The following is a 131843-nucleotide window of genomic DNA, read 5'->3' on the forward strand; positions in this document are numbered from 1 at the left end:
GATTTCATTATTTTTTTCTCCATACCAACTCTTAATATGGTGTCTTCTGATTAGTCGGATGACTGATTAGACATGTGAAAAGTATTATGGTGTAAGTTTGACTGAAAACATAAATTCTACGTTGACTAGCTATGACAGGTCTGGAATAACAGCGTGTGCTTTATCTTCAACATTTATCGAGCAACACTTTGCCTTACCGCCACCAGATGTCAGTATAACACTTCATCTTAAGCACCCTGTTTCGCTTGCGCCTCTTTCTGCCTTCTAAACCTCTCCTTTTAAACTCAGGGTAAGTTCAGGTGGATTTACTTAAAAAAAAAAAAACTTTTTTCAATTAAAGGTTTATTTATATGTTGCCCAGGATCTATGTGAGGTTTATGCAGTCCGAATTAAATTAAGTCGCGTAGTTTAAAGTTTACTCATTACACATTCATGTAACTTTTACTAGTTTCTAGTTTGTTTTGCTGATCTGATACTGGTCTTCGTTGTCCCCTCCACCTGTCCGTGGGAGGGGCCCCGGTCCCGGTGTGTCTCAGGATCATTCCCTCGGGTTCCTGCCGCTGATCCCTCTCAGCTGACGTCAGGAGAAATGGCGGACCAGGATGGCAGCGACACATCTCCTCCGGAGTCCCAAGGTGAGTTGTCACCAACAGGAAACTTTACTTTGACAAAACTTTTTTCTTCTTCTTCTTAAGGGGGAATAACAGTTGTGTGAAGTACTGAAGGGTGCTTGAGTGGGTCTGTTTTTGAACACTGACTCTGAGCTAAAGAGAGACTCGGAGCCGGTCGGTCACGGGAGTGGGATTAACTATCAACCAACTCACCCAACCGGTTACTTTACGTTTACCAAACACGACTTGTTACGTAAGCTGCTGTAATATTTATTTATTTATTTATTTATTTATGTTTTACCCCTTTTTTGTGAGTCTGTGTTGTAGCTGGTAGACATTTTGAGCTTCGGCAGACACCTGTTGCTTACAATTTGTCACTTCGTCGAAATCCACCTTCAGCTGACGTGACAGGTGAATTAATGAAAATGAGCCGCAGGTTGTTTTCGGGATGGCATAGATAGAATGTGTCTTTAGGCTACAGCTTTGTTCTCTGGCTCTCACAGGTGGATTTATATATTCTTTTGAACTTTGAGTTGGCTTATTAATACCCCAAACATGATCATTTATACTCTCGTTATTCATTTTTACAACTTAAAATGGCCACGTCGCCTTGTAAGTGCATTTTTAGCTTGTAGGTCAATGTGTGTATAATGTCTTTGGAGAAATAATACAACACATACAAACTGTACGCCTGTCAGTTCCGGAAATGTCACCTATCAGTGATCTTGTAAAAGTATGTAAAGTATGTTGGGTTTTTTGGTTGCCAAAGGGCAGAGATCTCCCGTATCTTACACCCCTTTGCTTCACTTTTAGCCACTCCTCAAATAGTAACGATATAGCAGGTGATTCCCATTCACTCCTAATGGCAGAGCTGTAATAACTAGAGGTGGGCGGATCGACCCAAACATCGATAGTATCTGGACCAACCCTAAGTGTTGGTATCAGATCGATACTAGCATGAAAAGATCGATACGTTTTTCTGTCCAGTGAATTAAGAATTTTTTGGAAATGAAAATTTTTTTTATTATGCACTATGAAAAATGTTTTAACTTTATTCTGTTGACTATTGCATCTATTTTATTTAAAGGCAATAGTGCGCTGAAAAAACAAATGCTGACCAAAGTGCTTTAGACATGGGTACATTTACTTTCCAGGTCTCAAAAAAAGAAAATTTCAAAATACATGAAAAGCTTAAAGATGTGTGGTGTATTATTAATTAATTATTGTGGAAAGCAAAAATCCCAGTGATTTAGTGTTCATTTAAATGTGTGTCCCTTATATAAAGCTTCCTTCAGAAGTTAAAAGTATCTGTTCATGTTAATCCACAGTGCATCCAGGCAAAGGTCGGCACCTTCACTCAGTTTTCCTTGAAAATGTATAAAAAGCAGATTAGTTTAGATGAAGGGTTTGGATAGGTGTGAGAGTCCCTTATAGCACACAGAAAGTTGCATAAACAGTATTCCAGTGCTTTTATAAAGACCTGGAACCCAGTTAAGTATGCAAAGAATTATTGCTGCATGAATTACAGTAAGAGTGATTATGTTCACGTACTGCGACACAAGCAGCCCTGACAACTATATCGTAGGCAGAATGGGTGCACGGTGGGCGTGACCTTTTATTGATTTGAATGAGTTGAGATTACTTACTTTAGGATTACATAGCATTAAGCTCAGCTGTTCCACAAATGTCACCTGCTTTGACCTAGCTTGACCTGCAGTTAGACAGCAACTAAAGCCACCAAGAGTCATACATACAGATACAGAGGATGAGACACTAAAAAAAAGAATTCATATTTTAAATTTATTTTGCAGCTCACAAAAAAATTACTGCCAATTACCTCTAATCCATGCATTGTAACACTGCACAGATTAATTAATACTTGTTAACTCTGTATTTATAAAGAGGTACTGCAGCTTTGATCCAATCAGAAAATAAGTTCCTAAGATGTGGTTTATCTCCTGTCATTACTACCTGCTTCCCAAATCATCCTTTTTGCTGCTTTGTTCATGAGTTGCCCTGCATTCTGCCTGCACAAAAAGTTACTTCTGTGGGTGATTGCGGTGTTTTCCCAGATTCGCTGTCAGTTTGGCCATCCATCACACATTATGGGATTTTCTAGAAATTTAACTCAATACTTCTGGGTTAAATTTGCATGCAACTCAGCTGTTATACTTTAATTGTACACTATGTCAAACATTATGTCATTCAGGACCCCCAACATGTCAGACCCAGGGTTAGCAATTAAACTTAACAATAAACGAAATCTTTTTTTTTCTTGGTTTCATTTTACTGTATTCAAATGTCCATTCTCTTCAAATGTCTGTGTCTAACACACACATTCAGTAGGTGTGAGAAGGGTGTGTTACCCATCCTATCAGGTTAAAGTCTGAGTGTAGAATTACAGCATTGCTCTCTCCTGCAGGGACAAAGATCAGATTGCTCTTTCATGAATGTGTGCGTTTGTGAAGTGTGAGCTCTCTGAGGAGATGAGACAGCAGGACTTGTCCTGAATTCCTTTATATAGTAAAGGAATAGTGGAAAAGGTAGTGGTTTGGAATTATTTTAGGAAATACTTAATGCTTTTTCTTATGTACATATAAAGTAAAAGAAACAGTGGAGTTGTAACTTTAGTGGCTATGTTGCTTTTCACAGCATGCAAGCTATCGCACTTGTTTCTCTAATCTCCATATTAGTTTAGCTCAAGGATGCATTAACAGTAATACAAGTTGAGCCTGGTGTTTGTACTGTTACTATCCAGGCCTTCAAAGTTTGAAATACTCCCCCTTTTATTTCACCCTCCCTTTCATTGCATCTGCCATATTGTGTCACCTTTTAAAGGTTCTGAATTTGGCTACAGAGCCAAGCAACAATAAAGTTGCACTGCAACATTATTGTAGATGCAGTGCAACTACAATAATGCTCCTTGGTTAAATATTGATGTGCTGCGTGTTGTTCCTTCTGCATTCTTGTGAAGCTGCAGCAACATATGAATGTTCTCGCTCATCGTACATCGCCGTGGCATCCTAAATGGCTGATGGCTCTTTAAGTGGATGGTGGGGTGGGGCTATATACCATGTGCTCTCTGTACACACCCCTTCCACAGAAGCAGCTCCTGTACTGCAATATTTGATTTGGTGTGTGCATCCCTAGTTGTGTGTGTGACTGTGTACAGCACATTAAAGCGTGTCCGTCCTCTGCTCTCTCACTTCCCATGCGTCACTGGTCCATGTGCTGCTGTTGTCAGGGAAACCCTTTGCCAGCACCGGCTCAACTTCCACCACTGGATTCGCACTGAATATTTTAACAAACCCCGCTCTCCTCAGTTACTCTGTGTTTGTGTGTGTGTGTGTGCTCTGTGCAGTCACTGCCTGGGTGATATGATTCTTCTGACAAGTTTGCATTCACACAATAGACCTAGCAAGGGAGAGCTGAAGCAGGAGAAAAAGGAATGCAGTAAAAGTAGTGACAGCAGAGGCGGCATCTCGGGAGTCAAAAGAAGCACAATCCTTACAGCTCTCAACCAAGCCAGTCTTGTGGATTAAGTCTTCTTTTCTAAGCCAGACTGCAAGAGCTCATCCTACAAGAGACTCACTCACTCTGTTTTACTCTCTCTATGCCATTGCAGGGAGTATGGACTTGGCTCAATGAGCTGCTCTGTTTGTCTCTTCCACGCTCTCCTTCATCCACCACATTTACTTTCCTCCATCTCCACCGCCTTTTTTCCCCTATCTCCTTACTCATGTTTCTTCTTCTCTCTGTCGCTTCTTCCTGCTGTCTTAAAGTCAGAGCAGCAACCTGAAGAAAATTGCTGTTAGCACTAGCTATTAGCTACCTACGTCTTAGAGAAGGTGGCTTTTAGGGGTGACCTCGTCCATCATCATCCTCTGGCATTCAGGACAGACCTCTTCCCCCACCTCCCATCCTCACCCAGCATCACAGGGTGGGATGGGACGGGGTTGGGTGAGTTAGGCTGGGGCTCAAGGGTTAGCAACAGGGTAGGCAATGCCAGATAGTAAAGGACGTGGGGAAAGAGGAGGTGGAGGTGGGTGTTTGCAAGGGAAGTGGAGGCTGAGGAAGCGAGGTAACCGTTCAGCTATCCCAGCACTTTTCACCATCACTGAGGAGGAGGAGGTACAGAGACGAAGAGATGCTTGCAAGAGAAAGACAAAAGGTATGGATGAAAATGAGAAAAGAAAATGAGAGCAGTGTAAACTACATTTTCTCCCTTAAATACTGTGATGTTTGCGCTGACAAAAATGTTAGAGAGAGAGAGAGTGTGTGTGTGTGTGTGTGTGTGTGTGAGAGAGAGAGAGAGCGAGAGCGAGCATTATCTGGGGCAGAGAAGCTCTTGGGGCACAGAGATGTTTAACCAGACTCCAGAGAGTCGCAGCAGTTTAAAGAAAGATCTGAAAATGTGGTCCATTAAAGACAAATGTGTCTACATGCAAGGCTAATGATGTTGAATAAAGAGGTAGGAGTTGATACCCCTAGCAATATGTAGTAATTGTTTGATTTGTGCACAGTTTGCTTTTACAAAGGAAAACTCCTCTAAAACTGTGAAGCGCAGCCATCCAGAGACAGGCGCCTGACAGGTGTGATGAGGAAGCACAGTTTTACTGTTTGTGTGAGTGAAAATCAGCTGACAGGGCAAGATTGACTCAAGGACTGCAGATGAGAATGGAGGTGCGGCTCACTGTACATGTGATCTAAATGCATTAGTAAGCAGAGCAGTCGGGATGCTATTACAGTTGGAGCAGGCATAAATGTGCCACACGTTAGCTTTCCCTTTTCACACAATTCAGAAAGATATAGTGTTAGATTTAATTTCATGCCTTATCTAATGTTGAGATGATGCTGTGACCAGTGTTTTTTAGTAGAAAGAACAAAGCTAGATGGTTTTCTTCAAGTAGTGTAGTATTACAGACTGACTCTACAAATCATGCATATGCCACATTATATATAAGGAACAAGACAAAGTGGCTAGTTTCATTTCTAGATAATTGCATTTCCTGTTTGAATCCAACCATCTCATGCTGAGGGATGTGTAGTTGCATCATGGAGCAAACATACATGTAAGATATGATTGAAACAGGTGGAAGGAGAGAAAACTGCTGGGTTTACTGTGAAGTCTGAAATTGTGAAGGAGCTGCTTTTTTTCACAGTTATCTTTATTATGAAGACATGGTGGGTGCTGTTGATTGGACTGATTCAACACACGACTGTTAGACTAAACTGATTTGTTTTGTCTCAAATAGTTCTTTCTACTTTGACCTTAGCCTGTAATTTCTCAGTAATGGTATGGACTTCATTACTCATGTACAAGTCAAATGGTTGATGGAGCTATAAGAAGTGTGTGGATTTTCATTTGCCATTGATTGTTAATAGTAAACAAGATGACTTTATTTGAGGGCATTGGTTTGTATGCATACTCTAGGCCCGCGGACTAATTACATTTGGCCCGCGAAGCCATACCAAATTACTATTAGAGCTGGCCTACTGGTATTATACAGCTAATATATATTTTGTTTAGTATTAAGTTTTGCTTGTTCCATATTCAGTTTTTCAGCAAAACGTGTTTGAGTCCATAAGAAAAGATTCATTCTTATATCTGGAGGAATAAATATATTTCAATAAATATTAACGTTAGCCTGCGACTTTGTTCCAGTTTTGAATTTTGGCCCATTGTGTATTTGAGTTTGACACCCCTGCTCTCTTGTCAGTGAAAATTTGTCGAGCAAAAATTTGTACTAACAAAAATTTTTTAAAAACTTTTGAAGATGGGAACATTCAAAATTTTCCAGTTTTAAATGCCAGAGTTTTCCTCTCATGATCTGATTTGCAGCTTGGCCCTGCAGCAGAAGCCAGCGTTCTTGCACCTGTTACCCAGGCCTGAGTGCCTCTCCTAGAGCTATAAAGGAACACTCCCATCCCTGCCCCCCCCCCCCCCACCCCCCCTTTTTTTTTTTTCCTCTGGTGGTTGGGGCTTACAGTTTAGCTTAGCATTAGCAGCAGCTAATCCTCTCAGGCTGAAGGGAAGGAAAGGAGCCGTACAGCGTGCTATCCGCTGGCCTGGACAGCGGAGCATTAATCGCTAACTCTGACCATTTAATCTGACTGGCAATGAATGCAGATAGATTGGGGGTGGGGAGCGTGCATGCACATACACACATACATGCAAGCAACAGAACGGAGGGAGGGGCGGGCAGATTAAACGGTGACACTCTCACGTATCACTCTCTGTTACACACATACTCTTGTTACACAAATATACATGCATACACATGGACAAAAGGATGGGGTTTGGAGAGCTGCCACAACCTGTCTCACACACTGGCTCTTAGCAGCAGTGACACCGACCACAGCTGACCTCTCACTCTTTCTCTCACCCTCTCGTTTTCACTTCCCATTTTTTCTTACTCTGGAAACAGTTGAGTTTTGGATGGATTTCTTTTGACTGCCCTCTTTGCCCCCCCTCCACCTCACTGCAACATGGATTTCATTGGGTCACTCTTTTCAGTGAAAGATGCTTTCAAGAAGTAGGAATGTGGTTTCTGGTCCTCCGATTCGACTAGTCAGAGTGGGATGCTTGCCAAGAGCTCAGCAGGTGCAATCTTGGAATTATGAACCACAATCCAGGTAAAGCCTTAAACCCAGAATTGTGTTTTGCCTTTATTTAAACTATTGAAACAGCGTACAAAAGAAAGGAAGTGACAAGACTGACTTGCAGCAATGGTCCTGTTTGCTAGGAGTTGAAATATGGGACTTAGCTGCAAGTTTGGGGTTTTTTTTAGCCCTTTTGGTTAGCACCATAGCCTCTGAGCTATTGGGTCACCTGTGTCCTAAACTTTTGCTGCCAAATCCACACTCATCTAGTACAAGGTACTTAATTGGGAATGAACAGGACTACAAAAGCACCAGCATCAGTATGCTTTGGATTTGGCTTTGTCCTCAAATATTTCATTTGAGATCAAACCATTGCCATAGTGTCAGTTTTAATACGAGGTGTTTGCTGTCAGTTCAGATGATCCATGTTCTTTTTTTTTCTAAATGGGCTTCAAATGGGCTGGGGTCCTTAGGGACTAATTAAAGCGCTATACAAATACAGGTCATTTACCAAAGATTCAAAAGGATATGTGTTAGCCTAATATGAATTTAAACACTAAGAACTCATACTCATAAAGACATTGCTTAAAATCACGTCAGCTGGAGTGAAACCAAAATATTTTGTACATCTGTCCTAATCTTTTGAATCTAGACTTTTGTAGGACTTCAGGTTTAGTATGTGTAGATTCTTATGTTCCTGGTTAACAGTTGGTTGAAAATATGAAAGAATCTTATATAAAAGTGTAGCAAAAGGTGGTGGACATGAGTGTAGCCAGACATTTATTACTGGGAAGTGGAATTATGTCACACATGAAACTGACTTTGGTGTGTTTGCGAAGGCTGTTAAGCTGCTGTCTATTGCTCACAAGCAAATATGCTCGCTGTTATTTGAGGTTTGTCGGTTTATGACCTCTACAACAGATGGGTGAGTCTGTGAGACGCAGTAAGAGGATATAAGCTGCACAAGTCCAACATATTAGTATTTTTTCTGTAATATTTTCAGCTGAAAAAACACAGACAGTGCAGATTTGCGATGTTATCATGACACTGCGTCATCTGGAAAAATGTTTTGAACAAAGGAAACAATGAGAAGATGTATGAACCAGAGATGTGGAGATAAATTTTGTCTGGTTATCAAATTCCACTGATTGTTATAAGTAAAAGGCTTTAACTGCTTTTCGTAACTATATTGTACAACATGCATGCACCTTTTTCAAAGTATAGGAATTGAAGGAATGCATTCGTTCTCCATTTACTTTTATCTGCAAATGCTCTGAAGGACATCTAGCTCGGAGTTACAGTAAATATTTATGAGGTAAATCAAGTTGTGTAAATATGGGCCACATTGTTAATGTCAAAATTTCAGTTCCTTTATTCCAGTAATTTTTTAATAGTTTAAGAGGCAATCCTCTTTTCTCTTCTTCTTTGTATTCTGAATATTTCTGTGAGAGTGTGGTTAATTGATTAAACCGACCAATTGTTAATCTTTTCATACTTATTCCTACAGATGACTGTTCTACTTACAGTTTGGGTGCGAGAGGCGCGGTACACCCTGGAGGAGTTGCTAATGTTATTTAATTTCACATGGGATGAAAGTGTCTCTCTCTTGTCTTGACTTTTTTAAGAAGTGTTATTTCTTATTATGTAGTTTTAAGTATTCCCAGCTGATTAAAGTGAAGTGCATAAATTTAAGCTGTCAAATTAAAGAAACTGGTTGTGGTCTTTGACAGTCGCCTACTGGCTCATTGTGCGGTAGTCCACTCGGATCATTAAAACGCCCACTCCATCACAACATGAAACTTGAAGTCAACTTGTATAAATGAAAAGGCTCATTACTTTTCCTTTTAATGCATTTGCAGGAGCTCCTGGCCTTTCATTCAGACTTGACTTCATCTCATTTAAGCCATCTTTTTTGTTTATCCAAAAGCCCATTCACGTATGTCTCGTTAAGTATCTGACTTCAGTGTATTATCCTCATCATTCAATAAACTGAATCTTTTGTTTGAGGAAAGGGATTTCAGGGGAAGAGAATAAACAGACCAGACTTGTTTTTACGTGGCCCAGTCCAGCCTTTCCTCTCATAACAATAGCCTATATTAAACCACTTCCAATGCCAGTCTACCCGAGGCAGGGCAGACCTATGAATGCTTGTGTACACACCTCTGTAGATGTTCCATAGACTGTGACATACAATCCGTCTGCAGCTATGCCCTCACATCCTTGGTCTTTGTGATTCACCCTAAAAACCTCTCGAGGTGTTTGGATGGAGACGTTAGTGACAGTTTAGATTCATAAGACTTTCTGCAAAACAAAATATCATAAATTACCAAGTACAGTGAGAATAAAGTGAAAGGAGGAAACTGTTTCTAATATACTAAAACTGATCAGCTTGCAAATGAAAAACGGCATTTGAAAGTAGTAGTTAGTGGAACTTGTTGTGTTCAGACTGATGTTCTCTTTTACCTTTTAGGAGGAAGAAGGTTCAATTTTTTTCTCAGTCCTTGATCAAATCTTTATCAACTCTTAAGCCACACCTCATGCCCTTACATTTTGCTAGGAAAATGGGGAATTGTTGCAGTGAGTCAAGAGAACACATGCAGACATAAATGGAAATACAGTATTAGGTTTGTGCAAGCTTTTTTGTAATTTTCAGCTGTTGTTAATCTAGTGTAGGTTTTTTCATTGTTGTTATTGTTGTTGTTTTAAGGCCTGCCACTTCTTTTGTCCTCACTGCACAAAAAGCTGCGAAGCTTTTTGACTAATAGCAGTTTTTGAATCACCTTATTAGTGCAAAAATATTCAATTATGCCTGTCAGACTGTTATGAGCTTTTATTTTTTATAGATTAAAATAAAGAGGAACAGAGTGTTTTTGTTACCAGCTGGTAGTAACAAAGTCCCCAAAGATACAACTTTAAATTGATTTTAAAACTGAACGATTCATAGGTCAGTGTTAAGTGCCTTAACAGGCAGACACACAAACCTCTAAAATGACCAGGTAATAGAACTGGAGGGAACGAGTGGAAAAACCCAAAACAAAAAAGCAAAAAACAACTTAAAAAGACCTTCAGAAAGTCTGGAGAAGACCACTTCAAGACCACAGACAAGTTTGGCTGCTTGGAAACTAAATATAAAGAAATGAGACACTTTCGCAGTACTGTAAACAAGCCTGGAAGGAAATAGTAGCATGAAATCAATCAAAAAAGCCAGGATGTTGAGAAATGATTCAGTGTTTACTCTTAATGTTATGTACCGGTAACTATAAAATTCATTGAGACACAGATTTCCATCTGTAACTCTAGATATGAAACTTGTACTCCATCCTGTCCTCTTTCTGTAAAGAAAAGAAATAGGTGATAGAGAGACTTGTGTAGAATAGGGCATGATGGCTGTGATAATTAAAGTGGAGTCCATCTTTTTCAGTTTATCAGATTAGTCAGGGGGGATGATTTATTTTGGTCTTTGGGTTTGTGGGACAGGTTGGTCTCTGTGGAGACTGAGGAGTCTCTCTCTTATCACCACACACAGGAAAAGACTGTGTTGAATGCTTGCTTAGTACACCTACAGTATTTATTAATAGTATACAATTTTTCTAATCCTACCCGTGTAAATTTATGCGTCTGGTTCATCTGCATCAGAGCCAGTATAACGCTCTGTGTCCAGGAAGCTAACCTGAAAGCGCTGAGTCACCCTATGGTGCAATTAATCAATAGCCTAGCTGTGAGCTTGGTGGAAACACTGCAACTTCATGGCCACATCTATGAATAGCAGGAAGACAGTGAAGTGCATATTGTTTTATTGCATTTTGTTTTTCTGTTAAGCAACTCAGCAAAGCCTGAAAATGCCGGGGAGACCACCTGCAGAGATTTTTGATGCATTTGAAATTTTTTGATGGTAAACTGCTATTTCTTAAGCATTTGGTTGAATATGTTCATTTTTATTTTAAGCAGCAGTTTGTTCTACACACAATGTTCAGTTGAAGTGTTGTTGAATGGGTTTTATTTAGTGGGAAAACATTTATTACAGCTCTGGGTGAGGAGCTGTGGAAAGTCTTTCTGATGGTGCTTCCTAATGTGCAATTATTATCTTGTATTTTTCTGTATCTCTTTTCTCCCACTTTGTCTCTTCTTTTGTTGTTTTATTATGTGACACTTGTTTGTCCTTCTTTGCAGCATCGTACTCTCACTTTAAGTCAGAGGATGGCACCGTGTCTTCAACCACCCGTCCCAGCTCTGCAGGCTCTGGGCAGACCTACACTCCCAGCCTGACCCCTACACCCACTCCTACACCTAGTCGCACCACCAACAGCAACAGCCCCAGTAACAATGCTGGCACCAAAACAGGTGAGTCCCACATACATTACAGTGTGTGAATGTGTGTGTGAATGGGTGAATGACTGAATGTAGTGTGAAGCGCTTTGGGGTCCTTAAGGACATTTACCATTTACCATATATTTCAATGAGATTAGTTTGTACCGTGTCTCAGCATTGACTGTTTTATGTCAGGCCTTTAACATTCTTCACTGTTGTTTGTGCTGCAGACTCGCTGCTCTTCAACAAGATTGACGAGAGACTTAGGTTGGCCCGTGAGCGCCGGGAGGAGCGTGAAAAACAGAATGGTGAGCGTTCTTGTGAGTTTGACAGAGAAAAGAATAAAAGTTATCTTTTTTTGGGTGTTTTTTTTTTTTGTCTTTCCCACAACATATTGTGACTGAACTTGGTTGGTAGCTGTGGTGAAGTGCCAGTTTCTCTGGCTGTTACATAAAGGCTAGGTTCAAGCCAGGCGGCCTGTTGCCATGGATTCCGTGTTACATAATGGGACAGTCCATGGGACAGCTTTCAGAAAGGCTGGTGTTTTGGATATTAGAGGGTGTGTGTGTGTGTGTGTGTGTCAGTATAACCAATATAATACAACAGATGGCTTTTTGGAAGTCATTGCCTATTTATTCATGTTTTAAGTGTGGGTTTTTTTTTTCACACTGTTGTACACTGGTCGCACCTCTGGTCCCAAGTAAGGGGCTGAGGCGTTTGCGTTGTGTTGAGAGCTAAAGCTTTCTCATATGATCCACAGCTGACACATCACATTACTGCTATAAGCCTTTTCGTGCTGTGTGCAAGTTGCCTGTTTTTGTTTTCTTTTTTCAAACAAATTGTTTATCATGTTTACATGCGCCAGCTGCCAAGGAGGCCCAGTGGCAGGCCCGTGAGGAACGAGCCAGGCAGCACTATGAGAAACACGTTGAGGAGAGAAAGAAAAAGCTGGAGGAGCAGCGGGTAAAGGAGGAAAAGAGACGGGCTGCCGTGGAGGAGAAACGTCGGCAAAAAATAGAGGAAGACAGGGTACTGACGCTCCCCTCGTTCACAACTGTGCATCCTGAGTGTTACACTCGTGAACACACAAAGGCTAACCTCTTACCTGCCACCTGCTTCCAAGTTTTTTCTGAAACACCCATCCAGGGAGGATGGGGGGACATGGATACTGTATTTGTGTGTTTAACCACTCCTTTTCTCGTATAAAAAAATGTAAAGAAAAATTGCAGATCTGTGAAGTAGTCATAGATTTCCTGTCCAGCAGTAATTAACTTTACAGCGATTTGACGTTCTAATTAAGTTGTTGATTTAGTGAACTAGAACATTGATGTGTCAAAGATCTGTAACATGACACTGTAGCAGCACATGTTGATGACTTTGCATAAATAGTAATAATAAATCTGGATAGTTTTTTTTTTCTATTGATACAGTAGGTTTTTAACTTTTTACTCCATAAAGATGATATTTGACAACCTCACCTGTATGAGGTTTGACATCTCAGTATATAGCTGAGATGTCAAAGGGTAGCTAACTTTTGATGCACTCAGTCATTTTATTTTATAAGCAGGCCTGAAATATGACAGAAAGCACTCAGTTCAAACCGCTTCAATGGTTACTCTCAGTAGGCTTTCAACGAGTAAAGAGTTACATCTTAGTAGGAAATTAGGTTTGGATCTAAGTCTTCATTTTATAGGAACGTTATAAATTTAGAAACAAGGACTGTAGGAGAACAGGGAAACTACTACTACTGCTACTGGGCCACCAGATGCCCACCGTACCTCAACTTTCAGTGGACTCCAATTTCTACAGCCTAGAAAGTGTCTATGGTTCCTCAGCTTTAGCTTTAGCACCAGCACATAGGTTGGCATTTCTTTCATTCTATCTGCCATGTATTGCTACTTTGGATGCAGTCAAAGCACTCCATTCATTCAGAAGAAATGAAGAGAGAGAATTTGCTTAGCACTTGGTATGTCGGATGGCTGTTTGTTTTTTTGCCATTGATGTTCTCGTTGTTTTGACTGTAGGCTCGTCATGAGGCAGTGATTCGCAGGACTATGGAGAAGAGCCAGAAAACCAGACAGAAGGCCAACCGTTGGTCTTGGGGAGGAACTCTGCAGACAAACACTCCCTGCACAACAGCTGGTACTCTTACATATATCACATATATAACACAATACCTGTTAACACACAGCACAACACACCATAGACATAGTCAGTTGTACAGCCATTTTTTCCCCCTCTGCATTGGTGCTCATACACCTGATGCGTGTCTCTGTCAGTGCCTCTCTTGTATAAATATGTCTGCCTGCCTCTGCGTGTCAGTATTGTTCTGCCATGTTTATATTTGAACTTTTCAGATCCGCTGCCCTCTGTTGTTACTGCATATTCACACCCTTCTCTGCCTCTCTCTCTTTCTCTCCCCCCCCCCTTGCTCTCAAATTCAAACTCTCTCTCTCTCCCTCCCACTCTCGGCTCGCTCTCTACCTGCTCTACACTCTTTGTTTTCTCTGCCATTGTCCTTTCCCCTCCTGGCCCAGGTTTTGTCGAGTCAGCTTTCCTCTATCCACTCGACCTTGCTGGACTGGAGCACATGCAGAGTGCTTTCAGTCTCTACTACAGATACGGAATGACATCCCAATGTGAATATAAAAGCACTGTGTGGGTTAGCTGGCTGGCGTTAGAACGCTGGCTTTAGCACTGTAACTGTTCAGCACTGTGTTAGCTCATTCTCTTTAGTTTTCATGTAGGCCAGTGTGAATGGCACGACATGTAGTTTTGCTATTTCACTCGCATGTAGCAGTTCACGTGTGACGTAAAGTTATATCCCCAGGCACAGGATCATTTACTCAAGCCATTTTAGTTTTATTTTAGAGGACATAAGACCCATTTAGCACTAATCTGTTTTTAAATATCTTTCCTGTCTTAGCAACAAGTTGGTAGTTTTTCATACCTAACCTGAATTAACCAAAATAGAGAAACCCAGAGAGATGACTGACTTCAGCTCTCTTTCTTCCCCTTTTTCTCTCCTTAAATTTCACCAATTCAATATAAAACTGATATGCATTTGTCATGTTTTTTTTGTTGTTGTTTTTTTTGTATTCTAGATGCTGATAGGCGCTCAGTGTCCACAATGAATTTATCCAAGCATACAGACCCTGTCATTACCAAGCGCCTCTCTTGCTCCTCTGCCACACTCCTGCACTCACCAGATCGAGGTAATAAATATACACACACAAATACAGTTCATTACATCCACTGGCAATGGTCAGCTTTTGACTCCATCTTGTATAATTTGCCATTGTTATGAAGTAGTCTCTTGTGACAGGCTGTAAAGCACTCATTGTTTTATTGTGATTAGTTAATTAGATTTGGGATGTTTATGTGACTGAAACACACTTTTTATGTTATAACTATGTATTGTGTAGCGTGTCATTCCCATTTAGTTAATATGACGCTAAATCCAGCAGAGAGTTAACATAGCTTAGTTAAAGAATGGAAGAGAAACACCAGAATCCAAACTTAAATCAGATAACACTCTTAACAGGAGAAGATGAAATATTATTACAATGCAGAAAAATTTTCACTGCTAGATGTCAGAAGAATTCTGTTTTCATATTCCTCCAATGTCCTTCCATGGCATGAAAGTCTGCAACTTCTCTTCTGCCTTTGCCATACTACATATGTGGTCGGTCTCCAGCCAGATAGGTAAAGCGTGATTAGTCAGAAGGAAGGTGTCCTTCTCGGTCACTGTATTCAAATATGGTGGGGTATATTTTAAATGGATTAATTCTAAGTTTATGAGAATGCATCAATTTTTTGGAAGATAATGAATAATAATGAATGTATATTTGTATATTTATTATATAATGTATATTTATGAGTACTTTATCATTTCTTTCTTATGAAATAGCCTAAAAACGTCAATAACTGTACCTTTAATTGGACACACATACTTTTTAGGTGAATTTTTCCCAAATTTACAATAAAGCTACACTTCAAAACAGAAACCATTAAACAGGCCCAAGACGGTGTGAAATATGAACAAAGTAAAATAGGAAGTTATTTGATTAAAATGAAGACAAAAAGAACAATAAAACTGAAAAACACTACCGGTAAATAAAAAATTTGCCTTATGCTAAGCTAAGCTAACAAACTGCTGACTTGGTCTGTTTTTCAGATGTTAGACCTAAATGAATCCTTGCATGAAGTAATCAGCAAGAAAGCAAATAAGCAAATTTCCGAGTTTGAGCTTTTACTGAAGTCATTGTTGAAGTCTAACCATCGGGTCATGCATCATTTGATGTTTGTATGCTGCTGACAGGCTTACAGATGAGAACAGTCTCCTCCCCTGTCATAAACAAAGCTCAGTCCAAACCCCACCTGCATCAGGGAAAGACCAGCCAACAGAAAAACACAGGTTTCTTGTGGAAATTTTTTTGGTCTCTTATACTGTTCCGACTATGTTGCAAGCAACAAAAAAGATCTTGGGCTGGAAACTGTAAAATAATCTGTTACTTTTGTAGAAATTTGTCAGTGTAAAATTTTAAATGTAATATTCTGAAAAGAGAAACTTTGATTTGGAGAGCCTACCATGACATGACAAGCTGATCTAATATCCTTTTATGTATAAATATACATTATGATTATTGAAACAAATGCCCACAGTCCAGCACACACGTGTTGGCATTTGTGCATTTCATCTGAGGGATCAAGATTTTTTTCTACCCCCCCTCTAACGTGACCCCTTTCTCTAATCCTCAGTAGGATAATCTTTTTGTTTTTGTGGGAACACTGTATGCTGTTTTTATCCTGGCTGTAAAATTGGCACCCACATTAGTCATAAAATTATAATTATGCTCTTGTTCCCATTATTATATTATCAGAAGACACCGCACACTGAGGCACTGTGAAGCATCACTCAGTGAATTCTAAAAAACTCTCAAACATGAATGTTTTTATATATAAAGTAATAGAAATATAAAAACCCATTTATTGCTACAGTTTTCAGCCCAGATGTATCTTTGACCTGCATGCTGACACCTGCAAAGCACTGCACGTTTTGTCTCATACTGTGCCGGATCTCCTTTAATTGGCTTACTTATCAGGTTGCCGTGGAGATTAATTAATTAAAATAGCCTTTTTCTCCGAACTACCTGAGGTAAACTGAAAGCTTTTTGCTTGAATGATTTCCCAGATAAATTGAAATTTCTTGAAGATCATTTTCTTAAAAATGACATGTGTCCTTTTATCTTGCACTGTTTGTCTTTGCCCTTTTGTTTGCTCTTCATACCACGGTGTTTGCTGCCTCTCATAATTAAACAGATGCATGAAGGTGTAGGTGTGGCACGGCAGTCTGTGCATGCTTACAAATTCACTTTATTTCTAACCTGCAATGCTTGACAGTGTTGGGAAAGGGGGAAAATGCAGTAAATATGTATAATTTATAATCTGCTTTGATTGTTTGCTTAGGCAAATAAGTGGGTAGTTTGTATTTGTAGCTCTTATCAAAGCTCACATGTCACATGCGTGTGTTCAGGACTGCGCCGCCTTCCACTGACGCCATGGGAGAGCAACATGGTGAACCGCCTGCAGCAGCCAACACACTCCTATCTGGCCCGCAGCCGCAGTGCAGTGAGTCTGTCAGGAGACCAATCAGGTAACACGCAACACTGATTTTATAAAACAAAACATTTAAAGCCCTTTGGCTCTTTAGATCAAGATTCTCTTGATCTAAGGCAGAGGTTTTATTAAAAAGAGTATATATACTCTTTTATGCTTGGTCTCTTGACCCAAGCAGTTTCGGATGCTAATCTGATTTGCCTGGACTTAAAGCATTACACTGTCTGAAACTTCCTTTAACAGCGTGTGTCAGGCACCCAAAGCTCACGCACACAGACACACATGCACATACGTCCCCCAAAACAAATAAAGTGATCTGTTCAGGAAATCTTCCTCTACTGATGCCATGCCTTGTCACAGCAGCAGGGAGTTTTAGATCATTTGTGTGTGTTCCATCATTGTTTACATTAAGGGAAAGAAATAACTTCTAGGTGAACTACTTGAATTCACTCACTCTTTTCTATTCTGCCCTCTTTGATACATTCAGCATCATCTTCAGCTGGTGAAGAGCATTTCTTACATGTATTTAGATGTTTTTGTTTCTGTGTGCTTGCTTGCTTTGTATGGTTTTGGGTCTATTGTGTGGATAGCTATAGTTTGTTCTAACTGGGTGACAAAGTAGAAATGCTTCCAACACTGGGACTCTTTATAGCAAGTAATGGTTTGGCAAACCATTCCTGATCTAAATATCTTTAAGCGTATTGTGTTACGTTTTTTTTTACTAACCCTAATCAACCAACCAAATCCTTATTTTGTATCACATAGACAGTCTTTGTCAGACAGTGCCAGGTGATGGTTGCAGTACATTCACAGCTGTTTGCACTTTTTAGTAGCACTAATTCTTTCTTTCTTTCTTCTCTGTTCCTACCATAAATATTCTCCTCATTCCTCTCAATCCTGCGCTGGCTTCTTCAACCCATGGCTTTCCTTTTTTATTTATTTATTTATTATTCATCTTGATTCCTTCTCATTCCTGTCTTTGTTTCCTGATCCTTTTTCCTCTGTGATCCATTTTATCCAACACTTATTGGTGTCCTACCAATTCTCACACTACCCCAATCAATACCTTCAAAAACACTGTATACTCCCACCTTATACATCACCCTAGCCATGCCTGTGTGTCCTCGCTCAGTTTCCTGCCACCCCATGGGCTCAATGTCCTTCAAGGCCCTGCAGGCACAGCCACTGCCTCACTGTCGCAGCCAGGAGAGGAACCTCAGCAGGGACGCAGCTTCCTCGTCTTTAAACACCCCGCGCAGGAGGACAACCGGAACAACACAGGTAGATTTCATCAGCTCATGACAAAATATCTGGGAAATAATATTTGTGAACAAAAAGCAACTCATCATTATTTCCTGCTACTGATATTACAGAACGTGTTGACGTAAATCTTTTTTTTTAAATCATTTTTTTTCAAGCACCGAGTAACATTTAATTCTTCTACTTCTTCAACTTTGTCATTTTCAAATTGATTATGTTTCTGATCAAACAATATAAACAATAGATTAGAGTATCTGTCATCACACACACTTGCATCCACTGTTCATCTGCTTCGTGACAGCTTATTATGCCGTTAAGATCTTAGAAAGAAGGCCCCTTGTATGCCGTGCATCCCACACACTAACATATCACTGTGCATGTGAACTGATAACTCTCACCCACTCCAGAATACCGCTGGTGTGTCATTCATACAAGGTCAGTGAGAATGTACAGATAATGGATGCAGTGTGATTTTTTTTTTTTTTTTTTTCTCCGAATTAAAAAGACTGTTTTTCATTTTGTGACCTGTTAAGTGTGTTTTGTTTTTTCTTATTTTGTTTCTGAGTTTGGTGCCAGAGGTAATCTAAGCCTAACCCTGTTACTCGTCATCATATTGTGTGGCTACTATCTATAGGGCACCTTCTAAACCATCCAGTTACCTTTGTGTTGCATTAAAGGACATTTTTCTGGAAGAGCAGTTTTGATGATAATGTGTTGTTTGCTTCCCTGGGTCCTTACTTGGTGGTGTTTTTTAAAAAAAAAAACTGCCTGTTTTGACTCGTGCATGTTGTCTTTTGTTTTTACCGTATCTCCTGAACCAACAGCGGCAAAAAGACCGTGACAGTGTCAGGAAGTCATGGAGCAACCTGACACTTCCACTTGCTCCTGTTCTCTCATTGCCCCCAAGCAAGCGCTCCTCTTCCCCAATCAAAAAGAGCGGTAAAGTGACAGCACCCTCTCCTGGCAGGTCAGTTACATTTGATAAATGGGGAATATTTTGAGCTGAAATTGAGTTTTACAGTTTTATTTGAAATGTAACGTGGAAGTTATTTTGCTGATATGCTCGAATGATGACTATTTTTAAAAAAATATATACTTCCTTTGCTCACAGACCTCCACAGAAACCAGTGGGGCGACCTCCAACCCCCAAGTTACTAAAGTCTCCAGGGGCAGAAGATCCTGGAAATCTTCGTCCTGTCAGGATCACACCTGAGAGTTCCCACCCTTCAACACCCAGAGGAGAGGAGGATGATGAGCAGGTCCTCAGCCCTCCTCAGCCTCGACCTCAGCCACTGGGTCAGAACAAGAGCTCAAATGAGCAAACGGCAACCAGCGGTGAGTTATGAATCTCTCACCTGTTTCACAGCTACAGTTTATTACACTGGTCAGCATAACTTTTATGATGCCTTCTAGAGAGTGTAAGCAGTCCACCAGCTCACAAGCCTTCAGCGGGCACCACAGACCCGGAGGAGGCGAGTCGTATCCTGGCCGAGAAACGACGGCTGGCCCGCGAGCAGAGAGAGAGGGAGGAAGAAGAGCGCAGGCGACAAGAGGAGCAGGCAAGGTGTGCAGGCTGGGCTGTGTGTGAGCATGTGCATGAGAGGGAGTGTGTAGTGCTGAAAGGCTGCATCATTTTTGACTTGGTTGTGTCTCACCAGATTAGCAAAGGAGGAGTTGGCTCGCCGAAAGGCAGAGGAGAGAGCAAGGAGAGAAGAGGAGGCTCAACGCCAGGCCGAGGAGAGGAGGAAGAAGGAGGAGGAAGAGGAGAGAAAGGCAGAGGAAGAAAGACTTCGGAAAGAGCGAGAAGAGGCAGAGAGACTACAGAAACAGGTCTGAGATTACAGATGTTTATGTTGACTTGTTTTGTTTTTATGTGGTTGCCACAAATGGCAGCAGGTCTGCTGCTGGAACTTTTAGCCTGTTCTCATTCCCGGGGTGTCAAATACAGACCTGATGGTGATGCAGAGACACACACAGATGTTCTCTTTAGCATAACTACAGTGATGCGCCAGGTTATGGCAAATTACGAGACACGTCTCACTCCCAAACTTCATATGGATGCTTGTAAAAGGCTTCTTGGCAATGTAAGGGCACTGATTGGCAGGAATCACAATTTTTCAATGTGCAGGGTTAATGTTGTCAAAAGGGAAAAGTCTGTTTTTAAACCTAACCAAATATATTCTGCTGCCCTAAACTCTCAAAGGGAACATAAACTGTACTTTCCAGGCAAAAGAAAAATGTACTGCTTATGTATTCGCCCCAATTCCAGCCTCCTAAATCACACTTTGAAGCTCTTTAAAACAGACCTCTTAAATCTGAGAGCCCATCATTGCAGCTCCAGGTGCATCCAGGCTTTAATGGGAGAGTACATCCTGTGTATATCTGTGATATGCCTGCTACACACTCGAGGGCGAGAACACGTTGGAGCACTATGGACCTATTAATAAGATGAAATGCTTTTGTGTACATTAGAAAGAGGAGGAAGAGGCTCGACAGAGAGAGGAGGCAGAGCGACTGAGGCAGGAGAGAGAGAGGCACTTCCAGAAAGAGGAGGCTGAACGACTGGAGAGAAAGAAGGTAACGTGACCTCACATTATAAACACGCATAAATTGCAAGGTACAGTGTACATTAAAGCATTTTTCTTTTTTTCTAACCCTCCAGCGTCTTGAGGAGATCATGAAGAGAACACGGCGTTCAGAGACAACTGAAAAGGTAAAGACCAGAGGGAAAATGGAGTAAACAAAAGTGTAACAACTATCCAACTGAACAATCTTTGAGTATTAATTCCTTTTTTTCATTTCATCACCAGAAGGTCAGAAATGGAGACAATGCAGGTAATTTAATATACCGTTTTTATAATTACTTTTGCAGTAATATATCTTTCAGATTGTCGTCAAAACATATCCTCTGCAGTTGTTGTTCCTGACACCAGATTGATTTTCTTTCACCATCAGTGAACCCGACCTCTCCTGCTGCGTCAGCAGCAACTGAGACACCAAGACACAATAGTAACGGCAACTTAAGCCAACCAGATCCCACCCCAAACCCCAACACCACAGCACTGAGCCATCCTGACCAGAGGTACAGTCAACAGCCATGATATACAACAGCCATACTGCTTGTGATGTCATCAGGTCTGACACTGTTATTTTTTTTTTGGTTTTTAGGGAGAATGGGGAGTTTGAAGAGGTGCTTGTACTGCCTTCACATTCCAGGTTGTCTCCTCCTGAAGGAGAGGAGGAGCAACAGCAACAGCAGGAGGACAACAGAGTTCCTGTCCTAGCCTTCTCAGAGAATGGTCTACTGAAACCTCTAAGCAGAGTAGACGATATATCAGCCCAGCAGGGAGCAGGTGAGAAGGCATCCACTCTCTGATTAGCCACTAGTTCCTACATTTATATCCCATTACTCCCCACCCCCTTCTTCTTCCTCCCTTAGTTTCCTTTTGATAAAATTACAGAGACTGTCATTCATTCTGGTCACTTCTTGGTGTGTGTGCGCATCTTGTCTTTACAAACCTGACTTGATGAATAATGTCCTCTATAAATTTTGTGACAGTCTTCTGAGGCTCTGGTGGGCTCTTTGCAAGCTCTATGAAAGAAACCTCAGCAGTGTCAAAATGATGTCATCGGGGGTATCTCAGATTGAGGCATCACATTTTACCAAAAAATCGAGTTATTTAATTTTTGCTGGACTTTGAAAGATGAGGGTGTCTTACAGACTGGGACGGGACATCCTGGGTGGGATGCATCTTCTCAAATATTTCTTCTTTATGTGTAACTCTAGTCTTACAGAATAACTCTTCAATCAATTCTTGTAAATGAAAGCATGTACAGAGACATCACTGTGGACTTTCAAAGTATCTAAGCAGTTATGTTGAAGTAGAGGTGTAATTTTCCCATGGGGTCAAATGAGAAACTGGGACATTTGTGGAGAGCACCAATAAGCTTCTGAAGATGTCTTTTTTTTTTTTTTAATTTAAAAAAAAGTTAACAAGAAGAAGAACTGTTTCGAGCATCACTGACCAATTAATTTTCCCATTAGGCTTAAGAGAAACCAGGACACCAATAAGCTATTGGCACAGAATTGATTGAGCAGACCTGAGTACAGCTTATTGGTGCAGTCCTCCACAAGTTTCTCACATGGCTTCATCGCTGCTACAGGCTGCTCTGTTTTTGTTTGTTTTTGTTTTATTCATTTTTGTTGTTTTTTGTATGTTTCATACCAAGAAGCTCATTCAGATTATGAAGACTTAGTATTGCACTTTCAATATAGTAGCTCAAGCATTGCAAGTTGAAAGATCATATTTTATTTACAAGGAAGTGAATAAAGAAAATATATTATATGTCCTGTGCTTTAAATTCTTTGTACCTTTGATTTGCAGATGTTGCCTGATGCCCTGATGCAACATGACGATTCCACACCCACAGACATGAAGGAGAGGTCAAACAGAGAGGTGAAGTACAGAGCTGTTGGACTGAATCAGTAGGACAACTCTCAGCACTAGATTCTTCCTTTCTTCCTCTCCTGTGACAGAAGAGCACTGTTCCCAAAGATGATGTCTCCAAACATCTTGCAAGGGCATCACTGAGAGAGATTACTCTTCCCTCATCCTGCACTCTGTGGGGCAAAGCTTGTTTTTCTGTATCTGAACATGATTACACTTGGTCATCATGTATGTTCTGTGTATAGCCACAGGTTTCCCTGATTCTTAAATGAATGTCCTGAAATCACAGCAGGGCATTGAGTGTGTATAGTCTTGTGATGTGCGTGATTGAGAGCGCGAATGAGAAACTGACAAAGATGTAAAAACTAAGATCAGCTGTCAGTCAGCAGCTGTGATACTTGAACATTTTTGAACTATTTTTCTGTAGACAGATTGTGATCAGCGATGGGACTTTAGCTCAGGCCCCAATCTAGCTTCGTTTATGAATTTTTGTCTCTAACTGGAACCTTATGGTTCTCACAAGGTAATATTTCTGCAGAAATGTGAGAAATAAAGTGTGCTACAGGAATAATATCAGTGCATGAAGTTGTATTAAGACTAATGCAAAAAAAGGTATGTCATGTAATATACTTTACTGTTTCTACAGTGTTTAAACTAGGTTATTACTGGGGTGGAACACGTGCTGGAGTATTATGACTTTAGGTTTAATAATGACAAAAATGAACATACTGTCATCTGAAAACTGAAAATGTAGGGTATAAACGTCAGATTTTTCTTCAAATTGCTGTACAGATAAAATGATTTGTCGTCATTGTCTTTATGTTCAAATTTACAAAAACGTGCTTCATTATTAAGTTATGCCCTTTCATTCATTCACATTTTAACCCTGTCACAGTTGCACCTATTCTACATCCTGTCACTGCCTGTAAGCCACTTTTTTGGCCAAGTAAATCCAAACTGGATTGAATGAATTTACTGATGTTATTGTTAAAATAATCAGATTTGTTTCCAAGGATTTGACAGATGCTGCTAATTATGACATTCCTTGGCCTTAACATAGTGTAGAAGGAATGATGTGACTTTGCTTCATGAGCTCAATCGTTTTGGCCCTTTGCCCAAACTCCCCAGTGGCTTTTTTTGAATTCAGTATGAATCATCAAATATTTGTGTCACGCAGTTATAAATAATGCAACTCATAATTCATACCACTTCTCACTATAGCAAGACAAAAGGTGGAAATTACTAAATTTCTAGAAGCAGGCCATTACACTTCATTTTCACTCAGCTCCTACAAATGATCTGCATTAGGGTCCTCAGACTTGAGCACTGTCTAACAGTACCACTAAAGAATAAACTTGTCTTGATTATGTACTGCAGGACATTACCAGCAGTACACATGGCATGCTGTTATATATTTGATGCTATAAATGTAAAAATGTATATTTTATTACTACCACAAAGATTTGAATATAGCCCTTTACTTCAGAGGAAGCATGAGGTGAGCTCTCTGAATCATTGTAAAAGTAAAATCTCTACAACTGCTGCAGCTGTACTGCTTCAAATGAATAAAACTTTTTGAACTGGTTACCTATTCAGTAATTTTACCTTATTTTGTTTTTCAAACTCTTTAGCCAAGAAAGAAAACAGAACAGAGTACAGTGACAACACAACATTTGTATTCTGTAGCATAAACCAGCAACAATTAAAAACAGGACAGAAAGAAGCAGTCAGGATTGTAAACAGTTTCTGTACATTTTAGGAGGAAATGAAATTTTAAAAACAGATTTGAAAGAAATATTTACACCGAATGAGGACCGATGATTCAAGCATTTTAGTTTCCAGTCAACTCAAACAATAAAAGAGATCTAGCCCAAAATCTGATCATCTCACAAGAACTGAAATGCTGACTTTACAGTAGAAGCCAGGACTCAGCTGTGGTTTCTCACAACAAGTAATGTCCATCCAAGTTAAATACACCGGAATGAGTCTTAAAAGCACCTCCCTGTGACTGATTCACCAGTAAAATGTTTTTGTGAGGAAACTGGCAGCAGCGTTGAGCCAGCTACCGCTGGAATCTTCCTTGGCTGTGGTGCGGGAAATTGCTCGATCGACCTCCCTCACAGGGCTCTCCTCTTCTTCTGGGAGGTAATCCGGCAGGGCTGAGTTTTGAGGCACATCCACTCCAGATGATTTCAAAGGAATATAAACCTGAAGACAATGTTATTTAAAAAACAAACAAATTCATAGTTAAACTTTAACTTACACTTCCATATCCTAATATTCTTTACTGAAAGTATATTCAAGTATCCAAGCACCTCTTCTCCTGCCTCATTCTTTATCACTTGTTGGGCCGACAACACCTTAGTGCCAGCGATGGCTGTTGCCAGACTCTGCAAATGGGACATCAGGGAAGAGTGTGAGGTTAATGAAAAATTACCTTTTCTTAAAAATGGTACAATTTCTAATTTTAAACATTTGATATGTTCTATTGTGAATAAAATGTGGTTTTACTTGACTTTATTTTCATTTTACACAGCATCCCAACTTTGTTGGTAAAATGTTGGGTTGTAAATGTTTGTCTTTGCTTGTTACCTCAGTGGGCAGGTCTGAACGGATGCGAACAGTACATCTCTTGGATGCCATTTGGAAAGTGAAGCTTATCACTCCTTTGACCTTCAGAAGAGCTTCCTCGCACAAACCTCGATGCTTAATGACAGAGAGATTACATAATTAAACTTACTGGTGATTATAATAGCTACATAAATGAACTGTATGTAAAAAGCAGTCGACTTACAGAGCTGTCCAAGCCCTGTATGTGCAGAGTGATGGACTTGGCCTTCTTGTTGGAAGAATTGAGAAAGAACTGGGGTTTCTTTCTTCTCTCAGGCGGAGGATTAGCAGGTGCATTGAGAATATCGTAAACTTCCTTGGCCAAAGAGGTGATATCAACAGAAAGACCATCTCTGTATGGAGAAAGGTTATATTTAATCATGTGCTTTGGAGGTGTGAACACTCACCTTCATTACAAACTTATAACTATGTTATTATGCAAAAAAAAACGGCACAGAATTTATGCATTGAAAAAGCAGCCAAGTATCACTGTAAATTTTACATAGCCACATTAAAATGCAAATGAAATAATGTGTTCATTCACAGGTAAAAGTAACCATGGGTGTGTCACCTTGCCAAAAGATTCTCCAAGCTCACCATCATACCCAGTTCATTCTTCATGGTGGGGATGTTGGTAGATAACTCAGCCAAGTAACGTAGGGTCTGAGGACAAAATAGCACAGAAGGGATTTATATACAGCCATGCTTACAGTTCAGCGACACAACAGTGGTATTATCAGTGCACATCAACTTTAGATTAAGTATCATATCACCCATTTCACATGCTTCATATAACCTGCACATAATATAGATTACAGGAGACTTTTCTCCCCCAAGGAATTAAGCAAGTATACTTAATAGGCATGGATGGGTCACCTCTAAGTAATCACATTTATGTTTTGCTTTCAGAAAGGCTCACAGTGTGGGGGTTTAAACCTTCACATAACACATCAAAGATTCCTTCTTTAGGATCATGAGGAGACAAATCCCTGAGAGGGCTGAATTAGGAAGATCAACCACTGTAAAAATCACATTATGAGCTTTAAAAACCTTCTTTAATTGGTAATAAGACTGGAAAACATGGAAAATATGTCTTTTAAATGATGCACAGTGGTGTAGTGATTAGCGCCACAGCTCACAGCTAGAAGGTCCTAGGTTCAAATCCATCTGTCACGTTCTGTGTAGAGTTTGCATTAGCTATTTGCTGATGCACTGCCATTTAAAAATGAAAATGTAAAACAGCAGTTTGTCCATTAGATGGCACTCTGCTAAAAGGAAAGTTGCCTTTTAGCAATATGTTAACAGGGAATATAATCTTTGGAATATCACAAACAGGAGCCAGTCGGATCTGAGCAGAGCTGAAGTAGAGCGTAAAGAAGTTAACAAACAGCTGCCCATAACATTGTGTGTGTTTGAAAGAAAGAAAAGTGCTTGCTATATTGAAATATCAGACTTCTAAATCTCCAAATATTCTGTCTTACAAATCCTACATCTAATTAATAGGCAATTCTAAATTGGCTGTGAATGTGAGCATGAACATTTGTCACTATGTTTAGTCCTGCCACACAATAGATATGTCCACGGTGTACCCTGCCTTTAGTCTTATGACAGCTGGATAGGCTCCAGCCCAGCCTTGACCCAATGATGAAAGCTTTCACCTTCACTGGTCTCTCTCTTAAAAACAGAAAGCAACCTAATGTTATTAAAACTATGTAACTAATTGAAATTCAGAAATAATCTGAATCCCGTCCAATAACATACCTGTAGAGTTGCAAAAAGGACATCTGGGTTCTGGTGGTCCAGGAAGAGAACCAACCCAGGGAGACAGCCCTGATCCTGGACTATCACGTCGCGGTTCTGGGGCTCAGAAGCCAAGTCCCGGAGCTGACTCACCACCGACAGTGCATCCATCATCTTTAACAACTTTATCGGACTGTGAAAAACATTTACAAAGGAGTTAGTCATTCTCAACGTTTGGCATGTGGTGGACAAAATATCTACTTAAGAGTGTTAGGTAAACGACGTGCGGCTGTTGAATAGCTTTTCCTATCCCAAAACTGTCCGGTGTGAGGTCATACTACAATTCCTAATGAATGTTTCAAAACTACCAACATTGTCAAACATACAGGCCGGATTAATGTTAACAAGTCAAGCAGCTACGCTGCCGTTGAGAATGTGGCTAGCCAAAGAAGCTAGCTAACTACTTTAGGAGAAAAGGCTAAATAAACTTAACAAAAAATACATTTCCTCTTTTTTCGCTCCATCTTCATAACCAGATATTGGGGAATCACTTTAACTGCTATTCTATTAAAATATATCACAGTTATAATTAAACTGTAGTTTTGTAGCTAAATGTTTCTTACCCAGGGCAGAAGCAGCTCGTGCACAAATACAAATTTGGTGCAATCACCCGATTGGTCGACTAGCCTCCGCTTACGCCGCAAAGTCGCCCACCCCTATTGGCTGCTCTTACTACTTCTGTATCCACAGCCAACCAGAAGACGTCTCGCTGCTGCAGCGTTATTTGACTTTACAGACTCCTTTTAATCTGAACGCGTGAGCGAAAAAAGGGAAGCTGCAGATTCTCGGTGAATATCATTTAGTTTACAGTATCGTCTGGGAACATGGCTTGGGAGAAATGTAGCTGCTAATTCACGTTTTGACGGTAAGTGCGACTATATGTTTTTTTTTCTTTTTATCGTGTGAAATCCCGGAGGTGTCATGCACGTTAATTTTGATGATCCACGCAGCTTTTCCACTGCGGTGCCTCTCTGCCCCCACTGCTCAGAACGGCAGGACACTGTGTAACTTACACCTAAAGTCAGCCATGCTCTCTCCAGTGTGCTGGTACACTGAGAGATTGCTGCCGAATCAACATCCAGTAGTAGAGACCGACATTTGTCTCTGAGCATCAGTGATGGCAGCAACCGACCGTTGGCTGCACTTACTTTCATTTTGCTGTTGTAGGTTGTGTCCTGGTCATTCTCGTATGGGTTTAACGTTTTTCTGACCTTGACAATTCCAATGTTTAACTCTAACTGTCTGAAGCTACTTTGTTATCAATACAAACCTATGCATTCGTTATATTTTAAACTCTGTAAGTCTATAGGTTTGAGAGTCGTGGTGTTTCCTCTGCAGAGAAGTGGCAGATGAAGGAATCGGTGGTCACAGATTATCAGATTACTATAGTCATTATCATCATTATTGTTATTATTTTCCTAGTATCAATATTTGAACCATTATTTGTTTGTTGGTTTCATATGTGATTTTTTACTGTGAGGCATTATCTTACTTTACGTATGTGTTATTTTTGGGGTTTTTGTTCTTGTTGTTTTGTTTCAGGTTTCAAGCATGTGACTTAGACCCATCCTTTCTGTGTTGGCCTCCCACCAAGACACTCAGCAGAAAGCAGAGCTTTGCAGTCATCAGCTGGTGCAAGAAAACATCCTTCCAATGTCCCTAGCAGAGGATGTTCTTTATGTGCTGCGCATCGTCCTGGAGTACTTTGGTGTTCCTCCAGACGTGGTATGTGCACAGACGCACTTGTGTCATTCTTTTGTTTTGCAATACTCAAACTCCTGAGGCATCCGTGGGTTGCTTGAATCAGTGAACTGTTAAATCTGACGTTGCGACATTATGTTTCTGTCTTGTTTGTGTCATCGTGCATTTTAGCTGGTTCCAGTGTGGAATAGTCCGCTGTGCGGTCAGTATCGCAGCATTGTGCGGATGATTGGATCAAATCTCCCACTGACACCGACACCACGTGTCCAGTTTCAGGTATTGTACAATCTGTGTTTTACAAAACATGTTTGACTTTACCCAGTCAGCACTGCTGGCTAAATGAGTCCATACACTTGCATGCACGGTTGCATATAATATACAACACAAATGGCTATTTGCAATGAAAACAATACATTTCTCTTGTACATGCATAAAACAATCAAGAGCTGCAGTTGATAAGGGTGACCACATTTTGATTTCCAAAAAAGAGGACACTTGGCTCAGTCATGAAGAACTTGCTTAAAGAAACATATTTAAACGATGCCTTCTCTGTGCGGTTAATGAATTGTAAACTATGTCATATAGGCTTTTACAAGTCAACAAGTGCAAAAAAAACTTGAATTAAATAATGGTACAGAAATAATGCCTCATCTGCATAAGAAAAATTACCAGTACTTGGTCGATACGAGGGAAATTTCTTTTGCAATTCATTTGAAAAGATCCATTTGTGCTTTGGGATCTTTTAAACATTATCACGCGCGTTGCTGTGCGCTGTCTGTCCCGTGTGTAAGCGTAGAACAACTCACAAAGCAGCAGCACACATGGGTCCTCTGTCGGAATATAGGAAAGCCTGGACATTTTTATCAATCTCGAAAATCCCCCCGGACAGAACGTGAAAAGTGGACATGTCCGGGGAAAAGAGGACAGTTGGTCACCCTACAGTTGATCAATGTAACATTTGGCATGTTGACAGCTTTTTAATTAAAAACTATTTAATTCATTCATTCTACAGTTGTCCATGTTGTTGTTGATAATAACAATAATAGCAGTCTGTGTCCCCACACTACAGACTTCTTTTCTATCTTAAAGAGGAGCTGCAGCTTTTGGCACTTGTGCATTGACTTCATTTTCCAGCCCTGGAGCTTTCCTCTTGCTTTGCTGGTGGACTTGGTGGGCTTTAAGGAAATATAAGAGGAATGACCACCCATACTGTCTCTAATTGTCCTTGTCTGCAATAGAATATAATCAAGGCTTCACTATGAAAAGAAGTTAATGTTATCATAACTGTTTTTAGAATCCCTTGACTCTTATTTCTCTTGTGTACTCGTTTACAGCGTGTAATCCCTCCTTATCCTTGTCTCCTCAGGTCGCTTTGCTCGGCCATAGGCACCATGAATATATCGAGCCCATTGTGGACACACCAGCCATCCCTTCCTTTGCTGATGTCATGTGGGTGTTTGAGGATGAGGGTGACAGCTGTGCTAAAACGAGGTAAAAACAAAAATGACACAGCACAGATAAAATCACCCTCCCTGCAACCCTGAATTCCATAAAAGTAAACATACAAATTCACTCATTAGGCAGTCTTGTTGGATGTGATTAATGTCACTGCAGTTACACAGAATCTTACCTTTTTATGTTTGTGAGATGAAAGGACAGCATTGATCATTCTGTCCAGACAACTGTAAGACATTAAATTAATATACGAATGATGTGGGGTCTCCGTAGGAACCACCTACCTCCAGTAAGGCGAAGTACTGTAAATCAAGATGTGATGAGATGTCCAGAACCAGCATTCATACGAGCTCAGAGAGGAGGGCCACCTGTAAGACAGACGCCTGATTCAGAAGCTCTGAAGAAGATCACAGCGCTGGAGAGCGAGCTGCTGAAACTGCGAGCTCAGATTGCTTTGATAGTTACTGCTGCTCCAGCCTCAGGTACACAATGTGTTTGTCTTTGTCCCATTTTTCAAGATGCTTTCATCTTCTCAGAACACCAACCGAGTGTTTCTTTCTTTTTTCTTGTTTTATTTTTCATCGTGTTTTAGGTCTGGTTGAATCCCCAAATGAGCCTGCCTCACCTGGGATTTCCCTTTCCCATCCACTTCCAGCGCTCACCTCCACACCTCGCCATGTGGCTCCTCCTCCTCCTCCTCCACCACCACCCCCTCCTCCTCCCTGCCCTAGCATTTTCACTGGGTCAAAGGAAAGGAAGGATGAGAAAGATCTCGATAAGGGTCACCAGAGGACCAAGGGGTCTGAAAATAAAGGGATGCCCTCCATGCTGGATGTTCTAAAGGACTTAAATCATGTTAAACTGCGCTCAGTGAAGAGGTAAATATGCAGATTTAAAGAAAACTAATCATTAAAAATGTAACTCTTTATATCTGAAGCTGCAGAATGCTTTCTTCATTGCACCAGTAGTTCAGCATCCTGGCGTTTCCTGCTTGTTTTCCTGTAATTTGAAGTAGATCTTTCCCCCCCCCACCTAACAAAGCATATTCATTCTGTTTTGCAGATCTCCAGGGGGCAAACCAGTTAGGAGGCGCAGTAAAGGAGGTACGGCATTGCTTAATGACCCGGCAGCTCTGATTGCTGAAGCACTGAAGAAAAAGTTCACCCATCTCCGCCACAACACTTCCTCTGACAAAGAGAACTCCCTTGAGCTCTCACCTTTCGGCAGTCCTGAGTCACCTAAGGTTTGTTTTCCATAGATGCGCTGAGATCTTTGAGAAGTTAAAAAATGTTATCCATCCCCTATGATGATGTGCTTGAAGGAGAGTTCCTAACCTGACACCTCTTCTGTTGCAGGTTCCTCACCCCCCTCGGCGAAGTCGGGGACACCGCCACCTGTTACATCATTAAAGAGTGACATCAGCATCAACAGCTCCTACAGATGTGCCTCACAGCGGATTACTACTGCAGCTACTGACTTGTGTTTTTGCTTGTCCTTACTTTGTCTTATTATGGACTACAATGTGCTTGTCTCTGTGTCTGTTGGGATTTTAAATGTGCTAACTATGTTAAAATGTGTATGTTTCTAAGCTGCTGTAAACAAAGGGGTTTGTACACAAAGGGTTTTTTTGTCATTGGATTCTTAACTGTTTTAACTGTTCTTAGCAATATGTTTGTGCAAACCACCTTTTAAAGCAAATAATATAATGAATTTCAGGTAAGCGGTGCAGCTTGCCTGCATTAATGTTTCACTTTGTGAGCCCTACCTTCTTACCTCAACCAAGTGAAATCTGTAAGAGTGGATTCTGAGATTCATAGAGCTCTATTCTATGCAACTGTTAGCAGGATATTTCTATTTTATTAAAGAGTTAACAACACTTTCATCAGTGCACTTTATCTTAATTTTTCAATTTATAACAGACTTTATACAGTTTTCTCAGACAGGCATGAACATTTTCGCACTTTTCTCTCTTGTTTAAGCCATCTCAAAGTTCAAACCTTGTTGAAAAATCAGTGCAGTATTATAGAATGAAATCGAAGGCACCCGCAGGTGACAACATTTAGTCGACATTGTCTTTGTTGCGGAGAAAACTTACAAACATACAGTACAGCACTTCAGAGTCACACTGCTAGCGATCGAAGATTTATGTAACTTGACATTGATTGAAATGGTCAACAGCCAATTAGGACGCAGAACACAATGCACAGTTAAAAAAAAAAAAATAAATGCAATATTGCACAAAATTAAAATCCGCAAAACAGCGAGGCCGCGAAAGGTGAACCACGTTATAGCGAGGGACAACTGTACACTACAATTTCGGCCTCTTTAGGTTTCTACTGGCATGCATTTGACAGGGGCAGTAGCAATATTTTGGAAAGGGAAACCTCTCACACACTCATAAGAGGAAGCTGCTTACTTTTTCCTGGCACTGCATCTTCCACAGGTTACATACAGTGACACTGATTGACCAATAATGACAGTGTAACACAAAAAAATGTTCATTACAATAGAAATCCTGCTAGTAATTGTCAGCTTATAGTCAGTTTTACTGTCATTTATTTAGGATGCCTTGTTATCTTCTCTTTTCTCACTTTCTTAATCAACATTTCATACTTGTCAGTATTATGAAGTATTTGCTCTGACTGATTACGTAGGATCCCAAAAGACTTCATTCTTCTCACTGAATTTATGTCAATCTAATTCTTGACATTTTGACGCCTTAGATATTATGGACACCTGAAATAAATTACACCTGTTCAAAAAAAACAAAAAACTGGATTACACAAACATATTTCATATTTCACCAGCAGGTTGGATGTCTGTTTATTTTTGGAGATAAGAAAGAAATGTGCTGAATGATATTTCTCTCTGTGGTAAAAATGCATAATTTTGATACTTTTCATATAATCTGATATTTGTAGTGGTATTGTGACTTCCCTAGAATCTGAGACATTCAGCTCAGCCAGCTAAATGACATTTTGGCCCACAATCTTATATGTTCCTCAGTTTTCAGTTGATGCAAAGGAGAACATTGTGAAACACAGGTTCATTACACTAACCCAAGTCCACTAGGGAGACCATATTGAGAATGGTGAACACACAAAACACAGATGCCAATGAGTAGAGGGCATCAGGACTATTCTTTGGTCTTACACAAGTCAGTAAACACTGGAACAACTGCTAACTGTGCTCCTCTGGATACTCTCCTGAGTTGAAGAATACTTTTGAAGGACTGCTGTCTGGTCATTGAGCTTTACTACTTTGCTATGGAACATTTTAGTAATTTTTCTGTTACAACTTAACATGCTTGTGGTGTTACACTAGAATTACAGAATTATGTTTTTGAGTTTTGCCTTAAATTACAGTTCAAACAAGTGTGTCACAAACTTTCTGTGTTAAGTGGAAGTGCACGTTTGTAATTGTGCAATGCTTAAAAAAATTGATTTAAAGAAGTATGGTTTTGTTATTGTACCGCTTTTAAAATGTTTCAATATTTTAGATATTTTTGTTTAAAGTACAAGGATTTACAAAATCCCTTTATCATTGACAGAAGTCATCTTGCCTATAGACCAATACATATTTTTTAAGGTGGTCATTCAATCTCAAATCAGCCAATGTTAAGAAAATTTCCTGCTTGACCTTTTCTAATTTGCATAAAGATTTTGTCGTGTTTGAACATAATCAGTACTGTGAAATTTTAGGTTCGCATCAATAATATCATATCAGTTTTATTTTTTTGGAAAAACTTTCCACTGACCCACTTTCAGGTCTTCTTTAAGAACACATCAATGTTCAGTATTTGAACATAAATATTTCAAACTCCATTAAAGATAAAAGTCTGTATTTTCTCTTGTTGTTTTTTACCATCAAGTTTTGGCTAGTTAAAATATGAAAAAAAAGTCCAATGTTTGTTCACAGCAATTTAATTTCTGAATGATATGTAGTTGAATTTTACAATACCAAAAAATAAACCATATAGAATACTTGTCACAAAAAAAGGGGGAAAAATGCATATCAGATGCTATATATGGCAATGCTTGAAAATGAACATCTCAAAAACTGTACTCAAATTAGAATAAAAATAATAATCTATTTAAATTTCTAGAACATTCTCCAATTTGCAATAGACATATTATGGTTCAGTTTGGACATATATATTGGAGCATCTAATTTTTTATTACCATTGGCCTACCCTTGGTAAGCTTAAGTTCCCAAAAGAAAAGTATTTTATTTGAGTTTTACTACTGTGATTCAGATTTATAAAGGGGTTTATAAAATAGCATAAAAAACATAATTAATTTGAGCTGGGTTAGAGATTATTTTTCCTGATTGGTCCCAAATCTGTGTAATGTCTTTACACTGTGTAATGTCTTTAAAATTTGTACAAAATATGTAATATGTACTATGTAATTTTATATGTATGTAATATGTATATGTAATATGTACTATGTAATTTTAGTTTCATATATCAAGTACTTTTCAAGATATATTCTTGTGAAAAAAGGTCCGTCAACCCGCTTTAAAGCCAACAGGAAGAAATTAGCTGCTGCATTAAAAAAAATTGACTTCTACTTGCTTTTATAGTAACACTTGATTACAGCAGCTTAGGGTTTGAGAAATGAAATTTACAAAATTATCTAAAAAAAAAAACAAAAACCAAATTGTTGCAGGATCAACTGTAATTGCCCAAGCAGAAATGTTATGATTGTCATCCTCTTCTTTCACTGTGAGAAATACAAAACAGAAAAAAGAAACATCATACATTGTTTATATATAGTCAGATACATAAATAATTGAAAAGCCACCAAATACAATCAGGAGTATCCCTTATTCCATACATCCATTCATCCATAGCTTTAATTCACAGCAAAAATATTGCATTAACTTTTGTAGAAATTAAAGCCATTTATACACAACCCAAAGGAGTTTCCAAATCAGTCTGGTTCATTCTTAAAAAAAGATGTGCACTGACCCAGTCAGTAACACCCAAAGGCCTGGAAGACCACAGAATACAAGTGGGTGATCACAGAATTTTCTGTGGTTAAGAAAAACAATGTCACAACATTGAACTAAGTGAAGAACACTCTTTAGGAGTTACATGTATAACTGTCAAAATCTACAATCATGCGACACCTTCACGAAGTAAAATAGAGACAGTTTATAACAAGGAAGGAATCTCTTGTTACAATAAAGAACAGGTAGACCAGATTAGACTTTGCCAGAAAACATTTATATGGGCCTCCACAGTTCTGAAAAAAAGAAAAGGAAAAAAAAACATGTGTTCGGGCAGATGAAACCAATAATGATCTGTACCGGAATTACTAAGAAGCATCCAAAGGATGTTTGCCTATGAAACATGGTTGAGGCAGTGTTATGGTATGCATGGTTCTCAGTGGAACCCAGCCACTAATTTATATTGATTTATTAAGCCAAATGCAGCAAAACTGATGGAGCAGTGCTTAATGGTGCCATTGGATAGTGATCCAAAGCAAATGCAACAGCTGCCAAAGATTTTCTAAAGGCAAAGAAATGAGAAATTCTTTAATGGTCAAGCGAACCTGATCTCAACCTAACAGAGTAGCTTTTCAGTTACTGAATACAAAACTGAAGGTAGAGAGACCCACAAACAAGCAGCAACTAAAGATGGCTAGATAATATGAGACACAAATTGTCATGATCCTGGGTCCTTTTGACCCAGCGTTTTGTGTTTTCTGTTATTGTGATTTTGGTTCTGTTCTTCCTCTGTTTAGTGTTTATTCGGTTCTGCCCATGTATTCCTGTGTTAAGTCCATGTTTCTTAGTCCGTGTCCTTGCATGTGTAAGTTCCTGTTTTATTGAGAAGGTCTCTGTCTTATGTCAGTGTGTTCTATTTACGTTTCCCCTGCCTCGTCAGCTGTTATATCTTTCAGGTGTGTTCCCCTCCTGTTTCCCATCCCCTGATTCCTGGCGCGTGTATTTATAGTGTGTGTTACCTCGTCCTTGTTGCTGGTTCGTCTGTGTTATTTGGCGTTTTCGTGTCTGTGAATCTCCTGCCGTCATCCTGTGAATTCTCCCTACAAGTTGCTTTCTCTCGTGTTCAGGTTTGGTGTTTAGGTTTTAGTTTTCTCAGTGTAGTTTGTCTAAGTTCGGTTTCTCGCCACACTCTCCTTTTGTTTGTTATCACTCGAGTTTTGTGTCAATAAAGCCCTCTCATTTCACTGCATATCCGTATCTTGGGTCCTTTGATAAATTCACACGACTTGCCCCGGCAACCCGTGACAGAAATTCCTTTGGGGTTGCATCAGGAAGGCTATCCAGCATAAAAATCTGTGAAATAAAAAATGGAGTACCCTCTGTTGAATCAGGGAGTGGCCAAAAGTAGCTATAGGATTTCTTGAAATAATTCTAAAATAATTTATTTAGACTGATATGTATTACCAATTACTTTTTGGTGGAGATTGTGTCATTGTACAAATACGTACTTTACCTAGCTGGATTTATAATTTTGCAATCTAATCTTTCTTTTACAAGCTTTTACAAATGTTGGTTTCATCTGTCTAAACAGTGTTATTTCAAAACTGGGCAGTCTTTCTTGAAATGTTTTTCAGCAAAGTCTAATCTGGTCCTTTTGTTCATGAGGTTAGGAAAAATATCTTGGGGTAAACCCTCATACAGCATCACATTCACTAAGTTGTCTAGTGATTATAGACTCAACAAAAATATTCCACATGTTGTGAATGTTGATAAAGGATTTTTCTTTGTTATTACATTTTTGATTTAGACACTCCTGAAAGTTTCTACTCTGGTCAAGAATTCTCATTAACAGCTTCCAAATCCAAATCCAAGTCACATCTTTATGACTTAACTTCATATCCATTAGTTTACAAAGTTGAAACTAAGCAAAAGGTGTTACTGTCCGTTATATTTATGCAAAAACATGGATCCGACATTCCACAACTGTCATAATGAAGTTCTTTAAGTATGTTTACGGGTGAATTTGTTTTGAGTCTGAATTTTAAAAAGGGCATTGCAAGAAAAACAACTGAAGTTTTGCTTGATCTAAAAAAATGTTTTACCTTTTGGTATGCTGAACCTTTTAGTCTATCTCCATTGGGGTGACGTCGTCATCCATGGAGGAGACAAATGGTCCAGCGGCACTGAATGGAAAATAAAGGCAAATGCATAAACCACAACACCTGTTTATTTAAGCAGTGGCAATAACAGTATGTTGTAAATTAATTTTTAAACAGTACATAATGGAACTTGCTTAAAATTAAAAATTAAATGTCTAGTCTATTCTACAAAGCAGAATTCAAAGCTTATTGTAAGCTGTTAAATCTGCTTAATTCTGCAGAGTATTTTAAGCTTACTAGTTTTCTACTTTTCTACTAGTTTATACTAGTTCAACAAAAAGGTTATCCCTCTCAGGCTCAAATTAAGTTTTTGTTGCTAATGCACAAAAGAATACCTGCAGCGGTACTTCTGAGTAAAAAAAAACCTCATAAAATATGTATGTGGGGTAATCAGGTTGTTTCAAATCTGCAATGCCTGCCTTGAGAGGGTTATACATCTAGCATGTATACAAACAGGTACTGAATATAGATCAACAATAATGTAATGAAGTTTGTCAGTTTGTGTTTAATGTAATAAACACAAACTGTGTGTTTAATGTAATAAACACAAACTGACAATGTAAGTAGAAAAGTGTGTAAGTTACCGGCCAGGAACTGGTTGTTCACCGTAAGCAGTCCAGTCCATCGGTTCTGGTTCCTGGAATGCAAAAAAAAGAAAAACAAACAAAAAACACATGATTCATATCACATTGTGTCGCATTGTAGTGCTATTATACTGCTATGAAAAGCATGTTGTCCTGGATATGGTCTGTTTGTTGCTAAACCCTATGAAAACCTTACTTCGTGGGCAGCGCTAGTAAACGTATTTGGCGTAATGGGTGATGGTTTGCCCTTGATCACAAGGTTAAACTCAACCTGCAATTAAACAAAAAAGCTTTATGGAGTTAAATATATTATATAATGGTTATATTATAATACCAAATACTTTTTAAAGCTAAAATTCAACCTTACATATGAGCGATGTGGAATGGCAAGATACACGTTGATAGCGTCCATTTTTCCGGAAGTACGTCAACACGTACAAACTTGGCGTGCTATCATGTCTAACTATTCATGACACAAATGAATGCTATTCACAGATATATATGTACATAAATGCTCGTCATGCAAAACTATTAGTTATTGTATTTTAGTATTTTTAAAACCATTTAATTCCTAATATTTTTTAATTTATGTTTTAGTTTTCTGTTTCTGTTGAAAGCATATATTTGTATTTTACAAAGTAAACACAATTTATGTTTAAATAATGAAAAATATAAAAGCACTAATTTTCTTTTTATGAAAATTATTAACTTTTAACAAGATTTTTAACTAGGTATTCCCTCTATGCTGAAGATGCACTATTTAACATGTGCTCTCAAATGAAGTGTACACAGTCTCACTCTCACTTTGGTTTAGCTCAAAACGCACTTCTTCTTTTTGTCTAAACAGTGTACAGTACGATGAATGTGGTTTACGGTCCACACTTCCCCAGTATCTCAAATAAGAGAAAAAGAAGATAGCCTTCCTCACTGGCAGGATTAGATGCATATATTAGATGCTTCAAAGAGTCATTTTGTAATTATCAATAGCAACTTCAAAGTTCAGGAAGAGGCCAGCTGACTTCAGTATGTATTTGCATGTATTTTTGCATCTCTAGCATGTTTTTTGGGGGGTTTTTTTTGGTCTCACAAGTAGGTTGTGGATGAATAGTCAAATTTTTTAGGAAGTGTAGGGTGCTGGGTTTTTAGTTTTGAATTCATGATTCTTTCCTTTACATTATGAAGATGATTTAAGTTCAAGCTTTATATAGTTTAATCTTGAGTTTGGTTCTTTGAGTCTATGTCTTTGAGCTTATTTGTATTTCTACTACAGTCAGGTTCCTTTTGTGTCTTTGTCTCATCCCTGTGTTTCCTGTGAGAGTTTGTCGTGTTCTCTGAGTTTATGTTTCCCCAGTCATGTCTTTATTATTGCATAGTTCCCATTTCTGTATAGCTGTATATCCCAGATTCTGTAAAGTTATTTATTTCATATTCTGTATAGTTTTTTTCATATTTATATCCTGTTCATATCCTGTACATAGCTTGTACTCACTACAGCCTGTACATACTTATAGTTATAGAATATTCACAACATACTTCATACCGTGTACATTATAACATACCATAATAGACCCATTTCTGTAATATACTCACATATCTATATTATTGCTAATATATATTGTAATATATCTATATCACTAAAGCACTTCTGGATGGATGCAAACTGCATTTCGTTGCCCTGTACCTGTGCATGTGCAATGACAATAAAGTTGAATTCTATTCTATTCTATTCTATTCTATTTATTCTCTCTCTGTCTGATTTTTTTTCCTGTTTGTGATCTCCCTATGTGTCTCACTCCCTCTCTCTGTCTCTGTCTCACTTACCTGTTCCTTTGTTCCTCTCCTTGTGTTTCATCCTTGTCTCCTCAGCCTGTCTCCTCATGTTTGCTCCATGTCTCCCTTAATGTTCCAGGTTATACTCCTTTTCCCAGAAGTGAGGGATTTCGTCAGCTGTAAAGGAACCAGTTGCACAGAGGTGAGCTGATTACCAGCAGCTTCTAGGTGTGTCAGACAGGAATGCAGGTAAACAGGAAGAACCCCGCCTTTGAAGCAAACTACACAGCAAATCCAGCATGTCCAAATTAACACTGTCGGATTTGATTTCAACACTGTTAAAGTGTCTATATGGGTCCACACCAGAGAGTGTTAATTTAACTCTTTTTGGAGAGTTGGTACGTTAACTCTGATTTAGTGTTAAACACCAAATCTGTCTGGAGTTGATAATTTAACACTTGGTGTTAAGAGTTTATATATTAACTCTCAAAGAGTATTTTAGTTTAACTACTTAAGAGTTATCTTCTAATTCATTCTAAAAAGCAGGAATTTTACTGTTCTGAACTTCTAGAAATTTCTTTTGGAAATAAACATTTACTAAAAAGATGCAATGGTTTTTGAAAAACATTTATTCTGAACTGTGCACCACAATTTCAAAACATTTTCTGAAAGATGTAACAGTGTACATGTTCTCACTTTCATTAGAATTTTGTTTATCAAAAGGTCTGACATGGTAAATGCAAATAACAGCGTTCTCATCACTTATTTCTTCAATACAATATGCATGTCCTTCATTCATCCCTTTGTGGAACTTCAACGCACTTCTGCTCTCCCCCATATTCCATCTTCACAAGCATATCCTGTGTGGAGATTGAATAAAAATTAGTTGACACTAATTAATGGCACAAATAATCCAGTAAACAATTGCAGCACAGTAAAAAAAAAAAAAGAAAAAGGAATCCTCTTTGAGCCATTACTTGTGTAAAGTATTTTCCCAAAAGACAAAGACACAGGCAACAGGTAATACTGAACTAAATGTAAAACCTCAACCTTTTTAATTTTTACCTAAACCGTGTGCACAAAACTCTGGAGGGATCTATGCTAACGTAGAATCCAGTCAGGACGTCTGCTACTGCTGTTTGCTCGTTTTTTTATTTTTTTTTTTATGGGCGATCGTTTTCAGGCTTCAAGTAGCACCATTATACCAACATTTCACATTCTAGACATTGTTTTAGGTGTATTTGACCAAAAGTTTGACTGAAAATTCACATGCAAGCTTTTTTCAAGGCTGTGGTATTTGCCGGCAAACAATACCTTTCAGCTAGCTAAAACAGAATATTATGCTATCAGCGAGCAACATGGCTAATGCCTTCCACACAGCTTTGTCTCAACTCCAAAGAGCCACAGAAGTAAAAGCTCATACTAATAATTGAAACAATCTTTGAAAAAATGACTTACCAAGCATGGCAAACAACTCAAATATGTAGAGCAAAATGTTCTGAAACGGCTTCACTTCAGCTTCGATTGGAGCCGTGCTGGGGGCGGAGTCTGTGAATTTACTCTGTTGGTGTCATAGCCCCTGTAGGAGTTCAGAGTTAAGAGGTCAAGAGTTAATGTTTCCATTGTAACACCTCCAGATTTGACAGAGAAACACTCATTTTTAACACTCGATTTTAACTACTATCATTTTACACCTCAGAGTTACATTAAAAGAATGTGACTCTGCTTAGAGTAAAATTAACTCTACTTTTGCAAGAAGACTATTAACACCAAAAAATTTAACACTTTTGAATTTGCTGTGTAGGAGTTTTACAGATGGTTATGGGAGCCGCAGGAGAAAATGTCAGCTCGACACAAAAGGATATCATGAAAGTTTCTATTTCTAAGTAAAGTGACCCAGTATTATCTGCATGGTAGTCCATAAAAAGAGCTGGGTAAAATTCCCTAAATTTTTAGGAAAAGTGCTTAAATGCTTTCTTTAATAACTTATTTACCAGAGGACACATGAAACCATTCTTTATGACAGGAAAGAAGATAATTCTGTTCCACAATTCATAGCCATGCACCCTCACACTGTTCGCGAAGACAATCAATAAATATGCCAAAGTATTGCAGATCATGAAATGTTCTTTAGAAGTATATTTCCATATCCTGCTGATACATGTTGAATTTTCAACAACAAGTTAACTATAAACGATAGTTAATTCTCCTACACAGTCTTCCTTAAACTCATGACGTTTTCTACTAAGTTCAAGGAAGAGTGACAAGGAAAAGGGAGTAGGTGGCCTGTCTGCCTGATAGACAAAGTTATTGGTCTGTCAGCCTTTATCGCTCCTTCTGGCCAACTGGCTGATCTCGGGGGCTCTAAGTGTTAAATCATACCTTTTGGTTTATTCAACTCAGCTGTTATATTTCAACAACACATGAATATTGTTGTTAATGTTATCAATGATTGTGCTGTTGGTTTAAACAATGGGTCCTTTGTCACACATTACCCCTTTTTGCATTCTTTATATCAAATCAAATCAAATCAAATCACTTTTTATTGTCACATCACATGTGCAGGCACACTGGCACAGCACATGCGAGTGAAATTCTTGTGTGCGAGCCCCACAGCAACAGAGATGTGCAAACACAACAACACAAACGAGCAAAATACAAGAATGGCCAACCTGAAACTAATAAATATATGTACAATATATAATAGTGTATGCATTTCTGGATGTGTATACTAAATATTTTCCTACGTGTGTGTGTGTGTGTGTGTGTGTGTGTGTGTGTGTGTGTGTATACACATTTTTACAAATTAAATAGTAAAAAAATAAAATAAAATAATAATAATAATAATAATAATAATAAAATATATAAAATATACAGAGTTGAATATGTGCAAAACAAGTGGCATTTATATACAGTGTGGAGTGCATAATGTTGAAGTTCCAGTAGTGAAGCTGAGGTGTCTATGACGTTCAGCAGTCTGATGGCCTGATGGAAAAAGCTGTCTCTCAGTCTGCTGGTACGGGATCAGTAACTTCTGTTGCTGCTGTAAACAACAGACAGCTGACAGCTGTTGTGGAAATTTATTAACAAAGCCTGCAGACACAATGAGCAGTTAAAACCCAACACTTTATTTCCCATGCATGAGGAGAGACGTCAGTCACGGGGCACTGAAAGTCGTCTCTGACAATGAACAGTTCAGGTCCCTTTTAAACACTGTCACGGAACAAAAGGCTTTTACAGTTGCAGTTCACACCTTGGCTCTAAACAGAAAACTCTCTATCACCTGTGTGAATCTCCCCCACTCTGGGGTCAAGTCTTCCTGTGTGAGCTTCTGTCTCCTGGGAGACATTCACCAGTTTCTCACCGTCTGTTTCCCAGCGTGAATGAGGTGTGAACCAGACATACTAAACTAAATAACATGAAAGCATTTCATCAAGACAATACATTAAAGGACAATACGCTAAAGAGAAATCCCACAACACAGCTCACAAAATGGGTAACTCTTTGAGGCACTCATAACTATTAACTATTATTAGTAACTATTATTAACTATTATCTCCCGTTTCTCTTGTGTGCTGTGCCATAGTGTGTAATCCCACCTTGTCCAATTTTATAGTTCCTGGTTGTTAGGTTTCAGTTTTGTTTCTGTGCTAGTATTTCTAGCTCCCTAGTTCAATTGTATATCCTGAGTTCTAGTTCTTAGGTTATGTTATTTGGCTTCCCTGTGTTCTGTGTTGTGTACTCTGTGCCTTCCTGTCCCATGTCTCAGGTCCTAATGTTCTGTCTCCCCTGTCTCTGTTCTAAGTTTACTTATCTTAAGTTCAGTCAGTGTGTTTCCTGTTTTACTTTGAAGGTCCGTGTCTTATGTCAGTGTATTCAGTTTTGCTTCCTCCATACTACCATCTAAATTATGATTTTACAGATTTAATGTTTGAAAGTGCCAATAAACTTTCAGAAGCTATAATGAAATGTTTGTTACTTTTTTTTTAAATCCACTGTTATGCAAATTAACTTGGCACAAAAAGGAAATTTATGTTTGGTTGATTATTATGTTGTTATAACAATGCCTCTTAGCAGTAAATCTTATATATTTGGAAAGCATGTTTATTTCCCCTTAAATGGTGCCACATTTTAAGGAAAATGAGTGTGTAGGTTGAGCAGCAGAACTGAGTATGCGGATTGTGCCCATAGAAAAACTTGCCAAATCTTCCCTGCCAATGCCAAACAGCTTAATCTGCTATTGACTCTGGTTTGGTCCTGTTTACTGGATTGGATGATTGAAGTCTGCAGAAACAAGACAATTCAAGAACTTATTCATTTAACAAACAGGCGTTTCAATAGCATATGGAAGAACCATACAAAGCCACAACAACTTGACACTTCTTTCTCATGCTAGTCACCAGCTTGGTTCCACACTGCTGTGGGATGGCTTCTGGTTCTTCAACTAGAATTTGTCACAAGTCAGCCAATTGTTTCTGTTTGTCACTCTGGCACAAACAGCACAGCATCCCACAAATGTTCAATGGGTTTGAGGTCAGGACGGCAGGCAGGCTATTCCATCCTCTCCACTCTAAATTCTGGAGGTAGTCTCTGATAAACTGAGCTTTGTCATCTTGGAGGATAGGTTTTGGTCCCAGAACTTAGAGACATGAGATTATCGCTGGTTGCAAACTCTCATCTTGATATGTAACTGCACTGAGATTGCCTCCAATTATGACAAGTCTTGTTTCTTCAGTGAGGGAGATGCTGCCAAACATGATCACACTGTCTCCACCAAAAGCTATGACAGTCTGAACGTACGATCTAGCTGCTGTAGGCAGAATCCAGATTCAATGTTCCTCCACATGTTTCCTGACTCAGTGTAGGTCAAGCTACTTGAAAAAAGTAATTAGTTACTAATTACTGATTACTTCTCCAAAAAAGGAATCCCATTACTTTACTGATTACTTATTTTCAAAAGTAATTAGTTACTTCGTTACTTCGTTACTTTTCAAAAACATGATACATAACCATAATACACAATAAAGCAATAGACCTTTCAGCCCAATTCTATTTTCTCTGCATAATCCATCATATAACATTGAATCAAATGGAAAGCCTCTTTCTAACAATTGTTTTATTTGTTTTAATCTTTTAATTTTATGCACATTGCATTAAGCAAAAAATTTAATTATATGCAGCTGTTTTTGACTTGAAGAAATTGTTTAACATTTAAACCTATTTTCTGCATATTCCAGCATATAAAATAAAATAATGTTTTGTGTTTACACTCACTCTTTTAAATAGATGCAAGTAAAACACAGCAAAATATAAATCAAATCAAGTAGTTCCATAACTACATGGAAGTAAGTACTTCCATGCTTTAAACGCTGCATGGTCGTTCTCACGTCTGTTGCTGCCACAGGCATTGCACGTGCTTACATCATTGTCATGAGACACTCTCACAAACAAAATCATGACAGTTTATGCAGTAACGCAGCGTGCTTATAGGAAAATAACAGTAATCTCATTACTTTTTTGCAATAGTAATCCCTTACATTACTTGTTAATTGAAAAAAGTAATCAGATTACAGTAATGCATTACTGCCCATCTCTGTTTCTGACAGCAGCGCAAACAGGCCTGATGGTGAAGAGTAGTCATAGTAGGCCTCCTTGCAGCCCTGTGAGTTGGGACATTGGCTGTGTGCAGTCTGTTCCAGATTGTCTCAGTATCTCATTCTGAAAAATCTGTAAAAGACTGCCTACTGCTCCTAAGTGCCGACAGGGTGAGGAACCAGTCATCCTGTGGTGTCATCTTTTTAGAACACCCACTTTGCGGCCTGCCTGTGACATCTCCCATTATCTGAAACTCGGTCTTCAATTTCGAGATGATACTTGGGCTCACTCCAAGTAATGCTGCAACTTGTGTTCACAGAACACCAGCTTGAAGTTGTCCTATGGCACAAGACCTATCCAGATCAGTCAAATATGGCATACTTGGAGCAGACAAGTGACGCTATAACAGGGTCCATGCTCACAGGTGTTCCCAGTCAGGCAGCTGAAGCTCAAAAAGAAACTTAAAACAAGACTCAATAGCAGAATAAGCTGTTGGGCAATGGCAGAGAAAATTTTGGCAAATTTTTAATGGGTGCAACTCACATACTCAAATCTGCCGCTCAACCCACAAATGTATTTTTCCTACAATTTTTGCACCACTTAAGGGGAAATAAACAAGTTTTACAGTCGTATGAGATTTATTGCAAATAAGTATTTCAACAAACTTTTAGTGCAGTTTATTTCGTTTCTGTATATTTCTATTCCACTAGATGTCAGCATTCAGCATGCTGAAATATACTTTGACTAATGTGTTTAAACGCGGCCTGAATGGCAACAACCAGATTGTTTGTTCTCTAAGATCACCAACATGTGCGAACTACTCGGGGACGATTGTTTTATAGAGTTAACACAGAAATGACATCCATTTACTTATAAAAGTGAAATAATGTGGTAGTTGTAGTGTAGTAATTATTGAATCTCTGTTAGTATAAAATATATATACTCTTATTTCTTCCAGTAAACAACTAAAGGTTGGGCTGCATTGCTTTATTGTGTTGTGCAGTATCCTGTAGTAGTACTTACAGTACTCACCCTTATTTTAGAATATTCCAAATTAAAAACACTGTTTATTTGATAACGACCAATCGTAATTAGAGCAGGTAATGTATCCTAGTCCTGATTGGATCTTTCCCAACAAGACCCGCCCCGCCCCCCTCCTTTCCCTCTGCGGCTCACCAAGCACATACACACATAGCAGCAGCACGCGGGCAGGGGCGGAGAGGGAAAACAGCAACTTCGGTTTCACCTTTTAAAAAGCCCACAGTATCCTTACCACGCGAGTATGATGAGGGACAACCGCGAGAGGAGGATGAAATAGTTGTTTTAAAACAGTTGTCAGCTCGGACTCTGTCACCTTTCGTCCTGCTGTACGCGATTAACTCCTGAGCTCCCCCCGTGACATGAAAACAGTCCGCACGCGCCTGATTCCGTAGCGTTCACTTGTCATCTGCGAGCTGGCACGATGGTTAAATGTCCTGTTTAATGGTCGAGGTACGTAGACTGTGATTTTTTTCCCCAGCTGTGTCGGCTGCGTGCCTCTAAACAGACAGACTTGTTTTGTAATAGGCCTTAACGGCAGAAAGCCGTTACACCGTAACGACCTGTGAACAGTCTTTGGCGCTTAAATGAGAGTTTGTAGTGAGCGAATACTGTTTATGGTGCATGCTGTGGCGTTGCATTAATACCGGATGAGCATGCTAGTATTCTCATATGGACTAAATGTTTGCACGACATGTAGCAAGCCAATAATGACCTTGTGTTTTTTTGTGGTAAAGACTTATTGGTGCAGGCTTGTTCTTGTACGCCGTGTTTGCTGCAGTGTTCGGCCTTGTGTATTATTGCCATGTGTCACGTCAGTGTACTGACAGATTTACAGCAGTCAACCTGCAGCCTGGGCACTGCAGACCACACGCAAGCAGGGGAAAGATGTGAAGTGGACTTGTTTTTGGCTGGGTTTGCTTGTGGTATTTGCTGACATGCCACAGCATATATGTTAAGTATTAGATGTTCAGTTATAAATGTCTAAGCAGATACTTGAATTGAATATGCATAAATTATTTACATAAGGTATGGGTAAAGAGGTGCATGAAAATTATTAACCTTAACCTTATTAACCTTATAAATAAATAACTCTAATCCTAACTAAAGGGTCTGTAGCCTATTAGAGAGGGTGGTTTTTACAATAAAAGTTATTTCAGGAACTTTGTAACGCACCTCATGGTTTTCCATGAAGCGTGGAGCTTACTCAATTGTGGGGAAGATGGTTTAGCTGTCCCCACTTCTTGACTGTGTGGCATTGTAGTGCTACCAGCAAGTTTTTGGTAGATGATATTATTGAGTAATTGTTGAATTTTTGGGTTAGTTTCTGTTAAATTGTCATTGTTAGATTAATTCCCTGATTTGATGTTTACTATTCTCTGCCCTCTGATATTTTGAATAGATGCTGATTATGCATTATTATGCATCATTATGCACACTGCTTATTTCTTTTATTCCATGCATCACTTAGTACAAGTGATGCCTGCACAGACCCTGCCCATGAAAACTTTTGAAGAAACTGATCCATAACATTAACATTTAATATGTGTTTTCTTTGACCATGTTCCACTTCAGGGTTTAATGAAATTTGTCAGTGGTATATATGAAAAGTTTTAAATAATTTAAAACTATTTGTTGTCCAAACATCTGTATCCATGACTGTCACTGACCTGTTGGTACCCGAGTGGACATTTAGCTACAGATGCAACCATTCATATGTTGTACCACATCCATTTTGTATTGGCTAAATATTCAAACATAGTGTAACGAAAATTTAAAACACTTCAAATTGCCATTTGTTTCCCTAGCACAAAACGGATGGGGGATAAATATCAACAAAAACAAAACATTGACTCCCCGCTATGTACAGGAGAGTGAAAAGCTGTGTTAGTCATAAGCATTTGAGAGAGAGAGAGACTTAAACTAGAAAGCTGGCCAAATGAAATGAGTAATGATGTGAGCATAGAGATCATGGAACAAAATGACAAGACGTGTCCTGTAAACATGCCATAACCACGTGGGCTGAATGAGCGAACAGTCACTGCCTCTGGTTTGCCTCCTTCCACCCATTTCCTGCTTGACGGTAAACAATGTGCGCTAAATCAGATGTAAATCCTCCTACTCAAGGTACATGCTTATGACTGTCTTGCTCCAAAGGAGTAACAAAGTAAGAACATGTTTAATAATGGATAACAGATGATTTGTCAGGTTAGCTAGAGTACCTGCTTTCAGTCATAAGATAAGATAAGATAAGATAGATAAGATAGAACTTTATTAATCCCTCGGGTGGGTTCCTCTGGGTAATTCGATTTCCAAAAAAAGCACAGCAACGACCGAAGTTACAGTTACAGAATTGTTATATATATATATATACACACACACACACACACACACACACACACACACACACACACACACACACACACACACACACACACACACATGTATAAATACAGAAACAAATATAAATAAAATATACAAAGGGGATAAATAGAATAAATAGGAATAAAAAATAAAAATACAAGTGAATTGCACATTTCAAGTATTGAGTCTATTGCACTGTTGACTATTTACAAAAAGTATTGCACAAGGTATTGTACAGTGAGGTGAAGAGGCACTACAGCTTAGTTGTTCCCCCCTCCTTTGTCCTCCTGTTTCCCCTCCCTCTCCCCTCCAGAGAGGAGTTAAACAGTTTGATGGCGTGTGGGACAAAGGAGTTTTTAAGTCTGTTAGTTCTTGTCTTGGGGAGAAGCAACCTGTCACTGAACAGACTCTTCTGGTTGTTTATGGCCGTGTGCAGAGGATGCCCAGCATTGTTCATAATGTCCAGCAGTTTCTTTAGTGTCCTTTTCTCTGCCACTGTCACCAGAGTGTCCAGCTTCATGCCGACCACAGAGCTAGCCCTCCTGATCAGTTTCTCCAGCCTGGATGAGTCCTTCTTTGCTGTGCTGCTCCCCCAGCACACCACAGCATAGAAAAGTACTCCAGCAACCACCGACTGGTAAAACATCCTCAGGAGCTTCCTGCAGATGTTAAAAGACCTCAGCCTCCTGAGGAAGTACAGTCGGCTTTGGGCTTTTTTATACAGGTGCTCTGTGTTGCATGACCAGTCCAGTTTATTGTCCACCCACAGCCCGAGGTACTTGTACTTGTTGACCACCTCCACCTCCTCCCCCTCTATCTGAACCGGCAGTGGACCTTCTCTGGACCTCCCGAAGTCCACAACCAGTTCCTTAGTCTTTGAGGTGTTGAGTTGCAGGTGGTTTGTGTGACTCCATGCGACAAAGTTCCTCACCAGACTTCTGTACTCCTCTTCCTGATCATCCCAGATACACCCCATGATGGCCGTGTCATCTGCAAACTTCTGAATGTGGCATAATTCAGAGTTGTAGCAGAAGTCAGAGGTGTACAGGGTGAAGAGAAGAGGGGACAGCACAGTTCCCTGTGGTGCTCCTGTGCTGCTGACCACAGTGTCAGACGTGATGTCCTTCAGCCTGACGTACTGTGGTCTGTCGGTGAGGTAGTCGGAGATCCAGGCCACCAGGCAGGGGTCCACCTCCATCCTGTTCAGTTTTTCCTGAAGCATACAGGGCCGGATGGTATTAAAGGCACTGGAAAAGTCAAGAAACAGGATCCTGACCGTGCCTTTTCCCCCATCCAGGTGTGAGTGGGCTCTGTGTAGGAGGTACAGGATGGCATCCTCCACTCCGACACCCACCTTGTATGCAAACTGTAGTGGGTCCTGGGCATGTTGTACCTGTGGTCGGAGGAGGTTGAGGAAGAGCCGCTCTAGAGTCTTCATAAGATGTGACGTCAGTGCCACCGGTCGGAAGTCATTCAGCTCATTGGGCCGGTTCCTTTTGGGGACCGGGACGATGCAGGATGTCATGTATATATATATTTGTGTGTGTGTGTGTATGTAGTTTGTTCCCACATTGTACCCAGTCCCCTCTCACCCGTTTCCAAAATGCACATAGATGTCAAGCCATTATAACTATTATAGCCATTACTGGCTATTATAAATAGATGACCTCAATTGGGAAATGTACCGAGCTGTGTCTGACTGATCTACAGCACAGGACTCTGGGTTTTAATTATACTCAAGAGCTGACATCAGATCAGGGTACACAGGCAGATGTGGCACTGCTAGCAAGCTTTATCAATTTTGACTCATAAGACAGTCATGGTATTTTAATCTTTTGACATTCATATTACTTTGAAGGGACTCTTCGACATTTTGTAGTACAAAACAAAATTTAAAAAAAAAAAAACGTCCAGTGGGACAGTAGCATCTGAGCTGAGAGTCTTAAACGGAGGCCTGAGTTTAATTGGAGGGTGAGAATAAAGTTTTCTGAATATATAATTGAAAACAATTACATAAACTCAGGGATTGTGACATTTTTGTAAAAATAATTCTTAACTGTAAACTTAATGTTAACTTGCCGTTATACCAATAACGATAGTAACAGTGTAATAGTATCAGGTATTGGAGGGTGGGAGTTGAGAAGAACAGTACTGTGAGTCTTATCTGCTCCATCTTTCACTATTAAAGAAACAAACAAACAAACAAAAAAACATGTGATTTAAATTAGAGACAAGTACACCTTTGATAGAAAATGACTAAAAAAGATGACTAAAGACCCCTGGCTGTGAGGGCCAACCATGTGGAAGCATGTGATCAATGCGCAAATCATTGCCAGTGTATGCCAGTATGCCGCCTGACCCACTTTTTAGCATTCTTGGCCAAAACACAGATATGTCTCTACTGGAAGCACAGATGCCAGTGTCACTGATTGCCCCTACCCTCTCTTACTCACTGTGATGAATAATAATCTTTAAATAAATACCCTTCTTCCTTCCCCAAATTACTTTTTCAGTTTGACAAAGCACCCAACACAGGAAGTGTCCTGATGTGATGAAAATAGACCAAAATCTCCTGAAATATTTGCTATTTGCTATGGTTGGATAGATAGATCATCTTTAGTTCGTTTTTAGTTTAAATTCAATTTCCATTTATAACTGTTCATTTAGAATTTCTCTTACTTTTAAGTGAGGGCTTGTGGGAAAAGAGTGCAGGGGTGGCACACAAGTGTGAAAACCGTCTGTGGCTTCACACGTAGGGTCACTGCGGCTTTTAGCACAGTTTCCTTTTTCACTAAACACAGTTCATTGATAGCAGTGTGCATATTTTTGGCCTTTGTAATATTAATGTCAGCCTTTCCTTCCCTTTCCCCTTTTCTCTATTCCTCTCTGTCACAGAGGTGTGGAGCTGTAGCCTTCAAAAGTTGGGAGCAGAATGCCATACAGGTTCGCATGCTGGGTAAGAATGATCATTGACCCGATTCCATCAATGTGCTACGTATGCTGTAAATACAGCATATGTAGTCAGCTGTAGTCTGGTAGAAGATAGTGTTTTCAGATATTTGGTTTCAGGCTTTCACTGACCTTTGGCCGAGAATAATCTCTATGTCAAACAGGGATGCATATTTCCGCTATCTCTGTAAACTGTCTACATTGTTCAGCTCTGTGGGTTTCAATACACAATGTGTTTTTAATCTGGAAAAGTCCTACATATGCAGGACTTAGCCTGCTTAGGCCATGTTTTCAAAGGCTTTATCTTGAGAGGAGATATAGCTGTTAATCATAACTACAGTCTTAGACCTTGGGGATGAGACGATGAAGTGTAGCCACAACAGTGTGTCTAAAAATACAAATGCTGATGTCGTTTAACCCCTTACACCATGAATGTCATTGTAGCTGTTATAAAAACACAACCAGCACTATTTCTTGAAAGCTACTATATGAGACACTTTCACTGTTAAGACTCACTGTGTTATTTAACGTTTTTAAAATACATATATCCTTATATCTATCAATTTATCTATCTAAATGATAGGTAATGGGTACAGGCTAGTTTAATGACTGCAGGCTATAACTAGGCAGAAGACAGACACTGTGATGAGAGTACTCTTTGGGAAACGGAAACTCAAAATTAGGAAGGGGTTCCCATTAAAGAAAATAAGACACCTGAAAGAAGTCAGTGAGTCAGGCGAGCTGATTTTTGTTCACAGCTCTGACTTTGACCCCCTTTAGTTTCACATGGTTTGTGCGGGAAATCCTTGACAATGCTTGAGTTTTACGGAGAAATGCTTGAAAACATTTGAAATTGGAATTGCACTGATATCTTTATAGGTCGCTGTTTGTTTCAGTAGTTTGCCTGAGATCAATAAAATCATTTAGAGAAGATTTTATCTTTGTCTTTCTCAGAAAATGTAGGAGACGTTTGTCGATTATTGCATGCTGCTCTGAGCGTGTGACTGTAGTGTGATCAGCTATTCTTTTTTTTTAAGTCTGTGGGTGGGACATGACAACATGTGGGGGACACTGCAGTTTCAATGAGTGCAGGCTTGAAAAGAAATCATATTAAATTAAAGAAAGACCCAGTCTTCAAGTCTCCTTCAAAAATCTAAAGGACAGAGAGTCAGTGGTTTCCAGCCATATAAAGTGATCTTTATTAGAAAACCTACAAAACGTACACTGTTCACATCTTTTTTCCCCTTATTTTATTTTTTATATGTGCACATGTTGTGTATGAGCTGTGTCTATCTGATAGATAATGATTGGTTAAACCACGGCACTGTTTACCCCCTGTTAATATGTCGTGCAGAGATCTGGAAATGCATTACAATGATGCAGACGAAAGCCATATGTAGAGAGTGAGCAACTGGTTAAAATTCACTGTACGGATTACAAATGATTTCAAATGTTAAAATTTGAGTTGAATGAAATCTTAAGTATGTGTTATTAATGTTGATATAGCATTCTGCCTTAAAGGAACACCTCAGACTTGAACAGAGAGTTATCAGACACAGATATGTTTTTATTTGCTGGTGGTTTTAAGTAAAAGAGGCATTTTTACTGTTCTCCTTAGGCTACAGAGATTTAGTGTTCCAATCAACCAAGCTAAAAAGAGTAACCCACGGCACAGATTTTCTTATCTAGTACAAGGTAACCTTTAATTAAAAATTAATTCAAGCTTAATTAAATATTAATTCAATAGTGCAATGTTTATGGCAGCAAGACAGACATTTATGCCAGATGTAATGTAAATGTATCATTTTCCACAAGGATGGAATGCACATAAGGTCACTGTGACCTTGACCTTTGAATACTCAGATATAATCAGGTTATGATAAAGTCCAGGTAATCACATTTCATATTTGCCAAAATTGCAGAATTTTCCTTAAGGCCGTTGCATGAATGAATGATGTGAACATATAGACAGTCCAAGGGTTCAATCCTCTGAAAATGGCTGTCACTAGTCTAAGCATAATAATATTCCATGTTTAAGGGGAAATTTGTTTCTGATGTGAATATAGTAAGATTCTTGGTGCAAGCACAGAGAAATACTACAAATACAGCCAACAAGAAAATACATTTTACACAAAATACCAAATGCTGATCTAAGCTACAATGAAACAACTATATTCTCAGCACATAGCAATGATACATTTTCAATGAATTACTCTGTTCTGCATTTACTCTCACTGCCTGCTTCACACAGTTTCTCACAGTAGTGTATCTTTTATCTTAATGCTCTTTGTCTCGTGATTTCTTAGAACGAACTCCCTGCAAGTGATACGTGGCGTTCAAGGCTATGTTCCTGTCATGTGTGTGTGAGGGTGAGTGCGAGGGTGTTGAAACTTTTGTCTGCATGTGACCGTTTCTCAAGGAAACAATTCCACTGGAAAAACCAAAACTGTTAGTACTGCATCCTCCAAATGAAGTGCATGTAAAGAGGAGCACATGCTATATCTAACTGGCTTACATTCACTGAAATTCATTCAGATTAATAGATTTCAGCAGCCACAGAAATACATATATTTTCAGTAATGTAGCAGGTGATAACAAATAACAGATACTTCCATGTGAAAGTTCATTTTTCCTGCAGAAACAGAGCTTCTAACATCTTAGGGAGCTAGTCACACTAAAATACTAACAACAATATCTACATCAATTTTAGCTGTCATTATGATCTAGTTTTCTGCTTTTATCACATTTTTATCTCACTGTTATGGTTCTGAAAAGCTGGATGGATAAACTCAGCGTTAACAGAGACAACTGATAACCAGCAACCTTGTGATCTCATTTATCAAGGATGCTCAGTGTTGGGCTTCAATGCTGAGGAGCTTCATCAGCCTTGGTTCCTTATGAGAACCAGACTACATTTCAGTGGGTTTGAGAACTGAATATTCTGTTATTTAGTAAAAGAAAGTCGTGACAGGCAGAATTTATAGGCTGCATTTGTGAGTCATCAGTGAATTTCATGTAATAAGTCTTTCCAAAGGCAATGACAACAGTGTTTCTGCAGTTTTGCCATTGCCAGCTTTTTAGGTCCAGCACAAGCAATTTGCAGTGGAAATCCAGGTCTTTAATGGTTGAAAAGACATAAAACAGAGAGGTTTGAACTTGTCTTGAAGTACAAGTCTCTGCTACAATTGGGCCAATAAAATCAATTAGGCTAGAGAAGGGACACAGTTGCATGATGCATAATGGTTGTATGAGATAAAAGAATGAATTAGGCTTAAGGTAGAATTGATCGAACAGAGGATTGCAGAGAGTTAGCTTTAGTTTAGGGACATTAGCTAGCGGATTTAAAAATTACTTCATTTTAATTTTGAAAACTGACCATTTTCTTTTAACATTTCTAAAACATGAAAATCTTCTAAGAATTTAAAGGGGTTTGGGTTGTTTGTTTTTTTTCTCAAATCTTCTTCTGCCACTCTCAAAAACCCTTGCTGTGTTTTGGCCCAGGGCTGGTTAGTCACCTATACTGAAGAATTCAGAGCCAATAAATCACAGCAAATCCACCCAAGTGTTCCTGTGCCAGTGAGGCCTTAATGAATGGTGACTCACAGCATGCACCTCGTTTTACCCCCGAGCAGAAGAAGTTTATAATTGTATTCTGTTGAATCCTGCTCCTGTGGCATTGTTACTGAGTCAGTGCACCTGGGAACAGGGCATTAGTAAAAAAAAGAGCTTGTATGCATAAGAGTTAAATAAACTATGCGCCCGTAGAGGTGGGAATCTTAAAATAGCTCCTGATATGCTGATGACGCAGATTGCAAACTCTTTCAGGTGATCTGTCCACTTAGTTGTAATATTCACTGTCAATACAGTGTGCTGATTAGAAAATGCAATATGTAATAGGCTGCAGTGATAGGTGGCTTGCTCTTTGTGGTAACAGAGACTTTGGCAGTCAATATTCTGCCAAAGTAATCAGTGACAACTTCCCTCTGTTCTGTGTTTAAATATTTATTAGCACCAAGTCCTGTGCCATACAAATCCCATCCCAACTTCTTAAGTTTTCCCAAAGTAAATAAATAAATAATTTTAAAAAGTTTTTAATGTCAGAGTTGATGATTTAAAGAAAAAAAAAAAAAAAAAAAAAAAAGAAAGATCTCCCACTCTGGAGACTGAACCTTGTAAAATGACACAAAAATTACTGCATAAGCATAAGCTAAAAAGTTGGTCCAGCGTTCCATGGCCACGACAAACACTGCATGGTTTCTCCTGGATCTGAGGTTTAGCTAACAGATGGACTCCTCTTTGGTACCGTGAGTGACCTCAGTGCCCCCTCGTCCCCCTAATTTTGCTTCCTTTATAGAAGCTATGTCAGTGGGATTGAAGAAATCCTAAAATTATTCCTTCCACATCCTGACTATAGCCTAAGTTGACATCACCTCGCATTTTGTCCGAATTTCTTCAAGGCTGATCAAAAGTCATGCTCACCAAAGATCTCCGCTCCTGAGTTTTTGCTTCAACTACTACCAGAGCCACACTTGGCCTGCAAGTACCTACGAGCTGCCTTCAGACACCCACAAGCTAACCAAGCCCAATAGGATTGCTTCTCCAGCCTAATGGCTCACTTCACCACTGATGTCCACCGTCTGGTTGAGTTTACTACCTCTATTTATGTTATTGTAATTTTCAATATCTCTCTTTGCTTTAATTTTTTTTTAAGTAATTTGATGCATTGGAAGTTGAATGGACATTATTTAATATTAGTAGTATTTTCTATTGTTTCCATCCAACAATGATGCATATAATTGAAAAAAACTGTAGGCCTGTAGTGAGTTCTTATAGTCTTGTCTGCCTTTAAATGCTAAATTTGTAAAAAATAGACTTAATGTTTTGAACTACCGTTGTTGTGAAAATGAATTCGGGGGACTGATGCGTCTGTGTATATATCCTAAATTCACCTCAAACAGCTTTGGTCTCACTATTCTCACCATGTGACAGAAGCTGTGAACCGAAGCTCGACGGTGTTTCCCACAATCCTATTGGTCTGTTATTGGGCTAGTAGGCAGAGAGAGACGGTGTGTGAGCGAGCTTAGAGAGGGGGAAGGAGGGGCTTTTAGACAACACAACAAGGTTGGCGCGAGTGAGATTGAAGAGGGAAGAGAGAATGCGGCAGAAGGAAGAACCAGACTGTCAGTGGCTCTGGGACAGAGGGATACGCAACGATTCTCTTCTCTTGTTTTTTGGCTTTTCACGGCACCTCACTTTTTGTTTCTTTTTTGTCACTCCTCACCTCTATGCTCTCATTCTTTCTGTTCGACTGACTTTCCTTTTACTGATACCGTGTCTCCCTGCAGTCTCTGTTACACTGTCCTACATCTAGACAACTCCTTCATCCTCACCCATGGCTACCTGACAGTGAGCTTCTCCTTCTGCCTTCCCTCTTCTTCTCCCTCTTTCTTTGTCAACACCACCATATTTTCTCACCCTCTCCTCTGTTTCAGCCTCTGTTTGAGTTTGATATTTTTTGGTGCACCTGTCATCCATCCTTCTATCCCTGCGTGGTATCAAAATGCCTGTCCTAGAGGGACTCTGGGGCCCAGATCTCAGGATGCGGGACACCGGTCTTGATGTTGGGGTCTGTCCAGAGGAGCCTCCTGATTCTCCAGTTTGGGGTCCCCTCAGGACTCCTCCTGTTACATGTGGTGGCCTCTCCCTAGCCCTGGAGCTACCAGCTCTTATACGGCAACTCAGAGCAGCGTGGAGAGCACGCAAGGGAGGCTCTCAGGGGCCAGAGAGAAATCAAGCAAGTCCTTGGGTGGAATCAGGAAAGGAGCAGGAAGAAGAGATAAAGCTGGACACAGAAAACAGGAGTGCACGTGTGGAAGGTAATGCGTCCAAGTTTGAGAGAGACAAATTTCATACGTCTCAGTTTCACCCATTAGCACTGAAATTAGTTTAAGGTCTTGTTTTTTTGTGGTTTTGCAAATGCATTTCATTTTTTTTATTTAAATATTGAGCTTCTGAGTCCGTGCCATGTTTTCACTGTTAACAAGACAGATTTGACAGATTGTCTCTGACAAGCACTCCTCGGGCCGTATGCTTACATGCGCGTGTGGTCGTACGCCACGCAGGTCGAAATGCGGTTCAGAATAGTTCAGACAGCTGAGCAGAGTAGACAGTGAAATGAGGGATTTGGGCTGTAAAGCCAGAGGGTCCATTAAATAAAGCTGTGTTACCATCTGTGAGCTGCAGCTGTCCGTGTGACATCATCAATCAAGCCTATGTCTCTTACTAACGAAGTTCAGCATCAACCGCAATTAAGGACAATGTGTTTTATATTTAACAATCACAGTAATAAAGCATTGGAAAGTTGCACAGCATCAGTTGCATAGCATCATTATCACATAGGATGTGATTCCAAAAACTTACGTTGACTGAGTATTTATTGAATATTTATTTTTGACATTTAGAAGTGTTTTCGGCTCGATCTCGGGCTTCTTCTACGATACCTTCAGTTTGTCTTATCAGTGTTTAGTGAGACTTAACCTTTTAAGGAAAATTAATAGGTTTGAAGTCTGACGGCAACTGGAAAATATTTTTATAATAATCTGATGATTAAAATTGGAACAGCGTGGATTTTTAATAATGAATCGATGATTCATAATGTGGGGAATTACCTTTGCTGACTCAAGCAAGGGGGAAATGGAGAAATACTGTTTTCTGTCGGTGACTTTCCCTGTGATGACCTCATACATGCGACGATTTCTTAATGAGGGCGAATGGCTGTCTGCGCACTGTTTGATATCAGCACATACAAATGTGTGGAGACACTGCTGATAAGTTGTCAGTGGTGATTGTGAGTCATTGTGACATTTACTGTAGCAAGGGCTTAAAGAAAGCGTCACAAAGCACAGATGGATAGTTTTTAAAAAACACAATAAACTTTCATCCTGTGGTTTTGGATGTCAGTCTTAGCAAGACAATGAAGTAGAAGTGCACATACTCATAAAAAAAAAAAAAGAATGGTAGCATTACCAGTGGGTTTTTACTGTATCTGGTCAGTGTGTTTACTGTATTTATCTGTGTATCCAGATAAAGCAGCAGCTGTTGGTGGAAGAAAACATCATCTCCCCCTTTGTGTTTAAAATGTGTTTTTCCTTTTGTTGTTGTTGTTTTTTGTTTTGCTTTTTTTTTTGGGGGGGGGGGGGGGGGGTTGCTGTCATATGCTGGCACTGCATATGACAGCAATGCATGTGTTAAAATTTCAGAACAGCCCCAAAGTACAGTTTGTGCCACAAACACCCACAGATTCATGGAAGCCAAGTGAATGTATTCCTGTCAGTTCCCCTGTGTCTGCTCGCGTGAGTGGGCGCTATGTGGCAATTGTGCCATCTTGTTTTTGTATTTGGAATCAGGGATTTAACCTCATTTACAAGCGTGCATGTGCACAACAGCATGGTTTGCGTGACGAGGCGCATGTGCGTCGCCGCTTCTTTAATAAAACACCTCCCGACTGATTCACGTTTTCATCTGAAATGACCCAGTTTTGCGCATAGTGGAATCAATGACCTATTTTACCACACGGAGTTAAAGGAAGAGAGAGAGAGAAAGAGGGATGGAGAAGAGGAGCAGGTGGTGATGGAAATGATGGCTCATATTGAGAAGGGATGGGGTGTAGTTGTTGAACGTGAACGAAGGATGAGGGCACTAATGGAGAGGGAGGAGGATGTGCAAAAAGATGCCAAAAATTAGGGAAGAAAATGAAAACTTGGAATGATGTGAATGAAAAATACTGCAGCTTGAATAGAGGGAGAGAGAGGTGGGGGTGGAATTGGTGTGATTGTGTTTGTCTGAGTTAGAAAGAGGATGATCTGTGACTGCGGTGTTTTTCCAGAAGATGTATTTCCTCCTCTCCTCGCGCATCAGAACACAGGATTAAGAGCAAAGAGGCCTTCCCCTTATTCTCCTTTTATTGCAAAAACTAGGCCAGTGGGACCCCTCTGCCTTCTTTAGCAGGCTGAGTCACTTCCCCGCTGCACTTGTTTTTGTTTTTTTTACATGTATAAATCAGGATTTATAACATTTGTGCCATATGTTTTTTCCTGCAAAGCACACATACACACACACATGCAAACACAACATCTACCTGCAAACTCCAACGCTTTGGCAGCTTAAACTTGCATAGCAAGATCTGGCAACTCGAGGGCGTTACCACAGTGACTCAAACCCCATTAACAGGTAGTTCAGTTGCTTTTAGCATCTCCTAAGCAAGACTCAAAGAGGTGATGTGATTTGGCAACCTTAGGGATATAATACGCTCCAGTTCCCCACAACTGACGTGTAAATTATTCAGTATACCCATAGCTTATTCAAGTGCAAATTTTATCTGTGTGCATGTTGGCTGTGACTTAGGACCTAGTTCTTTTGTGTCTCCTCTCTGGCCTCAGAGTGTGTGAATTGCAAAGTGCTAAACAGAGGAAGTATTAGGAGTCTCTGTTTAGCTTTTGTGCTCCTTCTCCATCAGATAGATGCTCGAACCACAAGGAAAACCCAGAAGGGGACCTCTCAGGCTATTCAAGACTGTGGATGAGCGTTCACACAGTTTGCTGAAACACTCGATTCCTTTCAGGAGAAAATTTGCTGTTTGAAATCCATTGGCATTTATCAATATGTTCCCCAGAAAACATTTGTCAGCTGTGTAAACAGTGGAAATCAAGACATTAGGCTGATAAAACAAAACTTTTCAGAGAAGGAACAAAAACAAGACTCCGGCTCTTCAAAGAAATCAATTTTTTTATAATAGAAAAGAAAAAAGTTCAGGTCTTTCAATTAATCTTTGGTTGTAAGACAAACCTGACATTTGATTCAGATTAAAACCAATTGAAACCATCAGTTTCAGCTACACACACACACAGACACACACACAAAGTTTAGGCAATAACAATCTGATAAAGGCAAAGTGTTAGTGTGATCCATTACAGCTGGAAGGTGGCATGAAATCCATTTTCCTCTGGCAAACCCGGATGAGATGCATGATGTCCTGGTTCTTCTGTGTCATCAAGGATCCTCTTGTTTCACGGGGGCTGATCTGAATCTGAATCCATGAGGCTGATTATCGTGACTATCTACTTTAAGTACAACACTGTTCCCAAAACCCTTCTGGCTGCTCTGTTTTTTGTTCTTTGTAAAGTTTTATTTTGCTGTTTTCACTGCTTTGAGGCATTGTAAACCCACACAGGTTTTTGTTTGTATCATCTCTGCTAAGCACATTGAGTGTACTTACAATGAAATGTCTTATATAAATAAAATTGCCATTGCCGTCAGCCCCTTGTTTGCTCTCATTCCGTCTCCGCGCTTCCTCTTGAAACGTTGACTTATTATTCATGGGGTATGTGTGCCACTAAAAGCCACCACAAAAATATAATCCCAAATCTTTCTTTCTTTATTCATGTTTCTCGGTTACACCCCCTCTGTCTTTCTTTCTTCTCTCCATCTAGCTGATGGCAGGCTGAACACTGGTCATGCTGGTGTGCTGCTGGCTGAGAGACGAGGCTCTTACCCATTGATTGATCTGCGAATTTTAAAAAGTAAGTCTCCTCATTTAAAAAAAAAAAATACATGTAAAAAACTATTCTCCTTTATACTTCTTGGAAAATGAAATTTTCTTGGAACAACAATAAACTGTATTTGATTGTTTCTGTATTTCAGTCTAATATTAACACCTACTAAAAGGTACAACAGTGAAATTTAAGTCAAACAGTCAAGATTTAATTGAAGGGCAAACTTTCAGTTTTCAATCAAAGGGTTTAACAAATGTAAATTAATTAAAACTTTGTTTGCAAATCACACACAATATAAGGATTGTTTTTAATACTTGGGTGAAAATCAGCCCATGACTGCCTGAAGTGTAGAACCCATGAGCATCATCAGATACTGTGTTTCATCACTTGAGATGCTCTTCCGGGCTTTTAATGCAGCCACCTTCAGTTGCTGCTTGTTTCCGGGTTTTTCTGCCTTCAGGTTTGTATTTAGTAACTGAAAAGCCTCTCTGTTGTGTTGAGATCAGGTGACTGACTTGGCCATTGAAGAGTATCTTATTTTGCTGCCTTGAGAAACTCTTGGGTTGTTTTTGGAGTTTGCTTTGGGTCATGATCTGGTTGCACTGTGAAGCTCTGTCTGATCAGTTATGCAACATTTGGCTTATTCTGAGCAGAGAGTGTAGCCTTGTACACTTCACAATTCATCCTGCTGCTTCTATCATGCAGTCACATCATCAATAAACACCATCCAGCCATACATGCCTATGCCATAACATTACCTCCACCATGTTTGACAGATGATGTGGTATGCTCCGGATCATGAGCTGTTCCTCTCCTTCTCCATACTTTTCTCTTCCCATCATTCTGGTGCAAGGTTTCACCTGTCAGATTCTTTTTTCTTTTCCGAACTGTGAAAACTCTTTGAGGTAGGGCTGTGCGATATGACCAAAATCTCATATCCCGAAATAAGAATTCTATTTTCCCGATAACGTTATAAATCACAAAAATTTTACATTTCCTGTAAATTCTGTGAATCTCAGGCAGCTCGACTTGCGTGAAGTGTTTCCAGCTGCGCGTCCTTCACCCTGAGTCGAGGGTTTTAACCGATGCATGAAACTATATATTTTTAGACATAAGTTGTATTTATTACACGGCGTGCTGCGGGTTGCCTGTTCTAACGTTTGAGTCTAAGGTTTATTTTTTAGCACCTGGCGGCTGTTTTTTTACTTCTCATCCGTAAATAATCTGCTCTTTCACGTGATTCTGTTTATTTTGAAAAGTCTCAACAGGATCTTGAGCTTTATTGTGAAAAGTTTATGTGGAACATAAACAAGCGGACACGCGAAGGTGTTACCGTCGTTGTTGCTAACCACAACGCATAAAAACAGGCGCTTGTCCGTCAGTAGTGTGGTTATATTACATATAAGAGAAAGAGAGAACTTTAAGAAATTAATATAGCCACTACAGTGACCATCAGAACGATGAAAAAATATTGTCGTAAACAGTCTAATCTTGCCTTGTTGTTCTTGAGTGTTTACCAGTGATTTGCACCTTGTTGTGAACAATGATACACCTCCTCCAGGGCCCTGTTTCAGGAAGCCGGTTTAGTGGAAAAACTGAGTAAGTATACCCTGAGTTAACGAAAACTCTGGGTTTTCGGTTTCACAAAGCGAGTTCAGATGAAGCCTCAGTGAGTCACTATGACGACACACTCCGTGAAGCTAACCTGCCCCCTAGCAGGTTTACTACAACTAACCCTGACTGTCTCCACCCCTTTGTCGGAAACCTGACAGTAGGAAGTGTCGGACATGGCGTGCCCCTTCCTTGAAGAGCCAGTAGATCGTGAAGCCCAAATTCTCCGCAGAGCTCTCCGCCGGGAGAGAGTGATCAGAGCGCGTTTGGACATTTTATCATTTCCTGATGATTTTCTGTGTGAACGTTACCGTTTCTCAGCACAATCTATAAGTTATTTGGATAACATCCTCAGGCCATATATTACGCATGTGACACATCGTGGACATCCTCTCAGTTCTGTACATATTATTTGTATTGCACTTCGGTTTTTTGCAAACGGGAGCTTTCTGTATAATATTGGTGACGCTGAGCACGTTTCCAAGGCTACCGTCTGTCGGGCAGTCAGGAATGTTACAGTTGCACTGAAACGTCTCCTGTACTCGTTTGTGTTCCCCGGTCATAGACCCACAAGATTTATCAAAGAGGGATGCCACAAAATTGCAGGTATCAGGATGACCAAAACTTAATTTATGATGTGGTGCTACTTGGACTACTACTTAAATTTTACATTTATTTTCACGGTTCCCAGGCGTGATTGGCTGTACAGATGGCACTCACATTCCAATCATTGCTCCTTCAGTAAATGAAGGAGACTATGTGAACAGGAAGTCTTTCCACAGCATTAATGTGCAGGTACATAGTTCCCTGTAGCATTTCAAACTAACAAATTATTTCATTATAGTAATGGATGCTAATTTGTGTTCTCTGCACTGTGAAGATCATATGTGATGCTGCCAACATTATCACAAATGTGGAAGCCAAGTGGCCAGGCTCTGTCCATGACTCACAAATATTCCGTGAATGTACACTGAGCACAAAATTTGGACATGGTGAGTTGAGAATACTTTAAAATATATAAAGACCAATTGCTTCAGGGACATTTGAACTGAAGTGTATCCTTCTGTCTTAGGAGAGTTCACTGGCTACTTGCTTGGTGATAGGGGGTATCCATGTTTACCCTATTTGCTTACCCCTTACCCTGACCCTGAACCGGGCCCACAGCAGCGATATAATCTGGCTAATTGCAGGACAAGAGCCAGAATTGAAATGACTATCGGAATGCTTAAGGCCCGGTTCCAGTGCCTGCAAAGACTCAGGGTCACCCCAGAAAGGGCATGTGACATTATTGTGGCATGTGTGATTCTTCACAACATTGCCACAATTAGAGGAGAACACTGTCCTTCTGAACCAAACATCAGCAGTGATTCAAACCATGAACATCCTGACCCTCCCACGGACATACAAGATGGAAGAGCAGTCAGAGACACCATATGTCACAATCATTTCCTTTGACCCATCACCTCAACATGTTGAAAGAAGAATAAACAGATTTTTTGTTCAACTGGCTTTATTGGTCGCCTGTGTTTCCTGTACACAAAGTATTAAAAGATGTAAACCTCATAAAGTGTCTCTGTTGCTTCCTCCTCTGTAACAGCTGTCAATGTTTCTTCATTATTTTCCTGTAGTAAAGAAGTTAACAACATTGCTGTTCTACTGTAAACTCATATAATCTGTGGAGTATTACTCACAACTGCATGTTGGTCTGGCTCAACAGGAGGCTGCACCAGATGCAGTACACCATCACCATCAACTGATAGAATATGAGGTTTATACAGGTCACTTATAACTTACAAGGGACCAAATGGCAATTAACAAACATACCAATCACCTTACACTTCATTGTCATTATGCTCTCAAAGACAACCAAGACTGAGGGAAGGCAAAATCAGTAGGAAAATAACTTCACTACAAAATAATCCATTATGGTAAAGAGTTTATCAAATGAATGAGTAGCACTGCAAAGGTGACTGTGAAGAAAGGATGTATGCACATCATGTATTATTTTGAATTTACCCCCTATGTAGGCACTTGTGTCTTGCGGGGTTATTGACTCAGAGGATGTCCCCGCAGAGATGCCTTCGGCCACAGGGCGCCCACTGTTTTGGCTGAGGGCCAACTGCTCAGCCTCTGTGAGTGGTGGTGGTGGAGGACCCCCACCTGTTTTTCGGGCCTCCGCTTTTTTTCTGTTGGCTATAACGGGCCACATTTGAGCATACAGAGTAAGCAAATATGTACTTGTAATGTGCTCAGATAATTTCAATAAGTGCTTACAGAAAGAAAATTAATGTAGCCTCTAACTGCAATTGATTTACATCGGACAAACAGACCAAGCACTATGGCTCATAATACAATTACACCTCACCTGTTTGGACTATATTTTTATATTTCATTTTTACTTGCTGCCAGGCACGTTTGGGGCCTGTTGGGTTGCACCTGCGCTCACATCACATCACAAAATAAAATGTATAAAATAACAAATAAAATAACATATGATAAAATAACGTGTTAAATGGGTGGAAATCCCTCGATCAATGTTTATATTAACACTCACGCATTGACTCTGTCGGCTATGTTTTGCCATGCATGCTCCCTTTGTTTTGCAGCTGAGGCTGTGTTACTTTTTTTCTGAGAAATTTGCATGTTATCGGCATATGCTGCCATCAGAATTTCGGCCTCAAGCGCTGTGAAATACATTGACCGCGCCTTCTTTCCCTCCGTCTCCATGGTGACTCGCTTAATCTGTGCTCCGCTTATCAGGGCTTTATGTATCCTCGTCCGCGCGCTTCACTTGGGGTTAAAGCAACTCCGCGTTGATTGAACTAATTGTTATCAGCCTTTCTGAAACCGAATATTCCGAGTTGGACAGTTCGGGGTTACTCAACCCTGCGTATCATTTTTAACTCTGAGTTTTCTAAACCGGCTTCCTGAAACAGGGCCCAGAGGTGTGTTCATGACTTGGTTAGATGTTGTAAAGTTGTTTTTCTGAACCATGTAAATGATTGTATCGTCATCCACTTTAACTGTCTTCTGTGGTCTTTCAGGTCTTCGAGTGTTACTTAACTGGTATTCCTTCGTTTTAAGAATGTACCAGATTGTAGATTTAGCCACTCCTAAAGTTTTTGCTCCTTCTGTGATAAGTTTGTTTTATCAGCCTAATGTTGGCTCTCTCACTTACCCTGATCTCTTTGAATCATCTCCAGATATTGTCTGTATCATTTGGGAACAGGCCTCATCTGTCCATGAAACTGCTTGTCAGTCAATTGTTATGTATTATTGTAGGGTCTACCTTACAATATAAAGCACCTTGAGGCGACTGTTGTTGTGATTTGGTGCTGTATAAATAAAATTGAATTGAATTGAATTGAATTATTTTTGACCCCTCTTTAACTGTGTTAAAGAGTGGCTGTAAGTCATAAACAATTAATGCACAATTTTTTTTAACCCCCTTATCTTAAAGTAGAAAGTCTGCACTTTAATCACATCTATTTTTTCTTTCTTTGATTTAAAATCCACTGATGTTGTTCACAGAGGCCAAGCAGTCTCTTTGTTCAAAACAGTTACCTAACTGTACATCAGTGTGAAGCAGTGTTAGTCGTGTCAACCTAAGAAAGTGCTCAAATTTCTTAGTTTTTTTTTCTTGTTACATAACAATTACAAAATACTATCCTTGTAAACCACAAAGGCCTTCTAGAAAAGACTGTCTGACATTCCCCCCTCCCTTTTTTTTTGGCTTTTTACTAAGCTGTTTATTTCAGCTATAAATACATTTAATGACTAACAACACATGGTAAAAACAAACAAACAGTTTTTATGAGTGCTTCTGATTTTAACATATATATATTTCTCTTGTTTTACTGGCATCAGGTTGGATGTGATAGGCTACTACTACCAGATGGTGGCAGCAATGTGCCTGTAAGCAGTTTACTGAGCATGATGAAACAATAACAAGAAGAAAAAAAACAAAGCAGTAAAACATGTGTGCCACTGTGAAATTAGATGCTACTGTATAAACAGGAGAAACATGCAAAGCCAGAGACAACCACAGCTTTCATGAAGGAGGTTCAGTGCAAACTCATATCACAAGTCTACCACAACTATGCACAGTCATTTGAGCAGGGGTGGAAGAGGGGATTTTCAAAGAGTAGGCAAATACCTCCTGGTGAATAAATTATTTTTGAAATTCCCACCCTTTGTAATGATGGGGTTTTACCTAAAATATTTCTCTTCTTGGTTTCTGTGACAGAACAACATACCATTTAAATCCTGTAGGTCACCCATTTGTGTAGAAAACGTGTTTCAGCTATTCACACAACATGCATTTTCTTTCTTTTTGTAATTTAAGCCAGTGCCCAACAGGGGGAGGTAGAGACCGTCACCAGGAGAAAGGTGAAGCGTCTCCTGAGCTTCCAGAGATACTGCCACGCCTCTAGGTTGCTGAGGGGGTTAGTTCCTCACACCCCCAGGTCCTTACACTTGCTTGATGATGACTACCTGGGACAAGCTGCTGTGAGAAAACACACAGACATATTCATATGCAGTCAAAGCCATACACATATTCCCAACAGATAAAGTCTGACAATTTTCTTTCTTTCTTTCTAGCACATGCTATCAAAAGTAGGCACATGGAACTTTGACATTTTCCTCTTCGATCGTCTTACAAACGGTGAGGTGATTTATTATTAAATTGGTTATTTTCATAAACTTTTTTGACCCCCACCTACAGGATACAATCCACCATCACTCTATGCATGCTTCCAGCACAAACACTGTATAAAGTTATTCCATATGAAATGTAAAACGTGATTTATTTATTTTTTTAACTTGGTGGACTTACTGATCTGAGTTATATGAATTCTTTTGAATGTCAATGTTGTGTGCTTTAGGTAACAGCCTGGTGACGCTGATGTGCCATCTCTTCAATGTCTACGATCTCATTCACCACTTTCAGCTGGATATGGTCAAACTTAACAGGTTTCTTGGTAAGCTGCAATAAAGTGTTCATAGTTTTTTTAAGCTTCCGACTTAAGGAATTCTTTCTCAGCTTTAAAACACTGCTGTCCTTACACATAATTATTTCTCCTGCCTCCATAGAAACATTACTTACTATGAAGTGCGCCTGCACTGTTATTTTGGCGGGACTGAAAGCTGAGAAGGAAAACTCCCAATTGCTTTTTACTCAACCAGTAAATCATTACAAAAGAGACTCTGAGCACTAACAACAAATCTGGGCAAAGTGATAGTCCGCACATTCCTGTAGTAAGTGAATATTAACCCAGTAACCATAGCAAGCTAAATGGTACCTCATAGACACTGCAGAGTAACAATGAGCTACGTGTTGTTATGGCAACAGAGCACACAGTCAACATCGTTTTGTAATTTCACACAGCAGAGGAAAGAAACACAATCTATGGGTTCAAGTATAAATGAATTTTTGCACGATGGAAATGACATTGAATGCCCCGCCAAAATACTATCTGTCTACCTATCACCTGCCAGCTTCCTAGTACTGTGCAAGTCAGTGTGATGTCTGATTGTGCTGGGTGTAATGTAAAGATAATGCAGGAAGTAGTGTGGTAAAATCACAACAAACAAGTATTTATTATTTTCTGTAGTGAGATTATGTCTTAAACTGATCATATCCAGTGCCAGCTGACCCGATTCAGACATTGTCTGGACTTTGTGTGCGTAAACTGATCGCAGTAAAGACATTTCAAGTCATCAGAATTTTATAAAACTAATTAGCCATTTATAGGACTTGTTAAGGAGTAAACACATCACCCGCTGTGTTCACTCCTTCTGAATCAAACTCTGGTTCTTTTTCTATCGCGGTGCAGTTTGCTTGTGCAGGTGTGAATGTGGTTATCACACCATGGTGTGACTATGATCCAAGCTATGAGGATTCAGCTCCCACATACCAAGAGACCATTAATAATTGACATATGAAACTATCTAGCACATATATTTGTTTCGCAGGCCGGACGTGACACCCTTGGACCAGGGTAAACAAACTGTTGGTGTGAAAACACCCTTAAAATCAAATGGAGATTGAAACAGTCAAAACAGTAGTGCAGGTCAGTGGTGTGAAAGTCGTGTTTCACAGGGTTTGGCCTTGTGTTTTTCCTTGCTAGGCATGGTGCAGGAGGACTACCACTCCCAAAATCCCTATCACAATGCTGTTCATGCTGCTGATGTTACTCAAGCCATGTACTGCTACCTAAGGGAGCCCAAGGTAATGAATAATACTGTATTCACACACACGCGCTCTGCCTCTCTCTATCTGTCATACTCACACTGTAAGACCTCACCAGGCTAAGCTTCTCCTTGACATATTCTATTAGCTTTGTTCCCTCTGGGATAATTCCCGCTCACTTAGACTCAACGACACATCAATCCATAGCTCTGAGAACTCTCCAAAGCCCTCTGACCAGATTAAGCTTCTCTGCATCTTTCCCTTTTTTCAGTAATTGCTTTTGTGTCCTCTTTTGCTCTGTGAAGTGCTTTGTGATGCTTCTATTTCGGTAAAAGCCCTGAATGAAATTCAGTCAGCACACGCACCAGTGTGTCATAGACAACAAACATTCCTTTATAAGAACAGGCCTGGAGGTCAATATTCTATGATTACATGCTATGGCACACATCTAGGCTTTAACTGCAAGTACTTTAAATGGCATGATACACAATTTGTTTTCTCCAGCAGGTAATATTTGTAGGCTGTGCTATGAAAGTTAGAGGTGCTTTATACCACATTCAGATCTACTGAATGAGTAAAGCACAAGAATCACAGACCAAAACGCTCACATTATGTAGACGCACACACACATATTTTATCTACAGTCTGAGAAGCTGTTTTTAAAAGTGCTACAGTCATCAGCCCACATAAAATATTTAAAAAACAAACATATTACGGTGTGCCCCCACAATGCCAACAAGTGCATTTTCTTTCTTGCCTTCTCTTTTGAATGATTCTAGTAGAGTGAATTTATAAAATACATATTTTAGCCTGGTTTTCTGAAAATTGGTGTCACTTTGGCATGCAGACTGGAGCAGCCAGAGATCAAACTACCGAGCTTCCAATTAGTGGATGATCTGCCCTACCTCCTAAACTACAGCTGGTGTAGCCAGTAGCTACTTAAACACGCAGATACTGTTTGTTTTTGGTTTTTTATGCCACTGCATGAATGTTTAAAATCTCATACACAGCCTCTTTTGTAAGTACCAACTGTAAAAACAGACCCAAGAAGTGGCAGTAATAAGAAAACTGGGCACTTGTCAGACTTAGTATTATTCTCCAAAGAACACGTGTCTTTTCACAATCAAGCAAACAAGCTTTCTTTAAAATTTCTTTAAAATGAGTCCAAGTCTTCCTCCTGTGTAAAGAACAAACATTGCTGTGTTGTAGCTGGCAGAGCATCTGAGTCCTCTGGACATATTCCTGGGTCTGATGGCAGCAGCTGCCCATGACGTGGACCATCCTGGAGTCAACCAGCCCTTCCTCATCAAGACCAGACACCACCTGGCATCCCTCTACCAGGTACACACCAGTTTGCAGATGGATGTCAGCGTGTGGATGAAGGGCCTTGTGTCTCGGCCTGTTTGAAACACAGTTTGGTTTTTATTTGTCCTGTCTAGAACACATCTGTGCTGGAGAGTCACCACTGGAGATCTACTGTGGGCATGCTGCGAGAGTCGGGACTGCTGTCCCACCTGCCTGCTGACATGTCGTAAGAACACACAAACACGAATACAGCATAGCAGGCTGATTTGGATATTTGAAAGTGTTACTGTAAAATTTCATTTGTTTAAATGGACAATATGCTGGCTTAAGCTTTAACTTGCACAATATAATGGCTCTAAAATGTAAATCCATCTGTGTTTGGACTGAGAGCCTCACGTCCACTATGTAAGTCTTTTGGAGGGAAGTATTCTAGTACTACTTTATACAATTAAAGCATTTTTGCTACTCTTGTTTCTTTGCACCATGAGTCTTTGAGCCTTCACAAGAAGGTCAGAGGTCAGTCTCGGTATGTGAGCGCCAACCAAGGAGCTCTCCATGTAGGACGTTATTGTAAAAACAGTTGTTGCTCGGTTACAGGTGGAGTTGAAAGTTTATGTTTTGCTGTTTCATCTTGGTGACGCTTCCCTCTTTTCTGCAGGCGAGACATTGAACAGCGGTTGGGCTCTCTCATCCTGGCTACAGACATAAACAGACAAAATGAGTTCCTAATGACCTTCAGAGAACATCTGGACAACCAGGACCTGGATCTTCAGCTGGCTTCACACAGACACTTTATACTGCAGGTATAGTGCACCGTCTCCATTTCTCACAGCAATTCTTCCTGTGACTTCAGCTTCATTATAAGCTGAATTTGAATGAAAACCTTCTCTACATTTACCGTATATGTGCATTTCTTTCAATCTGCAAACCTGCAGATTGCGCTCAAGTGTGCAGATATCTGTAATCCATGTCGGGTTTGGGAGCTAAGCAGGCAGTGGAGCGAGCGGGTGTGTGAGGAATTCTACAGACAGGGTGAGAGGATGTCTTATCTCAATTTATGTCAAGGTTTTCTCAAATGATCAGTGACATGATCAGTTCATACTTTTACTAATATTCAGTGTTAAAACCAAATGTGCATTTCTTCAAAATACCATTTCATTGTTTAATAACAGCAATACTCTTTCTGTCTTGCAAAGCAATTAAAAAATTCAAGCAAAACTCAGTATTGATGTAAAAAAGAAAAAGAAATAGGACATCTCTAAATGTGAGATCAATTAAATGTGTGTTGTTTTATCATAAATGTATTCAATTTAGCCACCACTACCTACTAGTTATGCAGAGATGTCATTTTTGCAAATAAAGACATCACTGTGTTTGAAGTCTATACACAGTATTTTGTTTTTTAACAGAGATTAACATCTGTATCTCTCTTCATTATGTCTTATATCTGTTTTCTGAGTTCTGGCATTTAACCTGCAGGTGACCTGGAGAAGAAGTTTGACCTAGAGATCAGTCCTCTCTGCAACCAACAGTCTGACTCTGTCCCAGCCATTCAGATAGGTGAGTACTAGAGTGCACTTACAGACACACAACTGCACTTCATAGGGGCTCTCTGTGTACAATAAAAAGAAAGCACAACCCCTTTAATTCTAAGGTTTTATATATCAGGAGTTAATACAGTTTATCTGATCAACTACAAAACATCAAATATTTCACTGTGTCATTAATTGTTAAACAAAAACTAAGCCAAAAAGGAAGAAGCGGTTTGCAAAGGGCTAAGTATATCTTTACTGCTTCCACAGAAAACTGCTAAAAAAAACCCCAAGAGCTACATCTCAGACTCTATAGGCCTCAGTTAGCATGTGAGATGTTAAAGTTCATGACAGTTCAGTCAGAAAAAGACTAAACAAGTTTGGCTTGTTTGGAAGGGTTGCCAGGAGAAAATGAAACACAGCACACTCATATCAGCAAGGAGGTGGAGGGGTGATGATTTGGGCTTGTTTTTCCAGCCAAAGGACTCGGGCACCTTGGAGTCACTGAAACAACGATGAGCTCCTCTGTATACCAATTCTATAGTCAGCTAAAGCTGGGCTAAAACTGAATCGTGCAACTTTTCAGTGATCCCCAGCTCAGCAGCAAATCTACAACAGAATGGCTGAAAAAGAAACAAATTAAGATGTTACCCAGTAAAAGTCCAGACCTGTGGCAGGACCTTAATAAATGAATGGCGACAAACCTTAATAGCCAAAAGCACTATTGTAAAGAAGAGCGAGCCAAAATTCCCCCACGGTGATGTGGCAGACTGATAAAGTCACACAGAAAAAAAATTATTGTTGTTCTATAAGATACTGAATCACCCTGCGTTTGCATTTTGGCTTAGCTTTGTTAAATCAATAATGACGGTGTAATATGTCATGGTTTTTTTTCGTCTCAGGTTGTATTTACCTACATTTAAGACCTGGTGATGGCTAGATTTTTCTTTTATTGTGTACTAATACGGAAATACTTAGAATCAAAAGGGAGCGCGCTTTCTTTTCGCCCTGTTCGCGAATGCCGTACCGTGTGTACCTAACAGAAGATGTCTGTGTGTTTTAAGGTTTTATTTCCTACATTGTGGAGCCCTTGTTTGAGGAGTGGCACCGCTTCACTGAGCCCAGCCTGCTCAGCCAAACAATGCTAGATCACCTGCACAAGAACAAAGCTAACTGGAGCAGCTTACGATGTGCTCACACACCTTCAGATGTGCAAGGCCACTCCCAAGCTGAGGAGCCTGAAGGAGAAGTTGGAGAGGGAGCAGACATCCCTTAATCTCCCTCCTCTTTCACGGGGTGTTTCATCTTCCTTTATAAATGGAGGAAAGGAGTGTTTTCAACTCCCCTGTTGTGTCCTCCAGGGTGTTTGCTCCCACAGCCTTTTGTCCACGGCTCTGAAAGTGGGAGCACTGGGTTGGGTTGGATACGTGAGAAATGGGTCCCTCTGCAGGAGCAAAGGATTGTAGCGCTGCAGGAATGATGAAAATGGAGGGAGATTTTCACAGTTACGCAGTCAGGATGGATGATCTTAGTAAATTAATGCAAATTTTGACAAAGTCATGCCTTGCTTAATAACCTGTTGATAATATTTGCTTCAAATTAACTGAGGAAAGTGGGAACAGAATGAAAAGTCTGGCAGAAGAGGATGAGTGAAGACAAATGTTAGTGTGTGATTGTGCAATGCTACTGGGAGAGTTTTTTAAAAAGCCAAAATTATATACAAATCAGCTGGACGGTGGTGGAATCATGATGTAAAATAGATGAAAAAATAGGTGGAATATATAAATATATCAAATATACTATGCTTTTTAAACATTTAGACAGTATATATTAAGCTCTTTACTTTTTCCTCATTTTGTACTGCTTGAACTCCTGTTGGATGCTTTTTCAATCAAGTGTCTCACTTGTCTACTTTTCACTGAAGTGCGTTTTTAACTAAAAGCACTAAGTTGGTATGTCAAGGTACAGTAAACTGTAACATGTATTCTGTTTTAACCTGAAAGAGTGACCCAGATAATAAATACCCTTTCTGACTTATACGCACACACACACATACACAAAAGTGTCATCAGCCGCTAGATGCTGAACACTGACCGTCAGGTGGATGCTTGTTTTTGTGACTCGAGCTCGCTCGCCGAACGCAAACGAGAGCCATTTTTAACAAAAAACAACCAGTTTGTCTTCATGCAATGTTACGCTGTGTAAATACTGTGATATACAACCTCAGCACTTCACATGCCAAAATCTCAGCAATGTGTTCATCTACTTACAGGGTACGGTCACTCTTTGTAACAACTTTATAGGTGCATTTATTTCTAACCTCACTTTATAAGCTCATATACAACAAAGCCTTAACAGCAACTTGGTCTGTCTGTGAAGCATATTGTGTAAGGAGTTTTGTTTTTTGGAGAAGCTTTTTTACAGTGTATGCCTGTTTTTCTTCAGCCATACCAGCATATACTGAAACACACGCACAGTGCTGTAGCAGCTTGTTTCCTGATTGATCTTTCACCCGCTATCGGGGTCAGATTAGGTCGTACAACGGATAAACAAGGCCAAGGTGCCCATATACCGTTATGACACATCATCTCACTGCTTTGTTACCTCTCTCAGACTTTTGTACTTGGTACAGTATCCTGTCTTAGTGTATGCCATGAAGAGACTTGGGCCAATTAGTAACTGCAAATACCTCTTAATTCATATTTATTCTGCAGTGTTACAGAGAAGTATATGCCATACTTACTAAAAATCTATATGGTTTAAATGGTGTTTATAATATGTATTATGTCAATGGTGAGAGTCATCCATAGAAATTAAAATGTGTGTAAATACTGGTTGGTCCAATTACCAAACACACTGCTGTTAAACAGTCTATTTTTTAGCACTCTGCTCTGGTTCTATACAGTTTGGGTTGTCACATGTATGCAGTGTTTACAGATGCCCGGGTTTTCCTGAGCTACAAAGGAGCTTTACGATTCCACCGACCCAGCCGACACGCAGTATATTCTGTACACAATGGTTCTACAGCAGAATTAAAGCTCCAGTAATGACATGTTCACAGAAAGTGTAAGATTAATGACGTTTCTATGATGTCTTTTTTTTTCTAAAGCTGCGCTAGCTGTGTTTTAATGTGCAATAAAGTTAAAAGTCACTGGCCGAGTTGTATGAAAAAGGCCGTATTCATATCTGTAGCTCTGGTTATTAATGGGTAAATTATTAACGTGTCTTCACTGTAGCACTCTGTTGGCTTTGCTCAGACTCGCACTGTTGTTTGGCGTGCGCTCCTATGTCACTGTTATCACCTGTGAAAAGGTTTCATTACTGCATTGGCGCACACTGGCCTGTTTGATTGCATGTAGTGACAGCAGAGAAAGTTTACCGACTAATTCAGCCTCGTTTTCATTTGTGAGTTCTGCTCCCTTTGCCGAGAGCAAATCTGTTTTGTTTTTTACCATTAATACCGAGTGAAAAAACATATAAATATGCTACCTGAACAGTATTGAATTCTGAAGTCACACGTTACTGCCATACTGTAGACCCAGTCCAGACAGAAGGCCTCAGACTGCCTTGTATTCAAATACCTCTCAGAATTAGCACTGATACAGGGTAACTGAGCCATACTGACTTTACTTACTATTATATGTACTGTATGTCTATATGCCAGAGTAATTATAGTATCGACATTACCATAAATATATCTCACGAAAAAGAAGTCTGTGAATTTATATTTTGATTCTCTAAAATAACAGTCGCACCCAGCTGTTTTTTATACCTTATACATAGCATATACTCGTAGAACAACATGTTACAGAATCCTCTGATTTACGTCCTCTGAGGGTATTCTGCAATCAGCAATAACCGACTAACTGTTTGCAAATAACAAAGAAATTTAATGCCGCAACAGATTTTAATCTCACCAATAATCAAATGTCCTTCATTGTGTATAGTGCAGTAACTTAATGATTTCTAGAGAAAGTGAACGCAGTGCTTAAGACTTCAATATATAAGCTCCATTTTCAGTTTTTCTAGTACTCCTCATACTTTAGCTTAAAGTTCCCGGTCAGTTTCTGACTGTGAAATCTGGATCTTTTCCTATTGCATGCTCTTCATCTGCAAAAGGAGTCTTCTCAGTTTTAATTGTTCATATTTCTGTGTGCTACCTTATGGACTATTATTATTACTACAGTGCATAATTATTAGCACAGCAGCTGAATTAAACAGAATATTTTTTGAATGAAACCTTTCACATAAAGCTCTCGATATCCTGTATCACTAATAGAGGGAACTGGAAATTAAAGAGCTGTTTGCACTATGTCTGTCATGCAGTCTAAACAAGAAAAGAGTCTCTATATGGAAAGGTGGGGTGTCTGACGGGTCCTCTGACTGCTCGACTGTACATTTGTGTTCTGACAACCACCCTCTGAGCACTGTGAACAATATAATAAAAGATTTTCAATAACCATACGAGGTCTCAGTTTTTTTGTATCTGTATTTGTGCTCTAAAAAGAAAGAAAACGGGAGGACTAAATGGGAGTTTTAGCAGCTGTAATAAGTACAATTGACCACTAGGTGGTGACAAATCAATTTCACTGGCTTTGATGCCATGCCATTAGTCTTCAATGACACGAGGGCACCTTTGTCTGCTGTTTTGTTTACAGTATGACTACAGTTGTTAACCAGGCAACCAACATGATGATTTATGGGATGTAGGTATGGCTCGGGGTTATGAGCTCTTATGTAAAGCATAAATAAATAGAAGAAGAAAGATGGGGCAGAATCAAGCAGCATGGAGTCGTGTTTATTGCAGTTGCAGGGCAAAGACAGAAGATGAAAGAATCTAGACTTTTAAAATTGCCAAATTGCGATATCGTGGTGTGTTTACTGCATAATTGAGCATATTTTCTTGTGAATTTCGCACAATAGAAAAACGAGGGAGCGGGAGCTGGGAGGACGTGAGCTATGCAAAGTGTGAGGAGGGAAAACAAGCCTTAAGAAAATGAATGCGGGGGGTTTAGTATTCAAAATGGAAGAGTAAAGAGAGTGCTGTAAATATGGGCTGGAACAACAGGGGAAAGGACGGAAATGTACCAAGAGTAATGAGCAGCAGAGAGGTGCTACAGGCGACCTGTGTTCTCCTTATTTGCATATCTGAAATTTGCAAAGCAAAACAAGCGCACACACAGAGTCCACTGGTCAGCCAGTGCCAGTCACACTACACCGTCCTGGCTCACTTCTCTAAACTTTATCTTTATCCAACGCCACACTCCAGAGTGGCCCGGGCCTGGGTGACATGCTGATAGAGGCTGTGTTTCTGACATGATCTGCTCACTAGAGCATGACATCAGGCACCCATTCATGCTGGTATTTCCCTCTGAGTGTTTCCCTCTCTTTCTCTCTCTCACACACAAACACACACACAGAGACAGTTTGCCATAGTCAGTGCTCCTCCTCTGTGTGTGTCACTGTAAATATTGACACTGCAAACAGTGACCCTCTTTGCCCCTTAAATTCTACCCCTCCTTGTGTAAAAACATCCCCTCCATTACCTCATCGAGCTGATAACCATCTACCTCCAAATGCAAAGCTGGCAAAAGCGTGATCGCTGCTTTAAATGGGATACACCTTCATTTTTCAAAAAAAAAAAAAAAGGGGGCAAAAGCTGAGCTAAAAAACGTAAAGTCAGCTCCTGCTTGGCCTCCCGGCTGTAAGATAAAGAGTGAAGGAAGTGTGTACTGAAAGTGAAAAATGAAACCCGGTGTTCGGATTCAGCGCTTGTCTCACTTTGTGTCTGACTGCTGCTGAAAGGGTTAATCTCCTGTTGTTAGTCAGTACCCTTTTTTTATACCGTAAGCTCTTTTTGCCACGTTTCTCTGCCTCGTCCCTTGTTTCTTTCTTTAACTAGACTTCATGTGTCAGGTTCATGTGATCTTTTCCAACCTTTGCATCTGTATTCTTATTTGTAGGTTTTTGCCCACCTGCAGCAGAGAGAAGCACATACTTGTAAAAAAGAAAAAGAAGCATCTCTCACTCTTTCACTCTGACCCACTGTCACACTCACTCACGTACTATATTTATCATCATACAGACCAAATGAGTCTATATACACTTTTATGAAAAGAGGAACTCCTCTAGTCACCCCCCACCCAACATGAGTTGTTGGGGTGGGGGGTGACTGTCTTTTTAAATTTACTCGGAAAGACAAAAGAGGACACATTCATTCTTCCGTTTTGCCTCAAGCCACGCCGTAAAGGCAGTTGAAAGGTCAGCATACCCTTTACATTGCTCTGTTCTCAGTTTGCGTAAACACACCAGAAGCATACTGTACACTACTGTATGTGCTCACTCTCACTCCTCAGAGCTCTGAAGAACTTCACAAAAGACCAACCCAGTTGTCACTTCAGCAGCTCAGCCTATCGCGCCCCTTCTTTGCTTTATCGCGAATGAAACCTTTCGAACTTTATCACTCGCGCTTTCTATCAGATATCTTTGCACGTCTGTCTCATCCTCTCTCGTTTAAATCACATTGTGAGCATGCCATAAACGGATCGCTGCACCCCTACAATGTGGCTGCAAAGGGGGCTCCACTTTGGTGAAATGTGCATGAAATAATACGCGGGGCGTGAATCAGTGAGACCTGAATGTAAACCTACCGATGCACTTTATCTGCTTGCAATGATTTGAAAGAAAACAGTTATCACATTGAGGTCATAGCTAAAATCTGCTTCAATCTCGATGTTTTCGGGGCTTTACACTCTACTTCATCTGTCCTTAAACTGCACCTCAGTGCAGTGGGTGATTTCCATGAAACACACTGTGTAGTGGAATGAGTAAAGGGTTAATTTTTCTTCTTTTTTGGTGCAGTATTTACGTCTCTCACATGAGCCGCCCCCACACAGGCCCCAAAAAACACACTGCAAACAAATAAGTACATGATCAATAACCAGGAGCCAAACTTGTTGGCACCTCTGACTGTGCCCTCGCTCTTTCTTTGTGTGTGTGTGTGTGTGTGTGTGTGTGTGTGTGTGTGGAGATATGTGTATCTGATGAAATAATACCCAACCCGTAGGCGCAGTGGGAACACACCTGCCACATTTCACCCTCTCATGTTGTGTGTGTTTGCATGCTGGACAGTGAGCTCAGCATTATAATTATTATTATTATTATTATTATTTAGTATGTGTGTGTTTCAGGAGTTGGATTTGTTGGCCTCTTTCTTTTTCATTTTCTTTTTAAACATTTGCATACTGCAAATATGTGTAAGAACGTGTGGGCGGATGAAAAGCTTTTAACAAATGAAGACTAAGCGGTACATGTTAATGTAATTTGGTTGTTTTTGTTCTGAGACAATTTAACGCAGGTCTCAGCAGAGGATTGGCACGCAAGGAGCCTGCAGCCCGATATGCACTATGAGGGACCTGCTCACAGAAAACCTGACGAGTGAGCGCAGTGAAAGTGTTTTTGTGTATAAGTGGGCTGCGTATGGTTTCCTGGCTGGTTGACATGTATGATGTTCACCTCTATAACCTGCTATTGACCTTGGACCTTTACCTTTTTTTCTGGCCCAATTCATTTCCATCTTCTGGTTGTAAAGTTCAAAAAGAAAAAAAACAACAACAAAAAACCTCACCAACCATCATGGAAACGCTCAAATATTTAGTCAACAAGTTTTTATGGCGCTATTTATACTCAAGTGTTGTTAACAGCCCTCGAAATCATTGCGATTTTTTTCCCCTTTCTTTACTGCATCCACCTCCTGTGGCCTGCTGGGGGAAGACGTGCAGCTTCCTCTGACTCATGCCTCCTCTTGTTATTGCAGGTACAGCTCAGCCTGCTCGGCCTGTTCTTCCAGATCTGCATCATTAGTCAAATCATATTGCTATCAAAGTCACAATTACACAGGCTCAGTGATATTGTTGCTCCTGTAAACAAGGTGTCTAGTTGTGGATTAAGCCATGCATGGCCGTGTTTATTTTGTCTAGTTTTTGGGGGAAGTGTAATGTTTGTTTTGGGTTTGCACGGTCAAGTTCTGTAGTGCGATTGGGTAAAAGGTTTTCAAACCTTCTAACACACCCCAGAATCTCAAGTCAACTTTTCTTTTCTTTTTGTTGTTGTTGTTGTTTTGTTCTCCCAATCAGCCACAGCGTTGTTTGTGTGCCGTTATTTTCTAATCAGACGGGGTGTGATGTCACACTACAATGCCATGACTCAGCAGTTCATTAAAGGTCAGCTTGATTGTGATATACACACTATGAACTACAGACGTGCCAAAATAAATCACCCGCTGCTATGTGAGCCCTTCACATCAGCATCTGGCTGCTAAAATGCTGTTTTTTGGGAGAGAGATGACTTATTACTTACCAGCTAATGCTAGCAAGCTTGGTTAGCAAGTTGCAGCTATAAACTAATTATTAAGAAGCTAAAACTATAGCTTATTTAGTCATCTGTGCATCCAGCAAGTTGTGTTATTTATCATATGATTTCAGTGCATCAGCACCACCGAGGTGCTGGACAATGGACAGTGGAGAAGTCCAGATCAGTGACTCAACAGGTGAAGCCTAGCCAAATTTAGCTGCCTGTATGGGTACAATCAAAATGGGCATGCCCCACTTGCTCCAACTTTAAGCTCAGTTTTTACAAAGGGCAAAATTATCTTTAGAGAGCAAAACATATTTCTGTACACTGCTGTAAACAGCTCAACTTCACAGCTAAAGTTGAGCATTTTAACATGTCATGAGGATTTACTCACTTCTGGAAGCAGCCTCTAGTGGCCACTTAGGGAATTGCAGATTTCAGGACGATCACGTCGGCTTCACTTTTAAGCACGGGGAAGCTGTTGCTCTGTCATCATCTGCAATCGCATTCCTATTTCTAGGTTTAGCTGAAGGTGTTCTCTAACCTCTTTATTTACACAGGCCTGCACTCAATATCTGTCCAAGTCCTAAAGCCTTTTAAACCTACAAAGGTTTCTATGTTTATATCCGTTTATATCTCTATGCTAGGCACATAAAGGTGCTATACGTGTAAAATTGCCATTACTTTCGACAATCTTGCTGCAACCTGTGAGTGAGTTTACAAAGAGTTTTTTTCTGTTCATAATCGGTTTAAAAGTTTAAATATAATCTCTTATATAAACACCCTAATCAGAGAGAATTGGCGCTGTCCCCATAAACCCATCAAAAGCAAAATTTTACAATGTAAATGATTTGATGCAGTTAGTTTTTTGTTTGTTTGCTCCTGTACTGACGCTGACTGAGGACATACCAGACATCCATTTTCAGTATGTTACCCAAACAGTTGCTAAAGAGATAAGATAACCTGATATGTAGAAAAATGCATGTGTTCGTCACACTTTTCTTTAAATGTATTGAAGCATGTAAACAAATACCGTTTAAACACTTTACCTGAAATCTTCAATCTTCAGTGTGAAAAAAAAAGTGCAGGCATGTTTCATTTTAAGGGGGAACTAACTGTAATGCTGCATATCTTGTCTGGGCAGTCTTTATGCCACTTATCCAGAAAATGGCTCAAAGTGAAACTAAAAGAAAAAAACAAACAAACGGCAAATGAAGCTGAAATACTTTGCTGTACATAATGTAAAAACAGTTAAATAATCAAATATCACTAACATTTGCATTAGATGTCATCACATACATCTGTCAATATTATTTAGACTCCACTAGATGCCACCTTTACATGCTAAAGTCTTTTAGTGGCTCAAAAATGTCCCGCTTATCTCTTAAATGTAAATATTTAACTTGTAAATAACGATCATGTACGTGCCGTCTTAGTGACAAGTGTGTTATTGTTTCTGATCAAAATAACCAAAATGCTTAACCATCCTGCCAATACAACTGTGTACTCCATAGGTAATTTCTGCAGTCAACAAGGCCTCGGGTTTAGACGACAAAAGAAAATAAAGTACCTTTTTTTTCTTCTTCTTTTTTGGTGTGGCATAACATCAGTTTCAATAGCACAATGTACTATAATAGTGTGTGTTCGACACTGATTGTAAAAGATTACACAAAAGTCCCACAAGATTGCACATTTGCTGTAATTGGTTGACAGATTATGTCATGGTGACAGAGAAATAAAAAGCTTTATTCTTCAACACGGCCTGAACTTTCTTTAAGTTGTGTTCAGGAATAGTTCTCCAGGCTTCCTGAAGGACATTTAAAGCTCTTCTTTGGATGTTGGCTGCATTTAGTTCCATTCTCTGTCAAAATGTTCCCACACACTGCTTCAATAACGATAAAGCCAGGTTCACATGGTATTACATGGTGAATCTAAACCTAACTGTACTTTCCTATGTTTGTATTTTACCTTTGATAAGTTCCCCAACACCACTGGCTGCAATGCAGCCCCCAAAATGGCAGAGGTTCCACCATGATTTACAGATGGCTGTAGACACTTGTTGTTGACAATTTGAACCAAAATAATCTCAAATTCATCACTCCATCAGACCCCTTGACAGTCATCAGTCACAGAAGGTCCTGATTCATTTCTCATTATACTTTTTAAGACCTGACTTACATATCATTCATCTGCTGTAGATAGTTTGCGTAATCTTTGGTGTTTGTCAAAGATCCGATTAAAAGAAAAATGGGAACAAATGATGTGTTTTTGCAACAGGATGCTAGTAACAAAGTTGTCTGTTACATGTAGACATAACCGCAATTTATCCCTTGGAGCCTTTATTATGCTTTAATGATTCATAGGTCAATGTGAAGTAGCTCAACAAACAAAAAAACATTCCTCTGAAAATGGTCAAGTACAAGGATTGAACTGAGAATGAGGGAAAAAGCAGCAAGTGTCCAAAGAAAATTCTGGAAAACTCCTATGCAAGAGTAAAATGATCATTTTGGCTCCTTGGAAGCAAAATATAAAGAAAAGCAAGGTGGCTCAAGACTCTTGCACAGTAGCATAGCCTGACTAATACAACCTAATCAACTGCTTGAAAAAAAATAGCATCACAGTCTATTTATGAGCTCCCACACTCCAATGTGCACACTGAAAACATCAGGTTCAATAAAAGCCCTCACTCTGCGGGTGATGAGGGTCTCCATCATACTGGTAGTGAACAGAGTACAGAAACAAAAAAAGGACACGGAGGTCTTGACCCCTCAAGCACACATTTCCAGTTATCCACAGTGTGTCAGCTTGTGCAACAAATGACAGCGACAGTAATTTAATTTCAAGAATCTCCCTGAATGAAGCGAGGTTCATTCTCACCATCAATACAGTGTTTTCGCTCTTGAACAATTCCAAATAACACACAGCTCGTTTTGTGCCATTTAACACACGCTCAAGTGCGTCTTCTCCCCCGGCCACTCAGAGAATGACATGCTTTTCTAGCAGTTTTCTTTAATCTGACTTCACCTCTTTTTTTCTTGGATGTAATTTGGGAGTCTCCTGAGGAAAAAGGGGGGAATTCTGGGGAAGTTTGCTCTCTAAAGTACTCACTGCTACTTTCCCATGCATTTGATTTGACTTGCAAACTTCAATGCAAATTTCACTGCGGACTGAGGGAGTGGGCGGGGGAGTGTACACCTTGAGCTGGGTCAGTGTGTGCGCATGTGAGCGTGAACCGAGGGATTATTGCCTTCATGCTCTGTCTTGCCCCCCTCCGGCTGCGCGGTCTTGCCTGGGTTATTTATTATGATGTTGGTTTTTGTTTTTAGTGATGAAAATGTTCCCAAGCGATAGGACTGGCTTTACAAAATTTTGCATGCAAGTCTGGATAAGAACTAAAGGCTATGTGTGTGTGTGTGTGTGTGTGTGTGCTCTCACTGAGTGTGCTTGTGTTGCATCACAAAAGAATGAGGGACACATGTACCTTCCTCTTTCTAGTTGCAAAACAACTCTCTTCTCCTTCTCTCTCCTTCCGCGCGCACACATGTGTGAGTGTGTGTGTACATCTTTCTTCATTCATGTGCAGTAGTAAGCCTCCCTGGTAGTGAAAACCGTGGGGAAGTTGTCACAAAGAAGGGAAGTGTGTAGTAAAAATATATCAAGATATGTCAAGTATTGTTCAGCTCATTGACCGAGAATTTCCTCTTTTGCTTCTGTGCGTGTGCCATGGGGTGTGTGTGTTTGTGTCTGTGTGTGTGTGTGTTGCTTTTGCAGGTGTGTGTGTCCGTGTGTGCAAAGAGGGATACACCTATCACTTTATGCGACACATCTAAAATAGCTGGATTTTGCTTTTGTTCCTCCTGTATCGAACTTCCTCCCGTGAAGTTCTCTGTGAGATGATTACACCATAAAATAAAGAAGCTTCCCTCTCATTTATCCAACTGCTTCCCTGAAAACATTTAAATTTATTTAATTTCACCAGCTACTTCCCAGCTTCCAAACTATCAATAGAACCTCTACGAACCTCCCTCTCCTGCGACGAGTAAAGCTGCGGTGGAGTCGGCTGAGCCTCGTCTACAGGACGGCTCCTTTATATGTTATTTATGAAGAAAACCCAACTGAAACACACCAGAAAACACCATCTAAACAAATGTGATGTGTAATTGTGGCTATGGCAACACTGCTTTGCTTGCATCATCATCGTGCGCGTTAGTCTGCAAACACGTGTGCATTTATTTATGTGCTCATGCATCTCTTCGCTCACTTCCTGCTGTCTCCTCTTTGTCCACTCTCTTTCTGTCCGTTCAGTCGGACTTGACTTCTCGAGAGAACCGTTTGGTCTCCTGCTGTTTGCGTCTGTGCGTGACGGAAGGAGGACCCTGGCGGTTGTGCCATGTCCAAGTGAGTCTGCTTACCGACTAGTTTTCTCCCCGTTCTTTTCCCTGCTTTCAGCCTCTCGTCTTTGGATTCATCCGGACACACGACCGCTCAACTTACTCGCCTTTCCACCTGTTTTTTTTTTTTAGGGGGGGGGTTGTAAGTAGGCTGGGGATTTGAGTGTGTTTTGCCTCTTTTACAATTTGCTGCACATGCTGAAAATCTGAACTAAAAGCATGACCAAAAAAACCCCAGAGTCCAACAGTTCGACTCGATTCTTCTTTATAACGCGCATCAGAGAATCCAGGCAATGTTAGAATATGCACAAAACACACCAACGACACATAAAAAGAAATGTAATTCAGCATTTTTAGTGTGTGTGTGTGTGTGTGTGTGTGTGTGTGTGTAAGCACATGTGGCTTTTTTTTACACACACACAAGGAATCTTCCTTATTGTTTAGCTGGTTATGTTTCATTTTCTCTTTTTGGGAAATGTGGAGAAGTGGAACAAGGAAGTTGATATGAAAAAATCTTTCATGTCTTTCGAGCCTTTAGGACACACTAATTAAAAGGTTTTATTTTTCTCAGTTAATACCAAATTCTTCACCTTTTTAAAAAAAAACAAATCTGTTTTAACATGCAAAAGTGAAACTATGACAGCTATGACACATGTTGTCTGATGTGAGATTTCAAAGACACATGGGCATTGGAGCATAAACAAATGCGCAAATACACATATTAGACATCAATCTTTGCCTCTCAGGGACCAGTGTTGTCCTGTAAAACACCGATGTGAGTGAAAATATTATCTAGTCCACAAACATCCTGGTTTGTTTCAGGTGCGCCCGGGGCAGGTCACACACTATTCATCTGTGTGCGTGCATTTGTGTGTGTGACCTGCCCCCTCGAGTGCACACAAATGCACTCTCCTGACTCCTTAAACTTGTCTCTCAAGCTCTGTTTCTTCAGACACTTACTTCCTTCACTTTTGGAGCGTGTAAACAGAAAAAAAACACCATGAGCGCCTTTGAGCAGACTCCCAGCTTCCTTATTTCACAGCAGACCCCTTTTCCCCCCACATATCTAAACAGGTGTAAAGGCTATAATCTAATGTATTGACACTATGGCATGCAAAGTCATATTCTTCCAACTTTTTCCTCTGTTTTTAAGATACCTCGTCAGGAGCCAGTGTTTGTCAATGGGAACATTTGACCTCATGGTGGCATGAGATAAAGGGCAGAGGGGGTCACCAGAATCCCTATTATTTATCTCATGGAGACAGGAGTGGGGGCAAAGCATTTGATAGGCAAAACAAGCTACTGACCAGCTGCCAATCAGATTATTGCAAGCACTCGTGCATACACAATAAGCAGTGCAGGAAAGAAAAGAAAATACAAGAAAAACAACTGGATTTTCAAACGTAGCACATGTGCAGGGTCTAATTTAAATAGATTTAAATAATTTAAGTTGCAAATGCAGCTTTCAGAATAAAGTCCAGTGTGCACCAATGAATAATTTGGCTTTGCAAAAGGTGACATCTCATTTTTTTTCCCTTCAGAAGGCCTGCAGGCTATTTGTTATTTACTTATTCTCATAAGTAAATAACAAATACACATTTATTATTTACTTCTACCCATGAAGTAAAACACTAATATAAAGATGGATCGATCTCGCTGCCTCCTTCTTGTCCTGGGCCCTGATGAATCTGCACATGTATGTGCGTCACAAATAAAATGTTTTTCATGTGCTTTCTAATGGTAATAAAACAGGGGTAAAAAAACAGCACAAATTGTGGGTCTCTGGGTGTTACCTGTTGGTTTTTTTCTTCTCCTATTTGTTCGAGAATTACATTCTTCACAACGAGGATTCGCACGCATCCAGATTCGCATGCTTTCTCTGCATTTTAAAACATGCAAATATACATTTATCATATATTTTATAGGTGGGAAACATTACTTCCTTGTCGAAGCTGGTTTCTTCCTGAAGTGATCGACTTACTGAAAGTCATGTGACTTACTTGACTTGACTGGGGAGTTTGATAAGTATAGTGTAGCAGCAGATGTACAGGGAGATATAGTGGATCTTTCCATTACTAATTCCACTCCCATTCTTTCATTTTCTTCTGTTTATCCAGCTAATTCCAATTAAATTCAATTATTTTTCTTCTTAGCTAAAAATGCTGGTAAATAATTTACTATTATAGGCTTCATGATAAACACTTTGCATTGTCATGTTGCATTTTATTCAAAGAAATCAGGGTTGTCTTGATTGCTTTAATGTAGGTGTCTTCTTTGTATGGAAGAGTCCAAATCTGCTGTGTTGAGGAAAAAGACAGAAAAAAAGATGGATGAGTTTCAAAGAGAAATGTGAGTCATGGATTTAGCTAGAAGAAAAAGTCAAAAGACGAGAAGTCGTGGAAAGGTGCTGCGCGCAACCAAAACCTCTGAATCCGGCTGAGCGAGAATTTCCTAACATCTGCGGCGTGTTCAGACACGATGCCGGTCGTCATGAAGACTTTGGGATTGGATCATGAGTGGGGAGTGAGATTAAATCCTGAAAAACGGGATTCCACTCTCACTCCCTGCTCACGGAGCAACATACCTCTCCAAGATTTTCCCATGAGAAAAACCTCAGGCGTTTTTCGGTCCAGGTAGAAAAAAAAAAGAAAAAAAGAAAAGGAAATCAGCGTGGTGCTAGATATAAGACGCTATAGGGCTGCAAGGGAGAACGTGGGGGCACGTTTTAGTGTGCTGCACTTACTTTAGACCATCTGACATTTCAAGACTGGCAAGCGGCTGGATTAGGAGCCAGATTCATGAGAAAAACCGCTGGATAGGCATCAGCTGGCCACCTCTGGACCACAACGTTTTCACAACTCTCTGGTGAGGTGTGTGCAGCTCAGACATGGGCCATTAATGCCAAGTGGTTCGCTCAAGTTGCCGGAGAAATGATCAAATGTTAATGATTAAATGATCTTTGCTACTGTTTGCCATTAAGACAAATAGAAACACGTTCATAAAAAAAGAAAAACACTTGGGTGTGGTTTATATTTCACTGTGACCCACTAATATACCTGGAATTGCCAGTGATGTGACATTTTTTTTCTTTCTCTTTCTCCCTCTGCCTCCCTCCATCCATCCATGTCTTTGTTGGAAGGATTGAGTCAGAGCTGTCAAACCTGTTCTTGGTCTTCATTTATCAGCTGGATCTGGATGGATTTCTTTCATTCACCACCTCTTCCTGCTCTTTTAAGGAACACGCTTGGGAATTATTTCGAGCTAAGTCTGTCGCTAAGTAGTATATTATATCTTTAATCCCTCTATATGCTTTTTGTACCACAGAACTTAGGTACATCGACAGAGGGACATCTTCTTGAAGATGATGTGACAAGTGCTCACTCACCTACAGCACTGTTTCTAACTGAGACTGACCTGGATTTTGAACTTTTGCCCTCTCTCCCCACTCAACCTCTGTGTGACAAGAAAAACGGTGTTACATAATGGAAATAATAAAATATTCATTAAGTATTAAAACACCAGTAGCAAAAAAAAAAAAGAAAAAAAAAGAGAGAGAGAGACAGAAATGTCCAAAACTCTCAAACAACCCCTCTTTGTTTATGTTTTCTGCCGAGGAGTCACACTTAAAGTGATCTTGAGCAATAGTTGAGCAACAGTTCCTATGAAAACCACAAAACGTCCTTCAAAGTTTTTCTTTGGATATCGACTGCTTTTTCACTCATTTTCATTTTCATTCCCAGTTCTTGGACCTGATCATTATGAGAGGGATGTTTTTATTTGTTAAGCAATTTGACACTTAATTATGCATCATTCATTTTTTTTAAAGGCTCCTAACTCAAGGGATGATTCAGTGTTGTCTCTACACGAAACAGACAACTTAACAAAGAATCAATATTTAAACTGTATCTTTACTAGCGGACTGTCACAAAAACATGTCATTTATTCCCATTTATTTGGTTGAATCGGTAAAAAAAATGCCAAAAGATAAAACAGTTAGACAGCATAAAATATTTTAATCTAACAAAGCTATTCCTAAAGAGCTATTAGTTGAAACTCGATATTGTGGGTGCGTGCCTACATTTTTTTTTTTGAGAAACTGGAAACTGGGCAAGTGGAGGACAAAAGAAGAAGTGGTAGATCTAAAAACAAACCAAACAAACTACAACAGATGAACAGCATCTGAAATTAAGCCCTTAAGAAATCATCAGAAATGGTTTCATTAGAAGAGTGGCTGTCAAGAAAACACAAAATTAAACACTATCAGTCCTGGATGGGCCTCCCCAGAGCCTGGACTTCAGTATTATTGAAACAGTGGGATCATTTTGACAGGGAATGGAACTACAATAAGTTCTCACTCCCAAAGCATAACATTTTACGCTAGGTGTCAGTATATTATATGTATATCCGAGCACCCAATATGTCCCTATATTACGAGATTGTAAAAGTGACGAAACATGAGAACCATTTGGAATGAATGGAAACATGTACGTTTATTTTACTTAAATCGCTTTGGAAAACGCAATCTAACGTCATTAAAGTGGTGGTTAAGGTTAGGGATAAGGTTAGGGTTAGGGCTGGAACACATGGCAGGAACATCTATTACCGCAGGACCGCCGTTCTACTGGATTTCATCCACAACCTGGCGCGTAGCATAGGAACACGGAAAGTCGCCTTTTACATTCCCATGGAATGCCTTACAAATCGTCGGTATATGGCGCCTCGGGAGTGAGAACAGTCTGGGAACAAAAAGGCAGCCAAAATCCAAAGAAGAGCTTTGAAAGTCTTTCAGGAAACTTGGAGAACTATTCCTGAGGAATGCTTAAAGACATTACAAGACAGCTGTCTAAGAGAGCTCAGGCTGTGTTGAAGAATGAAAGTGGTCATCCCATATATTGACTTTCAAGCTTGTCAGAATTGGGCAAACTCTGCTTCAATAAACTGCTACACCTATTAGTCATTTTCCTAGGAAAATACAAAGAAATCACAAGTTGCTTTAGACGTTTGCACAGTGCTATAACTAGTAGAAGTTGCTTATAATAATAACCTTGTTGAACCTTGATTTCAGTAAACATAGCAGGAAAATAAAATCTTGAACATAGCTTGACAAAGTTGTTTTCATGTTTATTAATGGTCACACTTTGGAAAATCCTTCCAACTGGATTCTTTCTCTTAACCCCTGAACAAGACATAGACGAAACAGACAAAGTTCTTATAATTATTCCTTGTAATATCATAATCTCCCCATGTCTTTGGACTGTGGGATTGGGACAAAGCCGGAGTACACAGAAAGATCCCATACAGGCACAAAGAGAATATGCAAATCCCATGCAGAAAGTTCAATCTCTTGGTGTATCCACTGAACCACAGTGGGGGTTTTTCTTTTCCCTTAGGGGAAAATGAAAAAACAAAGTCTGCTATCTCATTATTTTAACCTGAGTTGTTGTGTAACCATAGCTGGAACCTTAAGACTAAGCTCACATTATTTACTCACTCACAATAGTGCCAAAAAAAATTTCCATTATGGGACTGACTCACTGTTTGCATCTTATTTGCATAGTTTTGCATTTGACTGTGTTGATTTGGCAAGTTATCCTTCAGCTGCATGTTTGTAAAATATTACATTACACTATGTTAAAGTAAATCTAAAACTGAGATTTTTATGTGTGGGCACTCTCTCGGTCCTCTGAGCGACAGGGTGCAAGACAAATTGTGGTAAAGTCCCCGTCATCAGCACAACACGGACCTAAGGTTTACAGTAAAGGATCAATTTCATCTCTTGTGCAAACACAAGTTCAAAAAAAAAAAGTTTTTAGGCATTTGCACTGCTACATCCTGTTTCACAGAACCCCCTCAATCCACACACACACATACACACACACAAACACTAGTACCACAGAATTTTGTCTACTGTAAGTTCCCCTTATTGCAAAAACAAAACCTTTCCATTATGCCAGATCTTCAGCTTTAGATCAATATTATCTGAACATCCAGCGTCTGCTTGGGGCTAGACTAGTGGGTTTTTAATATCTGCATTTTATAATTACTCTAACTACTGTACTGTGATCATAATAAAGAAACAGAATTACTTATATAGGATTTGACAATGCAAGTACAAATATAAAAAATATAAAAAAACCTGTTGATTTGCCGCCCAAAAACACATAGCTTCATCTCTTTTCGGCAGCTTCACACTCTTGACTTTTTCAGCAGTGACTTTTAGTTTTCGTCCTATAAATTGTCTACCTCAGATAAAAACAGGTAGCCAATTCAAGTCTCGTCTCTGGTGATAGCTGAGGGCATAGCTGGCACAAACAAAGGCCGATCTCCAAATACGGGTGGGGGAAAATATAATTCTGTACAGCTGTTGTGGCATATGGTCTGCCTGCAAATGTTTCACAATAAAAGCCTTTTAAAAACAAGTTAAAGCCGTTCCATTTCACACCCACATAAGTCCAGTGCTGCAGTGAAAGACCTTTTAAATAGCAATAATGCAACATAATGCTTGATGATTTAATTACTATTTAAATCTACTTCTTTGCTTGAGTTGACAACACTTGTGTTAAAACACCTGACATCATTCCGGGACCTAAACAAGCCTGCCCAGACAGGAATGTGAACTCCTGAGCTTCTGTTTGACAGCAAATTTACTATTGTAGCCTTTTACTGTTAGCATTTTTTTACACTGTGATGTAAGTGTTTTTTCTGTCAATTCTTTTCTTGCTTAGCCTTCAAATCTGAAATGGGCTGGAACTAAGTACAACTGATGTAACCTCTCCCAATATACATGGGTAGTTTATTTACTAGGTATACCTTGCTGGTACCAAGTTGCTAGTACCTTTTGTTATCAGAACTACCTCAATTCTTCATGGGGCAAATTGAACAAGCTGCTGGACACATTCCTCAGAGAGTTTGGTCCATATTGGCATGATAGCATCACACAGTTGCTGCATCCATGATGGAAGTCTACCGTTCCACCACATCCCAAAGGTGCTCTTTTGGATTGAGATTGGACTGTGGAGGCCATTTGAGTACAGTGAACTCACTGTTGTGTTCAAGAAACCAGTTTGAAATGATTTGAGCTTTTTTAACATGGTGCAGTATGCTGGAAGCAGGCACGAGAAGATGGGACCACTGTGGTCCTAAAGGGATGGATATTCTATTACTCGAAGCGGTATGCTTGATCTCTTCTGACCTCTGGCATCAACAAGGGAATGTTGAATATCCAGTCCCACTGACTGGATGTTTTCATTCTTTTAAACTATTCTCTCTAAACCCAACTGATGGTTTTGTGGAGAAATCCCAGTACTTTAGCAGTTTCTGAAATACTTTTACGGGCCTGTCGACGTCACTCAAATCACCTTTTTTCTCAGTCCAGATGTTCATTTTAAAACTTCAGCAGGTCATCTCGACCATGTCTACACACCTAAATGCATTGAGTTGCTCCAGTGCGATTTGGGTTAATTAGCTATTTGCGTTGATAAACAGTTGAACAGGTGTACCAAACAAACTGACCTGCAGTTTGCATTTTGCGCCAGTTACTGCAGGGTGCAAGAGCAAGCACAGAAACGCTGCTTGTTCTGTCTGAACTTAAGTTTGAGTCCAAGTTGTCTGAGCTACTTCAATTCATTACAATAACTGAAACTCCCAAACACTGCAACAAGGCACCAGATGTTAAGCTTCAATTAAAGCAAAGGCAATGAGAAGGCAGAAAATCCTAAGGTTGCGGTTTGTGTGACAGAATAGCAAGCAAGATGTAAACGATTAACTTAAACACACAAGTAGCCATATATTCAAGGATGCAGAAGAATATAAAGCTCCCTCATGACAAAACCCTATCATGTTTCTGATGAAGTACTAATAAGTGCTGTCTGACCGGTTCAACACGTGTGTATTGTGTGTGTTCAAGTCATCTCGGGCTAGTGTGCAAGTTCTGTCTTGTCCTGCATTCACGGAAAAGGCAGAGTGCTGAATGCATATGTGTATTACAGAGTAATAGATACACACAGAGAGAGATTACAGCAGGAATGCACACATCCTTCTCAATAAGCGCCCTTCATTTTGCTGACACTTTCTTTTGTTTTCAGTGTTTTTCCATTTTTATGTTTGTTTTTTCTTTTCTCACGTTATTTTTTTAGTCCTCGAGTGTGACTGACAGCTAAGAGCCCCCGTACCATTAATGACACATGATCATTTTTGGCAGCTATGTGAAGCCCTAAACACATCTTTAACTTCACAGCTTGCATACAAACACACACAAACACACACCCGTATATATCCTGTACTTACTGAGGTGTGTAGACAAACGCATCAGATAGGGCCATGTCGCTGTGACACATACACTCGCTGTTTTTCACTCTGCCCCATCTCTCAGTGTTCTAAGCAACATGCCCACACACTTTTTGTATTGCCCTTGTATATGTGAGTTATCAAGGCCTCGTGTTTCCTGTTTTGCAATCACCACCAAGGCCTCCCAGAAAACGTCTGCCTCTGGCTGATTCAGGAACAGCCTGGTTTCTGGCCCCAACCCTCTCAAAGTGGGGATTTAACTCTGAGGTATATATTCATGTATTCTATGTTTCAGCTTGAATATCTCAAGTTTCATTTAACAATTTCCAAACCTTAAAGGGTCTGTATGTTGTTTTAAGCAGATGTGGCTTTACCCTACTTATAAACATAATTTTTAACCCTCAAAGTAGAAGTGGAGCTGTGAAAACAAAAAGTAAACATGTAAAGCTCTGCTTTGACAACACATTTGAGGGTAAGCGCTGCCAGTTTCTGTGCACACAACATATAGTTTAAAATGACAACAGTGGCATGATTAAGTTCAAAATATGGCCCAAAAAAAGGATTCACAATCTTACACCATGGTGGGAAAAATCCAGTTCCTCATTCTAGCAGACAGTTGTTAGTTTTCCTAAAACTGCATGCTGCCGGATTTCTTTTTCTTTTTTTATCCGCTGCTACCTAAGTAACGTAGCGTTAACATTAACAAAAAATACTTTCTGTATGACTTTCAGCAGACTCGTTTAAACCACGAAACCTGTAAACATGCCTTAAAAAGTAATTTTGTTGTATTAACCTCACCAAACTGTGACTGAAAACTAAAACTAATATGATGTGTCGTCTAGTTCCATCCTACTACTGATATGAACCAAAAGCGATTGCTGATCCCAATTTGGTGAGTGAAAATTATGTTTGCGTGGCCAAAAAAGAGACAAATAAATTGTGTGCAGGCACACTGACTGACACAACGGTTAAAGTCATTTGCACGACATGCTCTTAGTCAGGCAGCTCAGTGGCTCCACATTGGAAATCTCATCCCACCAGATGAATGCAATGAGCCCAACCCCTTGTAAAGAAAATTAAACAAAAACCATAGAATTTCTGAAATGATGAGATGACTTTGGACCGGTCTTTTGAAAACTACTCACTGGTCTTTGTGCCTGCAGATGCAGCTCTTACCGCTAGTGTTATTAACATAAAAACTGTGTCATTATGACACAGAAGTTGATGTTTTTCTTTTGTTTTTCTGAGGATTTATGCTTCACTGGGAAATCTACACTGTACAACCTGCGATGTAACATGATGTGATGAATGTTGACATCAGTCCCATGCAGGCCGCAGCTATTGTGATTGGCCTAATTGGTGCTGGCTATTCCTCTTGTGAATTTTTGGCTACTTTGTTGCTGCAGTTTTTGAATTTATCTATCCAAGGATTCATGAAAGTCTGCAAATTCCCTGTCAGAGGTTGATGAAACTATTGGAATGGATGTGAGGGAATGAATATACAAAGAAGTGGAAAAACTTGAGAGACAGATATGCTCGCCCCCAAAGAGTAACACAATCACCAGGTTATTTAAAACACTTAATGCACCACACACAAGCACAAATGCCATCAATGATGTCAGCTACTTACGTAGGTTGTATCTTAGTTGCTACAAAGACTCAAAACAGAAGGCTAAATAAGGCCTTTAAATGTCCAAGGTCAGAAGAGGCCACTTTCACAAGGAGACGACTTTGAAGGGTGACTTTCAGATCACTCCTTTAGTTTCAGCATTGAATTTCTAAGTGATTCCAGAATGTCCAGACTTCCTGTTGTCAACTGTTCCAGTTCTGACACAGCTACCGTAGATGATGACGCCCACTCAAGACACTTGTCAAATTTCCCCATGCTAATTAAATGCTCTGCTTCTGTGTGAGTTGAACTCTTAGAAAGGACAGAAGAAAACCTCATTGGGCACAGGATGTTACAGGCACACAACGTATGTATTCCCAGGGGTAGCCTATATTTTGATTGCTTCCAGGACCAGCTTTGAAACAGTGTGGAAGTAAAACGGCATGGACAATGAGCAACTGATACAGACTAAAAAGGATAACAGGTTTTAGATTATTAGAAAAGTCAATTTAACAGGATGATTCTGTCAAAGGGAATTAGAAACATTTTGGTTTAACACGCTGCATGTGTTGGAAGTATCTTTATCTTGTGGGTCAAAAAACATAATGCCATTCTGCATGATAAAATTGCATGCCACGGGGTTATCTACTTGGATGCTCTTACTCATGTGTGTGCGAGTGTGTTTGCATATGAAAAACTCCTCCCCGCCCAGCAAATTATCTCTCCAAATGGTTGCACACCTGTACTTTACAACTTATCTTCACTAACGTGCCACACAATAACACTTAAGACCACCTAATCGGGACACATACCTCTACGCCGTTTAAGCGCTAACACATAACAGACGGGGGTTTCCTGTCCATTTTTATTGCTCCCATTTTTGTGCATTAAAATAAATAATCAACTTATCTATGGACATGCCCTTGGAGGTGGTTTCCCTGCTGACAGGTGCGTGCCTGTTTGCATATGTGAGTGTGGGAGTTCCCCTGAGGAAAAGCACAACTTTCACTTATCAATTTAGTAATCGATGAATGACTAAACCATTGACTGATAGTGATCTATACCAACCATGAAAGCAAAGCAGTTATATTCAGTCTATATTAGCAAAATTTGTGCTAATTCTAAATTAGCACTGCCATAGGTCTTGATAATAAGTCAGGGGCTTTAGGTGTGGTCGTGGCGATGAATTGTGGTCAAGAGGGGTACCTACTGTGGTCAGGTGTTCTGTGTGTGTGTGCGTGTTTGTTTGTGTGTATCTCTGTGGTTTGTGTTCAGGATGGGTGGAGTTGGGCAGGGCTTTTTCTTTTTTCTTTTTTTTGCTCATGCACAAAAGAGCAGGGCCACAGCTAAAAAATTTAAAGTAGTAAAGGTCAAAGCAACATTTCTATGCAACAAAAAGTGTTTGCATTGTGTTGCGCCTGTACAATTACAAGTTCCAGCACTGAGCATGTCCCAGCCTTTGTTATTTTGTGAAGACATCTGGTGTCTGACCGAGAGCGGTGTCTGTTTATACTAGTGATGCTTACATGAAATAAAAGAATACTTTTTTACATTCAGAGGGGGAGAAAAAAAAAGAACAATGTCTCATCTTTATAAAGTGATGCAAAAGTGATTCGCTACTATTTTTTTAATGCCTTTATAAAGACATTATACTATGTAGGAAACAAACTACTGTTGGAAACAGACAGTAGGAAATTACTAAATCCTTTTTGCTTAATGCTCTGCTCAAAAATAAATGATATTTAAAAGAAAAATAGACAGAGCCATCATCATATCGCTTGTCATCAGTGAATTGTGTAAGGAAACCTCGGACTGACCGCTTTTGCTGTTGTCATCATTGCAATTTTAAACTGGTTGTGACCTGCTGGGATAAAAGGACTGGTAAAGAATGCTTTTCTACTCTATCTGAGCACTCAGTGTACTTTTTTTACTACAAGCCCCATTCACACAAGCCATTTTTTTCTACAGCTAAACACTTTTAAGCTAACATTCCACACTCGTACTCTAATAAAGACAGTAATGCAACTGGATAGTGTAGTGGTAAGACCACACACCTTTGGAGGGGAAGTTGCAAGTTCAATTCCCTCCCAGTATCCAGTAAGGGTCCTGGCTAGGGCCCCCAGGCGCAGCTATGTCTACAGCCTGTCTGCAGCTTGGACACGACACATTTCACTGCATGTTGCTCAGTATCTTCCCCCAGGATACTTTAAAATGAGGATTAGAAGATCCTGGGTTCAGCCACAGCAACCCTAATGGATGGCCAATCAAAATAATACAGGGTTAGGGATTTTTTTTAGACCTCAAACCTACAGCCATCTTTTACACCATCTATGTGAGCTACCCAACCCTCAGCTCTCAGTGGCACGGGACTGCAGGTTTTTTGGCTTTCCTCTTGTGGCTTCAGTTTTCTTTTCAGGTTTAGTCCCTGAATAACTAGAAAATAATCATTTGAATGTGGTCTGCTGTGCTAACATGTCAGCTTCCATAGAAAAATAACAGCTTTTTTTTTTTTTTTTTTTTTTTTACGTGATGGCAGAGCTTCAGTTCATCCTTTGTCATTTTTTTTTTTTTTTTTTTTTTTTTAATAAATAGGACAGGGGGAATGAATGAGAGAAAGAGGGGGAGAGAAAGAAAGAAAACCAAAGGGGAGAAGAGACGGTGAGAAGGGGGGGGGGAAGAGAGAGAGAAAAAAAAAAAAAAGAACTCCTGGGTCACCTGTATGGAGAAAAAAAACAAACAAACAAAAAAAACAAACAGAGGAGACAGCAAACAACAAAGAGCAACATAATAATAGAGAAAACAAAGCACCATCACAATAAACTAGCTAGCCATAGATATCAATATTTACTAAATAATAAACGATATTGTGCAGCACGCAAGATAGACAGCGCACAGTGTGCTTTGAGGCAGCAGCCAAGAAAGCTTTAGTCCGCGTCTGTGAATACCCATGTGTGCATACCTGTGTGGATCAGCATGCTTGCATTCCAAAGGTTTCTCCATGTAATGATCTGCTAGGGAGTGTGGGGGGGCCACAGCCCCGTCCTCCAGGGTGTGAAGCGGGTATGGAGGAGATCAAAACTCCGGACATCCAGAGGCCCCCAGAACACAAGAGACCATGGAAGACCAACAGAGGGGCAGCCGCGCCACTGTTCCAGTAAGAGCTGAGGAGAGTCCCAGATGAGGGCTCGCCCAGCAGCCGCGGAGCAGAAGTCAGGGGGAGTTGCAGTGACGCGCCCGTGAGCTCCGCCGGCCCCCAGCTGCGCCTGAGTGACCGAGCCCCAGGCCGAGAGGCCGGGGGCACCCCACCTCCAAAGGGGCCCGAGCGAGCCCCAGGCCCCAGGCCCCGACAAGCGGCCGCCAAGGAGTGAGCCGGTGTGTACCCGGACGCCCACCCCCAGACACAAAGAACCACCAACACACCGACACCTGAGGGAGTCCGCCACCGGCAGGGGAAGTGGTGGTGGGTGGAGATAGGCCTCCAAACCTTGGAGGGCCTGAGGTGTCCCCAGAGAGGTGGCGTCTGATACCCAACCTGACATATAGACACAGACATACAGGCACACACAGACACAAACATCCATTCCCACCCTCATGCTCTCATATGCACTCACTCCACACTCAACCAACGTGGAGACAGACATAAAGAGACGCTGTACACACGATCACACTCCCCAAGCGTACTCTACAAACCGGGTCTAGGTACCCTTGTCCCTGGAGGGGGGAATTGCACCCAGACCCAGGTGGTGTTACCCTTTTCCCTGCGGTGGGGAGAGGCAGACCACCCCGACTCCGCAGCAGCAGGGAGGCCCCACACCCCAGACCGCAGTCGGACGGCCAACTCCTCCTACTAGCCCTCCCGCTCCAGCAGGCCGCAGAGAATGGGGGTGGGAAAAATAACAGCTTAACATGGACAGAAAAGCAAATTGTCTCTCAGACAGCACACACCTCCCTGCATCCAATTGAATTACAACAGGTGTCCAAAACTGTGCAAAAGACCCCCGGTAGCATTTTAGCCCTCCCTCAGATGTGTCCTTCAGATGTGTGTGCAGGTCTGTCAGTCAAGAGTCAAGTCAATCATACCGTGTTTATTGTTATGGTACAGAGGTGATCCCTCATGTCTGTCTCAGTGAGCAGCTGTCACTCCCTACACCTCTGCTGTTGTTGTTGTCTTGATGAGGTACTTTCCCTCTCTCACACTTCCTCCCACAGGACCCTTTGTTTATGACAGGGTGTGTGTCTGTGTATGTGTAGGAGCGTGTGTCAATACATGTGGCACACGCATCTGATGTGGGCCCTCACATTCTCAGAAAATAATTTAAACCAAATGTACCCTCACAAAGCCGCCTCGCACTCACAAAGAGACAGACGCGAGAGCGCACGCCGAGATTTGCAGTCATTTGCATCATTTTGTCTTCCTACATTCAGACACTTTCTCGAAAGCGCTCCACGGGTAGGTACCGGTAATAAAAGCAGCCAAAACTCTCAACTGAGCGGTGTTTTAACCGAACGACAGCACTGCCTCCCTGGTCGTTTGTACACCGCCGCACTGGCAGAGCGACCAGGTTGAGTCGTGATTGTTTTTGCATAAAAACAAAAACCAAAAAAAACAACCACGCGGCTGTTCCTGCGTCTCATTTCCTCTCTCTCTCTCTCTCCATTTCCCTTTCCCATCTTGCTTCCCTCTGCTTCCACTGCCCCGGGGTCCACTCTTAAAAAGCGCACCCAACATCCATCAGGTGTGAGATCGAGACCGTGACCTCACGAAGACAGGAAGTGACAGGTACTTGCGCCCACGTGTGTGTGTCTGAGTAATTGTGTGAGGGAAGACACACAGCTGGTTTCAGCAACACCAGGAAAATTTGCTTACTTCAGCTGAGCTCTGCCGCGGGTGTGTTTGGTGAAAATACGTGAGTGGCTGCTCGAAGAGAGCCTTGGGTGTCAAGTTTTGTTTTTGCTTCTTGCTGTGTTGTTTCTCACCCCGCCATCTTTTTTCTTTTCTTTTCATGTACAGCACCACTGTACATGTGCATAAAAGAAAAGGTGCGAGACTTATCTGTCTATTTGCATGTGTGAGTACTCTGCAAGCAGGATGTGCAGTAGCCACGGAGCTTGAGTGTTGCGTTTCCCTGTAATAATTCGAGTCCATGCATTCGATGCGATGGCGCTAACACGCATGCGCTACGCGGACACTAAAAACCGTACCACGTATTTGGATATCAGTTTTATGAGGAGAAGCACTCAGGCTCTGGCCTACTTGCTAAACTCTTGTCTTTGTCAAGGAATATTATCCAGCACCGACCTCTCACCTTCAACCCTTCCCCAGCTTGTACTGGAATTCTCAGGGATAAAACTCCGGGAAGGACTGGAAATACCCCCAACGGCTTCTTTGATAAAAAAGAAAGGTAGAGAGCTGCACCCAGCAGATGGTACGTGGTGAGTGGATAAGGGCTTAACCCGACAGATGTAGGTAATAAACTCGCTTTCTGGGGAAAACTCATTAGAGTGTCGCTCTTTTATGTGGTAAAGCTGTTATGCATGTAAAATATGACACGTATGCAAATCAGATGAAAGTCCGAGATGTGATAGCTTAGTTTTTGTTGTGTAGTTTTGCTTTGTGCCTTGTTTTTGGTGTATAAAAGAGACATCTCTATTAAAATTGAAGGTTTGTGTGAATTGTGTTAAACTGCATCCCAACAATAAATATCTTTGTGCTGTTTCCTTGTTGTTGTTCTTGTTTTTTTGTGGTAGGGCCTCTAATTCAAAACTCCTAATGCTGACAACACTGAAACAAAGCATAACCTCTCACCCTCTCTCTCTCTCTCACACACACACACACACACACACACACACACACACACACACGCAGTCTACATATCCATCTGTTCTCTCTGCTTTCTGTCTCTCGATTCGACAATCCCACAACTTCTTATCTCTTTGCACGGCTGTGCTCCCAACACCCTGAATCCTGCCCCCCCACCACGACCACCAGACACACACTCTCCACATCCTCACACACACACACACACACACACACACACACACATATACACCTCAACACCCCCCCCCCCCCCTCCTTTTCTGCTGATGAGCTAAGGCGCCTCTGCTTGGTTGTTTGGTCACACTACCCCAGTGTTGAATCCAGATAACTACACTGTGAAGCCTGTGGTTTTGCCTGTGAGTGTGTGTGTGAGTGAAGCAAATTTTCAAGGTGTGTATAATGTCCCTGGGTTTTACTCGAGCTGTTGTCAGATGGTGTAACTCAACAAATAAAAAGGTTTGAAAGTAATGCACTCTTGTGTTTTCTTTCTTTTTCTTTTTTTGTGTGACTTCTACAACTTAAACACCTGCTGGGTAAGGTAAATATTTTATATTGTTATATTTAAAGGTGTGCCCTGGGTGTCAGGCTCACATTGTAACGGAGTAGTTTGTGACGTAAAAAAAAAAAGAAAAGAAAGAAGAAGCAATAGAAGCACTGCAGCTACATTTTAAACCTTCTGCCTTCACCACTTGCACACAGCAAGTGTTATTAAAGCGGAGTGTGCATACAGCTAGCTTTGGAGCTCAATAAAATGAGAAAGCAAATGAGTTAACCTGTAATAACCTTAAACTCTATAGTGACTTACAGTCCCATCGACCTTTATCGTGGTACATGTCTCGGATCAAAAACACATTACATATACTTAGATGCTGGTTCATCAGTGACTATATTAAAAACAATCCAAATAACAATCGTATCGATATCAATGCTGGTATTGGTTTTGGATCAATAATAGCCCAAAAGGATCCGCATTCTATTTCTATCCTCCAACTTTTTGTGTGTTGACTGTCACACCTATATTACTTATAGCCTATAGCGCATTTAAAGAAGAGAAGGTGACCCAAAGTGCTGCAGAGACAGTTAAAAACACACTGCTGTCCCCTTCATATGCTGCCATTGTAAGTTAAAAGTATTGGTACTAATTTCAGCAATACCGCCCCCTGTATTTATTTCTAATTATTGGGTTTTGGATTAATACCAAAGCACTACTTACAGCACTACTTTATACTGGGGGGTGTCACCTTTATTGGATGGTAACAGGAAATGTGGAGGGAGAGAGCAGGATAATGAGCCGCTCGGTGTCAAACCACAAATTCTATTTAATGTTCATGTTGCCATGTTGCATTATAAGCCAGTGTTGGGGTGGTTACTCAAACAAAGTAATGTTTTGGACATCGCGTGCTAGTGTTCTTAAAAGTAATTCGTTACACTACTCATTACATTACTTTTATGTTACTCATTAAAATTAAGCTAAGTTCCACACACCAACACTATTCTACAGAGGATACACATAAAATATTTCTTTGAGTTTTTACATAGGGGCACAACAATCACAATACAAACTGAAGATGAAAATTCAACTGTGGAAACACGAACAGGTAGTAATAGAGGCTACACTGCTGCGAGCCTCACTGCTCATAACTGTTTTCGTTACCTGATGAAGTTCAGGCTCTGGGTGCTTGCCTGGGGTCGACATTCACTCAGTTTCTTCTTGACTAGTTTTGCGCTAGCATGCTGTCTGCGAAAGATGCTTGGAGAGAGTGTTTTCTATCCTGGATGCAGTTGGACATCACACTCTTGTCCTTTTTGTGCAACAAAATTTAAAGTAATGGCCATATCTCCACTCAACAAAAGCTGTACCACTATTTTCTCTCGCTAGCACACAAACTAATATCAGCTAATAGTAGAGCGCAGGAAGAAAAAAAAGTTTTGTTTATTTTTTCTTTCTATCCAGATGGCATCGAGATAATGGAAAAACCTTTGTAACACACGTAAGATCGGTACATAACAGTAACAGTACTGTAACTACTGAATTTAATACAGTAACATGCTACATTAAAGTGCTACTAAATATGTAATGTGATTACTGTAGTTTTTCATCTTTTTATCTGTAATAAGTTATGCTATTTTTTCCTCTGGTGGATACTGGTAACTGCAGTATTAAATACAAAACTCGACACATTACTCACTGTAACCCACTCACTCACTGTTTGCTTTTATAAGAAGCAAAAACAAGTCAAATTACCTCATTCTGTAAAACTTTGCATCTTTTAAGGTAGGGCTGTATATAAGAATTCTATCGTCCCGATAACGATATAAATCACAAAAATGTAACATTTTCTGTATATTCTGTGAATCTCGGGCAGCTCGACTTGCGTGAAGTGTTTCCAGCTGCGCGTCGTGTAGCTGGAATCGAGTGTTTTAACAGATGCATGAAACTATACATTTTTAGACATAAGTTGTAAAGGCCGCCGTTTTCTTTGTGAGTATTTATTACACGGCGTGCTGCGGGGAAAAGCCTGTTCTAACGTTTGAGTCTAAGGTTTATTTTTTAGCACCTGGCGGCTCTTTTTTAATTCTCATCCGTAAATAATCTGCTATTTCACGTGATTCAGTTTATTTTGAAAAGCCTCAGCAGGATCTTGAGCTTTATTGTGAAAGGTTTATGTGGAACATAAACAAGCGGACACGCGATGCTGTTACCGATGTTGTTGCTAACCACAACGCATAAAACCAGGCGCTTGTCCGTCCATAGTGTGGTTATATAAAATATAAGAGAAAGAGAGAACTTTAAGAAATTAATATAGCCACGACAGTGACCATCAAAATGATGAAAAAATATTGCCGTAAACTGTTTATTTTGCGACACCACGAAACGAACGATAGCGTAAAATGAAACGATAGACGTTTTTATATCGTCATCCGATATATATCGTTATATCGAACAGCCCTATTTTAAGGCATTGCATATTAGCCCATTTTACTCTCTGTTTAAACTTAAACCCTCTCTCTGAGTGGAGCAAAAACAGCAAAAACCGGAATGTCACAGCCACAGTGATGTCACCTTCTGGTTTTGAACTCAGAACTTTGAAATATCAGTGTTAGCTTTGTGGCTCTGCTCTGGCTGGAGTGTTAATTTATGAGCTAACACTTGAGAACATGCTTAGCAAGCTGGATACATAATGCATGTGTACATACATGCAACGCACAAGTATATGCCAATTAGCGTTAAGTGGCATAGTGATAAATTAATCAAATTTCACTCACCAAATCTGAAGCACAAACTTCCTGGATGTTAGTTAGCGCCAACAGTACAATCACTGAAGAGATTTAGTTCAGAGCCTCGAATGGATCTGTATGGAAGTTCATTTGTGCCACGGAAAAATGTAAAGAAAGAAAAAGTTAAAAAAAAAAAAAAAAGAGTTTCTCTGAAGTAAGTTGCAATTTTGAGCTACGTAACGTGTTTGGATATGAAATGCTTGGATACTAACTTTTTCAACTTAACTCTATTTAGTGGTTTTTTTCCACCAGTGGTGGAAACTAGTACTGTGCAATACTGCAAATTTTAGTATCCCATACCAAGCAAATAGAAGGCCAGCGTTGCCGGTAACAATACCAAGGCTTTTAACTCATTAAGGCAAGCTTATGTAGGGGAGAGCATTGTGCGTGATCTTTTATGAGCTGAACACATTTTAATGACCACTAAATCGCTGTGATTTTTACTTTCCACAATAATTACAACAAAGCACACCTTTCAGGTTTTCTTGTATTTTGAAACTTGGTTTTCTGGGGACGTGTAATGTAAATGTGCCTTCCTCTAAAGTTCTTTAGATCAGCTTCTGTTGTTTAAATGCCCTATTCGGTCTTTAAGTCTGAGGTCATTAACCGTTTCAGGGTCCAAACTAAGCTTCAGGTCCTAAAGTCAAACAAACACTCCGGCATCACTCAGAGTTAAAAACTGTCTAAATTCTTTCATCTTTAATAAAATTATCAGTGTTGCTGCTTTACCAGGTGTAACAATTAATTTTAACATCCAGGCATCCATGAAAACAGAATTTATGATATTTGATGGAGTTAGATGTTAGCAGGAAGTTAGCTCACTAGTTTCCACCTAAACATAATATACCATGTTCTAACTGAGGGATTTCTGAAAGAATGTAAATGTAGATGTACAGCTCTGCTAAAATTTAAACATACAGCTCTGCTATCACTTCCGACATAAATGAAGACAGGAAACTAAGTTGGTATAGAATGATGTGCTACGTGGTGGCTAGCTACGCAGCTATGGTTAGCACAGTGAAGCTGGAGGATGAACGCTAACGTTTTTCCACTCAATAAAAGTTAACGCGAGAGTTCCCAATGGTTAAGGACAAATGGAATCACATGGCAGGATCCAGTTTGGACCTTGAAGCACGCGATGGTCAGCACAAAAAGGTTCAGACAACTTTCATAGCGCATGTGTGAGTTATATTGTTTCATTTCCAAAAACACAATCCAGTGGGCTGAACTTAGAGGACAGAAGATAGACTGAAAATATCAATATTATAGTGCTAGTATCGACCCAATACCAGTACTATCAATATTTGGATCAATCCACCTACCTCCAGTGGTCACAAAATTTCATAGATGTTAAATCTAATATACAGCAAGTCTGTGTCAGCATTTCTTTCAGGAAGTCCAACTTGCAGTATCTACATGGATGAGTTATTAAATTACAACACAATAATTGATCTCTTTGTATAGTGTCCCACTGAAAAGGAAGACAAAAAAAGAGTTTAAAACTGCTTTTGTACCAGGCTAAAAACACTTTTTCAATATTGTAAAGGTGGGAATTTTAACATCAAGTGGACATTACAGAACTGGTGGAGAGTCCTAGGTAATAAAACCTTAGTAGATGTTTTTCCCCTTTGGAAATGATACACTAATAAGCATGTGAGTCATCAAATGAGCCAGGATGTGAAAAAGGTGTGGGCATTACCATCTCTGGTGTGGGCATTACCACCTCTGGGAGGAGCTGGCTCACCCCACCATCACATGACATGTTGAGATCCCCTGAAGCAAGGTGTGAATGGGGGTTAAAATGCCTGGAAGGGATCTCAGTACTACATTGTAGATGGCTGATAGCCGGTGTCGTAAACCACCACTTCTGTTCAACGATCGTCATTCTCAGCAAAGAAATGACCTCCTTTACTCATCTCTCAAACCATTTGTCTTCTTGGTTCAAAATTTAAACACTTTGGCATTCTTAAAAGGGTATCCTTTCTCCCAGGGATACAGCTGAGTCTTGTCCTGTTGAGGTGGGCAAATTCCAAGTTACAAAAATGCTACCCCATGTGTTGCGGTTGTTTGAAGCCTCTTGGGTGAGTGGAAAAATCGCTTCTCAAACCTTGAGAAGTCAAGTGCCTTCTTTTCAAGCTCTCAAGACTACAGTTTTACCTGCTTTATTTCAAGTTCAAGTTCAGGAAAGTCTCTGGAAAAGTTCTTGCCACTTCTGATTTATATACAGCACCACCTGCATTAATAAAAACAGAAAAATCCCCATCAAAGCTCCTTACTGTCAATCTTGCCCCCCCCCCCGTCATTGTCATCAGGATGAAGGGTAGAAAATCTCAGAAAGTTTGATGTGTTTTCACTCTAGATGAAGCCAAACTACCGTCTGGGATATGAAGGACAAGAAATTCCCAGTGCCTAAGCAAAGGCAAATGTTAATTAGCTAGTCCTTCAGCTATGTATGTGACAGCCTTTAGTTTCAGGGTGACGGTGGTAAGCTTTCTGGGGCCATGACAACCTTGGAAGATAGAGAAACTGCTCCAATTAGGACTCTGTGCTAAGGTTGAAGGTGTTTATATGTGATGCCATAATCTGTTTAGCTAGCAGCGAACAGAGTGTGAATAGAGTGGCTAGTCACAAGTGCATTCAAATTAAATGGCATCAAAAGTGAGCCTTGATTTTCTTTGTAGGTGGGCATTCTGGATGGTAGATAGATAACTCGCATTGCGTACACCAGACTTTCAGGTCTTGTAATCGTGTATTTTTTTTCCAGCTAAATAGTGTCATCACATGCAATAATACTTTACACAAAAGTTTAGTTATGTGAAAAGAGAAGAGCAGAGTGCTCAGAGGTCTGGGGAACAATCTAGTAGCAATTCTGAAAGCAAGGTGGATGTACATGAGAAAATGATCCTAGTGGGGAAAATTGCCCAAATTTCAATTTTAAAATTTGAAACCCATAAAGAAATAGACTAATCGACTGAATTTCCTAAATTGCATAATCTGCTTAGCAATGTGTATACACAAATCAGTCTGAGCAGCATGCATCCATGCTGATTAACTTTCAAGATCCATCAGCTGAGATAAGCCCCCTGAAACACACCTTTCCACCAGCCTGGTATCTGCTGCTCTTATCTTTAAGGGGACAGGTGTTAAAAACCTGCCGTCTGCATTGCTGAGTACATTTATCACAGACGCCCACATACTCCAGAGTGTTTGTTCAGAGTTCCCCGCCTATGATAACATCATCACTCAGCAGCCACTGGAGACAAGATGTATGGATGACACCAACAAGGAGCAATGCTTGAGATGTTGTAATTTTCATCTTTAGAGGACTCTCCCTGTTATAGGAAACTTTACTATGATGACAGATACAGATGACGGTTTTGTCCACAGGCCGTTTACAGCTATTTTCAGCGCTAATTCTAAATTTAAGGGGAAAAGTCAGTCTTATTAGGATTTAATAACAGTAAGGATGAGCACTTGCGGATGCAGACTTAATCAGTTTTGCACATTCTTTGTCAGCATTAGTTCTCTTCCTGTGACCTTCCATGGAAGACATGTGATGACAAAAAAAATACATCAGCTTTCATCATGACAATTTTCCTTCAGTTGAGCCTTGCCCCCATGCCCCTACCACGCTGTAAATAAAATGACCTTGCGAAGCATCTCATTTAAAAAGTTTTAATGAGTAATTGAGTGTAGAGGCAAAGAGGGAAGAAAATTGAGCTTCTTTCTTAGAGGAAAAATGAGCTTCGTGATTACAAAAATCACAAGTTACAAAAATGCTCACTCACTTTTTCGGAATTCAAAACTGCAAGTTACAAAAATGCTCCCTTAGTTTTTCGGAATTCCAAGACTGCAAGTTACAAAAATGCTCACTCACTATTTCGGAAGTCAAAAACTGCAAGTTACAAAAATGCTCCCTCACTTTTTCGGAAGTCAAAAAGAATATGTTAGGTGTTTTAATAATGTGTTTTAGCATGTTTTAATAAAGGTGAAAAATGAAAGGATTTTGATTCTTTAAGTCAGGACTTAAAACTTGTGTTATTTGCTCCACAGATTGGACTTTGAAACAAAACTGGTGCTCTTCTAAAAAGTGCTTCTGACCGTTATTGATCATAAGTGGATGGGAGTTTGATTTTGAAATCAGGAAGGGCATTAGTATCCAAGGAAGTCATGTGGTAGTCATAGGCTTTCCGACTGTTACAACATCTCCCTGTGCATAATCCGTGAATCTTGGAGCCTCTGTACTGGCAGATCATTAAAACAGCGGGAAAAGCGAACTTGATCGCCTACACTCATGTGTTCAATCCCGCTACGGGGGCATGACACAACGCGCCAAGTTACAAAAATCCAGAAATGCACCAACGGCATAAACACCATTTTTGTCATATGTTGCCATTTGCCAGGTAGGCCACAGTGTGTATAAAGGGGCCCTTAAACCACATCTACTTACACCTCACCAGCCCTTTTATTAGGCACATTTTGCTAGTGTTTGCTAGTGCTAGTGCTAGTGTTGCATGGAATCCATTTTGCCTTCACAATTGCATTAATTCTCCTAATCCACCACATCCCAAAGTTGCTCTTTTGGATTTAGATCTGGTGGCAATGGAGGCTATGTGAGCACAATGAACTTATTATAATTTTCAAGATGTTCGAGATGATTTGATGATTTAATTTGTGGTTCATTATCCTGCTGGAAGCAGCCGCTAGCAGATGGGGAACACTGTGGTCAAAGATGTGGACATGGTCAGCGACAATACTCAGGTAGGCTGCAGGGTTTAAATAATACTAATAATATTAAGGGACCCATAGTGTGGCAAAAAATATCCCCCACACAAGTATGCCACCACAAGTATGTTATTTCATAGATAGACACACATGCCCCAGTGTGTGTAATTAACAGATAGGCTGAAAAGTTGCTTTTTAATGCATGTTTCCTGTTATTATTCCTATTGACTGTGTTATTAATCATTGCACTTACTCGCTGTCCTCTAAAACTGTGCGATGCATTCATCGCCAGCTGTGCCGTTGTTTTTCTTTGTTTTGTTTCCCTCTTCGTGCATTTTTGGCCCATATGTCCTCTGCTCGTCTCTCTAACACACACACACACACACACATGCATACACGATTACAAAGCGAGGAAAAAAAGACCCTACTGTGTACAGCAGAGCATTTGCTTGCTTCAGCTGTCTAACTTTGAAGATGATGTCAGAATGTGACAGTCACCACTCTATCCACCAGCTTGTTTCATAACAGGTGTTATACATACAAAGAGAAAGTGTGTGTGTGCTTATCAGTGTGTGTGTGTGTGTCTGTGTGTGTGTGTGCATTTGCCTTTTCAGCCTGGCTCTGTTTTGGACTGCAGACCACAAACAACCCTGAGGTCTGAGGATTGTTATCTCATTGGTGCAATTATCACACTTGCAGGCAGATAGACACACAGAAACACACACGCGCACACCACTTTCACCCCATTACTTTGAACCACACCCACTGGACGGGTGTGTATCTGAAGGGGGCTGTGTGAGTGTGTTTTGGAGGAATGGAGGGTGGATGTAGGGCAGATTGTACTGATGGTTGGGGCACCCCTGTGACAAGTGTCCTAAATCAGGGTAGTCAGGCATGATCGTGCCATTGTGAATCGACTTGTCAGGATCGCTTAGAGACAACAATGGAGCGGACAGACGAGAGGCGAGTGTGTGTGTTTTATCGCATGTTGGATTAAGGATAAATTAAAATGTGCGTTCGTGGCCAGTTGCAGTGTTGGGAAGTGATGGCAGGGGAGGGGCTGTAGCGAATGTAGCGGGTGTGCGCACGTGTGTTTGTGTGTGGGTCTGTGTGGTGGGCCCTATTGAAAGGCCCTTCCTTCTGCTCTATTTACCCAGGTGAATGGGGAAGCTGGACCAAGGCTGGGCGGGAAAACATGTCATTTTGTGCCAAGCAAATTTGTGTGTGCGCCTGTGTGTGTGTGTGAGGAAGCAGGTGGGGTGGGGATACTGTAGTTAAGTAGAAGTTGTCAAGACAAAAAGTTAGCCGCACCATGACCCTACACTCTCAATCCCTAACCCAAACAGACCACTCCAAGCACACGCGCGCACACACACATGGGGACGCACACAAACCATTGTAAACATAGCAGTTTCTACATATTCTTGGATTCATAGAGTCAAAAAATTGCTTTCAAGTTTCTAAAGCGTATCATTTTTTTTCAGTCACGCCTTACTTTGTGTGTGTTCACATGTGTCTGTGTGTGTAATAAAAAAAAAAACCTAGACAGAGCCAGTGTGAAAGCAGACAAAATGGGCTCTAAGAGGAAGTGTCTGTCGTGTGTGCGAGTATGGCATGTTTTTTTTTGGGGGGGGTTTTTTGGTGGAGGGGGGGGTGTTGCTGGGAAGTCGGTAACCTGCTGTCAGGCTGAGAAATTTGACCACACTCCAGCACCAGAAGCCTGCGAGGATGTCAGCGTTTGTGCGTCTGCGTGTGTATGTGTGTGTGGTTACCTATAAAGGCCCTGTTTGATACAAAGATTCGGATCACGCTTGTCTCCAGTGTGACGGATTGTTATGAAAATTACAAAGAGAGACAGGCGCGTGGCACAGACCTGAGCGCAGAGTATAAACGGTAGCTGTGCGTGACTCGCTGATATGAATGATTGGAAAATAACACCAATTACAGTTTGCAGCTTGCAAATGTGACACTGCTGTACTGTAGTGTTATTTATTGTTTACGAGGCATTCTTTCTCTCACGTTTATTCAGAATTTCATATTTGTTCATAGCAAAATTACACTTACATCCCTACATATTATTAAATATAGCTTTGTTTGATAAATATATCAAACAAATTAAGCTCATTAGCTTATAGTGCAGTGAATCCTTAAGTGAAGTACTATTTCGAATTTAAACTTTATGAGGCTACAGTTTCATCATTTCCGTAAATGAACAGCCCACCTCTCTGTTGCCCTCTATTTATTTATTTACTCGGCTCTTTCAGTCTTTTATCTAATGGCCTAACGTCTGTTTTTTGCTCTTTGACCTCGTTGGCACTGCTTTAGCAGTACTGACCCACTTTTTCAAATGTTTACAGTTATTTTTTTATGGCTATCTGCAGCAGGCACATTGGTCTATACATTTTTTTGCTCCTGAAAAAAACAACAACAAACAAACAAACGGCCTAACGAATGGCAGCCAAATCTGGGAAGACAGCGACTTGCAGATGAGTCTAATCACCTCAGCAGCACTCCCCATCTCTCTCTCTCTGCCTCGCTCACTCTCGTACCCGACTATCTCTTCGCCCTCAGTCTCTCTTTCCACATGGCAGCGACTATCTGCTCAATCTGTGTGTTCTGGTTGCGTCTGAACATATGCATGTATGTGCGTTTCGTGATTGTGAGCGCGCTCATATCATAGAGCATCCATGCCCGTGTGTTATGGTCCTCACATGGCAGCCAAATGCGGTTGTTTTGGGCAGGGGTCCTGCACCTTTACCTCTATCTGCAAACAGATAACTGAAAAGAACAACTATTCTGTATGGAATACAGGTAAAAAATCAGCACGCATGCTTTCGTAGTCATATAGCAGCACCAAATTTCTTTTTGAAAAAGGGATGTTCAGCTGTTTAACTGACTTGGTGATTCTAACATTAAATGTGTCACCAGCAACAATGAGCCTGTGGTTCCAGGTCACACACGGGTTGAACAAGCCTATCTGTGTGTCCAAGAATTCACTGTCACCCAATATTTTCTCAGAAAAAATTGTTGTAAATAAACCAATCAGGATTTAACTCCTAGGTGCTACATGTTACATGTGAAAAGGGAGGTATTTTGAGGTATTCTCCTTAACCTTTGACCTAGCTAATCCAGGCGGTACTCCTTGGTGACCGATTAAAGTTGCACGAGTCCAGTTTCCTTTTTGAAAATGTAACATATCATTTTCAAATGAATGTTCATTGTAAATGAAATGAATAAACACCAGGGGGATTGTGAAAGTAAGACACAAAATTCCAAATTTTTGGATGAGAAATTTTATAATAACAAAAGTACACAAAGAAAGTGTTTGATTTTTTTGTGAAAAATAAAAATATCAAATTTCATGGTTTGACCCCGGAGTTGAAGCTGTGTCAAGGCCACTTTCGTACATGCCAGTGGGGCACATGCATGACTTTTCACTACCGGTGCTCTATTTGAACAACGAGCGCACTTGTTGCCAAATGCAGTGATCTGATTGGTCAGATCAGTTTATTCACAGGTGAAAAATAATGGAAAAAGAATGCCGTAAATTTGTTTTGTGAAATGACTTGGCCAGTGTGAACTGTTTCATTTAGAATAGGTGTGTCCATTGTTGCTTAGGTTGTCACAAATGGAACAGTAATTTCCAAATTGAACATCATGTTGTATCAAACAGAATATGAAACTATCAACTGAGACTGCACACTCATTAAGAAAGTGTTTGCTGAGGTCATAAATCAAGTTAGAAGTCGGGTCATTTTCCCGTCAGACTTTTTTAGCAACCTAAAAAGTCGCCCACCTTTGACCAGTGGTAGGAACAAGGGCACGCTAGCTTCATTTTTCAGACCCAGAGACTGCATCTACATTTTATATACATTCTGTGCCTATTTGGGACAAAATGGTCCCATTAAAATGATGTTATTAATTAATTTATGTGTCTACACATGGATTGTTTTAATATTTTTTTATGCCTTATGCATGCTAGTAAATTGTCGGATCTCTGCTGACCTCCTCCACACAAATAACCACTAAATAACCTGCTTTAAAGGCCTTTTTCACAAACTGCATTGTGACATTTTACATACAGGTTTCTGTAATTGTAGGAACTCCAATTTCAACTTCATGGAGCTCTGTTGTTTTTTGCCCCCCTCCCATTTTTCTCCTCTTCTCTGTACCATGGATGGGGACGGTAGTTATCAGGCCCAGCCAGCACAGCCCTGCCCTTCTACCTGACCACTGCCAGCAGGGAGCGGCTGCTCTTGCCTGAATATCTCCAACCACAACAGCAACAAGAGAATGAGGAAATCAGGCTAGAGTAATCTATGCAGACCCAGAGCACGCTGGCCAGCGTGTGAACTAGTGGCATGTGTGTGTTTTTGTGCATATGCACGCGCACGTTCAGGAGCCCGCCATTTCTGCAACATCCTGCTATAAATCTATTGTGACACACAAACCGAATTTATGAGCCAATCTGCTTGCGACAGACATGTTTGATTTGAAAAGGGAAAGGAGGATGGAATAAAAAAAAACAACACTAGCATTGTAAGTAAACTTCTGCTTTGACTTTTAGAGCTAAATACCTTATAAAAATGTAACAGTGTGACTCAGTGGCAGGTGAAAATCTTAAAAGTGCAGTTATAATTCTAAAATATGACTGTATAATTACCCAATAAAAACAGACCATGGAAAAAGGGTATAGCTAGAGGTTGCTTTACTTGACCTAAACAGAACCAGGCAGAAACAAGAGCAACATTATGACAGCAGTTTTCGCCCCTGTGACCCACATAAACAGCCAATAAGAGCCTCTTTGAGCTTAAATGAATGTAGGTGCACATGCAATGATTTACAAGCCACTTTTGCATTTTTTACAATTGAAGCTCCTCTTCTGTTTTACATGATTTAAACTACATAAAACTCTGTTTGATCTGTGTGAGGGGACAGCAACCCTGACGTGAACTGAAATGAACTCGGAAAAAAATAAAATAAATAATTTTTCACTATCAACAAAAGTGCACTGCAGTCCAGTATTTTGATGACTTACCACAACCTCTTCTGATAGACAGTGCTGTTCTGATAACAGTCACAAGTGGACACTCAGTTTTCCATTTATTGAAATAAGCAGACGCACGAAAAAGCCTGGTTTGTTTGTTTTATTAGTTTAGTCAGTGAGGTCTGTTGAATGGTGAAGCGGGGACTGCAAAAGAGTAAAGATACGTTGTGTCTTGCATCTCTCATCCCAGTATATATTGGGGGGGGGGGGGGGGGGGGGTATTATCAGTAAACCACTACCATTCAGTATACACACAAGCAGCTGCCTTCTCACTCAGTGGAAGCAGGTGTCTGTGAATCCTGTGGGGTTTGGGGTTTGGGCTTTTTTCTGGCAGGGGGGTCTAGTAGAAGATGGTGAAATTCCCAGGGTGAAAGTCTGCTTCGTGCTATAGCCTCTTTCCACAAGACACCCCCACCCACCCACCCACCCACACACACACACACACACACACACACACACACATAAAACCACACACTCTACATTTGCTGACAGGGATTGTCAAACCCGTCGTTCAAATTCAAGCAGCCCTCATCAGGCCTTTGCTGTCATTTCTGGGGTTTTTTCAACCATTGTTGTTACAATAGCTAAAAACCACAACATTGTGAACATGTGGATGGACTAAGCATGCTTACACCCACAAAGAAACTATTTCTGTTTGCCCCGGTCTTAAATATCACAGTTCCTGTTAGATATGTCCGTCTTGATGACTGCCATTTCTGTTTATGAATCCCTCTGAGACTACCACTTAAGAGATGGGAATCTATATTTAAGGGCAGTGTGGTGGATCAGGGCGAGGTTGGGAGGGGGGTGCAGGTGGCTGAAGGTGTTGTGGGGGATGTGAGAACGTGTGGATGGGGAGGGGGTGTAAATATAGCTCCTGGTCTGAGTCTGGGCCCCTTAGCTTGCTAAGGCCTCACAGGAAAGAAAGTCTCCTCAAGAGACTGAATGTGGAGCTCATACTTACGAGCGTTTTTTGGCGAGCAGCGACGAGTAATATAACAATTTTCACATTGCCCACAGTCATGTTAGTGCATATTTCTGTGTTTAAAGGAGTTGATAGCATGTTTATGCAAAGCAAAAAAAAAGAAAAAAGTGAAAGCAGTCCAGGACAAAATGTTTCTTTGTATTTCTGGGACATGCACCTGAGTGGTCCCTGCTTATCCATGGAAAAAGAGGGAACGGTTGGAAACATTTGCTTATTTTCTTTGCTTGCTGATAAACTCTATACTCACTTGGTGAGCGGCAGATGGGAGAGAAGGTTTTATGATATGATATGGTCCACACAATTTTATGACAACAAACCTTTGTATCAGTTTATGTGTGCGCAAAAGCGAGGGCTATTTGAATACTATAATCCGTAGAGGAATTTGAATACTAGAGATAGATTACACTTTGGAGAGGGTAAATAGTTCATTCAGTTTAAAAGGCAATAATTACTCTACATAATGGTGCGGCTATTTGGAGTGCTATTTACACTGAGAACGTAGGCTTCTTGGGCTGAACTTCGCACTTTACAGCTTAAATATATGAAAATGTTATTTCCATATATTTTTGTCCACGAGTAGCTGCGTTTGAACTGCTATCAACTTTAGTACGCTGAACGTCAGAGATTAAACACTGAACACAAGGTTGTTATAAAAACAGCACACTTTATTGAGTAGGCAGTCAAAAGTAGAAGTATAAAAACTTGGCATGTGTAAATGCTTTTACAAAAAGTGTGCTAAGTGTTTGACACGAGTTACTGCAGTTTCGTTAAAGGACACAAAATGCTTGTTGAGTGTACTTTTACAACAGTGTAAATCCACCAGAAGAAATGTTTATTTCTTTCTCTTTTTTAAAAAAATGGGATTTTGGCTGTAGCATTAATATCAGTGTTTGCTACTCTCACAGTTTTAAGGAGAATATAAAATTCAAGTGCAGCTTGGTCTTACTCTTACTGGGTGAAGCTCAGGTTTCAAATATAAATGCATTTCGGATTTTCAAATGTATAAATAAATTCTCTCTCTTTCTGTAGATATATATATATATATATGTATCTAAATTCTAAGAATTGCTTGTTCATTGAATGTTTTCCCGGTTGGGGGGGATACTGTGAAGGCCAGAAATAAATCAAAAAAACTTGAAATGAAAACTCAATTCCTATGAAATAAAGGCGCCGATGTGGTTGTCAGGTAATACTAAAAAGGCTGGCCCCTTTCTGTTGTATAAAAAAAGTATAAAAATTGTAGTTGCATAGTGGTACGAGAACAGACCGAGCAGTCCTTGTTCAGCAGTGGAGTGTTTACATGAGGTGGCAAAGACCAAACACTTGAAATTCTCAGTAGACCCATTAAAAACCCCTTAATAATTTAAAAAAAAGGACAAAAAAAGGTAAAAAAAAAACAAAAACCAAAAAAACCCAAAATAAAAACAGAGGTCAGTTAGAAAATAATCATTATGACTTTGGATGTACGATAATGCTAAAAGGGCTTAAATACTCTGAAATACAACACTGCTCCATTGGCCAATTGTAAAACAACAGCAACAAAGTCATAATGTAAAAAAAAAAATCAATAAATTAATGAGCTTGTTCTTTATATTACTATCAACATGTGTAATTAATAATACAGCCCAAGGCATACATGGTCACCATTTCCCCGTTTGTAATACAATAAAACCAAAGAAAATTTTAAAAATTTAAAAACTTTAAAAAAGTCACCCCCCCTCCCCCCTTAAAAAAAGTCTTTGGTTGGTACAAATCCAACAAATGTAAGTGTGAAAAAATCAGTGGCATATAGCCTCTCCCAATGACTGTACCACCGCAAATATGTATCCGCCCGTCTGTTCCACAAGTGTAGGTGAAAGCGAAAACTCTTTGAGTTTTGAACCCAGTGATGCCGTAAACGCCTGTGTTCCAGAAGTAAACAAGTAAACATCTGCTTGATCCATCCATTGCTCCAACCATTTTCTACTGCTTCAGCTGGGGGGGCTAAACACCTTAGCCTGGTTGAGCTAAGGGCTTTTTTTCTCTTTCTTTTTTTAAACTCCAGTGCAGGAAAAGTTTATGTGTTTGGATCAGCATTTATCTCAGTCTATATCATCAGTGTCCTTGAAGGGAAAGCACTCAAGAACTTGTGTTCCGAGGCCAGTATGTGCTCCTCTGTTTTCCCGGAGGCCAACAGATCCCAGGAACCCAGCTGTTGCTGCTGTAAGAAAAAAAAGAAGATGATGAGTTTTTATGTTAACATGCAAAGCTATTTTATAAATTTATGATTTAATTACACACACACCTGTAGTGGGTTATTCAGGCTTCTGTGAGGGAGCTGGTAGATTTTGTGTCCGTCTTCGTTCAAGAGTGAGCTTGTAAGTAGGTCCTGAAAGAAAAATGCAACAACACTTGTTAACAACACAATAATTACAGTACAATGACTGAAAAGGATCTTAGGGTTGATCCTGTGCGTACTCATTGATGGACTCACATAAACAAAACAAAAACACATAAGGAGGTCTGACTTAAGGTCAAATGTCAACTTACCGATACTTCCTGAGCTGGGCGACTGGGGGAGAAGAGCTGCCTGTTAGGTTCTTGCCCTGCCCACTGCATGCAGTGGCCCCTCTTGCATGGGAGCTCGACCTAGGACCCCCGGAAAAAAACACAACACGGTCATTTAAAACCCCACATTTTCCTCTTTTTGTAACCAAGTCACACAAGCTCGCTTGCAAAAATTAACCTCAAGCTATTCTTTAAGCTGATGTCAAACGTGTTGCAAAATGTAACTAAAAAACAAAAACACAACACGTTTGTCACCGCAACATGCAAATGGTTGAGTTTGATATTTCACCCCTGTCTGCTATTTTCTTAAGATACAAAATAACACTTCTTATGTCAGTCTCACATCATATGCGCATGCTTTTTTTTGCATATCTGTACATGCATATGTAGGGTGGAAAGTACCTCTTGCTTTATCTTCTTAAATGGAGGATGCTTAATGGCATCTTCCACTGGCTCCTGCTTGATGGACCCAACCATCTGCTGCCCCAAAGTGGTGTTCTGGAAACAACACAGACCTCCGAGTGAGTCCCGAGGACAATGCAGTGTGCAAAGCAGCAGTTTGCATGTCAAATTAAGCACCGAGGGATATATACACACATTAAAGTCTCTCACCATTAGTTTAACGGGGCCATATTTGATCTCCTGATGGGTCGAGGCTGATCTCAAAGGCGTGGGTGTACGTGGGGTTGACTCCAGAATTGACTCACACATATTGGGCGTCATGAGCCTGAGGAGAGAGGAAAGAAAAAGCGCAAAAAAACAGCTGTTAAAAAAGGCTCATATAACAATAACAGGTTTGCATAATAAAAGTGATGAGAACAAAAGCTTCTTACAATTCATTATCATTTAGGAGGCTTGCAGGCACAGGCGAGTTAAAGGGTAGATTGTCTGAGTGTTCTGGGCTCACTGGCTGGTTGAGGAACTGTGAAATAAAAAGGAAGAAAACATTAAATTAAAGACCCCTGACAAGGCTTTGACAACCAGGCAGCTCGTGTAGCACGCTAAGCTAAGCTAAACAATGGGACAAACACTAGTTTTGTGTGGTGACTGTGTAAGCACGGGTCATGTGACCTGTGAGGGTGAACAGAGTAGATTTGTGACTTCACATGGGTTGGCATTCGACATGAAACCAGTCAATGATTCTTTAGCAGTTGTTGAGTTGTTGGGCAAGACCCTGTCTGCTTTAAGAGTGCTACTTTCCAAGAACCCACTGCTAACAGGCTCTGGGAAAAGGGTGGGAAATTCTGGGTCAAGGCCCGCTATTATATCTGTGTTTCTAATTTATAGGGCATCTTCTTCAGCTGGTTCCAGTTGATCACGACAGACAAAAATAAAAACATAATATAGCACGACACAGTGTAAGGAAGATACTTACTGAGTCAATCATGGATTCCATTATCCCTGGCATTGGATTTGAGAATGCAGGACTGTTGTGGGGACTGTTGTTGTTGCTGTTGTTGCCGTTAATGCCTTCGACGGGTGTTGTGGGGGCGCTGTCCTCAGCTGAGCTGCTCTGGTCAAGAGACAGTTCATGGCTGGCTGCCTGGTGATGAGGTAAAGGCAGAGCAGCACCTTCTGAGCTGTTGGACATGGAGCTCTGGTTGGTCCAGTTTTGATAGAACGAACAAATCTGGAGAGAGGAAAAAAATGTTACAGACTGGAAAAGAATAATCACCTGAAAACACAAAAGCACAGAGGAGCGAGTGCAAAGGAAGCACAGATATAAGAAGCGCAGGGAACGCTCAGCCGTGATCAAATGAGAAGGGGAACTTTAATGTAAAGGCCGACAGAAGAAGTGTTGAGTAGAGAATTGCACAAGGGGTCATGCAAACCCAAAAGAAATGGTGATAAGATCCTATTGCATCACTTTTTGCAGAAACAGACCACCCAGATGTTTCCTCCTCCTCATGCACACACAAAAAACACAAGTCCAACCACTGTCCTTAAAGCCAGGGTCAAAAAACCCAAAAAACACATAAATTGTGCTGTCACATGTTTCACCCTCCTGAATCCAGACACAGATCCGAGTGTGACTCACCGGTAGTGACGGCTGGCCCCTCAGTTCATTTTCTGTTGACATGAGCAGCATTTCGATCTCTTTCACCCTCTTCTCCTTCTCAGGGTCCTCCTCGTTATAGTGTCTCTGAAAGAGCAGAAGAAATGCGTGAGCACCAATTCAATCCAAACAACTCATCTACCCCATCTTTCGATCGCCGCTCAGGTTTGCGATTCTTACCTGGACTTGGGGAATGTTGAGTATGTTCATATTGAATGAGAGGGTGGAGTGCACCTGTTACAGAGAAAGAAGCAGACGTTAATAAATGCAAGATCTTGCGGGCGGAGATCTGCCTAAATTCTGGTTTAAAGCCCACTTACTCTACGTGCGTCAGACAGGTAGGTGGCGTAGCTGAGCGGCAAATTGGAAGTCAGCTGCGTGTGACCGGGCTGTTGGGGAAAGCACATGATCTGATTGTTGGTCTTCACGTAAGTGCGGCTGGCGGGGAGCGAGGGGCTGCTGTTCTTGGCTGTGTTCTGAAGGTAGCCCTCCTGTTCCACCTTTCTCCTCATGGTGGAGTTCCAGTGGTTCTTTATAGCGTTGTCGGTCCTGCGGGTCATAAGGGACATGTGTTAACTTAAAGGGGATGTGACATCCTCTAGCTGCACACAGCAGCTTTATCAATGCAGGCGCACGCACACGCTGAGGGAGATAGGAAAAGTCTCAGTCACACACATACACGCATATTTAAAAATGTGCGCAATTGATAAGGTTATCAGTGCAAAGCAATTACAATAACCACATATTTATCTGTGTTTTCTCTTCTGTCATTCTACACCTTCCCCCCACGTCCTAACTTAGCCTTTTAACCTTTCTTTCCCAGCTTGCGTTCTATGTCCACAACTCCATTTTCTCTCATGCTCACTTTTATTGGCGTGCCCTCCCCTCCATTTCAGCCTCTTAACCGCAACATTGCGCAGCTAACCAACAAGGTTTCAGTGATTCATCTAGCTTCTCCTTTTCTGCCTCTTCTTCCCTCTCTCCACCTCACCTGCCAGGGAGCAGCTTAGCGATTTCTGCCCAGCGATTGCCCAGCTTCTCATGCGCCTGGTAGATTATTCTGTCTTCCTCCTCCGTCCAGGAAGTCTTCTTAACCTCTGGGTTCAGGTGGTTGTGCCAGCGCTCGCGGCACTGCTTGCCAATTCGCCCCTTCAGGTGCTTGGCGATCACTGACCAGCGTTTGGCGCCGTATTTCTGGACCAGCTCGATCACCTGGGGATTTTTAGGGTTGTGAGGGGTGAGAGAAAGAGGAAAGGCAAGAGAGGAGGAGGAGGAGGGAGAGTGTTGAAAAGGAAGAAGTGAATGGTAGTAGAGGAGCATGGGGAAAGAGGAAGGAAGGAGTAATAACAGGGAGGGGAGGGAGAAGTAGAGTGGTACAGAGATATGAAAACAGGAGGGAGAGAAGAAATAAAAAAAATTATTATCCATAAAAATCTCAGAAGTTTTACTAAATGCACTGCTTTTCCTTCCTCCTTCTCTCTCTTTCTTGATCTTTCGCTAGTGTAGCTGATTGAGAACACCTGCTGGTGAGCAGTGAGGGAGTTTCCATTGGAACATTAGCCACTCTGCTAATCATTACAGTGGCATCTGGGTGGAAATATAACTCCTAAACGTGTTATATGTTGTGTAAGGGTGAGTAAAAGTGTGCAACCACAGTTCAGGAGTTGCTACAGAGAAGTTGCTTTAAACACAGGAACACAAAGTAATTGTTGATCTCAGTGGTATCCAGTTAGTATAAAGCCCACTCTAACAATTACACTGTAAGGTCACCACTAATGGCTGTTATAACATAACACACGGCTAAAGCACACTACAAACTCTACATGCAAGTTAATCTTGCATTTATATTTACAGTTTTCCATGCCACCCTCCCCCCCAAAACCCCACAAAAATACAGTGTGCTCTTACCCTCTGGTCCTCCTCTTTGGTCCACGGTCCTTTAATGAGTTCTGGGTTGAGAACCTTCTGCCACCTGTGTTGGCACTGCACATCTGTACGGTTCTGTGTAGAGAGAAAAACAAAATACAGTTTGTTATCATCTCCACACAATGGGAAGTTGCACGCAGACAAATCAGGGCCTCATGCCTGCTACTTACAGTTAATAGGCTTGCAATTACTTTCCAGTCTTCTGCTCCATGATGTTCAACAAGTTTCTTCAACTTCTCATCCTGAAAAAAGAGAGTACATTTTTAAAAAATATGTCACTAATATTTAGTATTGAACAGCAGAATTTGAACTGTATTGACGTGTGTGTGTGTGTGTGTGTGTGTGTGTGTGTGTGTGTGTGTGTGTGTGTGTGTGTGTGTGTGTGTGTGTGTATACCTCTTCTCGTGTCCAGCGTGTCTTGCCGAGCTGGCGTTTCCCAGGCTTGGGCAATGATCCATCATAATCATGTTCATACATCTCAGTCTCCTCCTCGTCATCCTCACTGCTGTACAGACTGCAGACACACACACACACACACACACACACACACAGAGGGCAACATTTTAAAAAGAGGTGGAGTCTGCGTGGAAAAAGAAGAGTGTAGGATAATAGACAGAAGAATAATAGGACAATAAGTACTTTACTTGTTCTAAACTACTCCCTATTAATCTCTTTATGAGGTGCATTAAAAAAAACTCAGCCCTCTCTTTTAGTCACTCGCTTAACTCCAACACAGAGAGAAAACCAGTCATTCTTGAAGGTTTGGCTGCAGGCTTTTAGCCAAGACACCCACAGGGGGTGTGCATGTATGAGAGTGTGTGTGTGTGTGTGTGTGTGTGTGTAAGAGAGAGAGAGGGGTGGGAGGACGAACAGGTTCCAGTGTTTTTAGTTTCCACAGATACCTGGATTGGCACATGCGATCATAATTTTGTGACCCTGGCGTGTTCAAACTTGCACAGGGCATTGTACAGCACAGCCATGCACACACGGAAACACACGCACACGTGCACACAGAGTTCACGTTCGCGCGCGCGCACACACACACACACACCATGTGGTCAACTAATCAGAATGCGGGACAGGTAGATAGTTGTGCTGTCATACAGTACAACAGGTGAAGAGGAACCCCACTATGTGTGTACGTGCGTGTGTGTGCATGCGTACAGAAGGATATTTACACGCCATAATCTTCCTTATTTTCCTTTTGCCCAAATGCGTGACTACTACTCGCAGAGGCGAGCAAATAAACAACTTCTCTCAAATTTATCCAACAGCCTCTGCGTTTCAGCGCAAATGAGATAATTAGCGTGAAACAAACAAAAAAGCAAGCAAACAATAGAAGATGATTACAGCGCTCTCAAGAAGAACGATTAATCAGCTGGATCGGCTCTTCGTGAAAAGAAGCGATAATTACTTTTAAACCAATCAAATTAACTCCGGGTGCAGTTTCTTCTAATTACAATGAGGACAAAACGAGATAAAAACACGTCTGTAAACGGAGGTAAACGGTGACTTTTTTGTGTGTATGTGCAAAGAAGATCCTCAAAAAGGATCCCTGACATCTCAAACATGAGATTCGCGCACAAGACCTAATGTGTGTAATTTAAGGGAGAAAAATAGCATTGGGTCTCCGCGGAAGAAGTGCGCGTGGAGTACAATGTTAGAGCGCAGGTTTCCAAAATAATATCCATCGCTCCTCGCGCTCGGTCGGAGATGCTGGAAAGCAGTCGTGTGTGTAGCGTGTGCAAGTTTTCATCGAAAAGAGCCGAAATCGGTGGCAGATGAACTGCTTTGCAGCCTGTTTTTACTATCCGCGAGTTAAGACACGCCGAAGCGTGCACGGCACAGCACTGTCAAAGCCGAGCGATGACCAGCCACCTGTCATTGGCGCGAGCGCTCCACAGCTCCAACTGGAGAAAAGTAAAGGGCTCGCGCATAGTACAGGCTGACCACACACATATATATATGTATATGATGTATATATGAAGTAAAACATATATCAATATATCAATATATATATAAATATAAACACACACGCGCGAGCTAGGGCAAGAGGATGCACTCTTCGCACTTACTTCACGCCGTATCCAAGTGAAATAATGCCTCACGAGAAAACTACAATAATAGCTGCGAGTCTTTGAGAGACAGAAATGAAAGCTTTAAAGCTGCCAAAGTCGTTGCTCGTGTTTCTCTTACCTGCTTCTGGACCGCCGAATCATGCTTAAAGTCTGCTGACGGTGTTTGGTGAACGCGGTAAGCACCTAGCCGACAGACAGCACTGACTTGCTCTCGCTCCTCACTTTCAGCTTCACTTTTAAAACGCGACCGCTGCTTCTACGGACCCGCCCCTTCCCGCCCCTTGTGCTCGCCCTTCACCAATACGCCGCGCCTCCAGTCTGTATTTGGCGCCTCTCGGTCGTGGCCTGAGGCTGTGGACCCCCAGGCGTTTCTTCAAGACAATTTCTCTGTCTACAGTTTTTAGCAAGTCCGAGTTTTAATGGACAAGCAGATGCCGCCTATAAGAAAATGTGATGTTTCTCGTAGATATATCCTGAAAGCATGTTGAGTTTTGCAGTGAGAGACCCCTTACTATCAAAACCACAACTGGCTTTAGTAGACACCATTAAAACATAAAATTAGATAAAATACATGCTAAGCTAACTGGTCACATTCACTCTATTTATTAGGACAAATTAAATACATTGGATTTAGGTCTGACCCTATTAATGGTGTATGTGACAGGTTTCCTTTCCTTTCAGGGGGATATGAAAGTCAGAATAAATTACAATACAGCCACAAGACAACGGCAAAAGATATCAGCTTCCCAGTGGAGAGAGTATAAAGTAAAATAATGAAAATATACAGGATTTGTATGACATATCGTTCTGCCAGAAGATGCCTATTTGAAATGTGCTTCGAATAGGGTTAATAAGTGAATGCGATATGGGATCTACTTTGTATGATAAAAAAGTGATCTCTGACCTTATTTTTGTAAGCCTCTACACATGAAACCTGCCTAATGATGCAATATCTCAGGAGAGGAAGTTTAATAGCTCTTTTATTAATATAATTCTGAACAGGTCAGGGTACAATGCAGCAGCGAAGCCAAAAGAAAAAGTTGTCATGAACCTTAGTAGTTATTGATTTGATCGTTTCTTCTATAGAGATAGATCACACTGGGGAAGCAGCAGGACTCCTTAATAAGTGCCCAATATAGTGTGTGCATGTGAGAGAGTTGGTCCTGTCTTGTAATACAAGTTCCTGGTTGATTTTCTCAAACGTGTCCTTAAGCGCACCAGCCAGGTCACTCAAAAGGAGAAGGAAATGCATCTGTCTGAAGAAAACAATACAAATAGGTTTATGGCATGCAAGGAAAGTGAAGTTACAATGAGACCAGTGGTGATTGCCTACCTGTTTGTAGGGTGCCTCTTGGTGCCACAGATGTTTCTTGGTGATAAAGCATAGAACAGGCCTTGTGTTATTGTTTGCCCATAAAAAGAAAAAAAGTTACAGAACTTGCAATTGCACTAAACTTTTTTTGTGGTACTTTATTTGCACTTATCTCAGAGGATAGGCGCCTTTAAACCACACATGACTGCCTCTTTAGGTTGATTTCTTCTCTTTGAATTTTCTGAAAATAATCAATATTGAAACTACAGACTGGATGAGTTTGCGCTTATTAATGCACGTGGCTTGTACAATATTGCTTATTTCCTAGTAATACCGCAAAGCTTCGGAATTATTCTTTATTTAACCAACTCATTTGTCACATATTGTGTGTAGTTTGTTTTGGTGAAGCTCTGAATTGCTAGAGCTGTCTCTACTCAACCATTCATTTCATGGGGGGTGGGTGGGTTAATGCTTTATTGGTTTAAATGTGTCTTCTTATTGTTCCTACATACACAGCCGTATTGTCCTAATCACTTGTGATTACCATCACCCGATACCAATCTATTGTTCCAGAGAAGTAATGATAATAACAGGCTGATGGAGGCTTATGCACAAACACATTACTGTAGACTAAAAACTCGCCACTTAATGCAGCCTCTAAAAGTGCTTACATGGCTCAGTGAAGTGAAGCAAGTACAATTTTTCCAGTTTATAGCTTTGGACATGAGTTAAATGAGGTAGACTACAACTTCAAAGTGTGCCCTACTAGATTGCTTAATCTATTTTTTTCATCTTCATTTTGGTTGTCCTCATACGTCGCAGGCAACTCCTGAGTACACAAGTTACAGTCCTGTCAGTTTTGCCTCAAGTACCTGAACCACCCGCAGTGTTTACACAGCCAGTGATAAAACCTAAAGAATCCTTAAGCTCTCTAATGTCTGGGATTAGTTTGAAGCTGTGTTTGTTTGCATTCAGGCTGAAGAGGAACTGAAGGGTCTCTAATACCAAAAAGGAGTGAGAAACAGACAGCTATGTGTGTTAAAACAACATATATATGAAAATATATGAACAGCACTAGTCTTAGATGTTATATTAGGCTTTATTGTCTCCCTCAGGAGAAACGGATCTTTGACAAATGAGGGAAAAGTAGCATATAAGACAAAACATGTACAATTTCACCTCTTACTATTTAGTAATTTTTAACTGATAATAGCACTAAAGAAAATTTGTACCTATTTAACTTACTTTCCTGAGGGGATCAACTCATATTGTTACCACAGGGTTACATGTCTTAATTGAGTGAACAATGAGCCCAGATAAACCATTTGGTCAGTGAAGAAATGGGTGGGTGGGGGGGGGGTATTCTCGGGTGCTTATAATGCATTTTAAACTATTTACCTACTAAATGGTAGGACCTATTGTGCTTTGCTGATGGACAGTCGTTTAATCCCTTTGAGATGTAGATGATGTAGATGCAGCCCCTTTGCTGTTGATCAAAAACTTAAAAGGACCCACTAATGACCCACTAATGACCTACCCCAGTGATATGTGTAGGTGTGCCTTGCAAATGCAGATTATTCAGGCTCATTCTTGCAAATATGGGTTTTTTTCTGAGCATGCATAAGAATGTGTGAGTTTGTGAACCTATGCTTGGTGTGGGTGTGGCCACCATTATTGTCATCTGAAACTGGCTGATTGGTGTATCAGTGCACAAAAAAAGAAAAAATGGTTTGGTTAGTGGCCCAAAGCATGCCACTAACATTGTTTTTCACAAATAAAGCTTTTACTGTAAATCAACTGTTTCCTGTCTTTAACATAATGCTTTACTGTACATTTAATAACAATCCCATCTATTGAGGATTATCTACATATAACCCTTTCTGGACGTAATCTTGCAAAGCTGCTGTGTTTCTTTGGAGAGCAGTTGCTTTCTGCTTTCATGCCTTGCTATACACATCATGCTGCCACAGTGTTTGTGACTCTCCTGATTGTGGGCCTGTGAATTTGAACATCATACTGAAAGTAAAAGGGGCCTCAAGTTGCATGAACACAGCCCTTCTGGTCTTAACTTCAACCATGAGACAAAAATAAAGGCAGTGTGGATAATTTCAAATGTGTGTACCACAAAATGTGTTATGTATAAAATTCATATATTTGATGCATTGCATTGAAAGTCATGGATATTTAGAGGGACGTAGTCTTCTTAGCATGGGGCTACACATGTTGACTTGACGATCAAAATCTGATAAAGAATAAAATAATCACTTAAAACTATCTTTAAATTGCTCCCCAAACGAATTCTCAAAGGTTTTTTAACTAAAACACTAAAACACATTTTCTAGATCCAACTTTTGTTATTAACAAGCAAGGGCTCCCCATTAATTCCCATTTTTCATAGATCTTTTTGGAAAGGGTAAAATGAGGACTGCTTTAAATCAGCTGATTACATCAAGCTGAGCAGAGCAAAATGGTCATAATTACTGTGTTGTAGTATATTATTATTCCATTGTATAAAACACATTTTGCTGCTTGTCCTCTACCTGACCTAGCAAGCTCAGTGTCCACTCTGTATTATTTCTTAGCACTGTGTACAACCATGACTTTTTGATCTATTCAAATTCAACTTTAATTAAATAGCTGTTATCCTGTAAGACTGCAATCCAAGATCCCCCCGCAAAAATACAAGTGTAGTTGACTTTTAACTTTTTACATTTAACCATTCTTTGCCGGGACAAACTATGTGCAGAGGGCTAATTTTATGCTACATGAGCCAGAATGGTGTCGTTCTAAATTCAGCTTTCCCTGACATTAAAAAAACACCATGTTTCACAGATGGAAGCAGCAGTGTCCTCTGTGCAAACACAACACTTCTCCGCTTTTTTTTTTTTTTTTTTTAAATAAACATTTTCCAGTGATCCCCTGGCTTGTCTTGCAACCTGCAGAAGCGGTGGCTGTCTCCTTGCTGTCTGTTGTTGTGCAGTGTTCTCCTGACGATCCATTAATAAGGATTAACATTAACTAATGCAAAACAGGTCTTCAGATCTTGTGACACACTTTGCTTGCGATGGGATCTTTTGTTTCTTGATCACTGCTGTTAAGGGTGATAATGGCCTGGCGTTTTTTCTTTTTCTGTCTGCCTGACTGTGAAGTGAAGAAGTCTAAACTCCAGAGATGGTTGTGTAACCTTCTCTGAGCATCAACAGATCATTTTAAAGCGCAATGATGGTTTGAGGATATTTCTGCAGAAATAACATTCTGTAGGACACAGAAACATTCAAGTGCCACTCTAGGTTAGTAAAACAGGGACATCAGTAAACAAGCAGCCTTCATGTGAGTTTGGGATCACTTGGAAGAAAAGACGGAAATTAAAAGTGTGTGTTTTCTGCACAGGCCCCAGATGTGTCTTTTTCTTTGAGGGTAATATGTAAAACTACCTTGAGTCATCTGAAACCAAACTGAAAGAAAGGAGCAGGGGTATATGAAAATTCCTTTGTAGAAGGCTGAGGAGGAAGCCCAAAGCCCATTGACTCTTTAGCTGGGGACATTTGCATGGGTGCTATTGGGCAGGTTAAGGAGAGGTATTGTGATAGCTACCCCCTTTGCAAAACAGTGTGTGCACAGGGTGGTTCATTTGAATGATTTTAATGATGGCTCATGGTCTCATCCTACAAGATTCTGTGCACAGTGTCGGGAAGACCGTATGTGCTTGCATCTAAGTGAGCACTGGAAACATCAGAAAGGTTAACGTGATTATGTGTGGGTATGTAGCTACATATTTACTAATTGTTAACTGAGAATAAATGTGTATTTTAAAAAATATATCACATGCCTAAAACCAGTGGGAATTTTTATATTTTTAATCGATTGTTAGATATTTCATATTTTAGCTACTGATACATGTTTAATGAATGTAGCGAGTACATGAAAATTAAACAAAACACATGTTTTTCGGTTGTTTTCTTAAAAAAACAAAAAAACAAAACCACTATTTCCATTCCTTCAGCATTTATGGATTTGAATGTGATTATCTTTTAATTTCTCAACCTGCTACTTTAAATACCTTTTATGTATCATCTGTGTGTACTTTAGTTGTTTGGACTACTTGCCCACCTGACTGCAAAGGGTGTATGTTTTGCATTTTCCCCGAGGGTGAGGGTGAGTTCCTGTGAAAATGCGCTCTCATCATGTCTGGGGCCCTTGGAAAATTATGTAAAGTGTTCCCCGGTACCTACTGCCAACCTTTAAAGGGACCTCACCCCCTCCCCACGCACATGCACAAAGGCTTTGTCTTCTACAATTACAGCAGACTAATCTGTTTGCAAATGTACATGTTGTTGTCACCAATATTTGCAACCCTCTGCTTTCACTTGACTCCACAGACACCACCGTGTTCCATTTCTCGGGAGCTATCATGCAGATCCCGTGAAATGTTTGGTAATTCATTTCGAGGTGGTGTGACAAATGCAAACATCCTTATTTTAATTTGATGAAAAAAATGATATAATTTACAGGTTTAAAAACAAACAAAGCAATTATCCTCTGATCCCATCATTCTTCCAGCAATCTGTCCATCCATCTGTTTAATCCTTTTAATCAGCGCAGAATCCATTCTCTCAGAAATCCCACTCATCTGCCACTGATTAATTGATCAGACTTTCTGTAAACTCTGCGGCAACAGAGATTTGTCCGGCGAGTGCTCAAAAGCCCTTGAAAGGAAACAAGTGTTCAGATCCTGTGTGAAGGTGTGAAATGATCACACCTCCTTGTTGCAACACGAACGCATGTTTGATTCATCTCTATTGCATCAAGGTGGCAGGGAGCAAATAAAACACACACACACACACACACACACACACACACACACACAAACAACGTATTTGGCATAGCACTGTGTCAAAGACTGGTTGGTTGAAGTTGTGGCGTTTTTTTCTTTTTTTTAACAAGTCTCCGTTTTGTTTTGAATCTCAAAAGGTTATGTTGACCAAGGACAATGCAAGAGAAATGCTGCAGAGACCAACTACTCTAGTTTCAATTGACTTCTTTTTCTTTTTTTGGCATACATGTCTTCTCCCTTATGCAATATGTTCCATTTCCATCTTGCATCAGGTGCTGTTTGAAGTGTTTAGTTTGTACAATGTCCTAGAAACATTTTGATGTAAAGGAAGAGTTCCCTCTGTCACCTGTGTGACCCTGTAAACTGTGCAATGAACAACAATTGCACATGTATGCATATGCAGTTGTTTATTTTGACATGTAGATGTGCAGCTAAAACTTCAAAACGCAGGAAGTGGAATTTTTTCTTTTTGTGAGGGGAAACCTCCACCCACTCAGGGTCACACATGCATGCGCAGGCAAAGGCACATACACACACACACACACGCGGGCAAACTTTTACGTAAAACAAATGATCATCTTCTACACTGACGTCCCCCTCCCGATATGAGTGTGTTCTCCCCCCCATTGTTCTTACCAACCTCTGTTAATCTGATCTTCGTCAAACTGCCATTTGCAATATGAGCCATCAATCGTGAAAAAGTCTTCACAATTACCTAAGCAGGAGCCGTTCTTTATTCTGTTCTATTTTTAGCAAGGGGGAGACACGCCAGACCTCATATTTCATTTCACCGTGCAGATGCATGCTGTAAACTTCACCTGCATCGCTGCTATCAGATTATTGTCTGACATTTTCATCATCCTCCCTTTCATTGAGGCAATAAGATACATCAAAAAACCAAAACATGCATACATCTGCAAGCATATCTGACACCAAAAAAGGGGCATGTTGCAGACCAGTTCGCAGATAAACAAGCACATGAAATGTTACTAAAAAAAAAGGGCACACATATACACTTCTCGCTTCTCCCCCTTTGTGGTAGACAGGCTATAGATTTCTTGTGGTACAAAGATAGCAGGAAAATATGATGTCACTGAGTGTTTGTTTGAGGTGTAGTGTGGGCTCAGATGGGTTGGCCCCTAACCATAGGCGATAACCTTTGACAAAATAGTCATTCACACCCCAAAATCAAAGGTGGGATTCAAATTTGTATGCGCATAGTAGTTCAAGTGAGCAGGCTCGAGTTCTTTCAGTTCACTTGTTTTTTTTTTCTTCTTTTTCTTGAGAGAGTGCATGGTGCATTATCCCTTTTACATTAAGTTTTGGTTTGTTTGTTTGTTTGCTTGAAACATTATGGTGTTTCCTTCGTATGACTTAAAACTAGAAAATCTGAACACCTGAGCTGGGTCAAAAAACCCTGTAAAAAAAGAACGGCATGACTTCATCGGTGTGGAGGAAGGTCAGATTCAGCTGTCAGCCACGCAGGCCTGCACGGGATTCGCTGAGAATTCTGACAAGTGGAGTTTGGGAACACCGTGGGGAACAAGAGGAAATCTCTGCAGTAAGTCATCGAAACTACAGAGACAATCATCAGCCTTCTCCTCATGTATACACTGTAAACACAGAGCTGCGGGGGGGAAAAGTCCCAGCACCATCCGGTGCACAACCTATTCGGGGGGAAGCTTTGAAAATATCGGCACTGAAGCCAATAAGATGGCAAAATTGTGGAATTAAGATTTTTATATATTGGCCTTTTAAGTGTTGCCTCAGAAATTGAAGATCAAATGATCGAACTCTTTCCTCTCATAAAGATGACATTCGAAACCCCCCCCCCCCCCCCCCCCCCCCCTGTAGCCTTAATGATGAGTTTTGACACCTCAATGAATCATTAAAGATGTGGCTGGACAACAATTAGAATTGGTCCTGTTTTTTTTTTTTTGTTTTGTTTTCAAACGTAGCCCTAGTAAGCTGTAAAAGCAGAGATCACGTTCACTAGCTTGTGATGCACACCCAGGTATAATACTCTGAAAACAGGTTACAATTATGTTTAGAAAGAGAAAAAAGGGTTACCCCCTCGTAAACATCCAAGCGGGAAACAGTTAAAATGAAAAAGACTAAAAAACTGCAAATCAGAACATTATTTATCATTTTGTCAGGCCTTTTTCACAGTTAAAGGTCCACAGATCTTTAAGGCCGTGTAGAAAGAAAGAAAGTGTACTTTATTGATCCCCATGGGGAAATTCCTTTCTGCATTTAACCCATTCACTCAGTGAAGCAGTGGGCAGCTATTGGGCGCCCAGGGAGCAGTGTGTAGGGACGGTGCCTTGCTCAGGGGTACTTCAGGATAGCTGTTCAGGGGAATCAAACCCCCGACCTTCCGATCATGGGGCCACCACTCTACCTACTGAGCTATCCCTGGGGGTGTAACTACAAATAAAAACATTTGCTTTTGCTGTTATTGGCTGCCTATCAAATACCGTATTCAATTTAAAATTTTGCTGCTTACGTTTAAAATTATCAATAATACTGCACCAACCTATCTTAAGGAACTTTTAAACCCTTATGTCCCTGCCAGGGCT

At 40.3% G+C, this 131843-nt stretch overlaps 5 protein-coding genes and 1 long non-coding RNA gene across 12 annotated transcripts; 3 read left to right on the forward strand and 3 right to left on the reverse strand.

Moving 5' to 3' along the window:
- The first annotated feature begins 272 nt into the window (after window positions 1-272).
- Window positions 273-24433, forward strand: map7b (microtubule-associated protein 7b). Its single transcript, XM_086263819.1, has 21 exons — window positions 273-289; window positions 449-635; window positions 11385-11555; window positions 11753-11830; window positions 12388-12551; window positions 13547-13664; window positions 14060-14161; window positions 14627-14737; window positions 15844-15939; window positions 17059-17178; window positions 18250-18422; window positions 19226-19368; window positions 19513-19736; window positions 19815-19965; window positions 20060-20231; window positions 20874-20978; window positions 21064-21114; window positions 21212-21236; window positions 21357-21483; window positions 21570-21754; window positions 22787-24433. The coding sequence occupies exons 2-21, from the start codon at window positions 590-592 to the stop codon at window positions 22795-22797; spliced, it is 2373 nt and encodes a 790-aa protein (XP_086119945.1). The 5' UTR covers window positions 273-289; window positions 449-589; the 3' UTR covers window positions 22798-24433.
- Window positions 24434-24503: 70 nt separating this feature from the next.
- armc1l (armadillo repeat containing 1, like) lies at window positions 24504-28426 on the reverse strand. Of its 3 annotated transcripts, none has more exons than XM_086263823.1 (7): window positions 28408-28426; window positions 27221-27392; window positions 26031-26122; window positions 25644-25812; window positions 25442-25555; window positions 25165-25239; window positions 24504-25057 (listed from the first exon to the last, which is right to left on the reverse strand). In XM_086263823.1, the coding sequence occupies exons 2-7, from the start codon at window positions 27371-27373 to the stop codon at window positions 24863-24865; spliced, it is 798 nt and encodes a 265-aa protein (XP_086119949.1). In that variant the 5' UTR covers window positions 27374-27392; window positions 28408-28426; the 3' UTR covers window positions 24504-24862. The 3 variants fall into 3 exon arrangements, with proteins under 3 accessions (XP_086119949.1, XP_086119947.1, XP_086119948.1); XM_086263821.1 differs by lacking the exon at window positions 28408-28426 and adding an exon at window positions 27823-27962; XM_086263822.1 differs by lacking the exon at window positions 28408-28426 and adding an exon at window positions 27702-27818.
- mtfr2 (mitochondrial fission regulator 2) lies at window positions 27950-32291 on the forward strand. Its single transcript, XM_086263820.1, has 8 exons — window positions 27950-28124; window positions 28802-28984; window positions 29132-29236; window positions 30327-30451; window positions 30689-30897; window positions 31008-31293; window positions 31478-31658; window positions 31771-32291. Exons 2-8 carry the CDS (start codon window positions 28913-28915, stop codon window positions 31822-31824), a joined length of 1032 nt encoding a protein of 343 aa, XP_086119946.1. The 5' UTR covers window positions 27950-28124; window positions 28802-28912; the 3' UTR covers window positions 31825-32291.
- A 57-nt stretch (window positions 32292-32348) lies between these two features.
- LOC147312458 (uncharacterized) lies at window positions 32349-41674 on the reverse strand. Of its 2 annotated transcripts, XR_015125004.1 has the most exons (6): window positions 41340-41674; window positions 40578-40741; window positions 39933-40058; window positions 38112-38164; window positions 37471-37551; window positions 32349-35139 (listed from the first exon to the last, which is right to left on the reverse strand). It is a non-coding gene; the product is annotated as an uncharacterized LOC147312458 (long non-coding RNA). The 2 variants fall into 2 exon arrangements; XR_015125003.1 differs by having other exon boundaries at window positions 39933-40741.
- Window positions 41675-46680: 5006 nt separating this feature from the next.
- LOC147312459 (3',5'-cyclic-AMP phosphodiesterase 7B-like) lies at window positions 46681-76483 on the forward strand. Of its 3 annotated transcripts, XM_086263830.1 has the most exons (14): window positions 46681-46967; window positions 51774-51834; window positions 54134-54196; window positions 61316-61405; window positions 67335-67498; window positions 67592-67655; window positions 67876-67971; window positions 69121-69221; window positions 70392-70523; window positions 70622-70713; window positions 71146-71284; window positions 71417-71519; window positions 71967-72047; window positions 73084-76483. In XM_086263830.1, exons 3-14 carry the CDS (start codon window positions 54172-54174, stop codon window positions 73293-73295), a joined length of 1299 nt encoding a protein of 432 aa, XP_086119956.1. In that variant the 5' UTR covers window positions 46681-46967; window positions 51774-51834; window positions 54134-54171; the 3' UTR covers window positions 73296-76483. The 3 variants fall into 3 exon arrangements, with proteins under 3 accessions (XP_086119956.1, XP_086119955.1, XP_086119954.1); XM_086263829.1 differs by lacking the exon at window positions 54134-54196; XM_086263828.1 differs by lacking the exons at window positions 46681-46967; window positions 51774-51834; window positions 54134-54196 and adding an exon at window positions 54222-57703.
- Window positions 76484-115155: 38672 nt separating this feature from the next.
- Window positions 115156-123337, reverse strand: myb (MYB proto-oncogene, transcription factor). Of its 2 annotated transcripts, none has more exons than XM_086264350.1 (15): window positions 123237-123337; window positions 121437-121554; window positions 121211-121282; window positions 121023-121115; window positions 120106-120326; window positions 119435-119663; window positions 119295-119348; window positions 119097-119201; window positions 118434-118688; window positions 117892-117980; window positions 117671-117785; window positions 117461-117556; window positions 117041-117139; window positions 116796-116879; window positions 115156-116708 (listed from the first exon to the last, which is right to left on the reverse strand). In XM_086264350.1, exons 1-15 carry the CDS (start codon window positions 123257-123259, stop codon window positions 116598-116600), a joined length of 1764 nt encoding a protein of 587 aa, XP_086120476.1. In that variant the 5' UTR covers window positions 123260-123337; the 3' UTR covers window positions 115156-116597. The 2 variants fall into 2 exon arrangements, with proteins under 2 accessions (XP_086120476.1, XP_086120475.1); XM_086264349.1 differs by having other exon boundaries at window positions 115156-116711.
- Between the last annotated feature and the right edge of the window lie 8506 nt (window positions 123338-131843).

Source organism: Aulonocara sp. 'chitande type north' Nkhata Bay, linkage group LG15 (assembly GCF_057382095.1).
Source record: "Aulonocara sp. 'chitande type north' Nkhata Bay isolate Kocher_YH1m ecotype deep benthic linkage group LG15, A_spYH_male_GT1.1, whole genome shotgun sequence".
NCBI lineage: Eukaryota > Metazoa > Chordata > Actinopteri > Cichliformes > Cichlidae > Aulonocara > Aulonocara sp. 'chitande type north' Nkhata Bay.

What these genes read in the sequence shown, in the direction of transcription:
- map7b (XM_086263819.1), top strand. Translation starts at nt 590, where the DNA reads ATGGCGGACCAGGATGGCAGCGACACATCTCCTCCGGAGTCCCAAG. An exon ending in GGACAACCGGAACAACACAG is followed by an intron (nt 18,423 to 19,225) that starts GTAGATTTCATC and finishes CTGAACCAACAG; the next exon opens with CGGCAAAAAGACCGTGACAG. An exon ending in ACAGCACCCTCTCCTGGCAG is followed by an intron (nt 19,369 to 19,512) that starts GTCAGTTACATT and finishes CTTTGCTCACAG; the next exon opens with ACCTCCACAGAAACCAGTGG.
- armc1l (XM_086263823.1), bottom strand. Translation starts at nt 27,373, where the DNA reads ATGATGGATGCACTGTCGGTGGTGAGTCAGCTCCGGGACTTGGCTTCT. An exon ending in TTGGAGAATCTTTTGGCAAG is followed by an intron (nt 25,813 to 26,030) that starts GTGACACACCCA and finishes TTCTCCATACAG; the next exon opens with AGATGGTCTTTCTGTTGATA. An exon ending in TACAGGGCTTGGACAGCTCT is followed by an intron (nt 25,556 to 25,643) that starts GTAAGTCGACTG and finishes TCTGTCATTAAG; the next exon opens with CATCGAGGTTTGTGCGAGGA.
- mtfr2 (XM_086263820.1), top strand. Translation starts at nt 28,913, where the DNA reads ATGTCCCTAGCAGAGGATGTTCTTTATGTGCTGCGCATCGTCCTGGAG. An exon ending in TACTGCTGCTCCAGCCTCAG is followed by an intron (nt 30,898 to 31,007) that starts GTACACAATGTG and finishes ATCGTGTTTTAG; the next exon opens with GTCTGGTTGAATCCCCAAAT. An exon ending in GCAGTCCTGAGTCACCTAAG is followed by an intron (nt 31,659 to 31,770) that starts GTTTGTTTTCCA and finishes CTTCTGTTGCAG; the next exon opens with GTTCCTCACCCCCCTCGGCG.
- LOC147312459 (XM_086263828.1), top strand. Translation starts at nt 57,388, where the DNA reads ATGCCTGTCCTAGAGGGACTCTGGGGCCCAGATCTCAGGATGCGGGAC. An exon ending in TGATCTGCGAATTTTAAAAA is followed by an intron (nt 61,406 to 67,334) that starts GTAAGTCTCCTC and finishes TTGTAATTTAAG; the next exon opens with CCAGTGCCCAACAGGGGGAG. An exon ending in CAAACTTAACAGGTTTCTTG is followed by an intron (nt 67,972 to 69,120) that starts GTAAGCTGCAAT and finishes TTTCCTTGCTAG; the next exon opens with GCATGGTGCAGGAGGACTAC.
- myb (XM_086264349.1), bottom strand. Translation starts at nt 123,259, where the DNA reads ATGATTCGGCGGTCCAGAAGCAG. An exon ending in CACGCTGGACACGAGAAGAG is followed by an intron (nt 121,283 to 121,436) that starts GTATACACACAC and finishes CTCTTTTTTCAG; the next exon opens with GATGAGAAGTTGAAGAAACT. An exon ending in CTCCTAAATGATAATGAATT is followed by an intron (nt 117,786 to 117,891) that starts GTAAGAAGCTTT and finishes CTCTCTCCTCAG; the next exon opens with GCTCATGACGCCCAATATGT.